Source organism: Phyllostomus hastatus, unplaced genomic scaffold (assembly GCF_019186645.2).
Source record: "Phyllostomus hastatus isolate PE091 unplaced genomic scaffold, TTU_PhHast_1.1 phas_scaffold_39, whole genome shotgun sequence".
Classification (NCBI taxonomy): domain Eukaryota; kingdom Metazoa; phylum Chordata; class Mammalia; order Chiroptera; family Phyllostomidae; genus Phyllostomus; species Phyllostomus hastatus.
In genome coordinates, this window is record NW_025334028.1 from 12,703,987 (window position 1) to 12,848,165 (window position 144,179).

Here is a 144,179-nt window from a genome sequence, read left to right on the forward strand (position 1 = left end):
TTTTATTTTTCTTCATGTTGCCACCTGACCTTACGCTAAGTATTTAGTTACCTTTATAAATAGGAGAATGTAAGCACCATGAAGATTTTGCATTTCCATTGCCAAAAACGGCCTTCAAGAGGGGTTGACACTTAGATGCTTTTATTAAGCATTCTAGTAATTATTCTAAAACATTACTAATTATCTATTAAATTGTCCTAGCATATTAGACTTGCTGTTTTACTGTCCACGTTTCATAGACGTGGTAGGTGAGGCACAGAGTCATGAAGTCACTTGCCCGATGTCACACAGCTCATAAGCGGCTTACTAGGGTGTAACTCGAGGTGCTCTTCCTCCGGAGTCGCTCTCTGCTGCTCCTCAGCACTTGGCGCTCCTAACTGATGCAACTAACTTGCATCAGTTAGTATTTGTGCCCCGAAAGTCATCAGCGGGGAGGTGTCCGGATGACGTAGGGCGCCAGGGCAGTCCTCGTGGGGAGAGTCCACCACAGGGTGAGACCAGGGTAGGACTGACTCATCCTACCACCTATCACTAGTCTTCGGGAGCCGGTGGAGACTGAGCATCCAGACTCGAGCAGGCAGCCCGGCACAGGAGCGGGATGTACTTCTACTGGGGTGCCGGCTCCAGGAAGCTGCAGCGCCGGGCGCCAACACGGGGCACCGACCTGCGGCAGGCGGCCTGCGGGGAGCGCCACTCGCTGCTACTGTTGAGCGATGGCACGGTCCACTCGTGCGGAGACAACAGCCGGGGCCAGTTGGGCCGGAGGGGCGTGCAGCGTGGTGACCATCCAGGTGAGCACCGGGACAGTGGTGTGGGACGCAGCGCCAGGCAGGCGGGGGCGCTGGGACCCTTGGGTCCTCTGGGGCTACAGCTGGCCAGAACCGCGCTCAGCACCACCGGAGCGCAACTCCCGCAGTTTCGCTTTCCAGCAATCCTCGGGTTAGTTTCGGTTTCCAATTCTACAAAGAAAAACTGAAAGAGGAACTGTGTGCCCAACTTAACAGGACCGCTCTCCCCTGAACAACGATGTGGTACTTCCCACTTGCCTTTTAATCCTTGCCTGCGGCGAATCTCCGAAGCAGTGACCTTTCAAATGTGGTTTGTGGGTTTTGCACCTGTAACTCCCTCACAAATACCCTAGGGCGCCTTTTTTTCTTAATATTAAAAAAATGTACAAAATAGCATTTTTATCATTACTAATAATTGTAGAAACACAGGGGAAGAAATTGCGTATAATTCCAACACCCAAAAACAACTCCTAATATTTTGATGGATTACCTTTTTGCTTCTTTGCATTATATATTTAATCTTTATAATATCATGTCATTATACAGTTTGTATACTCAGTATTTATACTGTATACTGCATTTCTGCAATTCTGTAAACTGCATTTTCACCAAATATAGTATCATGAACTGCCTTTCATTATGTATTTTTGAAAATGTATTTTAAATTGTTGCATAACATTCCAGGCTCTCAGAGTACAATTTAATTATTGTCCTTTTGTGGAAATTAGTTTTGTTTTGTTTTGTTTTGTTTTTTCATGAGGGGCTTTTATAAGTAATACTCTGTTCGACATTAGTGTAGGTAAATATTTGACAAAATTTCTGATTACGTACTCAGAATAAAGTTTAAGAGTACTGTCTGGGAGCAAAAATTTCTCCTCTATTCTTTCAATTCAGGTCATAAGGACCTGCAAACTAAAATGACAAAGACAAATTCACAAGAGAAAAGCCATACAATTTCATTAATATTTTTGGTGCACAGGAGTTCACAGAAAAGAAATTAAACTCAAGAAATCATTAGACCCAGGGGCTTATTTGCAATTTTAACAAAAATATGGGGTTTGGGCTTTGAGGGATGATCAATTGTGGGGAAGTATATGCAGGAAACTGGTGGAAGACAAAGGTTATTTTACTAAGGGCTGTCACACAGACTTATCTCAGTGCCAGCTCTGATGATGAGAGTCACTCTTGCTGGTGCAGGAGAGGGGGACACCTTCACTAGGAAGATTTATGCCTTTCTTTTAGGAGGATAAGGGGAGGGAAGAGAACACTCCCTTCATCTATTGATTTTCAATTGCCTTTTGCTCAAAATAATCCTTATGCCAAAGTGGCATATTCTTGTGTGGCAAACCCTGATCCCCTTCAGGTGGAAATGAGGGGCAACATGGTATTTAATGCCAAGGTGTTCTTCAGGAAGGTGGTACCAGTTTCTACCTCGGTGAGTGCATAAATCTTTGGGAAATTTTTTACTGTTGCACAGTTTGAAAGTAAGCCATTGAAAAGGATAAGATCACAAAATTTTTAAGAAGAAAACTTAAGTGTTAACTAAAACTTTACTGATAATGATATACTTAACTACAAACCTTTGATAATTCAGAGACAACACTTTGGGAGACAGTCTAGACTGGCTTGTCGAGAAATGTGATCAGGTTTTCATTGGCGGGCACATCTGGCTCATTTAGAGGCATGTTACTGCACTCTTTGTTGTGAGAAGATCTGGTGTCTACCTCTCCATACTCCTGAGACAAGCATCCTGCTTGCTTCCTGCTGAGCAAGGGATTCCCTGTTCTCACTATTCAAGGCAGGGAATCCTGAAGAGTGGGGTGGAATCAATCCCACCTTCTCTCCGGCTCCCTTTATTTTGCTGGGTTTTGCTACCACCATGATAGAAAAAAACACTAGCTCAAGTATCCTAGTTCCTACAGGTTCCCCTCCTTCACTACTCCCACTCTTCTGAATATCAGGTATATTATATTCCTATAAAGATAGTATAACACACAATGAGTTAATTCCTTCCCACCTTTAGCATGGACTTTAGCCTTGATTTAAAAGCCCATTGGAAGAGACAAGCAATCCGAATGACACTTCTTTTTAAAGATAAGTACTGTCTTAAACTTACTATTAAATTAATCTGTGGGGTTTTTGTTTTGTTTTGTTTTTGTTCCCGAAGAACCAATTAAGGCATTAGAAACTCTACAGGTTGTTCTCGTGAGCTGCGGGAAGGAGCACTCCCTGGCTGTTTGTCACAAAGGAAGGGTCTTTGCATGGGGAGCTGGTTCTGAAGGACAGCTGGGGACTGAAGAATTTAAGGAAATAATTTTTACTCCTAAGTAAGTATTTCAACTCATTCATTCATTCATTCATTCATCCATCCATCTAGTCAGTCAGTCAATATTTTTGAATTCCACATGCCAGGCACCATGCAAGATGCCAGGGTACAAAGATGACCATGACAAACACAGTCTTTAACCTCAACCATTACAGTGTAGTGAGGAAGGAGGCAGGAAAAAACTTAAAACACCAATTATTATTTAGAGTCCTATGATGGAGAAGGGCATGGAGAAATGAGAAGCTGTGACCCTTTGAACATAATCTAATCTATTAGAAAAAACTTTATACCACTTAGACTCCCAGAGTTGGCATGAAGATTATTTCAAAGTGAAAACATTTGAGCTACTGAAGATGCAGAAAGCAATCTTATCTGAATTTCCCTTTCTGACTGAAAGCAGTACCTCCTAAAATTCAGTGGCCCCTAACCATCCTGGCAGGAAGTTTCCTGTGAATTTAGCAGCTATGAAGACAGACTGTCCAATCAGCATCCAAAAGCCCAGTGGAACCTTCCATACTCTCCTGATGTGGTCACCGGCCCACAATGTCTGTGGCGTTATGGATGAGATATGAGACAAATTCACATGGACTACTGAGTCCTGTGGAGGAAAAGGGATGGCACAGCTACTCTCTCAAGCGGAGCGTGCCTCAGAGCAGCCTGGCCACTCTTTCAAGAGGACAGCACCCCGATCCTTGCCTTGACAGGTTTTTATTGGCTTTCAATTTGCACAGGAATACAGGTAAAGCTCATCGGTCATTGGCAGGCAGTAAGGATCAAACAATAGATAACATACAAAGAACTCTGAGGGCCTATTCTGAGTCAGGGTCTGTTAGCTAAAGGGCTACAAAACTTTGGGAAACAAACTCATTTTCTGCTCCAACCCTTACCATTTAGTTGAGAGCATTCTTAGCAAAGCAGTTTTCACAGGATTTTATGCATTCTTTCTTAGGCCTGATCACCCAGGGAGCCCGCCCTTTCCAGCACAGGGCTGTACCACCCTCTGTCATTGTTTCAGGCTTAAGTCAGGCAGGGGAAGTAAGGCAACCGTGAGATTAGGAGATGTCTCACAGACAGACTGAGGACTCAGGCTTTGTCAAAGCCAAGGGGCGAGGGTCCATCATCCCCATTCTCCATAGCTCCCCAAGTCTTTCCCTGGAGCCTCCCCGGGATTGTGCCTGTCTTAGGTCATTCCCCCCTTGGGGAATCTTACCCATCATTGGCTAACCAATCAAGCACTGGGGACCAGTTATGGATGAAGTAAAAGAAGCAGAAGTGGCACTCCTGCCAGGGAGATAAGCTTTGTCTCCTTACCGGCTTCTGGTCCAAAGGTCACTCACTCAGCCTTAGTCATGGGGGAGTTACAGCTTCTGAAACCAGGCAGGGCGGTTCCCAACACTCTCCCATGGAAGTTCTAACCCCCAACCCCTGTTTTTGCTCTGTTGAAATATATAAACCTTTACTCAGGTTATTCCACAAAGTTTTTATTACTGGGAGCTCCCACATGTGCATATAAATAAACCATGTCTTTTTCTCCTGATAATCTGTCTATGGTCAATTAACTGCAGGTCCCCAATCACAGCACCCAGATTGGAAATGAAAAAGTTTTTCTCCCAACATAACCTTTTTGTTATAAGCTACTTGGTCCCAATATCTTACTTAGTAAAATGGAGAAAAAATTATATCCTCACAAAGAGATTTCCAGGGCAAATACTATGACAAGCAGTCTGAATTTTGTGTTCATGAATTACATGCTTTGAAAGTGTTCAAAAGCATGTTTTTTAATACTATGAAGTTACCTTTTTATTCCCTGTGGTTATTAATATCTTGTGAGAAATCGCTGTGGCTTGGGAGAATGATCATTGAACTTGAAATGGAAAGAACAAGGTTTGAGTCTAGTTCTATAGTTTGAAACTTATTTGACCTCTTTGAGTTCTACTAGGTTCAATCATATGAAACTGCTGATAGTTGATAGTTATGTTTTGATCCATAAAAATGACAATTCAACCCAATGGTTTATTTATCTCACAGCACTTAGATTAGGCGACATAGGTGACAGTGGTCTCTAAAATGTGTGTGAAGAAATCTATTCTTTTAGGCCAATAAGTATATAAGTTAGTACAGTAAATAATACATTAAAAGTCCAGTAAAAATCACTTATACATTACATACTGTTTTGGATTCTGCCCTGTACCTTTGTACATATTGATGTTGTATTAAAAACAGTGTTTGGAACTACCGAGTTCAGAGCTTGCTCTGGCTGGGTAGCTCAGTTGGTTAGAGCATTGTTCTGATATGCCAAGGTTACTGGTTCTATCCCCAGTCAGGGCACATGCAAGAATCAACCAATGAATGCATAATAAAGTAGAACAACAAAGTGATGTCTCTGTTTCTCTCAAATCAATAAATTAAAAAAAAATAGTTCAGAGATTTTGGAAAAAACCTACTACAGAAATACAGGAACGTAAAATTGTTTTCCTACACCAAATGTATTGAGATCTGTAGTTCACTTGACAATCCAATCTAAAGAAGGATTAACAGATTTTATATCATTTTTCTTATAGGAAGATAAAAACTCTGACTGATAAAAAAATAATACAAGTTTCCTGTGGAGACTACCATTCCCTGGCATTATCAGAAGGTAAAAAAAAAAAGACTTTTTGGATCTCCTAAGTGTCACTAAAAAGTAATTTTTTGAATACAAATGCTATCTGTTGATTTTTGATGTATTGAGGTTCATTTTAACACATTAAGAAGTTTTTAACTTTTCAGATTTCATAAGATGTGTTGTTCTTCATATTTTTTCAATTTTCTTTGTTTGTGTTATACTCTAGGTAGTGCCTAATTCATATTTCACTGCCATCTCTGTTTATATGACCTGATTGGCTGATTCTCTCAGAACTCAGAAGTGGTTTTATTCCCAGCACTTTGCCCTTTATGCTGAATGTTTGTCTACACTGGCAAACTCAGAGGGCAAAGGCCTATTTATATTTTGTACAATACTTGGATCAAAGAAAGATAAGTCAAGATGTCAAACTCATGACTCTACATCTTTTCTATCAACACCCCCAATCCTTTGACCATTCTCTGGCCAAATTTCTCAATGGAGAGTGCCAGGGAGGAAACACTTTCCTTCACCTTCTTAGGCTGAGAACCCAGGGGGCTACAAATTTAAGAAATGCCAGATTACTAACAGAAAAGGCATAAAATTTTTATTGGTACTTTACTTCTTCAAGATGTGGTTAAGTTCTGGGGCTTATATACAATTTTAACAAAGGAAAGGAGGTTTGGGTTAGGAGAGCTAAACTGGGCATCTGACTTGGAAATATGTGGGAGAAACTAATGGAAAGTGAGGGTTATTTTGGTCAGGATTGTTTGTGCACCCTCATGTCAGTGCTGACTCTTCAACTCTGTGATGAGTCCTTCTCCCACTCCTGGGACAGGAGAGGACACTTTCACAAAAGGAAATGGGTGCCTTGTTTTGGGTGGATAAAGGGAGGGCAGAGAACTGTTTTTGCATCCGTTAATTCTCAATTGCCTTCAGCTCAAAATAATCCTTATCCCAAAGTGGCATATTCTTTTCCCCGTCAAGAGACATGTATCATTTACATGCCCCTCGGGTGGTTTCTTATGCATAACTGCAATTGTACTGCAGGGGCCATGGACAGCCAACATGTTTTCATTGCCTTCTATGTGACAGTCACTGTTAAATGCTTTCCATGTGTTTCTCATGTAATCACCTGGAACATAGAAACTAGGTATTACTCATATCCTCACTTCAGAAATGAGGACATTTGGGCTCAGAGACATGCACTAATTTGCCTAAGGTCACACACTAATAGAAGCGGTGGGATTTGAACCTATATTTGTTTATATCCCAACCCTAAGTGCTTAATCACTGTGCCATGTAGACTATGCAACCAGGACAATCCCACGGCTTAGTGTGATTCCTTCTACCAACCATTTCTAGCTCTTTGACCTAAGGCAAGTTATTTGACTTTCCTGAGTCTCAATTTTCTCATCCGTAGGAAAATTGATGCCTAATTAAAGGTCGTTAAGAAGATTCAGTGAGGCCCTTGCTGGCATAGCTCAGCGGATTGAGCGCGGGCTGGGAACCAAAGTGTCCCAGGTTCGATTCCCAGCCAGGGCACATGCCTGGGTTGCAGGCCATAACCCCCAGCAACCACACATTGATGTTTCTCTCTCTCTCTCTGTCTCCCTCCCTTCCCTCTCTAAAAATAAGTAAATAAAATCTTAAAGAAAAAAAAAAGAAGAAGATTCAGTGAGGGAAGGTACACAATACAATAAATATTAGTTTCTTTTCTTCTTTTTGAAAATTAGAAAATTTATCTTTTTATTGAGGTATAATTCACATACATTATTTAGTGTCAGGTGTACAACATAACAATTTAAAATTTGTACACATTGTGAACAAATAAGACTTTGTACACAGTAAGTCTAGTTAACATCTGTCACCATACATAGTAACAGAATTTTTTTCTTATAATGAGAACTTTTAAGATTTATTCCCTTAACAACTTTCAAATATGCAATACAGTATTATTAACTCTAGTTGCCATGCTGCACATTACATCTTCATGACTTATTTTACAACTGGAAGTTTGTACCTTGACTCCTTCCACCCATTTTACTCCCAACCCTCGGCAACCACTAATCTTTTCTTGGCATCCTTGAGCTTTTTTTAAAAAAGATTCCACATTATAAGTGAGATTACCATATTTGTCTTTATCTGATTTATTTCACTTAGCATATGTCCTCAAAGTGCATTCATGTTGTCACAAATGGTCCTTCTTACTTACTGAAATGATTTGAATTATTTCCCTGGAGTACTGATTAGTCTTTACATTGGTCTGGAATGTAAAAGCTGTGTAGAACCCAGCACCTGATGCATTTGCGATGGTGAACTGTGAGTTCTCATACACTTTCATGAGAGTGCACTGTCAAAAATTCTTTTTGGTGCATTGTCAAAAATTCTTTTCAGTGATACAAGTAACTTAGAAGAGTTCAAAATAAAAATTAGATATAATAACATAAAAACCTGAGATGTGTTGGCATTTCTCTAAGCAACTAATTAAGCATTAGAACAGCTTTATTTTTGAAGTGATATTAATTATCCATCTCTGGTCAAATTCAACATAAAATGTTGTTTTTTTTTCACAAAGTCATTTCACAAGTATTTATCAAATGTCTACAATGTTTCCAGCCAAGAGGAATATTGCAGTTGACAAACCTAAGATCCTGCTTTTGTGGAGCTAACATTCTGAGGGGAAGTAGGGCAATGAACCTTAAACACAGAGAAAAATAGTTATATAGTTTAACAGACAGGGATAAGAGGAATGAAGAAAAGTGAGTCAGGGTAAGGGACAGAGCGCAAGTACTTAGTTATAGGAAATAGGTCTTTCTATTTATAAAGGAGGTCAGGGAAGCTCTTATATGAGCAGAGACTAAAAGGAAGAGAGGGAGGGAAACATGATGGTAAGGCCGTGATCCAGAAAAATGATCCAAACACAAAGGTGGTGATGCCAAGTGGTGTGATCAGCAACAGCAGGGGATCTGGAAAGTCAGGGGGAGATGAGGTTGTGGGGAGTCACGGGGACGCAGGGCTTGTGAGCCATGGTAAGAATCAGTCTATTACTGAATAAACTAGAAATTCCTGAAGCGTTCAATCTGACATATTTTTAAAAGATCACTCTGGCTGCTCTTTGGAGAACAGACTGCTGGGGACAAAGGTGGAATTTGGGAGTCCAGGGAAGTGCTATTGTAATTTTCCAGGATGTAAATGACGGTGACCTGGCTGCTAAGATGCTAACAGTGGGGAAGTGAGAAGTGGTTGGATTCTGGATAAACTCTGAAGGTAGAGGCTTAGGATCTGCTGGGTTGGTGAGTGTAAAAGAGAGAAAAGTTAAGGATGACTCCCAAGGTTTTTGGCCAGAGCACCTGAAAGAGCACAGGTGCCCTTTACTTGGAAGAAGAGGAGCAGATGTGGTTGGAAGAGATTTTTGAAGGTGATCTTGACCATCCATCCCCCTTGCCTCTAATCAGAACACTTTAACCTTTATCCCTGTTTTATTCTTTAAAGATTTTTAGAATTAGGGTGGTAATTTCTATTTGAATTTGGTATTCCAAAGTGTGTGCAATTCTGAATTTCTCTTCTCTATTTTTGTAGATGGCCAAGTTTTTTCATGGGGGAAAAACAGCCATGGGCAGCTGGGCCTGGGGAGGGAGGTTCCCTCCCAGGCCAGCCCGCAGAGGGTGAGGTCCCTGGAGGGGATCCCACTGGCTCAGGTGGCTGCAGGAGGGAGCCACAGCTTTGCTCTGTCTCTCTCTGGGACTTCATTTGGTTGGGGAAACAACAATGCAGGGCAGCTGGCCTTTACAGGAAAGGCCCCAGGTAAGGAGATAGTCTTGTTCCTGCACTAAATTATTCTTTCTTCTTGGTTGGAGGACCAACTCTGCAAAGGGCAGTATCAATGGTGTGAGCAGTGGTTCCCAAACTTTATGGCACATTAGAATCACCTGGAGGGTTATATTAATTTTTTTTAAAGATTTCATTTATTTATTTTTAGAGAGCGGAAGGGAGGGAGAAAGAAAGGGAGAGAAAGATCAATGTGTGGTTGCCTCTCACACGCCCCCTACTGGGGACCTGGCCCACAACTAGACATGTGCCCTGACTAGGAATTGAGCCAGTGATCGTTTGGCTCACAGGCCAGCACTCAATTCACTGAGCCACACCAGCCAGTGCTATGTTAATTTTTGATAGTTGCTGTAACAAATTACCACAGACTTTTGTAGCTTAAAACAACACAGATTTACTCTCTTATTGTTCTGGTGGTCTGAAGTCTAACCCAGGTCTCACTGAGCTAAAATCAAGGTGTCAGCAGGACTGTGTTCCTTTCCGGATGCTGTAGGACAGGAGTAATTTTTTTGCCTTCTCTAGACTAGCTTCTAGAGACTACCTGCTTCCTTCATTTACAGCCCCCTTTCTTTTTCAGAGCCAGCAATGGCTGGGTAAGTCTCAAGTCACATACTCTAACACTGACTCTTCAACTTCCCTTTTCTTCAGTGAAATGACCCTTGTGATCTCCCTGTTTTAAGGTCAACTATTAGCAACTTGAATTCCATCTGCTTCCTTAACTCCCCTTTGACATGCACCCTAACATACTCTCAGGCTCTGGGAAAAGAACGTGGACATCTTTAGGAGGCTGTTATTCTGTCTACCACAAGAGCATCCAAAAATCCCAATGTCTGAATTGGACCCTGTACCAATTAATCAGGATGTCTGGGGATGGAAGCCAGGCATCAATCATTAATAAAGATCTCACAGGTGGATTCCAATGTGCAGCAAAGTTTGGGAACCACTGGGTTAGAAGCCTGCTAGCGGTAGGGGAAGCAACCAGTTCCTCTGGAAACTTTTAAACCAGGGGCATCAAACTCATTTTCACCAGGGCCATATCAGCCTCACAGTTGCCTTTAAAGGGCCAAATGTAATTTTAGGACTGTATAAATGTAACTACTCCTTAACATTTAAATGAGAGCTCAGCACTGCTGCCAAGCAAAAACAAGGTGCCGGGCTAGATAAAACAAAGTGGAGGGCCAGACTTGGCCCACAGGCCTTGTGTTTGTCACCTGTACTTTAAACAAAACTCACTGTGAATTCTTCCCCGTGGACCCTGTTCCCTGTTCAGTTTTCTTCATTTAGCTAACATATATCTAGTACCGGTTAAGTGCTAGTACCATGCTGAGCACTTACATCTAATTTCATTTAACTTTGTCAAAATGAATTAGGTTCTTGTATTTTCTAAATTATTATTATATATTCACAGAATATGTACTGTGTGACAGAAATGAATACAACATGATAACACTATGATTAGGAAAAAGGTCTTGAAGCTTGGCTCTCCAGGGCAATAGACTGAAGCATTCCTGAAGAGTAAATGTTGGGTTGGCCAAAAAGTTTGTTTGTTTTTTTTCTGTAAGATAGCTCTAGTAGTTCTTAGTTGTCTTTAACTTCATTCAAAACAATTTTGTTGGATTGTATTGTGACAGCTGTCACATCAGTGTGCTTTTTTAAAAAAACATCAAAATTGGTGAATTTTTGTGTAGCCATTTTAATATTGAAGATAGAAGAAAATACACAACATTTTAGGCATATTATACTTTATTTATTATTTAAGAAAGGTAAAGACACACTGAAATGTAAAAAAGTTCGTGCATTGTGTAGAGAAGGTGCTGTGACTACAAACATGTCAAAAGTGGTTGTGAAGTTTCCTGGTGGAGATTTCTCACTGGACGATGGTCCACAGTCAGGTAGACAAGTTGAAACTGATAGGGATCAAATTGAGACATAAATGAAGAACAATCAACATTATACCATGTGGTAGATAGCCAATATATCTCAAAATATCCAAATCAATAAAGTTACTGGTGAAAATGAAATATGTGTCTTTTATTTTACAGAGAAAACCATATGGACTTTTAGGCCAACCCAACAGTTTCCAGAAATAAATGCTAAAAGACTGCTTTTCTTTTCTTTCCTTTCCTTTTCTAAATCAGGGCTTTCCCTTTGTTTTATAATACTTCTGATTAAAAATACTTCTAAAAATTATGTTAATGAATTATAAGGTAATAAAACTATGAAAAGTATAATAATATAAAAACTCATGATATCTGATTCTGCTTCTTATAGTCTAAAAATTCTGCTTTCTTTCAACAGTGCAAAGGTACAAGCCTTATTCAGTTGGTGCACTGAAGAGTCTAGGTGTGATTTATATCAGCTGTGGCTATGAACACACTGCAGTGCTTACCCAGGTAATCAAAAATGTCTTGCTATTTTTTAAAACCCAAGACAAATGTTACCATAAGGTACAGTTACTGATTATTCTTGAAAACAAGATGTGGATCAGTATCTCAACATATCCATTCAGTGTACAAATATATGAGAGAAGATGTTAGCCCAGTATAAACCATGTTTTCAAGATCCTATAACAAAAGGTAATTTCAGCTTTAGAGTATATTTTTAGATACTCACTAAATTAGATTAACAGGGGAGACAGTCCTATTAGCAATTATTCATAATGTAATTCACAGATAAGATTATAGAAGCACAAAGTAATTTTTACAGTTTTCAATAACCCACATTACCGACTAGAACATATTTTGTTTCACTTCTCGATCGTTAGATATGAGCTGGCTTCCTGAATGTTTTCCTCCTCCTCCGGTACTGACCATACAGTATATTCCATTGTGATAGATCTTCTCCATAGCCATAAGGAATAAACTTGAAAACTGCGTAGTTGTAATGTTTATTTAAAAACTAAATGTCTAAAACAAGTTTTATTATTTTAAAGGCATGTTTGGATTATATTATTCTTAGTTGACAAGGGAAAGCTAGAGTTGTTTTAATCAAGAATCATCTTTTGAAAGTACCTTGAGACAAATAAAAAGGAAAACACAGTGACCCAAGTTATGAGACAGTCTAAGAGGGAAATTTATACTAATACAGGCCTACTTCAAGAAACAAGAAAAACCTAAAATAAACTATCTAAACTTACACCTAAAGGAATTAGAAAAAGAAGAACAAAACTCAAAATGAGTAGAAAGGGTGGAAATAATAAAGGTAAGAATAGAGATAAGTGAAATAGATATTAAAAGAAAAACAATAAAAAGGATCAATGAAGACCTTGTTCTTTGGAAGGTAAAAAGATAAAAGGTAAAACTGATGAACTTTTAGCCAGACTCATTAAGAAAAGAAGAAAGAGGGCTCAAATAAAATTAGAAATGAAAGAGAAGTGACAAACAGCACCACTGAAATACAAAGGATTATAAGAAAATGCTACGAACAACTATATGCCAACAAATTGGACAACCTGGAAGAAATGGATAAATTCCTAAAACCATATAATCTTCAAGAATGAAACAAAATCTGAACAGACCAATAACAATGAATGAAATCAATCAGTAATCAAAAAACTCCCAACAAACAAAAGTCCTAGATCAGATGGTTTCATAGGTGAGTTTAATTCTTCTCAAAGAATTAATACTTGTACTTCTTAAACTATTGCAAAAATTTGAAAAGGTGAGAAGGCCAATATTGCCCTGACACCAAAAGTAGACGAAGGCACTACAAAAAAAGAGAAAATTATAGGTCAGTATCCCTGATGAATATAAATGGAAAAATCCTCAACAGAATATTAGCGAACCAAATTCAGCGATATCTTAAAAAGATCATATACCACGATCAGGTGGGATTTATTCCTGGGATGCCAACTTGGTTCAATATCTTCAAGTCAGTCAATGTGATACACCACATAAACAAAATGAAGGATAAAAATCATAGGATTGTATCAATAGATGCAGAAAAGGCATTTAAAAAATCCACATTGACTTATGATAAAAAACTCTTAGCAAAGTAGAGAAGAGGGAACATATTTCAACATAATAAAGACAATACATGACAAACCCATAGCTAACATCATACTTAGTGGTGAAAAGCTGACAGCTTTTTCTTTAAGATCAGGAACAAGACAGGGATGTCTGCTTTTGCCACTCTTACTCAACATATTACTGGAAGTCCTAGCAACAACAATCAAACAAGTAAAAGAAATAAAACTTAACCAAATCAGAAAAAAGGAAGTAAAACTGTCATTATTTATAGATGACATGATACTATATAGATATAACTCTAAAGATGCCAACAAAAAAACTATTAGAACTGGTAAATGAATTCAGTTTTAGCAGGATACAAAATTAATATTCAAAAATTGGTAGCATTTTTACACACCAATAATGAACTATAAGAAAGAAAAATTAAGAAAACAATTGCATCAAAAAAATACCTAAGAATAAGTTTAAAGGAGATAAAATACCTATACCCAGAAAATTGTGAGACAGTAAAGAAAAAAACTGAAGGAAATACAAATAAATGGAAGTATATACTGTCCTAGTGGTAGGAAAAATTAACATCGTTAAAATGTCCATACTACTGAAGGCAATCTACAGATTCAATGCAATCCCTATCAAAATACCAATGGCATTTTTTATAGAACTAGAACAAATAATCCTAAAATTTATGTAGAACCACAAAAGACTTTGAATAGCCAAAATAGTCATGAGAAAGAAGAAAAATGTTGCAGGTATCATGCTACCTGGTATCAAATTACCTGTATTATGCTGTGTATAATACATACTTTTTGCCCAAATTTTTGAGGGAAATAAGGATGCACATTACACACAGGTAGTACTAACTCCATGTCTATATAAATGTTTTTAGTTCTTTTTTTATGTTTATGCATTAAAAGTGTACCTCTAGAAAGCAATGATGATATCGGTATGCAGAATAATACACTGGGATACCATAATTGGTTTTATTTCTAAATATAAATAAATAAATAAATAAATAAATAAATAAATAATTGAATTATGAAATTAAAAGGAAAGATTTTTTTCCCTGAAAGTTTGGGCCAAAAACGTGTGTGTGTGTTATACATGGGAGGGCATTATACACATAACAAAATACAGTATGCTACAAAATTATAATAATCAAAATAGCATGGCACTGGCATCAAAACAGATGCATATTTCAGTGAACAGAATAGAGAGTTCAGAAATAAACCCATGGCTATATACCCAATTAATCTATGACAAAGGAGGCAAGAATGTACAATAGGGTAAAGATAGTCTCTTCAATAAATGATGTTGGGGAAAGTGGACAGATAATAAGTTGGCCAAAAAGTTCGTTTGTTTTTTTCCATAAGACGGCTCTAGTAGCACTTAGATGTCTTTAACTTCATTCAAAACAATATTGTTGGATTATTTATTTTATTTTATTTATTTATTTTTAGAGAGAGGGGAACGGAGAGAGAAAGAGAGGGAGAGAGACATCAATATGTGGTTGCCTTTCTCATGCCCTCCACCTGGAACCTAGCCTGCCACCCAGGCATGTGCCCTAGACTGGAAATCAAACCAGCAACACTTTGGTTCACAGGCTGGCACTCAATCCACTGAGCCACACCAGTCAGGGCCAATTTTGTTAGATTGTATTGTGACAGTTGTCATATCACTGTGCATTAAACAAAACATCAAAACTGGTGAATTTTTGTGCAGCCATTTTAATATTGAAGATGGAAAAAAATATGCAACATTTTTGGCGTATTATGCTTTATTGTCTCAAGGAAAGTAAATACATAACTGAAACATATATAAAGCTTGTGCAGTATATGGAGAAGGTGCTGTGACTGACTGAATGTGTCAAAAGTGATATGCAAAGTTTCTTGGTATTATTATTTTTTTAAAGATTTTATTTTTTAAATTTATTTTTAGAGAGGGAGGGGAGGGAGACAGAGAGAGAGAGAGAAACATCAATGTGCGGTTGCTGGGGGTCATGGCCTACAACCCCGGCATGTGCCCTGACTGGGAATTGAACCTGCGACACTTTGGTTCGCAGCCCGCACTCAATCCACTGAGCTACACCAGCCAGGGCAGTTTCTTGGTATTATTGATGTTTTGTCCAAATAATTCTTTGCCATGGGGCTGTCTTATGCATTGGAAAGTGGTAAGCAGCACCCCTGGCCTCTACCCATTAGAAGCCAATAGTAGGAGACAGCTGACGTACTGAAAACTACCATATGACCCGCCATGGCTGGTGTGGCTCAGTGGATTGAGCACTGTCCTGCAAACTGTAAGGTCACTGGTTCAATTCCCAGTCAGGGCACATACCCGAGTAGCAGGCCAGGTCCCTGGTTGACGGCGTGTGAGAGTCAACTGTTTCTCATACAATGATGTTTCTCTCCCTCTCTGTCTCCTTTCCTTCCCCTCTCTCTAAAACTAACGAAATAAAATATTTTTTAAAATATTATATGTCTAATGTAACTGAAAAATAAATTTTTAAAAGAATCATCTTTTTAAAAAAGATTATTTTCAGAGGAATGCACAAATAAATAAATGTGTTACTTTTGAACTGATTCATTTGTCCATCCATTTATTCTACAAACATGTATTAGGTTCCTAATTCTTAATGGAGTGCCAGTGATTTTTTGTGTATAATGTGTTAACTCTACATTCATCATTAGAAATAGTAAGTACAGTGCCCCTCCTGCAGAGCTCACATACTCATTATTTCACACTGTGCTCTCATATAACTCTGTTATGAAACATATCTTTTTTTAGTTACTTTCTTACTTGAAATTTGCTCTTTTTTTTTTTTTTTGGACAGAATGGGAAAGTGTTCACATTTGGAGACAATAGCTGGGGACAGCTGGGACACAGCCCCACTGCTAAGAAGAGTGGTCCACAACACGTGGAAAGAATTAATGGCCTAGTTTCGCAGATAGACTGTGGAAGGTAATAGGCTTTTTTTTTTAGCATGAGTAGAAACTGTTATATTTTATGACTTAGAAATAACTCATATGGAATGTTATCAAAACTTTTAAAACCCTAAAATATAGATAACTTTCTTTTCTGAAATTTACTTTTTACAAATAAAGTTTAACTTTCCCATTTCTCTTTCATCCTAGGCATTTAATTTGTTTAATAGGAATTTATTGGAAGTCTACTGTATATGGGCCGCCCAACTAGGTGCAAGGGCAGGATTGGGTTTATAACATAAATAGTGGTACTTGTCTACTTAAGGTGATTAAATAAAATTAATCTCATGTTCATGCATGTAGAAGATGATGTATATTTGCATATATATTCAGAGCTTCATATAACCTAATTATGAGGACACTTTGAGTATCATTTACCTAATTCATAAAATAAAACTCCTGCATTTATGCACAAGTGATAGAAACCATAGTAAAGACCCATCGATAATGTCCTATGTTTAAGGTTAGTAATAAATTAATATTCACCTACCATTTGTTTAGCCACATCATTTGGTACCTTCTAACCCTGACATTATGATAAGGGGTCTGCATACTTATTGTAAAATAAGTCTATTTTTGTGTGTGTTAAGAGACATCATCTTTCTCAAAAAGTGTAAGTATCCTGGTCTTTGCTTTATGTATTCTCTCTCTGACAGTTATCACACCCTTGCATACGTCCACACTACTGGTCAGGTGGTGTCTTTTGGTCGTGGATCAAGTTGTGCAAACAGCCTAACTCATCCGGAGGCCCCGATGGAAAACTTTGGCATTAGCTGCCTGATTACTGCTGATGGTATGAGTGGTCCCACCAACTCATGATTTTCTGTTCATTGATGCCCCCGGAGAAGAAAAGTATTATTCAGCTTTCTCTCAAAGGAGTGCACAGAACTATAGTTCATCTAGTATGCTTATTTTTTTCATTTGTAAAATATACATTTTTACTTATGCTGTGATTCCCAGAGTATTTGGTAATCTTGTCTAAAGATTAAGGTAATACAAAAGAAGATCCCAAATTGGCTATTTAAGCATCAGAACAATACACTTTGATATATTTAATCAAACCTCTTTTAAAGCACATCAGCATGGTTTCATGATGCAAGTGCATGAAAATTAAGCTTTTGGCTAAGTGAATATATGATATGTAACCTGATCACAATCTTTTCTCCTGTTTGTAGTCCGAGTCCATTTAGAAGAATATAAGTTGCCTATAAATAAGTAAATTTGGCTTGGGAATACATTAGATTTTTTAAAGACTATTTTTAAGAGTAGTTTTAGGTTTACAACAAAAAAATTTTACTTATAAAAGCAATAAGCATGGATTTATGACTTTCTTTTAGACCTTGTGGATGTTCAAATCAAACACATTTTTGCTGGAACGTATGCCAATTTTGTGACAACTTATCAGGTATCTATTACATTTTGTTCCTTTTAAAAATCAATTTTCTCCTCTAGATTTCAAAGTAGTATTTGAAATATTGTATCATTTGTATGTATTCAAATTCTTATTTAAATAATAAGACCTTCTCATAGAATGCTTTTAAAAAATATTATGTAATTCTCACTTTCTCTTTTGCTTTTCTAGTAGCTAAGACTCCCAAATTCATTGCCTTCCCACTAACTTTTATTATTAAGTAAGAATATTAAAAATGATAATAAAGGCAATGAATAATGTCAGTTGTCGTCATCATGAATTAAGCACCAATCTGAGTACTCCAAATGGATCAATGGGTTTAATCCTCATATCAACTCCAGTTGGTGTTACTTTCGTCCATTTTACAGATGACAAATACTGAGTCTCAGAGAGTAGACTCCCCCACAGTTGCCTTGCTAACAAGTGGCAGAGATGATTCGAGGCCAGGCAGTCCAGCCTCAAAGTTGACACTTTTGCCCACCATACTAGTGCTTTGCTAATTGTTAATTGTTAACAGAGAGGACTTTATTATTATATTTCTGGGTGAATTCTGAAGTGTTTTTGTGGAGACAAAGGCATACATGTAATTGTTATTTTCCTAATCTGCACTTTTTTCTATGATGAGGAATGTTTTAAATTTGACATTCATATAGACCCTTACTATATTCCCTGGGACAGAAAATGGTGAGAAGTGGAGGTGTCTGTGTTGCTGGTGATAGTCAGGAGATTGTACTTGCTGTCATAGCTATTTAATCAAAAATGTCTCTTGTGTTTAAGGTGCTTGGGGTGAAAGTAAATAATACAAGGATTCTATTGTTTGTATCCGATAAGGTTGCGTTCATTCATGGTGTTTGGAGTCTACACGAAAGAACAGATAATAAACATGAAAATGCAAAATAAATAAGATTCTGTTAGAGAGTGACAAGTGCCCTGAGGAAAACAAAATGGGTCGTTTGAGGTGGGTTTCTTTAGAATTGTCAGTCAGGGAAGACCTCACAGAGGCTGTGGCATTTGAGCAGAAATCTTCGCCAAGCTTAGATTCCGAGAAAGAGCATTTTAGGTAGAGAGGACACATAGGAAGCCCTAGTGTAAGAATACAGTTAGTCTGTGTGAGGAACCGAAAGAAAGCCCGTCAGACAGCTTGATAGGAAAGGATGAAGAATTCCATGAGATGGAGCCAGGGATGTAATGGGGTCAGTATGTGGGATGAGGTCAGTTTGAAATGTCTTTGGAGAGGACTTAGGAGTTTAGTTGGATGTCTAAATCTGGAGCTCAGGGAGGACGTCAGCACTAAAATACAAATATGGTATCGAAGTCCTGATAGTTTTTATTTATTTTTTATAAAGGTTTTAATTTTAATTTTTTTTTTAGAAAGAGGGGAAGGGAAGGAGAAAGAGAAGAGAACCACACATCAATGTGTGGTTGCCCCTCACATGTCCCCTGTTGGGGACCTGGCCCGCAACCCAGGAATGTGACCTGACTGGGAATCGAACCAGTGACCCTTTGGTCTGCAAACCCACGCTCAATCCACTGAGCTACACCAGCCAAGGCTCCTGATGATATTTAAAGCCAGGGGCCTGGATAAAAGGTTACCTAGAGGGAAAGTAAAAATGAGAAGAGAAAGGGAACAAAATCCAGCTTTGAGGGCTTCTCCAGGTAGAGGTTACGCGGTGAGGAGGAGCCAGAATAAGAGACTGAGAAGGACCAGTTTCTGGAGTAGGAGAACACCAGGGGAGGGTGCCTTATCAAGCCAAGAGCAGATAAAGAACTATTTCTAGAAGGAGGAAGTGCCAGTCCTGTCATGTACCTCGGAGAAGTGAATGGAGGAAGATGAGCAGAGTTCTGTTTACGTTGTTAAGAGTGAGCCATCTCAAGGGAGAATGGATGAAACCTGACTTAGTGGCAAAGAGTAGGAGAGGAGCAAGTACAAACAATGACTGTGACAATTCTGAGTTTTATTTTGAAGGGGAATAGAGAACTGTGGGAGGGTTTTGTTATTGTCTAGAGAGGTAACAGTAACGTATGTTTGTGTGCCAGTGAGAATGATCCATTTCATATGGAGAAAGTAATGATGCATGAGAAAAAGTGAACAACTGTTGTAACTGTAGAGAGACATGCATGTTGGGGGTGGCTGCTACTGCCATCCAGTGGGTGGAGGCCAGGGATGCTGCTGAACATCCTACAGTGCACAAAACGGGCCCTCACAACAAAGAATTATCTGACGCAAAATACCAGTAGCACCATTTTAGGAACCCTGATCCAGGGCATGAGTGGCTGAGGTGGAGCAGAGAAGATTGGAGATGAGATCAAGAACTGAGAGATTGAGGTGGGAAATGAGTTAATCAATTCTGAAGTAGCCCAGAATGACAGGAAGAATGATGGCAGGCATAGTGGTGTTGAGAAAGACAGTCAGCAAGGTGCTAGAGTTTTCAGTGACTGAAGGGTAGTGACGAGGACATTGGGAGATGATTATAGAAGGAGAGGCAGATGATATAGTCTGATGTCATGCCCTTCAAAGGAGTCAGAATTTTGAAGCAAAAGTGGAAAAAATGGTATGTAGGTGCCATTAGGGAGTACCTTATTGTCCTAAAGTTCCTGGCATGTGGAAGAAAAAAAAGCTTCTTCATGACTGAACTACAGGGGATACCCAGGACTCAGATAAAGAAACTGGAGGGAACTTGAGGAGTCATGGTTACACATTCTTTTCAAAATATCTTTATTTAAACAAAATAAATGATGCAGGATTTCCTGACTCATTACAAGTTCAGTAGAGACCAAGGTATAACATAGAGGGGAACACTAATGTCTTTGAAAGACTATATTAGAGACTGATTATTCTTTCCAAGATGGTGATTTCTGACACCTCTGGCTGAACCATTTGGTTTCAAGTGTTGTACAGAACCATGGATCTCAAAGTGTGGTCCCCAAACCAGCAGTATTGGCATCACCTGGGAATTCACCAGATATATAATTTTGAGCTCCACCCCTGCTATATTGAATCAGAAACTGTGGGGATGGGTCCAGCAATCTATGCTTTAACAAGATCACCAGATGATTTTGTTGTACACTGAAGTTTGAAAACTACTGACATAAAAGTAAAAATCTGTGGCTGGTTAAAGAGGAGAAAGAAACTAGTATTTACTGAGTACCTACTATAATATAAAGCTTTGTATATCTAATATCATTTGATCTTAATAAGTTCCCAGGGAGGTAAGTATTGGGTATTGTAATCTCACTTTTTTATTGTGGTAAAATATATATCTACATATCTATATCTATACTATACGTGTAACAAACTTTGCTATTTTAACCAATGTTAAGTGAACAGTTTAGTGGTATTAATTGCATTCACAATGTTGTTGGATGCAACCATCACCACTGTCCGTCTCCAAAACTTTTCCTCACCACAAACAGAAAACACATTAAATGTGTAACACATTACCTAGCACCCTCATCCCAAGGTAATTTGTAATCTACTTTTTGTGTACATATAAATGTTTCTACTAATATAAGTGAAATCGTACAATATTTGTCCTTTTGTGTCTGGCTTATTTCACTTAGCATATTTTCAAAGTTCATGTTGTAGCAGGTATCAGAATTCCCTTCTTTTTATGGCTGAATAATATTCCATTGTATGTATATATACAATATTCATCTGTTAATGAACATGACTATTGTAAATAATGCTGCAATAAATATTGGCCTACAGATTATCTGAGTTCCTGTTTTTAATACATTTGTGTTATCCCATTTTTTTTAAATGATAAATTAAGGTTCAGACCAAGCAAAGTGGCCAAAGCTAGGAACTAAAACAACCAGACCAGTCTGATGCCATATCTCCTCTCACCAACCCCACTGTCTAAGAGCACTGGTCCTATCTACCAGCTTTACTGGGTTATCTGTTACTCTGCACATGTGAGTGTGTTCCTGATTGTTCTTTTTTTTTCTTCCTTGAAGGATACTAGTTCCACAAATGTTTCCAGGAAAACCTTGCCAGAAATAAGCCGAATTAACCAGTCCCAGGTGGAACAATGGATGGCAGTGACAATTGGAAGTACTGAACATGAAGTGGCTAAGAGGTGGCTCTGTCAGATCATTATAAACCACTCTTATTTAATTCTGAAGCCATGGTCATTTTACCTTAGACATAAGAGAGAGGGCTTGGCTTTGTTGTGAAGGCATTTGCATTTCCCATGATTCCCTTCAGCCACCTCTTAGTTTGAAAAAGTCATTGACTTACGCATTGATTCATTGTTCACTTAACAGAGGTATACAGGGTGGGGCAACAGTGAGTTTACAGTTGTTCGTATGGAAGATAGTATAATAATTAATAAATAATAATACAAGAATAAACTATGTGTTTTGCATACTCACAATGGTAAACCTACTTTTACCCCATCCTGTATTGAGGACATACAATATTCCAGGCACCTTGATAGGTGAGGGAGATGTAGGAGAGAATTAGAAATGCTTTCTGACTCTCAAAATCTTCCCTAGAGTGAACTTTTAAAAACATATCTTCATAGTTTATTCTCTGGAGCTCCATAATTTCTGTTTTCAGAAGGATGGATTTTGTTTACGTCTAGGTGACTTGACCAAATCAGCTAGGAAGGCTGTTGGTGAGACTCAGCCGTCACATGCACAAAGTATAACCAGCATTTGGAGGACTCTTAGCAGAATTGTTATTTTCATTATTAATGGTTGCACATCATCAGTTATCTTCAGACATGAGAGGAGGCAAGCTTTACAGTATGTTATGACTTAATCTTTATGTTATTACTTTTGCAGTGAAATTAGAATGATATTTTCATCTCCTGCTTGTCTGACTGCAAGTTTTTTAAAGAAAAGGTAATATTTACATGAGATTTACCTTCATTTAAAGCACTGGGGAATATTTTAAATGAAATCTTTGAAGTCAGCCAGTTCAATTTGTGAATTTTGCTGTCTGCAAACAAAAAGCCCAACACAAAACTCCACGGGTTATTACAGAATTCTTCCATATTGTAGGATAATTATATATCAGACCACTATTAAGTTGTAATACCTAATTCACATTGTTTACTTCCTCTATCCTGCCCTCCTTTGTTCTCTGACTTGGAGGAATGGTGGTTTTTTCCTGGATCTTTGTTTCTATGGGTATCATTTCATTGCCCTAGTACTTAGAGTCCAAGGGTGTACTTTGCAGTTCCCTATTTATCTTTAGTCTTACTATTACAGAAGAAAATCTGTTTGGTTTAAGAGTTGGTATAACCCAGTAGTTTAAACAATTCCTTTGCATAATGTTCAACATATGGTCTTATATTTCTTCCCCTCCTTCTATACTCATCAGTACTGTGACTAAGAACCATTAAAAGATAAACTGAAGCATGTTAAACATTTTAAGAGTTTATTTGAGCAAATGTTGATTCAAATGGGATAGTGCCAAACTGGAAGTGGTTAGGTGCATTCTGCTGATAGGAGCCAGGGGAGAGATTGGTGTAGTGATAGTGCAGAAGCAAAGAAAGGAAATTATTTGATTGGCTATAGCTTTAAGCATAAGAAAAGCTTTGTAGCATAAGCATTTTAACAGTTAGCTATTTGTGACTGTTGTCTTTAGGTTTTGATTTCATAACTTTAAAGCATTTACAAGCTTAGGTTTTAGTCTGTTTATGTAGGCCTCCATGGCATTAGAGCCTCCACAGTCTAACAGTTTCCTTGCTTAATTAATTTAACAGTATAGAAAGGAGAAGATGAAGAGATAGCAGCATGAAGGGGCCCTTAGGCTGCCCTCTGCCTTCTCTGGAGGCTGGTCCCCTGCTGGTCAATCTGCAGCCCATATAACTCATTTCAGTCCTCCCCAAGTCAGGTCCTATCCCTCCCCTTGTCGAGCTGGCCTCAAGTTGGCTCATTGGTTCAAATGACACACATCTTGTAACCAACCCCTCCTGGCCACTAGGTGGTGCTGGCTTAACCCCTGTTGCAGCTATTCCTTGACCCTACATACCCCACAGTTACTGTATTTTTTTTTTAATTTTTTAAATTACAGTTTACACTCAATGTTGTTTTGTATTATTGTCCCATTTGTTCCTAAGCCAGATGCATTCTCAGCCACTCCAACAACTTTATCTGGGAGCCAGAGAAGCCCAGGGAAGTTCACTGTCATGGCCTCCCACTGTTAGCTCATGGGAAAGTATCTTTCTAGAGCTCTAAAAAGCATCCCTGTCCACATCTGCATATCCGGGACAAAGGCAGGAGAAGAGAAATTAGGACACTGCTTCCTAATTTCTGCCATTTCTCCCATTTGCTGTCCTCTTTTTGCCATCTTTCCAGGATGGGATTAAGGGCTCTACCATACAGAGTACCTTCTTTCTTTTCTGCTCTAGTCTCTTTCTACACTGAGAATATCATCTTTTAAAGTAGACATGTATCCTCACAGGAGTGATGAACCTCAAGGTGCAGTCTTACAATGTCAAAGGCTGAAAAGTAGAGTATATTTAACAATATATTCTTTGATTTAGTACTTGCATAACATTTTAGCCCTGAGGTTACTGTTGTTGGCTAATCCAGAAAGTATAAAGTATTTTTTGAGAGAACATTATAATGACAAATTGTTTGGCAGAATGCAGGTTTCTCAGATATCACCAACATGACCCAGGGAAGAACAGCACCACATCTATACAAAGCTTTAATAGTGTTTCTGAGAGGGGAGGCCAGGTTGGAATTTATTGAGTATTGGCAGTTTGGGCCCTGTCTGGTGTGGTTCAGTGGATTGAGTGCTGGCCTGTGAACCAAAGAATTGCCAATTTGATTCCCAGTCAGAGCACATGCCTGGGTTGTGGGCCAGGTCCCCAGTAGGGGTACGTGAGAGGCAACCACACACTGATATTTCCCTCCCTGTTTCTCCTCAAAATCAGTAAATAAAATCTTTTAAAAAAAGAATTGGCAAGGGCTTAAGGCAAGTTTTTCAGTATGGGAAGGGGAGGGCTTGATTATGATTGGGAAAAGATACTAGGGTCCTAGATGAATGGAAACAGCAAGGATATGATTTGTGAAGCAAGAGAATCAAAGAATTGGCATAAACTGTGGATGCTTTTCATTGAAGAGTTAATGGGTCTTTTCAGGAAGTTCCCATAATGAGCAATCAAACCATTTGCTTGGGGAAGTGTCTCTTGGAATAGTAAAGTCATGCTAATGAAACAGTGGAATCCCACAGTAATGTAAATGTAACTGGTAAGGAATGTGTGGGGGTATTGGAGTCGGGGAGTAAGTAGTTTCAGTTCTTTGCAAGATGAGAGTGGGGGTAATTGCTTTCAGTTCTTGGACCCAGCATATAAAAATTTGATGTTATTGCAGCTATTCTGGAGGTAATACATTGTTACTCTCTTTTAGCAGAACATAAATTTCATGTGTTTTTTTGTGCCAAGTAAATTGGTTATTTTAAAAGGCAAACTTGAAGAAAAAAGTTTATATCTGACATGTAATAAAACTAAATAATGACATATGAAGTATAGAAATGTTCCTTTCCATTTATTTATGTGGTGTTTTGCATTTCTTTTATCCAAAGAGAATCTGGAGAAATAAATTCCATTGATGTGGACTTACAAATGGCAAGTGATACCTTCCAGAAGTTAACAAAAAAGAAATGGATTTCATCAATGGTAATAGTCCATATTTACTTGAGAAATAGAGTAACAGGATTTCCTTATAGAAACCAATATGATTGTAGTTTAATTTTGTTGGGAACTGAGTCAGGGGACCTGATAGGCAGGGGCTAGTGTTCATTTTGTGGTTGCTGTGTTTCAGACACTGCATTAGTGGGAAACCAGAAAAGCTGGCTTTCATGGCTGCCTGTTGCTACCAGACCAATAAGCAGAGACAGGGATTGAATCTCTGTGGGTGCTTTATTCAGATGGCCAGAGATCTGAGAAGATGGCGGGTTATGTACCCTAACAGACCATTTTAAATTCCATTTCAAACCAACCTTTTTTATAAGGAGAAGAAAGGTATAGGTAAGGGGTTTGGCATTCAGGGAAAAATTTAATCAGAAAAAAAGCTGCAGTATTCTTTCATTTGTTGATAGGTAGTTCTTTATCTGTCTACCTAGGCAGTGAGCATCTCTCCCTGGAACGCAGTGGCTCAGATACCATCTTCATTATTTGCAGGCTTCCTGGGGCACACAGGTGGAACTGCTTGTGGTTTCCCAGAGTCAGAGTGGGTCATTGTAGCATCCAGCAAACTCGAGAACGAATATCGGAGACTTTCAGGGTATCAAAGATGTTACTTTATTGGCCAAGTTTAACCTGCGCAGGGGCGAACTCTCAAAGTGTCCAGCGACACAGTGCCCGCAAGGAGCTGCAAACGAGAGACGCGCCAAATGCTTACAACTACGTTCTTATATATGGGCAGGCAAGCAAGCGTTATACAGAAGCAGACGTGGCAGTTAGTAATTCGCTTACAAAGACCGCGCGCGGGAATTTCAAACCAAGCATTCTTTCATAAGGCGGGAAGGCAGGCTTTTTGTTCATTAACCTAGTAATCTCCTGGCTCTAGCTAGCTAGTTTTCTATTTTCTCATTAAAAACTACAAAGCACTGCTTATCTAGCCTACCCAGGGAGAGCGTCTGCTAGACACGGGATGTTTGCTTTAACTGTACTCTGTCTCTTTTATCATTTCTTTTCAGCTACAATGTGGTTCTTGTCTATTAAGGTTAAAATTTAGTTCTTAATTTCCTTGTTCCCAACAGTCATACCCTCAGTTCCCGAATCAATAGCTTTTTACTTGCATTAGTTACTAAGCTTACTATTACCAAAAACTGAAATTTCCCAACTCTTGAACCCCCCATCATTAGGGCTGGCTCTTATTTTTGAGCACTTAAATGTATAAATGACAATATTTTTATTTTCAAGATGAGAAAACTAGTGTTTGAGAGGTAAATAACTTCTAGCATAACATGAAAAGAACACTAGTTTGGGAAACAGGATAACAAAATCCTTTGTCCTTTATAATCTTTGGGTCACACTTTATTTACCTATATAAGTTGAGTTCATCTTTAAGGTCTATTCCAATGTAATACTTTGTGATTGTGGGTGGTGTTGGAAAGAAAACCTTCCCTCTACCAATTTAGCTTCAGTGTGTTTGGGGGCTTGAGAACTGACAATAGACAGATTAACAGGAACACAGAAAACAAGGTTTATTCCCATGCATGCGTAAGTGTTTGGATGAAAAGTTTCCACGAATAGCTAGTGATGAGGGCTTATATACCAATTTAATAGGGAAAGGGAGGGGAGAGAAAGAAAATAAGTGGAGTTTGGGGGGAGACAAATGGGCTTCTGGGGGGACAAATGGAAGATATGACAGCTTGTGATAGTGTTTGTTTGTGCAATTTCTCATCCAAGTGCAGCTGAAGCTTGGGGTTTATGGCTGCTTTACACTTGGAAGCTTTTAGTCAGATAAGAGAACCTCTGAAGGCTTCTTTCTGCATCAGCTGTATCTCAAATGTCTTCAGTTTAAAGTTATCTTTATATCATCATGGGTCCCTACATCTGAAGGGGAAAGAGGAGGGTGTTCCTTCATGTGTAGTGGACACTACCTTTTTATTTTCAAGATGAAGAATAGATTTTATCAAGTGTATTTTAAAACCAAATTTTTTAGGTGATAAGGGGGATAACTTGCAGTGCTATATTCCCAGTGTGTGTTCCAAAGAACATTATTTACACAGAATGCTCCATGAGAAAGGGTTCTTAGTGAAACAATTTGAAAACTTAGTTTCATTGGCCGGGGCCCTACAAATTAGACTGAGAAAAGACAGATTAATAGGTGAAAAACAAACAGAAGTTTGTTCATGGGTGCATCCTTCATATATACTTAATGATAACAAATTTAAAGGCACAGTTAGAACTTTGGCTTATATGATTCTTAGTACAATAATTTTGTGGAGAAGTGACAAGACAAAGGAAAAGGACTTTGAGCTTCTGGAGGCACCAAATTGTGGAAAGGCAAATATACGGGGACACTAATGGTAGAAAAAGGTTAGTGAGGTTTGTTTGTGTAGACTCTTTCTCAATGACAGATCATCCAGATCATCTCTGCTGATATGGTTGTTCTTTCCTTCCTGGTACAGGAAGTTGGGAGCAGGTACCATCTTCACAAAAGGAATCTCTATTCTGTTTTCAGGTAGACAGAGGGAAGCCAGAAGCTTGCTGTCTGTTTTGTTTTGTTTTGTTTTGTTTTGTTTTGACTTGCTTTCAGCTCAAAATGATCCTCATCCCAGGGGGGTATATTTTGGGATGGCATATTCTGCTACCCTTCCCATCTCTGTAGGGGTAACTTGGGCTCCTTCTTTCTAGAGTTCTAGGCTCTGGAACCACTAAATCCTTCAGTAGATCTTTTGTGTTTGGTTGGCAGATTAGGAAAGAGAGTATATAAAAGGTCATATGAGAGGATGTAGGGGCGCTGTGCCTGAAAGTGTCATATATCACCTTTACTCACATTGTGTCAGCTAGAACTCAGTCACAAGGACCCACCTACCTGCAGGAGAGGCTGAAAGACCACATCTTTTGTGGACCCAGGAGGAAGATGAAATGTGATTGGTGAGGTGAACATATGGCATTTTCTCTGCCATGTAGATTTTAGGTGAGATAGATCTGGGTATGGATCCCTACTCTGCCACTTTCTAACTTGAGCCACCTTCGAGAGTCACTCAGTATGACATGCACATGATTCGCTTTTATTTCCTCATGCACCCCAATATAAAATAGGGAGGATGGCTCTCACACACTACTGTAGGGACATTTGGGACGCAAGGAGTGCTGAACAACAGGTTTCAGGAAAATTAAAGTAATCACTCCAATTGGAAAGTGGTGGAATCAAATCCAAGATCCCAAAACTTACCCGGGGCTTTTCTCTGATCATGTTTCAATTGCAGATAATGACATGTCTCAAGGAGAATCTACTCAGAGCTCTTCCACATGCTTCTCCACACCAAGAAGCAGTATCAATTTTCCTTCTGCTCCCACAATGTCCTGTGATGCAAGATTTTAGGAATTCAGAAACTCCGGTGGTTCCATTTGCACAGATCATTTGTAAAATGAGTGACAGATCTTTAGACATCCTGAGTAAGTCTGATTACTTTCATGTCACTTTATCTATACTCTCAATAGAGAATCACTGTCCGAAGTACAGGTTGTAGCAAATTTTGGATAGAAAATTTCAGAATGCAAAAATATTTGAGTACAGGATATGTGAATTACTGAAAAGATAACCCTAAAACTATTACAAACATTACTGTTATCATACAAGGCATGTTAATTCTTAGACTTAGACATGGCTTTGACATCAGAGCTTAATAACCAGAGAATCCAGTTAAGACAATCCGTTTTAAAACTTCTTGCTCATGTTGTTTTAAATAAAACTTTAAACATTTTAAAAAGAGGTGATGAAAAAAATATTAAGCTTCATGTTCTTATTTTTTTATTCACTGCTATAAGATGTCCTTGTACAAGTTTAAGCTAATGTTCAAGATCCAAAGCTTAAAAAGGTACCAATGATATATACTGTGAAGTATCAGCCACCCACTTCCCTTCCCAGAAAGCCATTACAGAATGTAGTTCCTTGTGCAGCCTTTGAAAGAATGTATTGTTTCTTTTTAATGGTAGCATACCATTCATATTATTTAGCAACTTGCTTTTTCCTGTATAACAGTATATCACGGAGAGCATTCTGTTATTAGACCTATGGAACCGCCTTATTCTATAATATTTAATGGCTGAATAGTATTCTATTGGGAGGATATACTATGAATTGTTGTTTCTAAACTTTTGCTATTATAATGCTAACATGCATTTCTTTGTACATATATAAATTTACGCCAGGGAAATTTGGCAGGGAAAATTCTAGAAAGCGAAATTACTGAGTCAAATTTTATGTGCATTTTAAATTTTAAGAGATTTGGCCAGACTTCCACAGAAGTCTGGGCCACCATGTTGCCCAACATTAAGTGGCCACCATTTACACTGTAGTCTAAGTAAATTGCACCCCTGGAGTTTGGGCAACATGGCAGCCCTGACAGATGTATGTTTATGCCCCATAAACAAATATGAGAGCATTAGCCCATGCATTTTTCTACAGTGTTATCAAACTTTGGTATTTTCCAGTATGAAAAAAAGAATCTCTTAATTTTAATTTACTCATTGTGAATGAGGTTGTGCTGGTTTTCTTGTATCTCAGTTCTATTTGTATATCATATTCTGAGAACTATCAGTTCTCTCCTCTTGCCCTTTTTTCCATTTGTTGTTAGTATTTCTTTTATCTTTAGGAGGTTTTAAACTACTAAGACAGCTAATCCTTTATTAACAATATGCTACAAATGTTTTCTTTACCAATAACATGAGTTACAAATTTTTTTTAGATTATTAAAACTTTTTACTTTGTGATATTTTTTGCCATGCATGATTTTTAAACATTTTATGAAGCCTACTATATTAACATTTTCCTTTATAGTTTCTGAGTTTGGGTCATACTTCAAAAAGACTCCCTCACTCTGAAACAAACATAAAAAACATTCCCATGCTCTTACTAGAATTTTTATTATCTCAATTTTATGTTTGAATCTTTGATCCATATGAAATTTATCTTGATTAAATTTTTTTCTGGATCAGTTTCCATCTGTACACAGACATTTATTGAATGATCTGTTTCATTCCCACTAATATGCAATGCCACCTTTGTCATATACTAAGGTTTCATGTGCATTTGGATCCATGTATGGAATTTGTACATTTGGGTCATACTACTTTAATTACATTAGATGGGCAATATATTTTAACATTTGATAGGTTTGTTTTCTGAGAATTGTCCTTTAAACGTACAATATCTGAGTTCTAACATCAGTTATATTAAAATATTATTATCTGATATTATTTAAAAATATATCCATAAATACCAGGTGCTCATAAAGTGTGAAGACATAGATATTATTTTTTACAGATTAAAATATATACCTTTGATGACATGGTGTGTGTATGTATGTATATGTGTGTGTGTTCACCTATGTATGTTTTCAGATTTTATAAATAACCCATAGAATTTTCAGTTTGAAAATCATGAAATCAATCAAGTAATTAGGCATAAATACCATTCTGCAGAATCTTGAATTTGAGCTTTTAATTCCAATGATAATCATGAAAAAAATGTTATCTGTGAGTAACAAGTGTCCAGGATGATAACCTTAGAAAACATATTTTATGGAGTGTTCTATCAGAAATGGAAAATATTATCTATTTCTTATATTGAAGAACCCAGTAGAAACTGAGGGAGTTTTCTTTGGGGCCTGTGGGGGAGTATATATTTATCATGGCTGATTTTACAACCTTCAGGGCAGTACTGGGCATCTTTGCAAGAATCTACTCTCAACACACTGGTCCAGATGCTTAAATCAGCTGTCATTGCTCAGTTGTACTATAGGACTCCAACAGACCAGAGGAACTGCAATGTTGAAAGTCTTCTACAAGTAATGAAAAAAGTGTATAAGGTAAGGGTTCATCTCCAAAGAGATGTATATACCACTTTACTAAATCAACATCTCTTAGGTTTCAGCCAGTTAGAATCTTGTTTTATTATATTTTTCACAACAGTAAGAAAATATGTTATTCAGCCCTTAATAATTCAAAATTTTGCTTGTCTTGCTAACAGGATAGACTAGAAAAATATATTATATACTTTATTATTGTATTATTATATTAAATTACATATATTATATGCAATATGATAATACAATAATTTATATTATACATATTAGTGTATGTGTAGTACATAATATATATGGCATATAATATACATATATAACATATAATATTGTATTGTATGCAATATTGCATACAACATACAATACATATTGTGTATATATACACACAAACATATATTTTGTATGCATATATACACACAACAATACTATATATTGTATATACAATACCATGTTCACATTATACAGTATTGTATATAATATATGTTATATGTCATTATATATTACATGTAATATATGCTATCATAATAACCATACATATTATACTATTATATAATGGTATAATATGTAATTATACTATTATATAATATATGCTATTATATATAATATATATGGTGCACAAATATAGAGTGGTACAAAAGTAGGTTAACAGTTGTTTGAATTGAAAAAACACAATAATTAATAAATAATAAAGCAAGAATAACTCTGTGTTCCACATACTCACAATTGTAAGCCTATTTTTGTCCCATTCTGTACTCAAACATGAGAGTGATTTAGCATTTTCAATAGAGTACACAGCATAACCTAGAAGTAACCTAAGGTTAGTCTACTAATAAACTTAATGACTGTTGGAGGTAAGGAGGAGCCAGAGCATTTTAAATAAAACAAGAGATTTAAGTTGATAATGTTCGATTAAAAAATTAGTCAAATAAGATCTTTTACAAATATGATTTGCTAAATGGCAATCAAAGCAAATTTCACCACAGAATATCAGTCTCAATAGGAGAAAATATGTACAAGAGTTAGTGCTTTTCAGAAGTACTAATATATTACTGATATTTCTAAAGTAGTATATTTCTTCTCCACCTTTATAGAGATATAATTGATGTATAACATTGTGTAAGTTTAAGGTGTGCAGTGTGTTGATCTGATACATTTATGTATTACAAAATGATTACGATCATAGCTTTAGCTAACACTTCTACCACCTCACATAACTACCATTTCTTTATTGTGGTGATAATACTTAAGAGCTATTCTCTTAGCAACTTTCAAGTATATAGTAAAGTGCAGTTAACTATAATCACCATGATGTACATTACATCCCTAGAACTTAATTCATAACTGGAAGTATGTATACTTTGAAGCCCTTGACAGCCATCATTCTAATTTCTGTATCTATTAGTTCAGCCTGTTTAGCTTCTACATATAAGTGAATTCATACAATTTTTGTGTTTCTCTGTCTGCCTTATCTCACTTAACATAATGTCCTTGAGGTCTGTCCATGTTGTCACAAATGTAAGGATTTCCTTCTTTCTCATGGCTAAATAATATGTGTATGTGTGTGTGTGTTTATCACATATTCTTTACCCATTCATCAATCCATGAATGCTTATGTTGTTTCTCTGTATTGGCTACTGTAAACATGACTGTGATAAACATGGGGTTGCAGATATCTCTTTGAGACAGTGATTTAATTTCCCTTGGATATATACCCAGAAGCGGGATTACTGGATCACATGGTAGTTCTGTTTTTAATTTTTTAGGAACTCCATGCTGTTGTCATAACAGCTGCACCAATTTACATTTCTATCAACAATGCATAAAAGTTCCCTTTTCTTCACATCTTCACCACCACTTGTTATCTCTTGGCATTTTGGTGATAGCCATTTTAACATGTGTGAGATGACACTTCCTTGCGGTTTTGATTTGTATTTCCCTGATGATTAGTATCATTGAACACCTTTTTATGTACCTGTTGGCCATCTGAATAGAAATATCTGTTCAGTTCGTCTGCTTATTTTATAATCAGATTTTTTTTTTTGCTCAACTACATGAGTTCTATATATATTTTGTATATTGATTCCTTATCTGATATATGATTTGCAAATATTTTCTCCCATTCACAGGTTGCCTTTTCATTTTGTTGACTGTTTCTTTTGCTGTGCACAGGCTTTTTAGTTTGATGTACTTCATTTCTTTAGTTTTTCTTTTGTTGCATGTGCTTTGGTGTCATATCAAGAAATTCACTGACAAGCTTTCAAGCTTGTACGCAGTATCAGAATCCACATGGAAGGGTAACTGAACCTAACAACCAGCCAGCAGGTGAATGTGTCCTCAGGCCTGGTGCTGGTAAAAGCATGCCTTGGTGACCGGCTTGGCCCTTTCTGCACACACCCAGGTCCAGCAGAGGCAGCTGCAAACCATGCACCACTTGTAGCTCCAAACCAGTTGCTGAAGGCCACTCACAGGCAGCATCTTTCATTGGTCTGCACCAGCATACCTCCCAAGAGGCCCAGAACCAACACACACAGTGGCCAGCTTCAGACAACATCAAAGCAGTATCCAGTAAGCTTCACAAGCAGCATAATCAAAGTGAGATCTCAGCAGGCACCAAACACTGCAGAGGCAAATTCTGCTTCATGTGGTCAGTACTTTGCACACCGTAGCTGGGGATGAGCCTCACACCAGCCTGAGAGTCTATCCCATGTACAAATGGGCCAACAGCAACCAAGACTCAGTCACAACAGGAGGGCCTTCAGAATCCACACAAGGGACATTCCTGGAGCACCCAGCTCAGATGATCAAGGAGACTGCAACACTGAACCCACAAAATGCCTACTATATAAGTCCACCCCACAAAGACTGGGAATTGTAGCAGACTTATCTAACACATAGAAACAAGCACAAAGAGGCAGGCAAAATGGGGAGATGGTTCCCAAATGAAAGAATAGGAGAAATCTCCAGATAAAAAGCCAATAGGAGAAAATATTATGTACAGTTTATCATCTCAATTTATCCAATATAGAGTTCAAAGTAATGGTTATAAGTATACTCAACAACATTAAAAAAGGGCCAATCAGATATTAAAAACACAATATCTGAAATGAAGAATATGCTGAAAAGGAATAAACAGTGGGTTTGGTGAGGCAGAGGTTCAAATCAGTGATTTGGAAGACAAGGTAGAAAAAAAACACCCAATCAGAGCAGCAAAAAGAAAAAAAGAAAAAAAGAAAAAAAAGGAGGATGATAATTTAAGGGACTTTGGAACAACATGAAGTGTAACAACATCCACATCATAGGAATACCAGAAGGAGAGAGACAGAGCAAGGGATCAAGAACCTATTTGAAGAAATAATGACCGAAAACTTCCTAACTTGGCAGTGATGGAAAAAGACACACATTCCAGGAAACACAATATTCCAAACAAGATGGATGCAAAGAGGCCCACTCCAAGACACATCATAATTAAAACAGCAAAAGTTAAAGACAAAGAATCTTAAAAGCCACAAGAGACAGTTACATACAAGGGAGCTGCCATAAGACTGTCAGATGATTTCTCCACAAAAATGTTTTAGACCAGAAGGAATTGGCATGAAATATTGAAAGTGCTGAAAAGCAAGGACCTACAAGAAGACTACTTTACCCAGCAGGTTATTTAAAATTCAAGAAGAAATAAAGAGCTTCCTAGATGAGAAAGAGCTAAAGGAGTTGTTACCACCAAACCAATATTACAAAAAACATTAAAGGACCTGCTTTAAGAAGGAGAAGAAGGGAGAAAAAACAGAGGAACATAGTTAAAAGAATAAAATGGCCATAAACACATACCTATCAATAATCACTTTAAAATGTGAATGCTCCAATCAAAAGATATAGGGTAGCTGAATAGATAAGAAAATAAGATATATGCTGTCAATAAGAGGCCCAACTCAGAATGAAAAATAGGTACACATTAAAAGTAAAGGGATAGAAAAAGATACTGCATGCAAATGGAAATTTTAAAAAAAGAATGCAGAAGCAATACTTATATTTGATAAAATGCACTTTAAAACCAAGGCTATAGTAAGTGGAAAAGAAAGCCACTACATAATGATGAAAAGCAATCCAAGAGATAATATATCCCATATATGCACCCAACATAGGATCGCCTACATATGTGGAGCAAATCTTGATGGACATAATGGGAGAGACTGAAAGTAATACAGTCATAGTAGGGGATTCTGCCTGGCATGGTGGTGCATGCCTGTAGTCCCAGCTACTTGGGAGGCTGAGGCAGGAAGATCACTTAAGCCCAGGAGTTCTGGGCTGCAGTGCACTACACTGACTGGGTGTCCACACTAAGTTCGGCATCAATATTGTGACTTTCCAGGAGCTGGGGTCCACCAGGTTGCCTAAGGAAAGGTGAACTGGCCCAAGCTGGAAACGGAGCAGGTCAAAACTCCTGTGCTGATCAGTAGGAGATTTTAACAGTCCACTGACATCAATGGATAGACAAAAAATGAACAAGGAGACAGTGGCCTTAAATGACACACTAGATCAGATGGATTTAATTGGTATCTTTAGAGCATCTCAACTTAAAGCAACAGAATACATATTCTTTACAAATGTACATGGAACATATTCTAGGAGAAAGCACATGTTAGGACACAAAACAAGTCTCAGTAAATTTAAGAAGATTGAAATATCAAGCATTTTCTTTGACTACAATGCTGTGAAACTAGAAGTCAATCAGAAGAAAAAAACTGAAAAACACACACAGACATGGAGGCTAAATAACATGTTATTAAACAGTGAATGGGTTAACAATGAGATCAGGGAAGACATAAAAAGATACCTTGAAACAAATGAAAATGAGAATACAACAACTCTAAATATATGTGACACAGCAAAAGCACTCCTAAAAGGGAAATTCGTAACATATAGTCCCATCTCAAGAAAAAAGAAAAATCTCAGATAAACAATCTAACTTTATACTTAGAGAAACTTGAGAAAGAACAACAAACAAAGCCCAAAGTGAATAAAAGGAAGGAAATAATAAAGATTAGAGCAGAAATAAACAAAATAGTCTAAAAAAGAAAACAATACAAAAGATCAATGAAACCAAGAACTGGTTCTTTGAAAAAGTAAATAAGATTGACAAACCTTTAACCAGACTTATCAAGAGAAAAAGAGCCCTGGCTGGCGTAGCTCAGTGGATTGAGCACGAGCTGCGAACCAAAAGCATTGCAGGTTCGATTTCCAGTCAGGTCACATAGCTGGGTTGCAGGCCACGGCCCCCAGCAACCGCACATTGATGTTTCTCTCTGTCTCTCTTTCTCCCTCCCTTCCCTCTCTAAAAATAAATACATAAAATCTTAAAAAAAAAATCTTAAAAAAAAAGAGAGAGAAAAAGAGAAAGGACCCAAATAAAAGAAATCAGAAATGAAAGAAAAGGAGTAACAACTGACACCAAAGAAATACAAAGGTATTCAACAAAGGGGGCAGCAGCATAAAATGCAGTAAAAATAGCCTCTTCAACAAATGGTGTTGGGAGAGCTGGACAGCTACATGCAAAAAAATGAAATTCCAACACCAACTTACACCATACACAAAAATAAATTCAAGGTGGATAAAAGATTTAAATATAAACCGTGATACCATTAAAGTCTTAGAGGAGAACATAGGCAGGAAAATCTCAGTTATTACACACAACAATCTTTTCACTGATATGTCCCCTAGAGCAAGGGACATAAAGGAAAGAATAAACAAATGGATCTCATCAAAATAAAAAGCTTCTGAACAGCTAAAGAAAACAGTATTAAAATGAAAAGAGAACCAACCTATGGGAAAACATATTTGCCAATGATACCTCAGACAAGGATATGATCTCCAAAATATATAAAGAACTCACACAACTCCACTCTAACAAGACAAGCAATCCAATTAAAAAATGGGCAAAGGACTTAAACAGACACTTCTCCAAGAAGGACATACAGAGGGTCCAGAGACATATGAAAAGATGATCAGTATTGCTAGCTATCAGAGACATGCAAATTAAAACCACAATGAGATACCACCTTACACCATTTAGAATGACCATCATAAACAAAGCAACAAACAACAAGTATTGAAGAGATTGTGGAGAAAAGGGAACCCTAGTACACTGTTGGTGGGATTGCAGACTGGTACAACCACTATGGAAAACAGTATGGAATTTCCTCAGAAGACTAAAAATGGAACTGCATTTTGACCCAGCAAGTCCACTGCTAGGATTATATCCTAAGAACCCCGAAATACCAATACAGAAGAACCTACACACCTTGATGTTCATAGCAGCACAATTTACAATAGCCAAGTGCTGGAAGCAACCTAGGTGCCCATCAGTAAATGATGGATCAAAAAACTATGGTACATTTACACAATGGAATTCCATGCAGCAGAAAGAAAGAAAGAGCTCCTACCCTTTGTGACAGCACGGATGAAACTGGAGAGCATTATACTAAGTGAAACAAGGCAGGCAGTGAGGGACAAATACCATATGATCTCACATTTAACAAGAACCTAATCAACAAAATGAACAAGCAAGCAAAATATAACCAAAGACACTGAAATTGAGAACAGGCTGACAGTGACCAGAGGGGAGAGGGGAGGGGATTATAGGGGAAAAAGGATGAAGGGTTTGCAGGAACAATTATAGAAGACACATGGAGAAAACAAGGGGGAGGTGGAAACAGAGAAGGGAAGTGGGGAGGGCTGGGGAGTGAGGAAGGGTGTGGGGAAAAGCAGAAAACTACTTGAACAATAAAAATGTTTAAATAAAAAATAAATCAATAAATAAAAAGGAATACAAAGGATTGTAAGAAAATATTATGAACTACTATATGCCAATAAACTGGACAACCTGGATGAAATGGATAAATTTCTAGAAATGTACAGTCTTCCAAAACTAAATCAGGAAGAATCAGAGAATCTGAATAGACAGATTACAACTACTGAAATTGAAGTAGCAATAAAAAAAACTCCCAACAAACCAAAGCCCTGGACCTGACAGATTTGCAGGTGAATTTTAACAAACATTCCAAGAAGAAGTAATACCTATCCTTCCCAAACTGTTTCATAAAATTCAAGAGGGTGGAAGCTTTCCAAACTCATTTTACCAGGTCAGCATTATCCTAATTCCAAAACCAGATAAGACACTACAAAGAAAGAAAATTATAGACCAATATCCCTGAAAAACATAGATGCTAAAATTCTCAACAAAATATTGGCAAACCAGATCCAGCAATATGTTAAAAAGAGCATATACCATGATCAAATGGATTTATTTGGGGGGTGCAATGTTAGTACAATATCCACAAATTAATAAACATGATATACCACATAAACAAAATGAAGGATAGAAACCACATGACCATATTAATAAATGTAGAAAAAGCATTCAGTAAAATCTAGCACCTATTTATGATAAAAACTCTCATCAAAGTGAGAATAGAGGTAACATACCTCAACATAATAAAGGCCATATATGACAAACCCGCAACTAACATCATACCCAACAGGCTGAAACTAAAAGTGTTTCTCTTAAAGACTGTGAACAAGACAGGGGTGTCCACTTTCACCACTCTTACTCAACACAGTACTGGATAAAAAGAAGAAATGAGACAAGAAGAAGAAATAAAAGGCATTCAAATTGGGAAAGAGTCAAAATTGTCATTATTTGCAGATGACATGATACTGTATGTAGAGAACCCTAAAGATTCTACACACAAAAAAAAACTACTTGAACTGATAAATTCAGTCAAGTAGCAGGATACAAAATAAATATCTAGAGATCAGTCGCATTTTTATATACCAATAATGAACTATCAGAATGGAAACTAGGAAAACAGTCCTATTCGTAATTGCTTCAAAAAAATACCTAGGAATAAATTTAATGAGGGAGGTAAAAGATCTATACTTGGAAAATTATAAGGCACTAAAGAGAGGAATTGAAGAAGATACAAACAATTGGAAGCATATACTGTGTTCATGGATAGGAAGAATTAACATCATTAAAATGTCCATACTTCCCAAAGCAATCTATAGATTCAACACAATTCCTACCAGATACAAAAAAAAAAAACCCAAATAGCAACAGCAATCTTGAGAAAGAGGAATAAAGTTGGAGGACTCACACTATGTAATATCAAAGAAACTATATTATAAGACAATAATATTCAAAACAACATGGTACTGACATAAAAAACAGACATATAGGTCAATAGAACAGAATAGGGAGCTAGGAAATAAACCTATGTCTTTTCAGTCAATTGATATTCGACAGAGGAAGCAAGCACATACAATGGGTTAAAGATAGTTTGGGTTAAACATAATTTATTCAATAAATGGTGCTGGGAATATTGAACAGATATGCACAAAAAAATGAAACTAGACCACCTTGTTACACCACACACAAGAATAAATTCAAAATGGATTAAAGACTCAAATGTTAGACCCAAAACCATAAAAATCCTAGAAGAAAACATAGGCAGTAAAGTCTTAGACATTGCCTGTAGCAGTATTTTATCTGATATATCTCCTCAGGCAAAGGAAACAAAAGAAAAAATTAACAAATGGGACTATAAATTAAAACATTTTTGCACAGCAAGGGAAACCATCGACAAAATAAAAAGACAACCCACTGAATGGAATAATATATTTGCCAATATACCTGATAAAGGGTTAATATCCAACATTTATAAAGAACTTTCAGCCCTGGCTGGTGTAGCTCAGTGGATTGAACGCGGGCTGGGAACCAAAGTGTCCCAGGTTCGATTCCCAGCCAGGGTACATTCCTGGGTTGCAGGCCAGAACCCCCAGCAACCGCACATTGATGTTTCTCTCTCTCTCTCTCTCTCTCTTTCTCTCTCTCTCTCTCTCTCTCCTTCCCTTCCCTCTCTAAAAATAAATATGTAAAATCTTTAAAAAAAATCTTCATTTAAAAAAAAGAACTTTCAAAACTGAACATGGAAAAAAAAAACAATTAAAAAATGGGTAAAGGACCTGAATAGACACTTCTCCAAAGAAACATACAGAAGGTCCATAGACATATGAAAAGATCGTCAAAATCACTAATCATCAGAGAAGTGCAAATTAAAACCACAGTGAGATATCACCTCACACCTGTCAGAATGACTGTATTCACTAAATCAATAAAAAAGTGTTGGCAAGGTTGTGGAGAAAAGGGAACCCTTGTGCACTGTTGGTGGGAATGAAAATTGGAACAGCCACTGTGGGAAGCAATATGGAGCTACCTCAAAAAATTAAAAATGGAACTGCCTTATGATTCAGGGATTCCACTTTTAGGAATATATCCGAAGAATCTTGAAACACTTAATTCTAAAGCATATATGCAACCCTGTGTTCACTGCAGCATTATTTACAGTAGCCAAGATTTGGAAGCAGCCCAAGTGTCTATCAGTAGATGAGTGCATAAAAAAGCCATGGTACATTTACACAGTGGAATACTATTCAGCCATAATAAAGAAGAAAATCTTACCCTTTCCAAAAGCATGGAAGGACCTGGAGAGCATTATGCTAAGTGAAATAAGCTAGAGAAAGACAAGTACCATCTGATTTCACTCATATGTGGAATCTAATGAACAAAAATGCATGGACACAGACAATGTGATGATTGGGGGAGTGGAGGGAGGAGGCAGAAGGTATGGGGGGGATAAATGGTGATGGATGGAGATTTGACTTCAGGTGGTGAACACACAATACAGTGTACAGATGATGTATTGTGGAATTGTGCACCTGAAACCCGTGTAATTTTGTTAACCAATGTCACTCCAATAAATTCAATAATAAGGAAAAAACTAAAAGTCATTGCCAAGATCAGTACCAAGGAGCTTTTCTCCAACGTTTTTCATCTAGGAGTTTTATGGGTTTAGGTCTTATGTTTAAGAGTTTAATCCATTTTGAGTTAATTTTTTCTGAGTGCTGTAAGATAGGGGTCCAATTTCTGCATGTGGTTATCTTGTCCCAGCTGCATTTATTGAAGAGATTCTCCTTCCCCTATTAAGTATTCTTGGCTCCCTTGTCAAATAAGTAAGGATTTACCTCTGACTGGTGTGGCTCAATGGATTAAGTGTCATTCTGCAAAGTGAAAGGTAACTGGTTTGATTCCTGGTCAGGGTGCATGCCAGAGCTGTGGGTTCCAGTCCCTGGTCTGGACACATACCAATGGCTCATTGATGTTTCTCTCTCTTTCTCTCTCCCGACCCCTCTCTAAAGTATAAATATTTTTTAAAAATATGCAAGTATTTATTTCTGGCCTCTTGATTCTATTCTATTGGTCTGTGTGTCTATATTTATGCCAGTACTATACTATTTTTGTTTTTAATGCTACAGTTTTGTAGTATTGTTATAAGTCAGCAGGTGTGATACCTCCAGCTTTGTTCCTCCTCAGGATTGCTTTGACTATTCAGGGTATTTTGTGGTTCATACAAATTTTAGGATTTTTTTTCTATGTATGTGAAATACACCATTAGAATTTTGAGAGGAATTGTATTGACTCTATAGATTACTTTATGCAGTATGGACATTTAAATAATATTAAGTTTTCTAACCCATGAACACAGGATATCTTTACATTTTCTTCTGGTTTTTTTTATCAAGCTCTTTTATCAAAGTCTTATAGTTTCCAGTGTACAGATCTTTCACTTTCTTGGTTAAACTGATTTCTAAGTATTTCATTTGTTTTGATGCTATTGTGAATGGCCAGTTAGAGTCTTAAGAAGACAAATATGAATCAAGTGGAGTTGAATATTTTTTAAAGTAATGTATAAAAGGGAAATGTTTGGCATAAAATACTTGGGGATTTCAAAGTGAGAAACATCATGAGGATTTAAGATGTTTTATAAAAACTTCTCTCTGTGATGTGTACTTTTCACTTCTGATATTAGTTATTTGCCTTTTTTTCCTGGATTAGTCTTAAACCAGGAAGCTGTTTTTTTTTATTGTTATTATTATTGTTGTTTGTTTTTTAAGAATCGACGTTCAAAATTTTTTTATTTATAATTTTTTTCAATTAGTTTACATTTAATATTATTCTGTATGAGTTTCAGATGTACAGCAAAGAGGTCAGAAAATCATGTACTTTACAGAGTGGTTCCCCGTCTTACTGCTTCAAGTACCCAAGAATCCCCCATTTTATTTGTTGATCCTTTCCCCTGTATATCTGGTTTTTCTCTCCTTAGTTTATGTTCTTGGATTCTTTATTTTCTGCCTTCTGTCTTTTGAATTCATTTGATCTGATGGAGCTTTAGATTACTGATTTTCCAGCATGCTTCCTCTAAGAGGCCTTCCTGAAACCTGTAAGTACTACTCCAATGAGAAACTGTATCCTGGATGCCTGATTTACTTTTTTTTTTTTTTTTGCCAGTTGGCAGTTTATGCACATAGACAGCTTATGGAAACACATCTACACTCACTTGTTTATATATTGTCTATGACTGTTTTGTGCTACAAAATGGCAAGGTTGAATAGTTGCACCAGAGATTGTATGGCCCCAATCTCAAAATATTTACTATCTCGATTTAAGAGTTTGCTGATTATTATATTAGACACTAAACTATGTGTAACCAGGACAATTTTTTAGCTTATGTTTTGTCCCACACCTGGGAAATAGTGTGTACTAAATTAATATTCATCAATTAGTGGAAAAGGGCTGAATTTGTCAAAAGTACCTTGGATTTCTATAGCGCTCTTATTCTCAAAGTCTAGAAACTGTATCCAGTAAACCTGTGCCCTAAGAATTGCTTTGCTATCTCCAGTGGCAACATCTTACATCTTTTTAAATACTTGTAAAAAGTGAAGAAATAATAGATAAAAAAAATGGAAGTTTTATAGAACTTTACTTCATCATTGATAAATGCATTGGTTTATGGAGCTCTATTCTGATTACCTATATAATAGCCATATATATAATAGATAACATAATTTATTGATAGAAAATGGTATTCATAGTTCATATTCTTTTTTAAGGTAAACAAAACTAACTGTCAACTACCAGAGAATACTTTCAACATAAAAGAACTCTCCGACTGGCTGAGCAATTATAAAAACATAAAAATAATGCCCATTATGTGTAATAACCTGGTAAGAGTAATATTTTTACTTCTGAATATTTTCACATTTTAAAGGGGACATATTAGTAACTATGTAAGTATCTCTTTGATAAATCAATATCTGAAAATATCCTATTGCAAAGCAAAATTCTCTAAATCAGATAATCACTGATAACTTAAATGTCTTTCACTCACAAAATGAATATTTTCTTAGAAATTTATTTCTAAGTAATTTGGAGTCTTAAAAACAGATTCCAAAAAAGTTTAAAGGAAAATAAAGTGATAAGGTAAAGGAATGAAGTTTTTCTCTTCTTTTAATTATCAAAACTGTTACTTTTTTGTGTTTTTTTTAGATACCTGAAAGAAACTGTCACATTATTCTCAGTAAATTTCCATTTATCTTTAATTTTCTATCCAAAATGAAATTATGGCAAGCTGATTCCAACATAAAAATGGCGGTAATATATGCTTTACCTTTTTGTTATTATGTAAAATGTCAAACATATACAAAATAGAGATAATGGTTTAATGAACCCCATCACAAGGTTTTAGTCACCAACATTTTGCCACACTTCAATTTATTACTTTTGTTGTTTTTGCAGTTGTTAGTATTTTTGCTGAATTATTTTGAAGCAAATCCCAGGCCCAGTTTCTTTTCACCTCTCCATGCTTCAGTGCATTATTTCTGGTTGTTTTACTCTTATTTATGTTGAGATTCTTCAGTGGGTTCAGTTGGTGACCACATGATTTTTCCATTGTAACGTTTCCCATGGACTATTTATTTATTTATTTATTTATTTATTTTTAGAGCAGGGAAGGGAGGGAGAAAGAGAGAGAGAAACATCAATGTGTGGTTGCTTCTTGTATACCTCCTACTGTACACCTGGCCCGCAACCCAGGCATGTGCCCTGACTGGGAATTGAACCAGTGACCCTTTGGTTTGCAGTCTGGCACTGGTCCACTGAGACACACCAGCCAGGCCATGGACCTTTTATTTAATAATTTCATCCATTGTTTTGGTTGAAGTTTGCAAAATAGCGATATTTCTTTTATCATTTATTCCAAAGTTATGTACTGAATCTTGTATGGAACTTTTCCTCATCTATCAGGGATGTTTGGTTACCCTGAAAAATCATTCACATAGGGAGGTTGAATGATAGTTGATTCTTTTTCTTTAATCATTAAATGTTCTGCCCTGGCTGATGGTGTCTCACTGGATTGAACACCAGCCTGCAAACAAAAAGGGTTACCAGTTGGATTCCCAGTCAGGGCACGTGCCTGGGTTGTGGGCCAGGTTCCCAGTAGGGGGCGCTCAAGAGGCAACCACATTAATGTTTCTCTCCCTCTCTTTCTCCCTACCTTCCCCTCTCTAAAAATAAATATTTTAAAAAAATTTTTTTTAAATAAATGTTTCCTGCATAGAGTTTGTACCAATTTATGTTACTACCAGCAATGTATGAAATGCTTCTTTTACTCTCTCACCAATGCAATGTTACCAAGCTTTGTGATCTTTTCCAATTCGATGGGCTGACCATGATACTTCAACTTAATTTTAATTTGCGTTCCCCATTATTATATGATGCCTGAGTCCTCACTTTCTTTAGATAATATCCCTTGTTTTCCTACTATGAGCGATACTGAAATAATTGTGGAGCTGCTCTTTTCTTCTCCTCTATCCAGTTTTAGTGACTATACTATGTTCTTAGTTGTTAGTCTTTGGATTTTCATATCTGCTGAGTCTTAGAGATTGATTTGTAAACCCCAACTGATATTCTTTTATTTCCAGTGACTTTATTCTATTTTCCATTTACTCTCTCCCTTCTGTTCTTTTTCTTGTAGTTGTATTATTCCCATATAACACTTACATGCTATTTTCTCTCTCCATCACCAGCAGCCTTAGTTCTCATTTATGGTCACCCTGTGCCCAGACATTATGCTAAAGATTTTCCAACCATTTTTTGATTGCTGAGTCTTGTTTTCTAGGCCATTCCTTTGGAAAGGTTCGTACCTACTTTCTATTATGTTTATACTTTAAAGACTCACAGGAATCAGAAATATACCCATTGGTTTTGCTAATAATTCAAAGGACATGGACCATCTAAGTGAAACATGGAAAAGCCTGAGATATCACATCCACAAAAGGAGTCATTTCAGTAACTAAACTTTTCCTTTTCATACCCTATTAATTATAGAGCTTATATGGCATTTTCCAATGAGCCATGCCTGATAAATTGGTAAATGCAACATTTATTCATAATAACCAAGCTAGAGGGACAAGGTACATCCTGCTAAAAGCATTCCATCAGTAAGGACTCTCCCTCTAGTTACTATCATTAGTATCTGTCCTCAGATTTGACTTTTTCATCTCTTCTATTTCTCAGCCACCTCTTTTTTTCCTGCCCAAACATTCCTGGTAATGGGAGAAAATACATTCTTTCCCTCCCAAACCTAACTTCCCCTTACATTTCCTTTAAGTGAATCTTTCCCACTATATTATTTTCTTCTATAGCAATTTTCTGTATAACTCATCTACTCTCTTAGTAAGGGTTGAGTGGAGAGTGGACCCAGGCAGGTTACATATCATGAAGGACTGGGAAATGTCTGAGGACAAGAAGACTCTTAGTTGTAGCTGTCATAAGTGAGGTCAGCAAGCAGACTCAAGAATCCTGTCCCCCAGAGGACAGATAATGGACATAGTTAAAACTGTAAGCTCCAAACTAGATTATGAATTCAAATGTACAAATGTAGAAATGGGAAAGCAATACATGGAGAATGGGAGTAGAGAAACTGAAAGATAAGATATACAGGTTTCAAGTCCATTCTTGATTAAGTGAGAAAAGGGTGGGTCTACAGCAGGACACATACACCTCTCCCTACTATAGTCAGTACAGGATATTGCTGGCCTCCCTGTCTCTCAGAGGCATGGAACATGTTGCTTAGCAGTTAGTATTGAAGTGTCCCAGAGCTGCAGATTCCTGGGCCACAGGAAGAGATGACACACTACCAAGAAAAACCAGAAATGGCACTTGTTCCAACCCCCTACAAACTGTGGAGCTTCTTTACAATAAACATCTTAGGGATAAGCCAGAAAAATCCTGTGGAATTACATACAATTTCTTAGTATATAGTGGTGGCAGAGATCTGGGACAGGGCTTTTCCAAGCCTAGAGCCACATGCACACTTCTTTGAGATGCTTGTAGAGTGCTAATATGGGTGACCACACCCAGTGTGGAAACCTGGAATAAGATAGATATCCACCTGTCTTGCTGTCACTGTGGTGGTATTGGTTTATAAGTCCTAAATACTCCTTTATTGTCCTTGTGATAGAGCTGAAGCCCTCCTAGAGAAGTGTTGAAAGTCAAAGCAAGGATACTAATTCCAAAGCTAGATATCTCATTCAAGAGAGTTCAGCAGAAATAAGGTAGGGGACTAAAGTGAGGACATGTTGAAAATCAGAAAAGCTGAATGAGGTATTATGTAGGGTGACAGAGAACAATGCTAGGTACAAAATGAGGCCACCAGTGGCATGTTTCTAGGGAGTTTCCATGTACATTTAGCAGGTGGATCATAGTTATTTGAAGGAGAAAAGTGAATCTTTTCTGAGCAAGTCTTTCCTGTAGTCTTTTTCTTACACCTAACATTATCCCTAAGCTCCTAAATGTCCTTAACATTCTTGAGGAACACTCTGCTTCTTAAGACTGGTGGATAAATATCTCAGTGTGATGAATACTCCTATTGCCTTGAAGGATCATGTTTAAGTGATCTGAGATAGCTTTTAATTACTTGGTTGTACATCCATGATGATTAATACCCTGCACACAATTACCAGGTACCATAGTTTCACACATCCTACCATCTTTTTATCTCCCATGGTATACATATGATGCTCTTTTCCTTAAATAATTACACTATAAGTATCTATAGCAATGGTAGGCATAATTGTATGTTAAACAAAATAGGTTTATTTGAAATATTAAATACTTGCTTATATTCCTACGAGGATTCCTAAAATGTTTATTTTTCTAGATGTCAAAACAGATTGGGCAAATGATTCCACCAGGAGAGAATGGATTCCCTACATCTCCCCTATTTTTACTTCAAGTCAGAAGAAGTCACCTAGTTGAAGATGCCCTGCGTCAGTTAAGCCAAGCTAAAGACACTGACCTCCAGAAAGAATTAATGGTACAGTAAAAAGTCTCATTAGACATTTTTACAAATGTGGCAGGGAAACATTTATATAATGTAGCAAAGGAAGAGCATGCATTTGCAACTATAGTTATCAACCTTACGATTTCCAGAATTCATCACTTACCATTCAGAGAAAAGCTATGGGAGTTTAACTGAACATTGGAATTATGAGTTAACTAGTATGGCTATAACAATGCATAATAAACCATCCCAAATCTTAATTACTTAAAAATACCAATAATTTATTTTATCTGCAATTCAGTTAAGGATTTGCTGATGTAGATTCAACTCATCTGGTTGAACTCAATGTAAGCTAGGCCTGGCTGGGGCAGTCTGGCTCTTCTTTCTATGTTTTTCCTCTTCTTCCTGGGAGTAGCAAGCATGTTCTTCTCACAGCAGTGCCAGAGGTATGAGAAAACAAGTCCAGTCACAAAACAAACATTGCTTTAGTCAAAGCAAGTCACATGGCTGAACCTACATCAAGGGCTGGCAAAATATACTTAGCCTCTTTAATGAAAAGAATTGCAAAGTCACATGCAAAAGACGTGGGTCGAGAAGGAATGAAGATTGGGGCTGTTAATACAATCAACAAGCAGCAGGTGAAACAAATACTTTTCCTGCATATTTTGGCTCTAGTTTTAGTTATAGACCTTCTAGTACTGTATTGGTTCTAACTAGCTATGCTTCACTTCATCCTTTGTGGGTACATGGAGGAATTTTATTTTGTGGTGCCCCAGATTATCTGCCATATTGAGGTCATAAAATAATGACTAACTCTGTAGATTACCGCTATAGTCTTCAGAAGGGAGAGTACTTTCCTGATATCAGCCATGAGTGGAAGAGTTAGGCTCTCAAAGAAACCAGAACTCAGAGGGCGAGACTTCCCAGCACGGGACTCCAATGGGAAACAAAGAAACTCTTTTGTAAGCCAGACTCTAGTTTTATGTCTCCCTCTGTGCCTACTTTCCTTTAAATCTTGATTATGAGGAAATGAAGAGAAAAGGGGCCTACCTACAGCAGATGGCAATCAGGTAAGAAGGTAAACTTCAAGACAGATCCAGTCAAAATACAAACTCTGAACAAGGCAAGGTTGTTAAGGCCTGTTATGAGCGGGTCCTGACCACACTGAAGGTAGACCTGTTAGAGTAAATGAGCAGAAATAAGAACATCGGAAGTAAGCTTAATTTGTTACTGAGAATATCCAGATGGAATGTGAGGCAGGCCCTTGGGGATGATGGTCTGTGGCCAAGGAATCGTTGGATCAAAGTAGCCACAGATAAGATCTTCCAGGCAAAAAGAGAATGCTTAGTCAAGCTTAGTGGTGCTGATACTAAAGAGATAAAAAGAAATTAGCCAGGAAAGGAAGTAGACTTCAGAAAACAGGGACTAGTTATATTAATTTCCCACAACAGGGGTATGGATAGTCAGGTCTGATGGTTCCTGCAAAGGGCTGTTTATCAGAAGTCCTAATGAGGGAGAGGCAGGAGAAATACCATTTGGTGTCTGAAGCCAAAGTAGTACAGCTTGAATGAAGGGATGAAGGCAACGAGATAAAAGAATCAGGGGATTTGGTGGCTCAGGGGATTGAAGCATATCAAAATCTGGTTTAAGATGCTGGTCAACATAACAGGTGATTGCTGAGTCTTGCTGGAATCCCCCTTCACTGATTCATGTGGCAGTGTAAAGGACCTGTGTATTCAATATACAATAATCTGACAGTAAGGTTCACAGTTGCTCAGTAGCAAATTGAGGGAGTACAGATTGCAGTGAGGTATGGGGTGTGGGATTCTGGGAATTCTGGTAACTGCAGGAGGTTTGAAACTTTTCCATAAAGGTCAAGGCATTATATTTTAATCCTGGCAGTGTTCTCTTTCTTCAGATTGAATTTATTAAAGAAATTCGTTCTGTGGGTAGAGGAGTAAAGTCCGAGTTCTTCCATGTTGTATTTGAAGAAATGACCAAGTCAGAATATGGACTGTTCATATATCCTGAAGAGGGTTCCTACATGTGGTTTCCTGTCAATGTGAGTTTTTACTTATTTTCTTACAGTTTTTCAGAACAGAAAAAAGTATACCATATACTGCACCATGAGAATGATACATAATAATGTAAAATTAGGTCATAGAGAGCCTTGCCACGCAAAATATGGTCCACAGAGCAGCAGCTCCACAAACACCTGGGAGCTGTGTGAGAGGCAAAATCTCAGGCCCTACCCCAGATCTGAACATGTATTTTATAGGATTCTCAGGTAATTCATATGTACATTACACTTTTAAACAGCTTAAATGAAGTTACTTGAGATACAATAAACAGGACATAAATTGTCCAATTTGACACATTTTGATAGACATATATACCCATGAAACTCTCACCATAATCACAATAATGAACATAAATATCATCCCTCAAAGTTTCCTCGTATCCCTTTTTAACCTCACTACTCGCTCTCTGCCCCCTACCTCACGCCCCAGCAACAACTGTCACTATGGAATAGTTTGAATTTTCTAAAACTGTATATGAATGAAATCATGAGTAATCTTTGTGTCTGTCCACTTTCACTCAGCAGAATGATGCTGAGACTCATGCATGTTGTTGCATATATCCACAGTTCATTGCCTTTTATTGCTGAGTAGTATTGCATTGTGTGGATGTACTATATTTTATCTCATCACCTCTGATGGATATTTGGGTGTTTCCCTAAATTTTGAGAGGTGGTAATCTAGAATGTTTCAGTTAGGAGAGAAATTATTAATAGAATCCTAGAGATAATTGCTAATTCTCATAGGGTGATTTGTTTCTGCAATAATTATAGTTTTACAAAAATCCTCAAAATATAAACATTTTCTTAAAGTAACAACAAACACATCTTCATTTCTCTATTAGTGACACAGAATAAGTAAATTCTAAAAAGAATCATGTTGACCCTCAATTTCTGGATCCCCTTTCTGATAAATTTCCAAATGTTCTTCCCACAGCAGAAGTTTGGAAGCCATGGGACAGGGAAGAGGAGGAGAAAGATGAATGGGGTGAAAAAGTGCTGAAAAGTGTTGTGTATCTTTTTGAGAAAGAATAAACCTCTAAAAGATAGGAATGGCCAAGATATACAAGTGGTAGGATTTTTATGGGTCAGTTAACAAGCATTTATTGACTGTTTCTTGAGGTTCTACATTATACTGAATATTGTGGGAGATTCGAATTAGTAAGACACAATCTTTCCTCCTTTTGTATATGTCAATGGAGCAATAAGACTAAAACACCAGGAACTTTAGCAACTGTTTCTAAATTAGGGATTGCTGACTTTTTGTGTAATAGTTGTTGAGCACAGTAGGGTGGAGAAAGAAGCACTGATGCAGAATTAGAAGCCCAGAATTCTAATTGAGTGATGGTGGGTGGGTCATTGAGCTTCTCAGTTTTCTTCTGAATTTTCAGTTTCCTCACCTATACAATAACTGTCATAAATTCTGTGCTGCCTGCTTTACAGGACTGTTGTGCAAATAAAACAAGACAAGGCATATATCTAAGTGTGAAAGCACCATGAAAATGTTAGGGCACTATCCAAGTTTAAGGGATTCTTTGTTAGGATGAAAAGAAATCAAGGGGAACTGAAGTGATTGGAGAAAGTGTAATGGAAAAGTGGAGATCTGAGGTTGATATTAAAGGACGGGGACAAAATAGATCAAAGAGATGCAAGGGAGGGATGGGGAGGAGGAAAAGAAACCTTACATCAACTCTCTGTGAAGTGGATGATTTGTCCCCATTTTACAGATAAACGGAAGCTCAGAGAGATTAAATAAACGAGGGACATTCAACTAGCAAGTGATAAAGCTAGGATATGAATTCAGGACTGGACAAAGTCCTCACTCTTATGCATAGTGTTATATTGCTGGAGAGAAAGCAGACAAAAGTCCGATTTGTCTATGGCTCAGTGAAGAGACAAATCAACTATAACCAGGGAATACATTAGAGGCACATGGAATAACACTAAATAGGTTAGAAAAGGCCACCTTTGGAGAGAGTTGTATTTTTAATGCATTTTCAAAATACAAAGGCATTTTAACATTTATCCTCACAATTACTCTACGAAGAAAATAGGGCACGTAGATTTAGGCACAGACTATTAAGTGAGTGGCCCAGAGTCATGCACCTACTAACAGCAAAGCTGGTACTGGAACAGAAATCTTAAAGGAATTAGCAGGCTATTCATCTACGGCTGGGCTGCAGTGATGGCCTGGCCAGATGTGGCCAGTGCAGAAAGGAGAGTGAAGCCAGTATCATCAGGACTCTTCTTTCTTCAACCAACTTCACAGTCAACAGCATCAGTCACCTTCCCTGACTCATATGCTTGTCCCCATAAGTACACCTAGGTTGAAAGCTATATTGCCACAGGGACACCACTCATCTGGCACATATCCAACATGCATGATACCTGCTCAGAGTGTAAAGTTCACCCTTCCTCCCACAGTGTCATTTTTCTACATGAATTTGATGGCAAAGACTGTAAAATTAAATATTGAAAACCTTACTTTATAAGGCTATCTGAGCATATTTTTATATGCCAGATATGCTGTTACTAACAAAATATAACTTCATTCATTTAGTATTGTGAATTCTTAATGTTTCTTTTAATTTATGGAAGAATTTTAACTTGTATTATTGCCTGTTTAAGAATCTCAGATTTTGGTGACTTCTGGTCAACATGGAGGTGTAAATAGACATGCTTTGCCTCCTCACACAACCATAGAAAGAATTACAACTAGATCTCAAAACAAATTAATACCCAGAACCATCAGGAAATCGACCTGTGAAGAAGTCTGACAACCAAGGATTTAAAGAAACCACAGTCACCCAGATGGGTAGGAGGGGCAGAGTCACAGAGATGGGTGGAGAGGTGTGAATATAGGGTGTGGCATTGAGAGGCAGTGGCAGAACTGATGATCCCACATTCACATATGGTGGACAAAAATTGAGAGGGATACCTTGGCAGCAGGTGATCCCAGCCCCAGGCCAGATGGTACAGCCCAGGATTCTAGCACTGAGAAGATAAATCTCCATAACTGCTGGCTGTAAAAACCAGTGGGGGTGGGGGTGGCAGAATAAACTTCAGGTTTCTCAGGAGATTTGGCTTAAAGGGCCTGCACAGATTAAAATGTACACAAACCCACCCACTCTGGGATTCACCACCAGAGCAACAGCTGGAAGGGTACCAGTTGTATACAAGAAATGGGTGAAGTAACTAGAAATGGGGTGAGTGCCAGGCAGTCTCCAAAAGCCAGGCAGTGGCATTTTCCCCTTTCTGAGCCCTCTGCTCACATAGAGCCACAGAGCAGTGAAGCAGTTTGGCCCACTCTGGCAAACCTAAGTCTTCACCCCACACAATTTTCACATGTCTTTTCTACCATAGGCCACACTACTAAGATGAAGTCAAAGCAGGCCTACCTAATACACAGAAACAAAAGCCTTTGGGAGGCTGCCAAATTGAGGAGACAAAGAAATACGGCCCAAATGAAAGAACAGGACAAAACACCAGAAAAAGAACTAAACAAAATGGAGATAATCAACCTACCAGATGCAGACTTCAAAACACAGGATGATCAAAGAACTCATTGAGTATGGCAACAACATAAATGAAGAAATGAAAGTTACACCAAGTGAAATAAAGAAAAATCTACAAGGGACCATCAGTGGAGGGGAGGAAGCTGGGATTCAAATCAATGATTTGGAACATAAGGAAGAAATAAGCATTCAATCAGAACATCAAGAAGAAAAAAAGAATTTAAAAAACAGGATAGCTTAAGGACTCTCTAGGACATCTCCAAATGTACCAACATCCAAATCATAGGGATGCCAGAAGGAGAAGAGGAAGAGAAAGAAATTGAAAACTTACTTGAAAAAATAATGAAAGAAAACTTCCCTAATTTGGTGAAGGAAATAGACATACAAGTCCAGGAAGCACAGAGAGTTCCAAACAAGTTAGGCCCAAAGAAGACTACACCAAGACACATCATAATTAAAATGCCAAAGGTTAAAGATAAAGAGAGATAAAAGCAGCAAGAGAAAAGCAGAGAGTTGCTTACAAAGGAGTTCCCATAAGACTGTCAGCTGATTTCTCAAAAGAAACCTTACAGGCAAGAAGGGACTGGCAAGAAGTATTCAAAGTAATGAAAAGCAAGGACCTATATCCAAGATTGCTCTATCCAGCAAAGCTATCATTTAGAATGGAAGGGCAGATAAAGTGCTTCCCAGACAAGGTAAAAGCTAAAGGAGTTCATCATCACCAAGCCTTTATATGAAATGTTAAAGGGACTTATTTAAGAAAAAGAAGATCGAAACTATGAACTTTAAAATGGCAACAAACTCACAACTATCAACAACTGCATGTAAAAAAACAAACCAAGCAAACAACCAGAATAGGAACAGAATCATAGCTATGGAGATCATTTGGAGGTTTATCAGCTGGGAGGAGGGTGAGAATGGGGGAAAGGTGCAGGGATTAATGACCATAATTAGTAGGTACAAAATAGACAGGAGGATATTAAAAATAGTATAGGAAATGGAGAAGCCAAAGAACTTATATGCATGACCCATGGACATGAACTAAGGTGGGGGGGGCGGGGTGCTGAATTAAGGCAGGTACTGGGCTGAGGGGACCAAAGGGGGAAAAACTGGGACAGTTATAATAGCATAATAAATAATTTTTTTTTAAAAAAAAGAACCTCAGATTTATTTTCCTGAAGTCCATTTTGTTTCTAATTTGTGATTTTTAGAAAAGGAAACCAAAAACATTGTTTTACTAATATAATTATCCCATTGGATAACTGATTTAAGTACATTATGTTTTTTTTCCCTTCTATTTTTCCAGACCAAATTTGAGAAGAAGAGATATTTCCTCTTTGGGATGCTGTGTGGACTCTCCCTATACAATTTAAATGTTGCCAATATTCCTTTCCCACTGGCTCTGTTTAAGAAACTTCTGGACCAAAACCCATCACTGGAAGATTTAAAAGAACTCAGTCCTGTTTTGGGGAAGTAAGTAAATGGTTTTCCATGACTTTATCTAGTGAGTCTTAGTTATTTAGGCATAAATGATTTTACACATGCAGAAACATACAAGGTATTCAATTTCAATAATGTATGTGTGTGTTTAGATGAATTTGAATTTTAGCATAACTAATAGTCAAGTAAACCTTCAAAAATGGAGAAAAGCCAAATGTTCCTCTAATTATCAACCAGTAAAATAAACAGAGCCTGGTCTTTTCAATGTATCCAGATGGAAACAGTTACTTTGGACAATACACGATATTCTTAATGAAAATCCTGCATGCTCACAGATTTTGAATAAATTGTTCTAAGTTAAAAGGCAAACTACATGAGGGGAGACCCTCAGAAAAATCAGAATTATCTTTTGGTGGGTGGGCCCCTTGTAGTACAGACTGCCCCCAGTAGGTGAGTGTTCTAGGAACCCATCTGTATCAGTGTACCAGCTGGTGGTGTTGTAAGAGGCTGCATTTGGCTTCAGTGAATCTTTTTTAACTCTTTCAAAGCATTTGCCCATTTCATGATGGGTGCTTTATGAGTGCACCTGTCCACAATGTGCTGAGTGTTCAGCAGTTTTTGACTAAAAAACGGCATGACCGACATTCCCCACCTTCCCTATTAACCTGATCTCACCCTAAGCAACTTTTTTGTTTCCCTGGATGAAAAAAGTCCTCAAAGGGAAATATTTTGCCAATGTGGTAGAGGTGAAATAAAAAACAGCAGAAGCACTAAAAGGCATCAAAATTGATGAGTTCAAAAATTGCTTTGAGCAGTGGAAAAAATGTCTCAATAGGTGTATTGCATCAAATAAAGAGTACTTTGAAGGTGACTGAAGTTTAAACATGTAAGAATAAATACACAATTTTTAATAAGTAAATTCTTGGTTTATTTTTGGTTCCACCTCGTATCCTGTGATGAAAATACTGGCAACATATGATAGACAGTGAATTAGTGTCTCTGATGTATAAATATAAAGGGGTAGGCAAAAGTAGGTTAAATTACCTGCCATCATTACCTAAAAGATAAATCATAAGTGAGAATGTGAAATAATAACAATAATAAGACAATACAAATAAATCATACGATAATTAACAAATAATAATACCCAAAAAACTGTTTTGTGTATTCACAGCTGTAAACCTGCTTTTGCCAAACCTTTATATATGTGTTACCATATATATGTATATATAGTTAATCAAAAAATGAAAATATTTTCAACCTTACTAATAATCAAGGAAATACAAATGAAAATACCATTTTTCTGTTTACAGATTGACAGCTATTAAAAAGTTTTTCATAAAATATAGAATGGACAACAGAGTGGAGAACAGGATTCTCCTCTCATGTACTGTTAGTGGAAGAATAAACTGGCCAGATTTACACTGTGCCCTGACAATCTAGAGCAGGGTCTGAGGAACCACTGACACTTGTCTGCATTATCCTTTGTTGTGGAAGGCTGTGCTGGTATTGTAGGATGTGGAGCTGCACTTGGGGCCACTACCCACTAGATGCCAGTAGCAACCCTCTAATTGTGACAACAAAAAATGTCTCCAGATTTTTCCAAATGTCCCCCGGGGCAAAATAGCCCCTGGTTGAGAATCACCAGTTTAGGGGAAGGTGTTCCTTTTTGTCATTTCCACCCAGACACAGCAGTGTCTGTGTTAGCAGTGGTCCAACCAATCAAAACTAAATAGAGGTTAACTCTAGGAAGGAGCGGGAAGGTGGAGGAGAAATTTACATGGAATTTTATACATTTCTGTAGGGCCCAAAATTTTTCCATTGAACACATAAGTGTTCAAAGTGTTACTTTTGAAATGTTATAAAAATTAATATAATTTTTAAACCAAAATTTTCACTAGGAGTTTGCAAGAAATTCTAAATTATGAGACTGATGACATGGGAGAAGCACTGAACCTACAGTTTTCTGTGAGTATTGTCCACTGTCATTGGTGCCAATTCAATGCCAACAGGAATTCCCAGTTTGGGGTGTGGTGAAGGGAACTTTTATTTGGTGCAAAACAGTTCAATTGTGATATAGCACAGCTGTGAGGCAGCCCTGGGGCCAGGCCTCTCTCTAGCAAGATACTCTGCTCTGCTTTGCCTCTTGCTGGTCTGCTTTGTGCTGTGCTGGTCTGCTCCACTCTACTCCAGTGAAACATCTTTAGTGTTTCAACTCAACCAGGGAAACTCTATCTTCAGTGGAAAGGGAAAGCGCCCTCTCTGAACCACAGGGGAGGTGGCTTATATAGACAGAAGTCCCAGCCCCTAGTCCCTGATTGATCCATCCTTATGCACACGAGGACTCCAGAGAACTCCAAATCATTGCAGTTTGATTGGTTCAAAAGGCACTGTCCTGACTGGTTGGTAAAGATGTTGATAGGGATATAGTTGCGGTGGCTCTGATTAGATATGGAAAACTCAGTCCTATTGCTTAGAATATGATTCCAGGAACTCCTTCATAAGGTCTGGCTCAGATGGCAGAAACACAGTAAGCAGGCAGTTCAGTGCAGAGGTAGGTTAGCTCAGTGCAGGCTTCTCCCTGAAGTGCAGTTTGTGGGTCAGGCCACTGTGTAGAAATGGCTGTTAGGCTGTTTTGTTTTTAAAGTTAGCCACAAGGAGCCCTTCCTAGGAGGTACCTTCTTTCTCAGGGTTCACAGTACTAATGAACACCAGTTTATAGTTTAGCATTAGTCTTTTTAAAACATAATTTTACAGCAATGTCTCAGATATGGGATACCTTTTTTTAATGTATTTTACCTCTGTACTGTAAGATTTTCTCCCTACCTGCTCCTCATTGTATACCTTATGTGTGTATTCTCTCAAATAAACTAAAAATACAAGGTGATTTTTCTATTGATGTAAACAACTGAATGGACTGATGTATGCTTTAAAGTATTTTACAACATATAGTGGGGTGGATTTAAAATTTTTATATGCATTTAAAAGGCTGAACTACATAAATAATTATTTAGCTCCAAGTTATTTAAAATTTTATAGGGAAGACTATATTGGCAATAATAGTATTATGGTTAATTATTCCGACTTACTTTCATGTTTGCTACCTGAATCTATTTTCGTTACAGATACATTGGGACCAAAAGGATGTTAATTTAACTACAAATGAGATCACTATACTTGTGGACCAAACCAATAAGTACGTTTTGAGAACTAGAATACCTGCTTTGAATACACATTAAGCAAAGTTTATATCACTTTACTTTATAAATGTATTTTAGTTTCTCAGATGATCATTTTAGCTCATCTTTTAGAAAGAAGAAACAAGTTACAGGGTAAGAGAAGTGGAGAAAGGATCAGAATTAAATATTTTCTTTGCAGCACTTTTCATTAGTTACTCATTTAACAATTATTTTTGAGCCCCAACTCTGTAACTGACCTTACTCTAGGTATTGGAGATATAGCAGTAAAAAAGAACAAAATCTCGAGCTTAAATTCCAGTAAGACAGAAAAACAATACCTGAATAAATTATGATTACATAATAGAATATCAGCTAAGGATGGAAACTCTGAAGAAACTTAAATCCAGTTAAGAGACTAGGGAGTTACAGGTAGACATATGCTGGAATCAACTGATACCAGCTTGAGAGCTGATTATTAAATTTTTGGAAATATTGAGAGTTGTTTAATTATTAAAATGTTAGTAGCTTGAAATCAGCCATGGTGGGAATATTTACACCACAGAAATTGGCAAGTGGTGCCAATGAGCATTCCCTTTTTCTCTTTCATTTTGGAAAACTGATTGTTAAACATTCACCAGCACACCACTGGTTACAGGAGAGGGCAGAGAGGGGTTGATTTCCATAGGAATGTCCAGGAGGGATGCTCAAAGGGTGGGAGACTCATGTTTCTGGTGGATATCTAGTACAAATACCTTTAGTAGCAAACCTGCCATCAGGAAATTCTTCATGTAGTGGAGACAACAGTCTTTGAATAAATAATTTTCACACCGTGACATGTATTGTAAGTGTGGAGGGAAAGAGGAACAGAGGACCCACCCTGAGAAAGTTATGTGCATACTGAACTCTGATGAATGATAGAAGTTGCCAGGTAAAGAGGAAGTACTGCATGCTGTGGCCTAACAACAAGAGCCTGAGGCCAAAGATTCAAATGGAATTGGGAAGAGGCTGTAGAGTAGGGCAAAGTTCACATCATGGAGGGCTTTTTCATTGTGCCCTGGAGGTTGGGCTCCGCCTTTGAGAAGCCTTTGAAGGATTTTAAGCAGGACAACCACAGATTCAGATTAGTGTTTTTAAAGTATCATCCTGACTGCAACTAGAAAATGGGAGCAAAACAAAGTCTTAATGCTTCTGCTATATTTATTCTCCAAGGTTTCTTCTTCTGGCTGAGCAGATATTTTTATATCCCTCGATAGTAGTACTAGGTTGTATGGTATGCAGATGTAATTTACTTTTCTTCCTCAATAGTCACTGATAAAGTATATTATTGGCCTTTTTTTGTTTGTTTTTCTTAAGGAAAGACTATATTTCTAAGTGTGTTGATTACATTTTCAACACATCCATAGAAGACATTTATGAAGAATTTAAGAGAGGATTTTATAAAGTCTGTGACAAGGAGATACTTAGGCTTTTCCATCCTAAAGAACTAATGACAGCAATAGTTGGAAATACTGATTATGACTGGAAACAATTTGAAAAGGTTGGTAATAACTAAAGTGCCCCCAATTCTTCTGAACAACAGCTATATATTCCCCTTCAAACCCATTTTTCTCCCTCTTTTTCTCAAGAATTCAAAGTATGGGAAAGGATACTCTAAATCACATCCTACTATACAGATGTTTTGGAAAGCTTTTCACAAATTAACTCTGGATGAAAAGAAAAAATTCCTCTGTAAGTATTACAGTAATAGGTGGATCTATAAATGTATATTTTTTATTTTTTAAATTTTTTTGTATTTTTTCCATTACCATTTATTCTTATAGTCCTCCTCTCCTCTGAAATCACTACACTGTTGTCCATGTCCATGAATCCTTTCTCCTTTTTGCTTGACCCATCCACTCCCTTACCCCCCTACCCAGAGCTGTCAGCCTGCTCTCTATGAGTCTGTCTCTGTTTTGCTTATTAGTTCAGTTTGTTCCTTCGAGTACACATATGAATGAAATCATATGGTATTTGTCTTTCTCTGATTGGGTTATTTCACTTAGTGTAACATTCTCCAGGTCCATCCATGCTGTTGCAAAGGGTAATTTTTTCTTCTTTGTTATGGCCAAGTAGTGTTCCGTGGTGTAAGTGTCCCATGGTTGTTTTATTCATTTGTCTACTGATGGACACTTGGGCTGCTTCCAGATCTTGACTTTTGTAAATAACGCTGCAATGAACACAGGAGTGCTTATGTTCTTTGGAATTAGTATTTTGATTTTTTTTTCAGACACATTCCCAGATATATCTTTTGAAAAAGTAAATATCTTATTTGTGGTGGTTCATTTCTGTTAACAGCAAAACAAGTTCCCAAGTTTATAACCCAAGTTCCCTATTTTCTAGACCAATGTTTGATCTTTTACATAAGCTTGTTCCCCATAAAAAAATGGTACTAAAAGTATCACTATTTTACTACATTCTCAACAATGACTCTAATTCCACCTTCAATTTTAGTGTGCATCCACTTTCCTCAGTCTAGTTGGCTCCTAATCAAGCCTTTTTATCTTACATTCCCATCTTAAGTCCTATGAACTTAAGACAATGTAAACTATCTCTAATAATATTTTAGAAATAATAGTAGCAGTGACCACTGATAATAATAATAATAATAGCATTTATTGTGTGCTTATTCTTTGCCAGGTGTTATACTGACCACTTTGTATCTATTATTTCCCTTTATCCCAATAGCAACCTTATGAGATAGGTACTTATTTTTTCCCATTTCAGGTTTGAGGAAAAAGAGGCTTGGAACATTTAGTAGCTTGCCTATGTTCAGATAGCTGGTGAGTGTCAGAACCAGAATTTGAACCCAAAAGGCTGATCCAAAGCCTAGGTTATTGACCATTAAGTTCTGTGGCCTTGGGCTATAAGAATTCTTAGTGGGAACCATAAGGGTTCTCTAAAATAGACAATGACATTCTGTCACCACCTCATCCCATTTTCAGCTCCTTCCATGATACACAACTTTCTTCTCACTATTTGTGTTGCTACTGAGGATGCTGGAGGACAATTCCAACTTCTCCATAAACCCAACCAACCTCTCCACAAGGCCAAACTACTGTCATTTTTAAATTTTTTTAACATTGTTTTTTATTTTAAAGTATTTTTATTATATTACAGTTTTCCCAATTTTTCTTCCTTTATCCCCCCTCCACTCTGCCTCCCGCATTCCCCCCACCTTAGTTCACTAAGTTCTTCGAGTCCTCTGTTTCCTATACCACTTTTTATCTTTCCCTATTTTATGCCTACTAATTATGCTTCTTCTCCCCTGTACCTTTTCCCCCTATTCCTCCCTTCCCCCTTCCCAAAGAACTCCCTCTGTGTGATTTCCATTCCTCTAATTCTGTTCCTGTTCTGGTTGTTTGTTTAGTTTTTGTTGTTTTTCTTTTCTTTTAGGTTCATTTGTTAATAGTTGTGAGTTTGTTGTATTTTTACTGTTCATATTTTGATCTTCTTTTTCTTAGATAAGTCCCTTTAACGTTTCATATAATAAGGGCTTGGTGATGATGAACTCCTTTAACTTGACCTTATCTGGGAAGCACTTTATCTGGCCTTACATTCTAAATGATAGCTTTGCTGGATAGAGTCATCTTGGATGTAGGTCCTTGCCTTTCATGATTTTAAATACTTCTTTCCAGACTCTTCTTGCCTGCAAGGTTTCTTTTGAGAAATCACCTGATAATCTAATGGGAACTCCTTTGTAGGTAGCTGTCTCCTTTTCTCTTGCTGCTTTTAGGATTTTCTCTTTGTCTTTAATCTTGAATAAGTTAATGATAATGTGCCTTGGTATATTCCTCTTTGGGTCCAACTTCTTTGGGACTCTCTGGGCTTCCTGGAAGACTATTTCCCTTGCCAGACTGGGGAAGTTTTCCTTTATTATTTGTTCAAATAAGTTTTCAATTTCTTGCTGTTGCTCTTCTCCTTCTGGCACCCCTATAATTAGGATATTGGAATGTTACAGGTTGTCCCAGAGAATCCTCAGCCTCTCTTCATTTTTTTGGATTCTTGTTTCTTTGTGCTGATCCAGTTGGATGTTTATTTCTTCCTTTTGTTCCAAATTGTTGCTGTGAATCCTGGTTTCCTTCTTGTCACTGTTGGCTCCCTGCATATTTTGCTTTATTTCATTTTGGGTATCTTTCATTTGTTCTTTCATTTTTCGACCAAGCTCAATCAGCTCTGTGAGCATTTTGATTACCAGGGCTTTAAATTCTCCATCAGATAGGTTGGCAATGTCCTCATTGTTTAGTTCTGAGGTTTTGCTGTGTTCTTTCATTTAGGCCATATTTCTTTGTATTGGCACACCTCATAGGTTGTAAGGGGCAGGGCTTAGGTATTCCCCCCAGGCAGGGCAACCCTCTTTGCAGCGCTGCCTGTGGGGGAGGGGCCAGAGAGGGAACAATGCACAGCTTGATTGCTGGTCTCTAGCACACTTTCCAACAGACTCTGGTGTCAGACTGGAAGTACCTCCCACCATGGCAACCCAACCTTAGCCCTCAGTCAGCTCTGAGTCTCAGTTTTCCCCTTAAGTCAGTCCTTCCTGTGTAGCTCTGTGGAGCTGGGCAGCCAGCCCTACCCCTCAGCTGCCTCGATGCTGTGTTTTTCTGAGTTGGCCCTTGCAGTCCTCCTTACTGGTCTGGTTGTTCTGGTTGATTTTTTCCTTAATTCCTTGGTTGTCAGAGTTCCATGCAGTTTGATTTTCTGATGTTTTTGATTGTTTATTGATTTTAGATTGGTTGTTATCCTTTTGGTTGTGTGAGGGAGCAAAGGGTTTCTACCTACGTTTCCATCTTGGCTGGAACTCCCAAACTACTTTTATAATCTTCTCTCTTAATGGGAAAAGTGTACTTCAGCCCAGTGGTTCCACTGTGTGTACCTTCATATCTGTACACTCAAGTAAGTTTACATATTTCTTCCTAATTTAAGCTTTTCCTTAGGAGTTCCTCCCCTGCTTTGAAAGGTCACTCAACTCCTCTCCTTGAGAATTAATCAGCCATATGTGGCCTCTGTAAAGCCTCCCCAGCACGGCACCTCTCCCCCTGCCTGGAGTCTTAGGGCTTTCATTAAGATCTTCACCTCATACTTCTTGGCTGAGCTAAAATAAACTTTCCTGTATCTTGCTATTATCTTTTTATGTACTGTTGAGCCTTGAACAACCTGAGGATTAGGGATGCCAATTCCCCTGCCACACACAAACACAAAATGGAAAGTCTGTGTATAACTTTTGACTCCCCCAAAACTTAACTACTAAGAGCCTACTGTTGACCGGAAGCCTTACCAATAACATAAACAACAGATCAACACATACTTTGTATATTATATGTATTATATACTGTATTCTTCCAATAAAGTAAACTAAAGAAAATAAAGTGTTATTAAGAAAAAGGAAAATACATTTATGGTATTCACTGAAAAACATCTACATATACGTGGACCCACATAGTTCAAACCCATCTTGTTCAAGAGTCAACTTGTATGTAATTTCCCCCTAAATAGACCATGAACTCTCTGAGGACAAAGACCAGATGTCATGATTTTTCTATGCTCCACATGGTCCCGTGTAGTTCTCTCTGTACAAGGGTACCCAATAAATATTTACTGAATGAAGTGATTAATTTCTTCCTTTTTAAAAATGTTTTGCTCTTGCTAAGAAATATTTTAACCAAAGATTTCTCCTTTCCAGTTTTTCTTACAGGAAATGATAGGCAGACTGTAAGAGGATTACAACAAATGGGAATCATATTTCAATGTCCTGAAACTTCCAGTGAAAGAGATAACCCCAAATCACTTGTATGTCATAATATTCTGTGCCTCCCTGAATATTCTACAATGGAAAGAATGGAGGAAGCACTTAAATTAGTCATCAGCAGCAACAGAGGATTTGTTAAGGAGTTATAGTGACCTCTGAGAGTCTCAATGAGGCCTCAGATTCTCAGGTTCTCTCACTCTTCCATTCTGATGTTCTTCTTTAGGTCTAATTAGTACAAGGGATTGATGGATTTTTAATTAGAATTAATATGTAAATGTTGAGATATGCAACAAAGTGATGAATCAAGATAATATTTTTAATGAATCAACATTTCCTAATTCCTGAATTGCTATTGGAATATTTGTCTTTTAGTGAATTATTTCCTGAAAAATAATTATCATTTAAAAATAAGCCAACTAGAAGCTAATAGCTGTTTTTAAAAATATTGTGCATCTAATAAATATGGCTTGCAAATATGAAAGTTTGAAAAAATAATAAAAAATGTAAACTAATTCAACTCAATTTTGAGGCACATATATGTGTACTTTATATTTTGAAATGTCTCCAGTTTTTTAACTAACTGCTGAATAATTTATTTGAAAATCTAAATGTTAAGAGATTCATTAATTCATTGAATAATTACTTATGCTCAATACTATGTTCCAAGAGTCATTCTTTTTTCTTTTTAAATATTCTATTTATTTATTTTTAGAGAGGAGAATGGAGAGAGAAGGAGAGGATAGAAACATCAATGTGTAGTTGCCTCTTGCATGTCCTCTACTGAGGACCTGGCCCACAACCCAGGCACATGTCCTAGGCTGGGAATCCAACCTGCAACCCCTGGTTCACAGGCCAGCAGTCAATCCACTGAGCCACACCAGCCAGGTCAAGAATCATTCTAAGTGCAGATATCATTATTCTGGTTAAAGGCTGAGCCCAATAAGGAACTCTTGCCTAAATATAGTTAGGGAAATGAGAAGAACCTGCAATATGTTTCAGCATCTTGGCTATAGAATAAAGAAAAGATATAAGTATGGTTGGTTATGGCCAGTGAATTTTTTGGACCAATTAAATTTTAAGTTTTAAACTGTAAGCTGTTCTATGAATGCCTACTGTTATCCCAATCCACACAGAGAACCTTGTATTGATGGTAGTTTGGGAAAGGAAAGCCTATAGGGTGAAGTCCACATTGGGTGCTAATGTGGAAAGAGGACAGGGTCACCTGAGGATAGACAGAATAGAGATAAAGAATTCACCTAAGACACTAGTGAAGTGGTCATAAGCCCCCAGCAAATCCTCAGGGTAAGTTTGGACAGATCTGGTTTCTACAGCAGATTGGAATGAAGGCAGAGATGTATTCTTCCTGACTTTTAAGGGAAAAGGTAATTTTTACGTCTTAAGGATCTCCAGGCCTCTGACTTTTGGGTTGTGTTCTTCAGGTCTTTCATCCCCAACATTACTTTTTCTAATGCAAATGGGTGAACTGTACTAAACATTCTTTATACACTCTTTCAGAAAACAGGAAAAGAGGAAACACTTCCCAATTAATTCTATGATGCCAGCATTATCCTAATATCCAAACCAGACAAAGGCATTGTGTGTGTTTGGGCAGGGAGAGACTATAAATATCTCTCATGAACATAGACACGAAAATCCTTTATAAAACTGTAACATATCAAATATATCCAAGGATAATAAGGATAATACTTATAATAATAATAATAATAATAATAATAATAATAATAATAATACTTATTATCCTTGGATAATAAAAAGGATAAATACTTTGAGACTAAGTGGGGTTTAATCCAGAAATTCATTTGAAAAGCTATTGTATTTTACCATAGCAGACAAAAGCCATATAATTACCTCAATAGAGGCAGAAAAAAATTTTTGACAAAATTTAATAGCTATTCATGGATGATAAATTCTCTAGCATACTAAAACCAGAAGAAAACTTAACCTGTTAGAGCTTACACACAGCTAACTTTATACTTACGAGTGAAAGATACTGCATTTCTACTAAAGTTGAGAACAAGGCAAGGATGTCTTCTGAACACTTCAACATTGTGCTAGTTCTGTACTAGTCCGTACTATAGGGCAAAGAAAAAAAAAGAAAAGGCATGCTGGTTGAAAAACAAGAAGTAAAACTATCTTATTTATAGACTACCTGGTCATCTATGTGTAAGATTCTAAAGGATTTATAAAACTATTAGAACTACTAAATAAAAATAAAAAGGTATCAGGATTCAAGGTAAATATATAAAATGTTTTCCTATATGTACTCACAATATTTGTAAGTTGAAATTTGAAAAAGTATCATTTGCATTATCAACAAAAATAAATACCAAAGGATAAAATTGTTAAGGGTAAATTTAACAAAATATGTTAGAATATTCACTGAAAACTAGAAAATATAGGTGAAAGAAATTAAAGAAGCTTTAAATTAACTGAGAGGGAGATACATATGCACATGGACATTTGAATCAATATTATTGGCATGTCATTTCTTCCTAAATTGATCTTACTTAGCATAATCTCAAAATCCCTGCAGTCTATTTTTTAGAAATTGATAAACTGCTCCTAAAATGTATATGAAAATGCAAAGGACCTAGAATATGAAAATGCAAAGGACCTAGAATATGAAAATGCAAAGGACCTAGAATAACTAAAACCACACTGAAGGACAATGGTGGAGCACTTGAATGATTTTAAGACTTACTCAGAATCTACAGTAATCAAGGCAGGGTAATGCTGGAATAAAAATAAACATGTACATCAATAGAACACAATAAAAAGTTCGGAAATAAATCCAATCATATGGATCAACAGAGTTTTGACACAGATGCCAAGGCAATTCAATGAGGAAAGGTAAGATGGAACAATTGGAAATCTTTAAGGAAAAAATAAATAAACCTCTACCCTTTCTCATACCATACGGAATAAATCATGTGAAATGCTACAAAGACCTAAAAGTATAAAACTTTTTGAATATTTAAGGAAATATTTGTAACCTTGGGTTAAGCAAAATTCCTTAAGCAGGACAAAAAAAAAGGCATGAACTATAAAAGAAAAAATATATATTGCATCCCAATTAAAATTTTCAGCTCTTCAAAATACACTTTTAATAAAATTAAAAGGCATTGATAGGAAACATTTCAAAACATGTAATAAAAAACAATATGTAGAACATAAAGAATATTTATCAAGAGCTTTTAGGTAATAAGCAATTTATTAATAAATGGGCAAACCATGGGAACAGACAATTCACCAAAGAAGAGGTCAGCACTAATCGGCACATGAAAAGTTGCTCAACATCATTAATCATTAGGGAAATGGAAATGTAAAGTACAGTAAGAGATCACTACAGACAATAGCTAAAATTTAAAAAGACTGACAATACCAAATGCTGGTGAAGATACAGAGTGACCAAACTTCCATAAATTGCTGGAGGTAATGCAAAACGGTATAGCACTTTGGAAAAGTTTGGTAGTTTCTTATAATGACATTCATGTACTCACCACACATCACAATTCCATTTTTAGGTACTTTCCTCTCCAAATGAAAACATTTATCCACCAAAAGATTTGTTCACAAATATTCAGGGCACCTCTATTAACTGTAGTCAAAAACTAAAGGACTGAAATGCCCTTCGATTGGCGAATAAACTGCGATCTATCCATATAACGGAATACCACTCAACAGTAACAGAGAACTTTCAACGAAATTCAACAGGATGAATCTCAAAAGCATTGTGCAAAATGAAAAAAAGGCATACACAAACACCTTCGTACGTTTTATTGCACTTCCAAGAAATTCTGGAAAATACAAGAACTAATTGCCAGGCGCCACGGTTGCAGACAGGCTGCACATTTATTTCTCCCTTTCACTTTTAACTCAAAGTTGAGCTTTGCTTACCTCAATAGTTGCGGGAAATTCTGCAAGCCCGGCAGTGTCAGAGCTCCTTCTAAAAGAAATTCAGTGTTTCTTCGAAGGCCATTTGGTTCAGGAATTCAAATGGTCACTCCCGCCCGAGGACAAAGGACGCTGTCTCTGCACTGACCGTCAACCTGAACACCTTCCACACTTGGTTTTCATTTTCCTTTTCGGTTTTGGACCCGCCCCCTTAAAAAAAACAGCGATCCCTTTCGTTTCTCACGAAAGCGGTCGGCTCCGCCCCCCAACAAGACGTAGGGATTCCTGCGTCCGAGCCGCGGCAGATGAAGAGCGGCTCCGGTTCTTAGACGCTGCAGAGCGGTGAGCTCTGCGGCTTCGCACCGCGACGCCCTCTTTACTTTTGCTGGTGGGTCTGCTGACCTTCCCTCTCCACTGAAGGTCGGGACGGCAGAAGTGCTGTCGTGGAGACCGGGAAAGCGGCGATGGAACAGAGGCCACCGAGGATGTCGCCGGGCGGCTCGAGGCTGAGGTCCCGTCCGCCCGCCGCGTGCCGGCCTTCAGCAGAGCCGAAGGGCGCGCAGCTCTGGTTCTTTCCCAGCGCCCCCGGCCTCAGCAGCGTGCTGTCCCGGAGGTCGGAGGAGACGCGCCAGATGTGCTGTGCGCTCGGGCGTCTGGCGGTGCTGGAGCGCGGCGGGGCCGGCGTCCAGGTGCACCAGCTGCCGGTGGGGAGCAACGGCGCCAAGAAGCCAAGTGAGTGGGGCCGGGCAACGACAGTTCGGCCCTCCGGCCTCGGGACGGGTTGTGAGGGTAGGCGGCCTGGGGCTCTCAGCGGCACCGAAACTTCTCTCCAGGGTGGCCGGAGTTGTGGGAGTGCGGTTCTTCTCTAAATGAGGAAAGCTCCTGAGTGGACCCGGCGCGGCAGTGGTCCGTGGTGGCCGCAGAAACGCGCGGAGCCCGGGTTCGTTCCTCGCGTTCCGTGCCTGAGGCAGCCGAGAGCTCCCCTAGGTCCCCTTTTCCAGATGGCGTCGAGTTTGCGGGGCTGGTGGCGACCGCGACCACTGGACGGTCCTCTCCGCAGGGTAGCCGCGGGAAGGGAGAGCGTGTACAGGCAGCATCTTCACTTTAGCCAGTCTGCCTTTTGCGTTGGTTTCTGTTCAAAATTTGTTTTTCACTTGCCCCTCTTTAGAACGTAGCGACTCCGAATTTGTGAGCTTTGTAGAATACCTTGTTCTCGGCGGTAGTGTCTTACTTAACACTAGCAAGCACTTTCCAGAGTGCTTGCAATTGCACTTATCCGAGGGGGTAGTCTCCGTAGAGATTGGGTTGGGCACTGTGGCTCCGATTTTACAGGTGGGCGAAAGCAAATGGCCGCATTCGCACTCTGAAAAATTTTGCCCCTCTGTTGAGGGAAGAAAATGATGTTCTTTTGTTCGATTTGCTTTTAACTTGAGCGAAATGGAGCATCTTTTCTCTTTTTCTGTCATTTGCGACCCTTTTTGGTGAATCATCTGTTCGTGTATTTGCCTGGCTTTTTAAAAAATCGAGTTTTTCTTACTAATTTGAAAGAGTTATATGAACATTAAGTAATAATAGTCCTTTGTCAATCATATACGCTGTAATATTTCTCTCAACTTGCATTTAGTTGATGTTATTTTATCGTCTGCGTCATCAGTTATTTTAAGGAGGCTTATGGATTTTGTGTTATGTTAGAAAGGTATCCATTCATACCGTTTTTTAATACACTCATCTCTACAGAAATTTTAAGTTTTTAGTTTTAAAGTTAAAATTTTTGATAACCTTGGCTGTTATTTTAATTTAAGAAGTAAGGTAGTGGATGTAGATTTATTTGTGTTCTCCTAATGGCCACCCAGGTGTCCCAATACCTTTTTTTGAATAATCCTTCTCTTTTTTCTGACTGGTTTGAAGTGCAGAGTCTCTAAAAATCGTTAGTCTGTTAGACCATTTTTTCTTTATTACCACAGTATTTTGTTTTCTTCTAGCATGTATAATGTGAGGTGGTTTGTGCTTTGATATTTTACATGAATAGGTTCTGTTTTCTGCTTCATTGGAACTAGAGTGTGAAACAAGGCCCCGAATCTACTGTATCCTACTTTAATTTTTGTGATAAGACTAAATGAGATAAGAGTAAATGTTAACTAGTGAACAATTTTAAATCTCTTAACTTTTAGAAAGAGCTAAATACGCACTAATACCAATAAAAAAATTTTATCAGCATCCTCTTTAAAAATGGACCCTCAAACATAATGTTAAGAATGTAGGCATTGTTGTGTTTCTGATAAGAGTATATCTTAGAATATACAATATGTTTGCTCCTACAATGAACTATGTTGTCTAAATATTGTATTTTCTTAATAGACTTTTTCATTGCTGTGACTTAAAATTTAGTTTTTCCATCTCAATTTATTAAGCAGGAATCTAATATCAAATTTTAATTGGCTTTTTAAAAGACATACTCAATAACAAAGTATGGATCAATGCATTCCCACTTTTTAAAAAAAAGTCCAAGACAATAATCATTGCTAATGTGTCTGCTTTCTGTACTGGAATTTTCTTTAAAGACAAGATCATGTTAAGTCAAAGGTCGTTAGTTGAAAATTTTTTCAGTTGTTTAAGTGTATTGCAATGAAATCAATGATAATGGTGGGTAATAATCAGAGTGATGATAGTTCCTGGTTGGATTTGCTCTGCAGAGTGCATTAAGTTAGGAAAAAAAATGAAGATACATTCCGTGGACCAAGGAGCAGAACACATGCTGATTCTATCCTCAGATGGAAAACCATTTGAGTACAACTATAACATAGAATGTGAAAGGTAGGGAACTATTTTTTAATTAAAAATTGTTTAAATTTTACTTAAAAGGCAATCATAATTTCTGTAGTAAAATATTAATTTATATGATTCTAGGCCCCTGCTGTATATAGTGGCATTGTAAATAAACAATGAATTCTGAACTGACCATGCGTAAACTACAAACCAATTTATGTTGCTAGGGCACTTACCATGTGTTGCTTTGATATTTAAAGGAAATGTTTGGTTAGTCTGCTTAGCCCCAAATTGGACTTTTTCAAATTTATTAACTCATAATAATCTTAGCAGTTAAATTTCTAGAATAAAAGTTTTCAACCTAGGAAAAAAATACATTATCGTGAAATGATTTGTGATACTTTTTCCTAGTAAATCTTATGAATTAGAACTTCTTTTTATTTTGTATAATTCCTGCATCATAAAACTATATTGTTTGCAAAAATCTTAGAATCATCTTATTACAGTTATAACTATGTAATGCACATTATTTTCCTTTGAAACCACTAATTAAAATATATCATATTTTTATAATAATTTTAGATGTACTAAATGTGAAGCACAACATTGTAATTTTTTTCTTGAGCTTCAATTCTAATTAAACACAGTTGATAATTTTAACATTGATGTTGTGACTTTCATTCATATGGTGATATAAAATATATTTTCTTTCATCAGGCTTCAGTGCATTTTACAAGAAAAATGTATAATTCAGATCACATGTGGAGATTATCATTCTCTTGCACTCTCAAAAGGTACTTTTCTGCAATATTGTATTTTAGAGGGAGTAAATGTGTGTATATGTAGAAGTAATAGAAATGCTTTACTTTATAACAGGACAGAAATATGGTTTTGAATTTAATATGGTTCAGAGCACTGTTCTTAAAGAAGATATAATGAGAGAACTGTTGGACCTAAAAAGTCTTTAGGTTTCCATTATTCCTATTCCTATATTTTATTCTGTCAAATGAAAAAACTAAAACAATTTAGTAATGAGTTTGATGTTCTTTATTTAAGGGGAAAAGGATCCATGAATAGGGGAGTACAGTTCCTCACAAGCAGTGGAGCGTTCTTCCCCAGGATTTTGGGCAAGAGCAAATTTTATAGAGCATTAGAAAGCCAAATTTGGAAATAGGGAGTGATTGCTTAGGGTTGTGTATCTGACCTTATTTGGAAGGTCAAGGAAATAAGTATAGAGCCCAGAGTTGGCTTGATATTTGGGGATCAACTGCCTGGATGGACTGTTTTTCTGGTCAAGTGGAGCATGTATAGAAACACGAAAATTTGATTGACGTGGCACCCCAGATAGGAGCGGCTCCATCTTGGGTGGCTCCATCTTGGGTCTGGAGATTTGTTTCAACAGTTTCATGTTTTATTTTTCAAAAATGAAACAATGAAAATATTCTGAATAGTCAAATCATTCTCTCTGGATTCATGACCAGACACTGGCCAGCCTTTTCCAGAACCTTTTTCCCTTTTCTTAGTGCTCTTCCAACTCCCATGGCAGTAGCTCAGAATCCCTGGGCTCTGCTTCTGTAGCCAGTTAGCAGACCCCTGATAGGTTTTCATATTACCTTTGGAATTCAGGCATTCTCCCTAGCCCTTTATTATTTCCTGTTTCTTATCAGACACCATAATGGATTATTTCCTAAAGACACTTGACCATGGAGGAATGATTAAGACAGGAGGGTGATAGGAATTTGGTGTCGAAGAACATTTTTTTGATGTATAGGACAGACATAAACTGAATGGAAGCTGGGTTTCAGAGAAAGTAAATAATCAACTATTTGACCTGTTTTGAAGGCCCTATGGAAATTTCAGGGCATAAACTTGTATTGGAAAAAATTGACCTGATGGTTTGACTTCATCCATTGGTGAACACACATTTAATTTTGAGTATCTACCACTTTCAGGTTATGAAGATGATGCAGACACACTGTGCCTTCTAGAACTCCAGGGTCTAGTGATGTAGGGGGAAGGGGATGTTCAGGATTTATAGCTGGTAAATCCCATCTAGGAAAAAGGATAGTTGGGGAAACAAGAAATGAAACTGCATGCTCATCATCATATTCTTGGTGGCCAAAAGGTTCGTCATGATAATTATGTTAGGAGGACAGGCTGTGCCACTAGATCTTGCATAGTATTTTGCAAAGAGGTGTCTAGTTAAGAGTTAATTCTGATATATTTTTTCAGACTTCATTAGTTATTGTCAACTAACTCTATTACATATTAACTGAAAACTTTTCTTTAAAAATATATTTCATACATTCAACTAATGGAAGAAGGTGCTGGTTCTTTTAAGATACTGCGTGCAATTTCAACTGTATTTTTTTAATGAATATTTATAGTACCTTTATTCAGAATCGTCAGAAATTAGAAATAACCCAAATGTACTTTGGCTAGCTAATGAAGAAAAACTGCCATATCATACCATGGAGTACCACTTCACAATACAAAAGAATGGACTTTTGATGAATGTAACATCAAATATATCTTTAAGTTGTTTATTTAGGATCTTTAGGCACATTAAGAAGAGGGGGTTCACACAGAGAAAAAAGTGATTTTAGGTTTTAGGTTTTTATCCAGATGTAAAATGTTTTTGTTTTCTATAGGCCTATCCTCTGGGTTTATAAAAATCAGTATTTCATGAATTTAATTATAATATGTTCAGATAGCTTCTTCATTCTGCCTGTCTTCTGTAACAAACAAACTATAAGTTGGGTGGCTTATATTGAAGAAACTTCTCATAGTTCTTGAGTCTGGAAGTCCAGTTCAAAGTGCCAACACATTTGGTGACTGATGAAGATCCATCTTCTTATCCAGTAGAAAAGATAAGAGAGCTCTCTGAGGTGCCCTCTTATGAATGCCATTCATAAGAGATCTACCTTCACAATTTCCTCTAACCTTAATCACCTCCCAAAGGCCCCACCTCCTAATATCACATTGAGGGTTAAGATTTCAGTGTATGAATTTGAGGAAGACACAGCTGTTTAGTCCATAACCCTACCCTTTGAGGTACAAGGTAAGGAAATATAACTGTTAACTGCTAATAAGATTCTCTGGTCTTTCTGATTCAGAAATATGGGATCTAAGAAGTCCTGTCAGTTTGAATATAAGAGTTTCTAATAGTATACCAGTAATATGGATTGTATATGTAATGCCCTCTGCTGTGTTTTAAACTTAATAAGACAGCATTTTCTTTGTTTATGTCAAGGTGGTGAACTTTTTGCATGGGGACAGAACTTACATGGCCAGCTTGGACTTGGAAAAGTATTTGACTCAACCCCTACACCACAGATTGTGGAGCGCCTCTCTGGAGTCCCCTTGGCTCAAATTTCTGCAGGGAAAGCCCACAGCATGGCTTTATCCATGTCTGGAAACATTTATTCATGGGGAAGAAATAATTTTGGACAACTAGGCCTGGGCCACACCAACAGTATGGAAACATATTTTGAAATTCATGTTATCAACAGATATATTTGTTAGATAAGTAATGAATTTAACACAGACATTCCTTTTAAAAATGGTTTAAGTCCTCACTTTTATTTTTACTGTTCTTCCTGATTATCTCTCTGTGTTCAGGACAGAATCAGTTTAAAAGTCATGCATAGTGTGGAAGAAGTCCTTGCTATAATTGAGACACATGTTAGGACTGTGTGGAAAGGGGGAAAGAATTTCAGACTGGGAATTGGAACACCTGGATTGTGGTTCCCATTTCACAGTTAACTAACTGCAGGGCCTTATCTGGTCACTTACAGTTTTTCTCTAGGCCTTATTTTTTTCTGTCAAGTGATGAGTTTGGATGAAATGACCTTCAAGGTTCATGTGCACTTAAGTGTCTATTAATATAATTATACTATGACCAAAAGGTACTAACATTTTATCTTAGAAACTCACATATCCCAATCATATCCTATAAGCCATTAATTATATCTGTACACATGCACACATTGGTGTGTACACAATAAAACATGTATAGTAATTCCCATTATTGAACTACCTCCACACGGTAGATGACAGGACAACTTACAATGCCAGATACCTTGTTAGAGTTTTCAGATGTAGGAGACTCCATTGATTTATCAACTCTGGTAATGTACACTTATCCTCCTGAGTTAGGGTCAAAACACTGCATTTCTGCTTGATGTGGTCCCATGCTAATTACTCAGGAGAACCCATAAGTCAGTGTTAGAAAAATATTCAAAGGAGGCAAAGGAATAAAGGGCAGTTAAACTATTTTCCCTGAATCTCTTAAGTGTTTTGACAAGAAAATAATCATGAAAGAAAGAAGGTATAGGGTGAGGCAAGGACACCATAGTAGAGAATTTAAAACAAAAAAAAAAGGATATTTCCTTTTCATTAAAAAGGATAATTTTCAGTGGTAATTGAAAATATCAGATATCTTGCAATTACAGTTAATCAGGCTAAGTTAAAAAGAAGACAATGGGCTCTGGGAAGTGGCTTGATACTTGCACAGGTGAGTACCCCCAAATGTGGTTTTTTACCATTGCCCAATCCCACCCTTAAGCCTAAATACACCTGCATAGAGCCTTTCTTGTCACAGTGTATTGGAAACGATTGCTGTTATTCTTAGAGGAAGTAGTCCATGTATTTTACCAGTAGCACAGAACTCTAGTGTGAAATTCAGCATTTCCTTTTGGTCACTTCAACTATTCTTTCCTTTGTATAGATGAAGATTTTCCTTCCCTAATTGAAGCACTAGACAGTCAGAAAGTTGAATTCCTTGCCTGTGGTGGCTCTCATACTGCCGTGCTCACAAAGGTACGTGTCCTCATGTTTCCCTGACTGTACTTTTGGAAGAACACTTTGTAGTGGGGAAAGCACTAGAACACCTAGGTGTGGGCAGTTAGGGAAATTAGCCCCAGGGAGGAACGGTCATCATTTCCCACAAACTGGACTGTCTTCCTGATAACTGAGGGTTTTGCTTGACAGTGCTTTTTAATTATTCACCGATGCCTTTGTGTCAGTGAATATAACTTCTGTGTCTTATTTCTTCAGAATCTCATACAAAGTTCTGTTTCCTTAGGATGGGCTCCTGTTTACATTTGGTGCTGGAAAATACGGGCAGCTCGGTCACAATTCAACAGAGAATAAGTTAAAACCCTGTTTGGTGGCTGAGCTTGTTGGAAATAGAGTGACCCGGATAGCATGTGGAAGGTAAGTTGTAAAGTGTCGATGAACGTTGATAAAATGCATAAGATAAATGTAGATAGGAAGTTTAATAAAATTTCCATTGATTTCATTCGTTGAGATAAAAGTGTTAAACATTTTCATATGGGTGAAAATGCCTAATTTACATTATTATTGATAGATAATCATAGTTTTTATTTTAGCACACATAGTTGTTTTCTTTTTTTAGTTAAATCTTTTTTTAATTGTATTTTTTCCCCTTATACTCCTCTACCCTCAGCAAGCACCACACAGCTGTCCATGTCCCTGAGTCCTTTTTCCTAGCATGCCGCCCCTTCAGTGAAATATCTTTGTATCTGTTCAAATGCATTTTGTCTTTAAGAAAAATGTCATTTATTTAGGAAAAATAAACTAACAAACAAAACAGAGACAGACTTACAGATAGAGAACAGATTGCCAGCTCTTAGAGGGGAATGGGGCTTGGGAGCTGGTTGAAAAAGGTGAAGGGATTAAGCAAAAAAACAAACAAAAACCCTCATAGATACTGACAACAGCTTGGGGATTATCAGAGGGAAAGGGGGTTGTGGGGGTGTAGGAGAGAACAAAGGTGAGATAAATGGTGATGGAAGGAGACTTGACTTGGAGTGGTGAACATACAATACAATATACAGATGATGTGTTACAGAATGTACACTTGAAAACCTATATAATTTTAACCAATGTTGCTTGAATGAATTCAATTGAAAAATAAAGCATGAATCTCAAATGATCATCCATTAATGTTATCACTTTCTCACAACCCCTCAGGGGCCATCATACTTCATTACCATAATTCTTTCAGAGTGATCACCTTCAAGTCAAAGACAAATTCGTCATTGGTTTGAGTAAAATATTGAGAAGTTTGACTTTCACAGCTTTTATTTTTTATTTATTTATTTTTTAAAATTATATTTTATTGATTATGCTATTACAGTTGTCCCATTTCCCCCCTTCTCTCCCCTCCACCCTGTACCCCCCTCCCACCCACATTCCCCCCCTTTAGTTCATGTCCATGAGTCATACTTATGAGTTCTTTAGCTTCTACATTTCCTGTACTATTCTTACCCTCCCCCTATCTATTTTCAACCTACATTCTATGCTACTTATTCTCTGTACCTTTTCCCCCTCTATCCTCCTCCCACCCCCCTGCTGCTAACCCTCCATTTGCCCTCCATTTCTATGGTTCTGTTCCTGTTCTAGTTGTTTACTTAGTTTCTTTTGGTTTTGCTTTAGGTTGGTTGTTAATAATTGTGAGTTTGCTGACCTTTTACTATACATGTCTTTTCTTTATCTTCTTAGATAAGTCCCTTTAGCATTTCATAAAATAAGGGCTTGGTGATGATGAACTCCTTTAACTTAACCTTATCTGAAAAGCACTTTATCTGCCCTTCCATTCTAAATGAGAGCTTTGCTGGATAGAGCAATCTGGGATGTAGGTCCTTGTCTTTCATAACTTGGAATATTTCTTTCCAGCCCCTTCTTGCCTGTAAGGTCTCTTTGGAGAAATCAGCTGACAGTCTGATGGGAACTCCTTTGTAGGTTACTGTCCCCTTATCTCTTACTGCTTCTAGGATTCTCTCCTTCATTTTTACTTTGGCTAATGTAATTATGATGTGCCTTGGTGTGTTTCTTCTTGGGTCCAACTTCTTTGGGGCTCTCTGAGCTTCCTGGATTTCCTGGAAGTCTATTTCCTTTGCCAGAATGGGGAAGTTCTCCTTTATTATTTGTTCAAATACGTGCTCAATCTGTTGCTTTTCCCCTTCCCATTCTGGTACCCCTATAATTCGGATGTTGGAACGTTTAAAGGTGTCCTGGATGCTCTTAAGCTTTTCCTCTATTTTTTGAATTCTTATTTCATCATGCTTTCCTGCTTGGTTGATTCTATCTTCCTTCTGGTCCACTGTATTGTTTTGAGACTCAGATTCCTTCCTTTCACTATTGGCTCTCCTCCATGTATCTTCCTGCATCTCTTTTATGGTAACCTGCATCCTTTCATCTAAATTGCGCCCAAAATCAACCAATTCCGTGAGCTTTCTGATCATTAGTGTTTTGAACTGCGCATCTGATAGATTGGCTATTTCTTGGTCGTTCAAAAGGATGAGTTCTGGGGCACTGATTTGTTCTTCTATTTGAGCCATCTCTCTCTCTCTCTTTTTTTGTCTGGTCGCTCCTGTTGCGGTGGGGGGCGGAGCCTTAGGTGTTCACCGGGGCTGGGCACCTCAGTCGCTAGATTGTGACGTTATATGTGGGGGCGGGGACGGGAGGGAACAATGGCGGTAGTTCCGTTCTCCTGGGCTCAGACCCTTCTCTGGGATCCTGGGCTGCGAGCTCTGCCCTGGTCCACAATCGCTGCCTCACTGGGTCCACCAGCCACAGCTTGTGTACTCAGGGATCACCGCTGCGTTCTTGCGCCCCAGATGGCTGTCGCGCCCATTTTGCGCCAAATTTTACCCCGACCTCCGCTCACCGCCAACCCACACCAGCCCTGCGCCCACCCAGCTTGTCTTCTCCTACCAGTCTGGATGTACGGGTCTACTTCAACTTCTTGGCCGTCCGACTTCCATTCAGATAAATCCTCTATCAGTTCTGAGTGTTATTCTATCTGTAAATTATTGTTGTTCTAATCTTGGTTGTGCGAGGAGGTACGGTGCATCCACCTATTCCTCCATCTTGCTGGATGTCCCCCGACTTTCACAGCTTTTTAAAAACAAAAGTAGAAAAACTTTCTCAAACTCCTTTGTTTATGTAATTATTTTCTTCCTTGAACATCATTCAATCCACTTCTCACCGGTGGGGTCTTGGTTCTTGGAGTTAAGAAATATTTTCACCCAGATACACCTATTCTTTTGAACAGTTTTTTTTTTTTTTTTTTCCATCACTAACCACAATCAGATTCATACTGTACAGAATTTTAGGTTCATTTGTTTGTTTACTCAACCTTTGCTATTAAACTGGTGTATGTACTTTCAGTCTACATAAATAGACTCATGGTCTCAGAGTGAAATTACATAAATGAATATTGTGAAGGTAGACCACAAATTATTGGGATGGCATAATTTCCTGCATTCACTGATGTCTGCATTATTCAAAGAAACTATTATCCAAATCACCATATTGGATTCTTCATAACACACCTTCTTTTGTTCGAAGAGAAGTTGTCACATTAGAGATGTCTTAATGCAAACCAGGGCAGTACCCCTACTAACACAGGAGAGTTCACTGGAAAGACAGAACCCACTGAAAGCTATCATAGTCATGGTCACATTTATTACAGGAGGAAGGTACAAAATAATATACCCAAAGGAAGAGATGCATATGCATAGACAGAGCCTAGGAGGGGTCCAAATAAGGAACTTCAGGCATCTGCTCCCCTTGACAGTGTTAACCTCCTCCTAGCCTGATACATGACAATGTGCAGAGTATTGCCAACCAGGGAAGCTCACCAAAGTCCAGAGTTGTTACTGGGATTTGATTGCTTAGTTGTGATTGATGGAGTCATGCCTAGGTAGAATTCAAAGTCCAGCCTCTCCCTCCCTTGTTAGGTTTGCCTTACATGCGGCCACAGGGGCCCTCCATGAGCCATCTGGGTAAACTATTAAGTGTGGTCTCAGGGTCCTGCCAGGAATAATAAAGACATACTTGTCACTTGGCTAATTCTAAGGGTTTAGAGGTTACCTCCCAGGCACTATGGACAAAGGCGGAACCTCTTTTTGAGTAAGGCCAAATTCTATACAGTGGGAGAGACCATTGAACAAAGTTGTAAGAAAATCAGTGTGATAAAATCTTTGGGAAATAGAGTGAAAACTCAGAGGATCACCTAATTCCATTTTCTAGGATGGAGAGAGGAGGGACTCAGGTGGCTTCCAAGAGGTGGGGATTCTCAAGCCAAGGCTTAAAAAGGAAAGAAAAGGCAAAGGGAGATGCTTGTTCCTGATGAAGGGAATACCGTTTGCCAAGGTACAGCATCATGGTATTGAGTGGACTTAAGGATTCCAAAGTCATCTCAATCACACATTGATGGTTTCTTAAGTTTCCAGATGGCAATTTTCATGCATTGGCAGTTGGTTAACTAGTTTCATTCATTGGATAACCTAATTTTATCAGTTTACTGCATTGCTGTGAACTTTCATTGTAGATAATTGAGAACTGGCCATATGTGTGTTTTTTTTTTTAATAGGTGGCACACACTTGCCTATGTTTCTGATGTGGGGAAGGTCTTTTCATTTGGTTCTGGAAAAGAAGGACAGCTGGGAAACGGTGGAACACATAATCAGCTGATACCACTTCCCATGAAATTGCCATCAAATGAAGAAATCAGATTTGGTAAATTCTGTAGGAGCACAGGATTTAGCATAAATATCTTTGTCAAGAAACTGTAATGTGGCAAGAAAAGAAATGTATGCCTGTGAAGGGAGTTTCTCTAAACATTGGTTTCATATTTTACTTAGAATTTAAAGTATCCAGTCTAATTTATTGAGTCAAAATAACTTAGTTTCCTCTTACACCTTCAGATGAAGATTAATTTGGACTTAAAATGATACAACATAAAAATAGACTACATGGATTCAAAAGCATATGCAGCCTCTGATTGCAGTTTGTAGGGGGGCCTATTAGTTTCATGGTGATTTGTTTTCTTACCTGGTTAAATTGACTCATAATCATGTAACATCCTCAGAATGAGAACAGCTGACATATGTGAGGTAACTGTGCTGAACACTTAAAAGATGTGTTGTCTTACCTATCCTTGGACAGTTCAGGGAGACATGTATTCTCAGTCCCATTTTAATGAAAGGTGCAGAGACTTAGAGAGCAAAGGGTTAGCCTGTAAATGGTTTGGCTGGATTTGAACTGTGTCCTGTGTAACCTCAGAGCCTGAGCTATGAAACCCTCTACTCTAGAAGTGCCTCAGGCCCTGACTGGCATGGCTCAGGTTGCCGGCTCCATTCCCAGTCAGGGCACATGCCTGGGTTGTAGGCCTTGTCCCTCATGTGTGAGAGGCAACCAATCAGTGTTTCTCTCACACATTGATGTTTCTCTCCCTTGCTTTCTCCCTTCCCCTCTCTCTAAACATAAATAAATAAAATCTTTTTTAAAAAAGTAGTTCTTTGGAGCACTTTGGTTATTATTGTTTCTGAAAGTTTAGTGGTAACCTAAAATACCAGAATTCTCTCAGTTCTCCTGGGAAAATGAACAGTAGGGTTATTTCCTTAAGCAGTGCATATATTTATTTTTTATAACCACTTACATAGACTTTTAAAATAACTTATTTACCTTCCTCACAGCCAATAGTCATTGATCAAATCTTGAGTTGTAGAATATAGGTTTTAGTAATAAGAGCCAAATTACACCAAGGAACAGTTAACTAATCAAATATTTGATTTCTGTTGTATATATATATTTATATATATAAATATTTATATTATGTACATTAAACTGATGTCACATATCAACCTTGCGAATCACCTGTTTGTCAATTAGACTTTACCCTGAAGTAAATATATATATATATAGAAACATATAGAAATATAGAAGTATATATAGAAATATAGAAATATATATATATATATTTCTGCTTTATGGGTAGGAAATGTGCTGAGTCTTTGCCTATTAGAAAGCTAAAAGGACTAAATTTAAAAATAATCTGAAATCAAATTGAGTGTGCATGTTTGTGTCACATGACATTCTAAACACTTTCTGTATGTCCCTTTCAGAAAGCCGTAACTCAGAAAAGGAGTTAATATTAATTGCTGGGGGAAATCAAAGCATTTTGCTCTGGATAAAAAAAGAGGTAAAAAGAGATCTCTAGAATTTCTGTAATTTGGTATTTTAAGTAAAACAGTTCCAGAATCCAAGTTTGGTGAATTCCAAAGTCATCAGGTAACTAGGCTGACTTTTAGGAAATAGGTAAGATATTACTGATCTTTTATTGTCTAAACTACATAAATACCCACAAGAATCAGATTTAAACCTGGTAAATGTCAAATTAGAGAGATTTCCTTAGACTCTTCTTACTGTTTCAGGAGGCTCCCTGACAATGTATGGCATTTGGTCAATGTTGCCATTCTAATGTAGCTCAGCCAGCCAGTACTGAAAAAGACCTGAGGGTTCACAGGCTTATGAATAACGTCCTCATCCTACTTTATGAAGGCAAATCATGTTCCTCCCACTTATATACACAGCCCTTTTAGGACCTTTCCTTCCTCTCAGAGTTGTGTGATGTTCATTTTAATCCAGTCATACCTGTATGAAGTGCTGAGTGTTGGGGCATTCAGAGAAATTTACTTTGGATCTAAATTTGGATCCAAATTGGCAGCCAGGCAAATGATGGATTACTGATTGGTAGAATTTCACTTTACAGTTTCCCAGAGCTATGTTATCCATATTTAAAAATCAATATTGCCATCTATCCTTAGAATATGCCTAAAAGTTGGATTCCTGTTTCTGTTGTTTCTAAATTATTATGTTTTATTTTTCTTGTTTGTTTACAGAATCCCTATGTTAATCTGAGGAGGAAAATTCCCACACTAAATGAAGGGACTGTAAAGAGGTGGATTGCTGATGTGGGGACTAAGCAGTGGCAAAATACAAAAAGGTACACTTTGTGTGTCTGCTTATGCAGTTCCCTAAAATTGTATCTCCCCCCACCCCCTCTCATTTGCTCAGCACAATACACAGATAGAAGATTTTGTGGTCTACTAAGTGGCCCATTAGCCAGAGATCTCCAGAGAAACAGAACCAATAAAGTGTGTGTGTGTGTGTGTGTGTGTGTGTGTGTGTGTGTGTAGAGATTGTTTGTTTGTTTGATTGATATTTTTAAGGAATTGGCTCGGGGGTTAAGAGGGCAGGTAGGGACAAAACCTGTAAGGTAGACTAACAGGGGAGGCCCAGGGAGGAGCTGATATTACAGCTTGAGTCCCAAGGCAGTCTGGAGGCAGAGTTTCCTCTTTTCCGAGACCTTAACCTTTTTCTCGTAAGGCCTTCAACTGATTGGATGAAGCCCACCCACGTTATGGAAAATAATTTGCTTTACTCAAAGTCTGCTGATTTAAATGCAATCTAATTTAATAGCTTTACAACAACATTTAGATTTTTAAAAAATATTTTTTAAAGACTATTTATTCATTTTTAGAGAGGGAAGGGAGGGAGAAAGAGAGAGAGAAACATCAATGTGCAGTTGCTGGGGGTTATGGCCTGCAACCCAGGCTTTTACCCTGACTGGGAATTGAACCTGCGACACTTTGGTTTGCAGCCCACGCTCAATCCACTGAGCTACACTAGCTGGGGCTTAGATTTTTTTTATTGTTGACATTATTGCAGCTGTCCCCCATTTTTTTCTCCCTTTACCTATCTCCACCCAGCTCCTACCCTCTAATTTGGTGTTTGAACAAATATCTGAGTACTGTTGCCTAGTCAAGTTGACACATAAAATTAATCTTCACAACAAGCATGTAATAGCTATGAGAGCAGCTTTCTTTACTGCAGAACTTCTCTGGGCCTTTGATATGTTTGTGTGTATTTTGACTACCTGAGAAGGAAGCACAACTTACAGTTTCCCAGTCCTATTTGACCACGGAACCACTTGTTTGTGGACCTCGTATTCACAGCTGAACAACTCCTACCACCTATAAAGGTTATACTTAATTTTTACAAAAATGTCCATTTTAGAGATATTTTACGTATGGCTTTCTAAGTCTGGAAGGTAGTTGTATGGAAAGTTTCATTATAATTTGCTCAGCATATACAATCAAGAACTATTTGTGCAATTACTAGTAAGATGGAACTGAGTATACTCCCCCTCCCCCCAATTTAATTTCTGGTAAATTTTTGGTTTCCATTTCAGTGGAACAGAAATAAACAGGGCTGGGAAAAGTTGGGTACGATGAGAGTTTTTTATTTGTCAAAGAAAATACCCTAGGTCAAGCCTTTTCCTTTTTCCCTGTGGCTTCTCTGAATACATATCTTTTTATTTTCCATGTTAGCCACTGAAATTTTGAGATTTAATAAGTGGAATGAACAATAGATACCCAAGGCAATAACAAACAATTTGGAGAGAGAGGGAAAGGGACAGATATGTTTTATTTATCATGTCTCAGGCGATAAGGAGGCACGATCATGATTTGTTCTAACCATTGTTTTATTCCTTAACATAGGGAAATCAGAGAGATATTCTCATCTCCTGCTTGTCTGACTGGAAGTTTTGTGAAGGAAAGGTAATGTATATAATATATGTAATGAATTTATAAAATTCTGTTAAAAATAACTGTGACTATAGTTAATAATATTGTATTATATATTTGAAAGTTCCTAAGAGAGTAGATCTTAAAAGTTATAAGGAAAAAATTGTAACTATTTGGTGATAGATGTTAACTAGACTCCTTGTTGTGATCATTTTGAAATATATACCTGTATGGACTCATTATGTCATACACTTGAAACTGATATATGTCAATTATATCTCTATTTTAAAAGTACTGTGAAAGATTGTAAAGAAATGGTTTGAGGATAAAATAATTATCTCTGTGTTTATCACTTTAAAAATTATTGTTATATGATCTCTATAGAAAATGCGAACAACAGTATTACACATACAAAAAATGAAAATCATGTCAATTTCCATATTCATTTCTTATAATACCATTTTTTAAAGATTTTATTTATTTATTTTGGAGAGAGGGGAAGGGAGGCAGAGAGAGAGAGAGAGAGAGAGAGAGAGAGAGAGAGAGAGAGAGAGAGAGAGAGAGAGAGAAGCATAATTTTGGTTGCCTCTTGCACATGCCCCAACCAGACTGGCCCACAACCCAGGCATGTGCCCTGACTGGAAATCAAACCTATGACCCTTTGCTTTGCAGGCCAGCACTCAGCCAACTGAGCCACGTGGGTCAGGGCTGTGAAAACATCATTTTAATGACTGCATGGTATTTCATGGGAAGGACATACTTTTCTTTAAAATGTCCTTGTTGGAAGATATTAAGATTTCTTTGAATTTTTAAGTAATATGAAGGAAAAACTTTATAATTCTTTTCCCAAACATTTGTATAATTTTATTTGCAAGACTTTTTTAGACATTAAATACATTGTTTTACAAAGAATGTGTATTTTTAGGCACTGATTGTGTTCAGTTTATTATATCATTCATGGCTTAAAATATACATCATTAGTAGTTTTTATTAGAATACAAATAATTCACTATTCAGACATCTCTGGCTTTTTAGTCCCCACTTTCACTTTATATAACTGGGAGAAATATCTTTTTTTTTCTCCCAGGAATAGGAAAACCCTTTTCCTTTTTACTATGGCTTTTTTTTTCCCGGAAAATAAATATTTCTTGATCACCCATTTAAGATAATGTCTGAATTAAAGTTGGATAGAATATATTGTTAATGCATCTTTGATAGTTGTGGCATTTTAGAAGTAATCATGTTGTCACTATATTTTTAATTGTATTTGGCCAAATTATTAGAGTTATTGTAAAGTTGAGAAAAAAATGTAACTTTATTGAAATGAAAGCAAACTTTAGGAAAAAAACCTTATCTAGATATATAATCTAATAAAATATGTAATTTTGAATTGTTCTTTTTTATTTACTTATTCATCTATCTATTTTTAAAATTTATCTTCCACAGAATAGCTACAGAAATGATGTCTGTTCATTTGGACTTAAATAAAGCAAGAAATGCCTTTAAGGAGTTAACTCAGAAGGACTGTATTACCAACATGGTGGTATTCTTCACATTGTTTGGAAAAGAAAGTCACTAAAACAGTTTTTATAAGAACTAAGAATTTCAAAAGATATATTTAGTTCTGAGAGACTGAGACTCTTTAGTATATCCATATTAAAGTATTCAAGTGTTTGCTCACACGGGGCTAAATAGTTGGTATAGTGATCATATAAGTTAAAAATAGTCTAACTAGTTCACATATACACATATGCACACATTCTTGTAGAGGGAATTGTTTCAACTTAGAGCTTTAGGAAGATGATTAAAGGATTTGTTGAGATTGGTACACTAGAATAGGAGCATTTTATTTGTAGTTATTTTCAACATGAGTGTAGAAATGAGGACACTTTTTCTGATTTGAACATCCTCTTTACCAAAGACTGCCTGGATTTTTCCTCTCCGTTTTGTTCCATTGCTCCTTTTCTGTAGGTTTTAGAATATTCTTGTTCCTTTTGAGATTGTAGCTTCCTTGTTTACGGCACTATCATTACTGTCTTCAGGTTTCCCACTTGCAGATGTTACAGACATACTTCCTTTATTAAATTTAGTCTTTCTTGATTCAGCCTTTATTATTTTATTTCCCTGTTCTGTTGTGCTGGTTGATCTAGGGGTGGTACTTGGTATGGACTTTTCTCAATCTGTTTCTTTCTGGGTCTCTGGTTTCTTTTTATTTCTCTCTCCTTCATTTCTTTTCTTCCCTTCCTTTTCCCTTCTCCCCTTACTTAACCACTCTATGTACCTTCTTTCTGTCCCCTCCCCTTCCATCCCTCCTTTCATCTTGTCTTCTGTTTCTATAGCTCTCATTCTCTTTCCCTCTGAATCTTGCTCTTATCTCCCTCCCTCCCTGTCAACTCCCTCACCTCTCTGTTGCTCTGTGATGATTAGCATTCTGTATCTTAGCTGCAATTCTCCTTGACACCCATTCCTGTATCTTAGGGGAAGATGGAAGGTTCAGTTCTGTTAACTTTGTTTGACAGAACCATGGCAAAATTGGGGATCTGAGGTACAATGGATCCCTAATTATATATCTTTATCAGGACTCTGCAGCACTTAAAGTGTCACCAAAAATAGAAGGCCACTTCTGCATCTGTGAAGGGAAGAGGTTGGATCAGTTCATCACTAAGATTGATTATGCCGTGGTTTTTCCAGAACAATATAAAGTGTAACTGACATAATCAAAGAGCACTCTTATTTCAAACAGGATAATTGAGTCAGAAGATATATAATGGTTCTATTTTGAGATTTCTGTGATAGGGATTCACAGACTTGGCGTTCATTTGTTTATTTAGCAAACGTTTGAATGTTTGCTGTGTGGAGGGCATTGTGGTGAGTACTCCTGATGAAGAGTAAAAGAGATATGCTCCCTGTCCTTAGAAGGTCGTGGCTTAGTTCAGCACACAGATGCATTCATGGAGTTATTAGTGGGAAGACTGGCTGTGTTTTATGTGCCGCTGTCTTCCCTCATGCCTAGCTTAGGATGTAGTGAGTATATAATAAATATTTTGGATGAGTTCAGTCATTACTAGGGCAGTTGATAGCTCTACTTAGAGCACTCAAAACAAGGTTCTCCGGGGAAGTAGGGGTTTACCAGGTACCTACCTACATGGGGAAGGGCATTTCTGGCAGTGAGGAAAGCAATAGACTAAGGCATAGTATGTAAAACAGTATTACTGGCTTGAGAGTATTGTGATAGTTCTGAGTAGGTTGGTAGGTTTGGGGATGTGGCTCATGAGCAAAGAGTTAGGAAGGATGTGTGCTATGGAGACTGTTAAATAGAGGTGTCAGGTATATGTAACTCCAAAGACTGAATCACAGAGTAGGAGCCCAGTATGTTTTGACAAGTAAAAGTAATTATAAATGTGAACATTTAGGGATACCATTTAACTACTGTTTCATAACAGTAGTTATGAAATGACTGAGAACTAGGGCTTTGGAGTCAAATCCACGAGAGATTCCCACTTAGCAGTGTGACCTTGAGCAAGTTAATTTCTCTGAAATACAGATTTCTCATCTATTAAAGGGGGTTAAATGACCTATTTAATCCTATGTAAATCATTTAGCATCTGACAAATACTCCATAAATTACTAGTTTATCTTCTTAATGGGTTTTTAAACAAATTACTTATATTATCTGAGCACATGTGATGAATAAAAATTCAGAATTGCATTTGAACTTTTCCTGAACACTTGAATTCTGAATTGGGGAAACTAAGGAGATTGGAAGGGTTGGAACTAGAGTTGGTGATGAGATCCTCTGGGAAGATGACAGGAAACCATGTTGGTTTTTACTGCATTTGTTTTTGTTTTTAGTTTTTATTTTTGTTTTGCTTTTGGGAGTTTTAACACATTGTTCCTCTCTTTAAAAACATTAGGTGTGACTATGGAACCAGAGGGTACAATGTAGTATTTATTATTGGAAGGGCTGTTTAGTAGTTCTGAACCCACTGTTCCTCCAGTGTAACTTATACATGTAATTTCTTCTTTATCTCCTTCATGCACCCCCAGTAATTGAATGGGGATAATACTTATCACGTATATACACCTCAGGTATTGGGAGACTAGGTGAGATGGGATGTAAACGTGGGTTTTAGACTAAAGGATTAGTCCTGTTTCACAGTGCAAAGAAACTTCAGGTTCCACACTTTATTTTATTTACAGTAAATTGCACCCAGTTCCTATTGTGTTTTGAGTATCTTCTCCCTGATCCTTTTTGACTACAGATAACCACGTGTCTCAGGGATAATCTGCTCAAAAATCTTCCATTTCCTTCACACCAAGAAGCTTTAGGAGTTTTCTTCCTTCTCCCAGAATGTCCCATGATGCATGATTGTAACAACTGGGAGAACCTGGTGATTCCATTTGCGGAGGCCGTTTGTAAAATGAGTGATAAATCTTCAGGGGCTCTGGGTAAGATTGATGATATACATGTGAAAATATTTACCACTCTCTCAATGGAAAGATCTCCCTAGTAAAGTTATAGTAAAACTTAGGTAAATATTGGAAACATTCTTTTTTTTTTTTTTACTTTGTATTAGTATATTCTAACAGTGCTTTAATAATTACTCTGCTTATCCAAAATATATTTTGATTGTTTTAGTACTTTTTTAGAGTTCTTATAATGATCTATGTGTGGCTTGGCTATGAGGTCCTTTTTCCTCAATTTTTCATTATGAAAAGTTTCATATGCAAAGGTTGGAGGAATAGTACAGTGAATACCCATATACCTCCTGCCTGAGAGTCAGCAACAATTAATATGTTGCCATATGCGCTTCCTCTCTCCTTAAGCACAGGTTATATTTTTGCTGAACTATTTGAAAGTAAGTTGGAAACATCATGACATTTCACCTATAATATTTAAGCATGCATCATATAACAATATGGAAACCTTCATTATCATGATATCATTATCGCACCTAGTAAAAATTAGCCATAATTCTATAATATCCAATATCCAGGTCATATTCAAATTTCTGCAAAAAGTATTTCAGAGACTTTTAAAAACTTCTAGGTCAGGTGTCCTGTAGGATGTCCCACCTATAGATTTGTCCAATTGTTTCCTCCTTTGTGTTGCCAGTACATTGAAAGTTATTTCTAAGGGCTTGATTAGATTTAATGAGTTGTTTGGTTTTTTTTTTTTTTCCCAAATAAATAGCATATTCAGCCCAAGTAAGTCTCTTCTTTTTTTATGTTTTGTAAAATCTAGATAATATTTTAAATGATGGAAAACTAGTTTGAAACTTTGTTTTACAATGCCAAAGGTGCTTTTAAGAGTTAAAAATTCATGCTGGGAGCATGAAAAGCAGACTTGTGCAATCAGGAATAGCTCTTTTTTTTTCTAGGAATAGTTCTTAATCTAGTTTTTAATACAGTATGCTCTTCCATCTGGATAAAAATATGACTAATATCTGTTTTTTCACAGATTAATTATCAAGACTGCTTCTAAGATCTGTTTTTGAAGACATTACATTCTAAACTTAATTGCAATCATATTTACTGAAAAATAAATTACAAATGTGTTTTTGTAACTATGAAATATATATATAGAAAATATATAATATAGAAATATATAAAAAGAAATATAATATAGAAATATATATAGAAAATATGCTTATCAGTTTTGGACCACATTTTACCTTTAAGAATTCAAGAGAAATTTCGTGCTAACATTTATTTAACTTTCATATTCTTCAGAGGAATATTGGGCGTCTCTGCAAGAATCTGCCTTCATTTCACTGGTGCAGATGTTTAAAAGAGTCATCACTGCTCAACTGTGTCACTGTACTCAAAGTGCTGAGAGTAACTGTCACATCAGAGTTCTCCTAGAAATGTTGAAAAGGCTGCACCGGGTAAGGGTTCGAAGTTTTGGAAACCTATATATCCCTATTTTATAATAAAAATTCCCTTAGTTTTCAGGTAGCCTGAATCTCAAGCAGATTCTTGAAACATGAAGTTTATGTTGCTATTTTTTTAATTTTGGTTTTTTGTGTGTGTGTGAATTAAGTTGTGCATCTAAAGGAGTGTACATAGTGTCTATGGACAGTTTGTAAGAAAGTAATATAACAGGCATCAGTATAACTACTGCCCATGTTGAAAAAGAAAGCATTTCTAGTAGTTTAAAAATGCCTGTGTATTTTTCTCTCAGGTTGCATCTCCTCATCTCCTGGAGGTAGCCATGATCCTGGATTTTGGGTTAATCATTCCCTTACTCTAATGTATTGTTTTATGACTATTATGCTGTTTAATTTTGCTATTTTTGAAGTTTATACAGATGGAATACATGCTTCTTACACATTTGTTTTACAGTTTTGTCCAGGTTAATACTTTGGCTATATTTCTTTTATTTTCACTTCTACATCGTAGTCCATTGTTTGAACCTACTATAATGATCCATTCCAGTACTGATGGATATATGTGCTGTTCACAGTACTTTTCAGGGGGAGGGGTTCTCTGATAAAACATGCTGCTATAAACATTTTTGTACATATTTCTTCGTGTTCATATATCATGAGTTGGTTTTTAGTTTCCATGCCTAATTCTGGAATTAATAGGTTTGTAGGATATACATGCCTTCTTTATTGGTAGTTACACACTATCTTACTCAGACTGATTTAATCTTATTCATGATTTAAATTCCTGTTCCATGTCTGACTTTAAAATTTGGGAAATATTTTCACCATGAAATGATACCAAGTTGTGATTTTAATTGTATTTCCCTGGTTCTAATGCATTAGAGTGCATTTTCATGTTAATTATAGCAATATTTGTTTCCTTTTCTGTAAAGTGTCTATCCTTGACTTTTGTTCTATTTACATTATTTTTTTTACTTTTCCTTATTGGATTATAGGAGTTCTCCTTATTTTGGAAACCAAGCCTATGTCAATAATATGGGTTGCAGATATTGTTCGTAGCCTGTCTTTTTACTTCATGGTGTTTTTTGATGAATTCACATTCTTAGTTTTGATAAAGATAAATTTATCAATTCATTTTTTTATTCTTTATGTCTTTCTTTAAACTTTTTTCTCTTTCAAGGTTTTAAATTACTACCTAACTCAGGGACTAACAGGATTTTTTTTGGGAAAGGACCAGACAGTAAATACTTTAGGCTTTGTGAGACATATATGGTTTCTGTGGCAACTGCAACTGTTGAACTCTGCGGTAGTAGTGTGAAAGCAGTGCTTGGCAGTGTGAAAATGGATGGGCATGGCTGTGTTCCGATAAGATGTTAGAAAAATAAATAGAAGGCCTGCTTTTGGCCTCAATAGTTTTCTAATAGACCAGAGGAACGGTATAAACAAAGGCGTGTATACCATATATCTAATATTCCAAAGGCTAGAAATCTAGCTAACAAACTGCTGAATAAATATTCTTACTTCCCCTGTGGCAAGGTAGTTGGCTGGAGGAAGGCAAGAGCAAGGGCCTTAAATCATGGACCCAGAGCAGAGACCACTCTTGCCCAGGTTTAAAGGAAATACTGATTTTATTTTTGCCTTTCACAATTTGGTGTTTAATCCAATTGGTTGAAAACCAATTTTAAGTTTATTTTTAATTACTTTTTATATGAAAGAAATTACTGAGCATCATTTATCAAAATATTCTGTCCTTTTTTCTATTGATAGGCAATGCAGACTCTGTTGTAAAAACAAGTTTCTATGTCTAGGATTCATTTCTGGGCTCTTTTTTATACTGTTGGTCATTTTATGTAGCTCTATATTTATGTCTAGTAAGAGAAGTACCCTTACCTTGTTCTTGAAGTTTATTTGGCTATTTTTGGCACTTTGGTTCTTCTATACAGATTTTAGAATTGGCTTCTCAGGTTCCACGCATACACATAACAATATCTAACTGGGAATTTGATTGGAGTTGCATTGAATCTGTATTTTAATTTGGGGAGAACTGACATCTTTACTACTGTGAATCTTCATGATGTCTATTTCTTTCACTTATTAGATTATCTTTAAAGTCTTTCAATAAAGTTTTATTATTTTACTACAAAAATCTTGGATATGTTTAGTAAATCTATTTCAAAGTATTTGGTATAATTAGGATTTTATAAATGGCATTTTAAAAATTATCTGCTGTTGGTTTGTAGGAATGCATTGATTTTTGAATATTGAATTTATAGCTAGTGGATTTGCTAAATTTTCACACGTCTAGTGATTTACCTGTAGATCCTTTTGCATTTTCTGTGCAATTGTGAGGCTGTTGACAGGGTAAGGATGAGATCAGCAGGGTCCAGAGGAGCATAGTCACGGGGGAAGAAGCTTCACCATGCTTTAGGTGGTGGTACTGGGAGGCCTGTACTATTTGGCATGTGGCCCAGAGTGTGTAAGACTATTGCAGATGAATGATCTTAGCTTATACAGCCAAGGAGGGGCTTTTAGAAGACCTCCTCAGAATTAATTAATGAGGCCAAGACTGTGCTCATCCAGGTCAAATACTGATGTTCACTCAGGCCTAGAGCAACTTGTGTCATTACCAATGTCTTCACTAACTGATGATTTGCACTATGCCACAGTGTTCATATATATTTCATAATAACCCTGGTTACCTTGGGATGGCAGGCTGAAAATTCTCCCACAATTTAGGAGGAAAAGTGCTGTGTATGCATGCCTTGCTGGAGAAAATATCTATAAATAGTATGTTAAGTTCTGAATAACATGACATGCAGTGCTGGGCCTTATAGTACATTGGATTTATAGTGCACTGTATTTTTCTTTTGGCTTAAAGTTCTTTAAAACTTTTCTATGAATTAAAAATAACTAGGAGGACTTCTGGTCAAGATGGCAGCATAGGCAGACATGGCTCATCTCTTCACACAAACACATAAAAATTACAACTAAAATGTAGAACCATTACTCAAAACCATCAGAAATTGAGTTGAGTGGAAGCCTGACAACTACAGAAACAAAGAAACCACATCCATCCAAACTCATAGGAGGGGCGCAGACACAGAATGGTCTGGTCCCTCATCCATTTGTGGTAGATAAAAATTCCAGAGGAATTTCTCAGGAGTGAGGAGTCCCAACCCCACAACAGGCCCCTCAGTGCAGGGTTCCAGTGCCAGGAAGATAAGTCCCCACAATGTATGGCTGCAAAGACCAGAGGGGATGGAGTCGGTGGAAGAAATTGCTGGAGCATCAAGCAGTTTTTCTTAAAGAACCCACACACAGACTCACCTACTAAGACTCCCTCCCTTCTGAGCTCCAGCACCAGAGTAGCAGCTTAAAAGGCACTAATGGTACACAGGAAGAGACTAAGTGTCTGTCTTCAAGGCCAACAGAGGCCATTGTCACTTTCCTAAACCCTGGCAAGATGGTGCTGTATCTGAGACTCCATCAACCTGGCTAACACTGTTTGACCTGCCTGGAAGATCCCCAGAGACTCTGCCTCACCCAACTTACAGACCCACCTGAGCTGTTTCTCCATATGAATGGCTGGTCTTGGCTCATGATTCCCAACTTCCTAAATCCTCTCAAATAAGCAATAGCTAGCCTCAGTGAGCCCCAGGCCAGACACAAGCAGCAGGCAGCCTAGATTCACAGCTTGTCTTTGTCAGGGGAATCTCCAAGCCCAGCACAAGTAGCTGCCATCTCAGATGACTTTATAGCTCAGGCAGGGTAACCCCCGGGAAAAATACAGGTCGGGGCTGACCTTGGCCTGTACCAACTGGGAAACCCCAGGACCAGTGCATTCAGTAGACAGCTACAGACCATGCTGGAACCCCACCACCCTGCCACCTATGCAGCTGATCCTCCACAGAGAGCAGAGGTTGGTGGTCATAGCCAACCTCTTTTTTTGCAGCTGACTGGCCTGGGTAAACCCCTCCCATAGATCTGCCAACAGCAACCAAGTTTCAACTACAAGAGAAAGGTGTATGCAGCCCACAAAGAGTACACCTTGAGTACCCAGCTTGGTGATAGAGAAAGCTGTGCCACTGAACCCTACAGGACACCTACTACATTAGGCCATACTACCAAGACACAGAGTCAAAGCTGCTCTATCTAGTACATGGAGAAACAAACAGGGAGGCTGCCAAAACGAGGAGACAAAGACACATGGCCCAAATGAAAGAACAGATCAAAACTCCAGAAATGGAGATAAGCAATCTATCAGATGCAGAGTTCAAAATGCTGATTATAAGGATGCTCAAGGAACTTAGTAAGGACCTCAGCAGCATAAAAGAGCCATAGAAGTCAGAAATGAAGGATACACTAATTGAAATATAAAGAACAATTTACAGGGAAACATCAGTAGAGTGCATGAAACCGAGAATCAAATCAATGATATGGGACATAAGGAACTGAAAAACAACCAATCAGAGCAACAAGAAGAAAAAAATTTAAAAAATGAGGATAGTATAAGCAGCCTCTGGGACAACTTCAAGAGGCCTGACATTCACATTATGGGGATGCCAGATAGAGAAGAGAAAGAGCAAGAAATTGGAAATCTATTTGAAAAAATAATGAAAGAAAACTTCCCTAATTTGGTGAAGGAAATAGACACTCAAGTCTAGGAAGCACAGAGTCCTAAACAAGATGGATGCAAAGAGGCCCACTCCAAGACACATCATAATCAAAATGCCAAAGGTTGAAGATAAAGAGAAAATCTTCAAAGGGGCAAGAGAAAAGAAGTTAGTCAACTACAGGAGAGTTCCCATAAGTCTGTAAGCTGATTTCTCAAAAGAAAGCTGGCAGTCTAGAAGGGATTGGCAAGAAATATTCAAAGTCATGAAAAGCAGGGACCTACAGCCAAGATTGCTCTGTCCAGCAAAGGTATCATTTAGAATCAAAGGGCAGATAAAGAGCTTCCCAGACAAGAAAAAACTAAAGGCATTCATCATCACCAAACCATGATTATATGAACTGTTAAAGGGACTTATTTAAGAAAAAGAAGATCAAAACTATGAACAATAGAATGGAAAAAAAAAAAGCAAATTTATCAACAATTGAATCTAAAATATAAACTAAGCAAACAGGAAGACCAGACACAGAATCATGGTTACAGGGAGTGTTTCAATGGTTGCCAGATTGGAGGAGGAGGGGAAGAATGGATGAAGAGGTGTGGGGAGTGAGAAGTACAAATACATAATAAAGAATAGCTATGGGGATGTGGGATATAAAGTACAGCATAGGAAATGGAGTAGCCAAAGAGCTTATACACTTGACCCGTACACATGAACAGTGGTGGAGGGCTTGCCTGAGGGAGTGGGGGGTGCTGGGTGGGAGGGGAGCAAGGAGGGGGAACAGGACAACTGTAACAGTGTAATCAATAAAATGTAATTTAAGCCCTGGCTGGTATAGCTCAGTGGATTGAGCACAGACCTGGGAACCAAAGGGTTGCTGGTTTGATTCCCAGTTGGGGCACATGCCTGGGTTGCAGGCCAGGTCCCCAGTGAACAGGTGTGTGAGAGGCAGCCACACATTGATGTTTCTCTCCCTCCTTCCCTTCCCTAAAAATGAATAAAATCTTAAAGTATCTAGAAGTTTATCATCCTGATTATCAAGTTCTGCTATTAAATGTAGGCATATTTTATGCCTGAAAGTGTGGGGTTTGACAGTAGAGGAATTGGATGTAGATTTTTATTCTGGTTATTAAGAGTTTCTAATTTGAATCTATCCTGATAATCTAATAGCCATTAAGCAAAATTATCTTTTTTTTTTAATTTATTTTTTGTTTTTGTTCAGGTACAGTTGTCTCCATTTACACTCCACCACAACCCATCTCCACCCATCCCCTCCTCCCACCCCCAAACCTACCCCCTTTGGCTTTGTCCATATGTCCTTTATACATGTTCCTTGATGGCCCTCCCCCTGTATTCCCCCATTGTCCCTCTCCCTGCTGGTTACTGTCAGTTTGTTCTCTATTTCAATGTCTCTGGTTATATTTTGCTTACTTATTTGTTTTGTTGATTTGGTTCCACTTACAGGTGAGATCATATATTTGTCTTTCACCTCTGGCTTATTTCACTTAACATGATGCTCTCCAGTTCCATCCATGCTATCACAAAGGGTAGGAGCTCCTCCTTTCTTTCTGCTGCATAGTATTCCATTGTGTAAATGAACAAGTTTTTTGATCCACTCATTTACTGATGGGCACTTAGGCAGTTTGTAGCACTTAGCTATTGTAAATTGTGCTGCTGTGAACATTGGGGTGCATAGGTTCTTTTGAATTGGTGTTTCAGGATTCTTAGGGTATAGTCCCAGCAATGGTATTGCTGGACAAAAAGGCAGTTCCATTTTTAGTTGGTTTTTTTTTTTTTTTTTGAGGAAATTTCATACTGTTTTCCTCAGTGGCTGCACCAGTCTGCATTCCCATCAGTAGGGTTCCCTTTCTCCACAACCTCTCCAGCATTTGTTTGTTGATTTGTTTATGATGGTCATTCTGACCGGTGTGAAGTGGTATCTCATTGTGGTTTGAATTTACATCTCTTTGATGGTTAATTATGCTGAGCATCCTTTCATACGTCTCTGGGCCCTCTGTATGTCCTTGGAGAAGTGTCTGTTCAGGTTCTTTGCCCACTTTTTAATTGGGTTGTTTGTCTTCCTGGAGTGGAGTTGTGTGAGTTCTTTATATATTTTGGAGATCAAACCCTTGTCCAAAGTATAATTTGCAAGTATATTTTCCTATATGATTGGTTCCATTTTCATTTTACTGCTGTTTTCTTTAGCCATGCAGAAACTTTTTATTTTGATGAGGTCCTATTATGTTTATTCTTTCCTTTATGTCCCTTGCTTTAAGGGACTTATAGGTGGAGATACAGCTGTGTAGAATATCTGAGATTTTTTGCCTATGTTTTCCTCTAAGACTTTTATGGTGTCATGACTTACATTTGTCTTTTATCTAATTTAAATTTATTTTTGTGTATGGTGTAAGTTGGTGATCAAGTTTCATTTTTTTGCATGTAGCTGTCCAGATCTCCTAAAATTGTCTTTATGTATGACATATTCTTATAGATTATATTCTATTTAAGGTCAACAAAACTAAATGTCAACTGCCTGAAAATATTTTCCAAATAAGTGAACTCACGCACTGCCTTGATTTTTATGAAGATGCACGTAGAAGATCCTGTTGGAAAATGAGCTTAGTAAGTACGGCATGTTTAAATGGCAGTTTGATCATCAGTAAATTAATATAGGCATTTGAGGTATAACTTTGTACAGTATGTGAGTTTCCAGAAATCTTTGCAGTCTGCAAAATTGCATAATAGAAATAATAGGGCTTATGGAAAAAGCAAGATAGGCCTCTTAAAACCTATACAGTTTTGTAGCCAGAGCACTAACAGAAAACCTTGGCAGATAGCTTGGATCTACCAGACAAGTATGTTGTGGAGAGTGCTATGCAAATATGGAAATGTGCAAAAACAAAAGGGTAGAAATCTATCCATGCTGTAATTAGAGGACTGGTGGTACTGACATAACACAGATGAAAGTGGAACTCTGCTTAAGTTGGGCATAGAAGACAGCAGGGTGACTCACCAGGAGCCAGCAGTATAGGGCTGCAACTTTGGGGAAGGTACCCTGTGTGCAAGCACTCCTTTTATATTTTCTTAAGAGATAGCTAAAAGGCCCTTGCTGCCTGACTTAAGGTTTTTTCCTTTTCTCTGAAGCTTATAATCCTACTCCTAGCACATAAACAAACCCTTGCCTGGCAGAAATGTATGAGCTCACCAGCTACCCACATTATTTTATTCCCTTATTCACCAAATATATCTGAACTAATTTACATTTCAGAAGTGCAAGTTACAGTAGAACAGGTTCTTTGGGAAAGTATCCAGAGTTTATAGTTAGTTGTTAGATTAAATGAGCACTAAAAATACTAGGTCTGTATACCTTTCATTGGTACATGTAAAATATTTTCTTAGAATTTTATGTACTGACAAGCAGTTTGAATTGCCTTGGTTGTAAGTACTGAGACCTTAAATCATTAGGGGTTTAAGACTCTGAGGTAAGATGTAAGATACCTCTATCAGAATTATTCTCATTTCCATTTTTAGGACACTCCAGTAGACCTCCAGTATCCTGTCATATTCAGTCATTTTCCATTTATCTTTAATATTCTGTCAAAAATTAAACTACTACATGCAGACTCACATTTAAAAATGCAGGTATGTATGCTGTTTTTTTGTCTTCATTAACAAATGAAATGATAAATATCTTAAGCATATGGTGTTTTAGCGATGGTAAGGGAGTCATTCGCTGTTGAAACTAATGGTTGTAGCTTTCAAGTTGCTTATACTCTAATGAAGAAGGCAAGAAAGAGTCTTTTGGGTTGGTGTGGCCTTGAGGCATATTAGGGCCCTAGTAGCAGCTGACCTAGTTGTAGAGCTTGGACCTTGAGGTTGGTGCCTGTAGTCTTCTGAATGACACTCAAAGACAGATAGCAGACTTGCACTTGATTGGAATCAGCACTAACATTTAGGCAGGTTCAGTCTAGTGATGGAAACATATCAGTAGGAATAGAGGTGACAGAGGATTCTTGAAATTTGGACCCAAATGAACGCCTGTGATGGTGCCATAACAAAGATTTGTAGAAAGTACCCCTTTTCAATGAACTATCATCAGTAAATGTATTGTACTTCATTATCTTTTTCTAAGGCTTAAGTTTGTTTTTTAAGTATATTTTATTGCTTATGCTCTTATAGTTATCTCATTTCCCCCCTTTACTCCCATCTGCCCTGCATACCCCCTCCCACCTGCATTCTCCACCCACTCAGTTCATGTCCATGGGTCATACATATAAGTTCTTTGGCTTCTACATTTCCTGTACTATGCTTAACCTCCCCCTTTTTCTTTTGTGCCTGCCATTTATGCTTCTTATTCCCTATACCTTCCAGCCATTCCCCCCCACCCCCTCCCTGCTGAGAACCCTCCACGTGATCTTCATTTCTGTGATTCTGTTCCTGTTCTAGTTTGTTCTTGTTTTTATTTAGGTTCAGTTGTCAATAGTTGTGAGTTCGTTGTCATTTTACTGTTCGTAGTTTTGATCTTCTTTCTTCTCAGGTAAGTCCCTTTAACATTTCATATAGTAAGGGCTCAGAGAGTCCAAAAAAAGTTGGACCCAAGGAAGCATACACCACAGCACATCATAATTAAATTACCCAAGATTAAAGATCAGGAGACAATCTTAAAAGCAGCAGGAGAAAAGGAGACAGTTACCTATAAAGGAGTTTACATAAGACTATCAGCTGATATCTCCAAAGAAACCTTACAGGCAAGAAGGGGCTGGAAAGAAGTGTTCAAAGTCATGAAAAGCAGGGACCTACGTTCAAGATTACCCTACCCAGCAAAGCTATCATTTAGAATGGAAGGCCAGATAAAGTACTTCCCAGATAAGGTCAAGTTAAAGGAGTTCATCATCACCCAGCCCTTATTATATGAAATGTAAGGGACTTACCTAACAAAAAAAATCAAAACTATGAACAGTAAAATGACAACAAACTCACAGCTATAGACAACTGAACCTAAGTAAAAACAAGAACAAACCAAGCATAGCCCTGGCTGGCGTAGCTCAGTGGATTGAGCGCGGGCTGGGAACCAAAGTGTCCCAGGTTCGATTCCCAGCCAGGGTACATGCCTGGGTTGCAGGCTATAACCCCCAGCAACCGCACATTGATGTTTCTCTCTCTCTCTCTATCTCCCTCCCTTCCCTCTCTAAAAATAAATAAAATCTTTAAAAAAAAATAAACGCTTATAAAAAAAAAAAAAGAACAAACCAAGCAAACAACTAGAACAGGAACAGATTCACAGAAATGGAGATCACATGGAGGGTTCTCAGCAGGGAAGGGGTGGGGGAAGAAGGAGGGAAGGTACAGGGAATAAGAAGCATAAATGGTAGATACAAAAGAAACAAGGCACGGTTAAGCATAGTATAGGTGCCCTGGCTGGTGTGGCTCAGTGGATTGAGGGCTGGTCTGCAAATCACAGGGTCGCTGGTTCAATTCCCAAGTCATGGCACAAGCCTGGGTTTGCAGTCCAGGTCCCCAGTAGGGGGCGTGCCAGAGGCAACCACACATTGATGTTTCTCTCCCTCTCTCCCTCCCTCCCTTCCATTCTGTGTAAAAATAAAATAAATAAAGTCTTTTTTAAAAAAAGAAAAGAATAGTATAGGAAATGGAGAACTTATATGTATGACCCATGGACATGAGCTAAGGGGAAGAATTCTGGTGTCAGGGCAGTTGCAAGGCGGAGGGGATTAAAGGGGAGAAAAAAATGGGACAACTATAATAGCATAACCAATAAAATATGTATTTTCAAAAAATAAAACATACAAGAAATTGCATTTTGCTTCATCTCTTAATGCCTTTCTTCTGACTTTAAACAGGCTTCGAGTAATAATTTTATAGAACTGATTTCTCTCTGGTTTGCTAAGAGCCATAGATTTTAATGATCCCAACTTGCCATTTGGTTTCAGTTAGATAGCCTCGTCTGTATCTTTCTGTTGTCTCTCTGTCTGTCTTTCTCTTTCTCTCTCCCTGTAACTTCTTACATTATCTGTCACCTGAAATCTTCTGTCTGGGTTTTCTTCCTAGGATAGGGTATCTTTGGAGAAGTCTCTCATATCTGAACTTTTCCTGCAGATTGTTTTTTCTAAACTTCTGAACTTCTCTTTCAAATGAGAATACTATATTTCGGTATTTACAAATCAATCTCTTAGCCTCCTGATTATAATTACCTTTGGTAACTGAAGTATTAATAATTGTGTTTATAACATAAAGTGGTGCACTAGAGCCTGCTGTTGGTCACTTTCCTGCTCACTTGTTGGCTCCCATTTCTTAGGTTCCATAATTATTCTGCTCACTGAGGGTGAATGCTGAGTGTACAGCTTATCTCCAGTGGTGTATATAAGACTCTTCGTACGAATGTTTGTGACGTGCACTTATACTAAACTGAACCAGTTTATTCCATTTTATAAATTTCTACTTAATAAAGCACATGGTGAAATGAAGTGAATCATTTTCTGTTTACCTAGGAGAAAAAGATTAGAGCTTATAAACAAGGGCCTGGGATTGTGGAAGATGGAGGATCCAGTTTAGCTTTGCTGCCTACCTTTAATCTAACTGTTAGAAGGAGTCACTTAATTGAAGATGTTTTGAACCAACTAAATCAATTTGAGAATGAAGATCTGAGTGGCGAGTTAATGGTAAAGTACAATTTTCAATAATTCGATGCCGAGATAAGAAAAATATAAAATAATGTAACAGTGGGCTTTACAGAGGGGAAATGATCTTCCTTTGCTGCCGAGATGGTCTGGTTTAGACTTCCCCTGGTTTAGAATTTACGTGTCAGTTTCAGGTGATAGGTGTAGGCACTTCATCAGTGCACTCGAGCTAAGGGGCAGTAGGAAAAATGGTCCCCCCGCCAGCAACCTGGTCAGGTAGAAAGTCCAGCACTAACCCTAACTCGTCCAGTCTCTCCTGAGGCCCAACTTAGCCTGGCTAGTCACCACCTTTTAAGGGTTCCAGTAAGATGGAGTTGATGCAGAGGAGAATTGATGGTTTGTTTCTGCTCAAATATGGGACCCAAATCCAAATTTTACTGTGGGAGGAGGGAACTTCCTGTTCATTGACTACATAGTTTTTGAGGGTATAACTGTAGATATTACCATGTTCTAAAGATTTACAAATGATCTTTGGTATAGTAACTATATAGCTTGTCTTACTAGTGTATATTTGACACAAAATAATAATAATAATGACTGGTAGATCTAGCAAATGTTTTTCTTGTGCCAGAAACTGTTGTAAAGGCTTTACACTTACTTGTGTAAACTTTCCCACAGTGCTTTGTGGAAGATTCTGTTGTTCCTTCATTTTACAATGGGGAAACTGAGGTACAAAACTATTAGGGAATTAATCCAAGGGTAATACAACTGATAAGGGTCAGCCAGGATTTGGGCCCAACTATCGGGTACTAGACTTCCACTTAAGACAAAGATTTGTTTGATAATATTTTTAGAGTGTTTTTGATGGGAGACTCTAGTTTTTCACTTACCCTATTCAGATTAAAGGAAGATTGACTTAACTAAAGTTCAAAATACTATTTTTTTTTCAAAATACTATTTTTAAAAGTATATTGCAGTGGAATTTGCAGGTAAAGTTGTGATTTCTATATATTTTTACACACAAATAGTTTTTAAAAATCTAATGAACTCATGTGAGTCTACTACTCAGCTATTTTAGTTCCACTTTTATATTTCATTCTTTCATTACTTAAATTTAGGTAATATTTGATGAGCAGTTACCATTTTCCAAATGGTGTAAGACATTTTCCATGTGTTACTTAGGCTCTTTAATGATCTTGTGAGAAAACTAAAGCTTTGTGAGATTAGGGAACTTGTCCATAGGCAAGGGCAGGTTTAACACCTGGTCTTACAACCATTTGAAATACTTCACTGAAGTTTGAAATTTGCATCTCTGTAAAATGGAAGAGGCATTCATCCAAATAAACCAGTGAAAGGAGTTTTTTGGTGGAACATCCATATGGAAATGTTGAGGAGGCCTTTTGGAAATGAGTGTGTGTTAATCAGGAGAGAAGATGAGTGGGTGTGAAGGTTATATGCCTGCAAGTAATAAATGTAGTTTTAAAGAGAAAAAATAGAATATGGGGAAAGAACAGAGAGAGTTTCTGGTTTATAAAGGAGCAGGAAAAAGGAGAGAAAAATAAAAACCTAAATAGTGCTTCATGAGAGAAAGCAAGGGAGAAAAAAGTTTAAAGAAAGAGGAGGTAGTCACAAGTATAAAATGAATTAGCAAAATTAAAGAGATGAGACATCAGAAAAGGTCCTTGGAATTGAGGATTCCTGGTTCTTGATCCTGTTGAAGAAAAGCATTTAAGTAGAAAAATGGGCTTGGAAATTGATGACACTGTCCTCTGAAATTTGGCAATCTAGAGTAGGAGGAGCCAGTAATGTCTAATTTTGAAACAAGGGTGTTGAGGGTTCCCCATCTCCCCTACTTTTAAGGATAAGGGAGAATTTAACACATTTGTAAACACAAGTGAAAGATTCTGCCCTGGCTGTGTGGTTCAGTGGATTGATCACCAGCCTGGAAACCAAAGGGTCGCTGGTTCAATTCCCAGTCAGGGCACATGCCTGGGCTGTGGGCCAGGTCCCCAGTGAGGGACACATGAGAGGCAATCACACATTACTGTTTCTCTTCCTCTGTTTCTCCCTCCCTCCCCCTCTCTCTAAAAATAAATAAATGAAATCTTAAAAAAAACACACTAGGGAAGGATTCTAAGAAGGAAATGGAGCGCATAGTGGAAGAAGGAAAGATGATAGAATCATCTTGGGGAGGAATGGGTGCTGTCTCCTTAAGGAGTACAGACAAGCCCATGAGTGCTTTATGTGTGCTCTGATTTTTTGGTTTTTTAACAATCCTAGTATTTCTAATTTCCTTATGTTTATTTTTATTATACTTAGCATAGCTCTTAATAATGATGTCAGTTGAAGTCACTTTAGTGTTAATGACTTCAGGCTCTGAGGTTTCACAGACATAGGATTAAACCTGGGCTGTACCATTTAATGGTTGTAGAACCTTGGGAAAGTTATTTAAATTCTTAAGCCTCGTAGAATTAATAGGATATTAAATATGATAATATGAGTATGATGCTTACCATAGTGCCCGCAAAATACTTGGGCCCATGGTAATGTTAGCTCTTACTATCAAATGAGATTTAATACATAGCAATACACAGCCTTGGAAGTGATACATTATTCATTCTGTTTACTCAGGTTTCATTTAGTGGAGAAATTGAAATTGAACATGACTTTGGTGGAGTCAGGGCAGAGTTTTTCCACTGTCTGTTTGAAGAGATGACTCGGCCAGAATATGGGATGTTCGTATATCCTGAAGAGTCTTCCTACATGTGGTTTCCTGTTAGAGTAAGTCTTTCTTATGGTATTCCTGACAGAAAAGGTATGTTGCATACCAAAGAAAATTAGGTTGTCTAGACTGTTCTGTATTAGGAGAAGAATTGATGATATAATTGTGGAGATAAATTTGAATTCTAAAAAGGTGATTTTTTTTCTAAAATGGGGTCCACTTTCCCTGGTTTCTCATGTCCACACAGTAGAAATTAAGTAATATATGTTTTGACCATTTATGGAATGTATGGATGATATGAACCTCTTTCTCAGGCACTCATTCTTTGTTACGGTTACATTTTTTCTTGATAAACTTGAAGACAAAGGCTGTGAAAGGAAATTGGGAAAACTTTATAAGGATTACTGAGCCTAATGTGCTTCTATTCTTGTTCATTCTTTCATTTATCTTTTTATGGAAATAAGTGCCATATATCATTATGTAAATTTAAGGTGTTCCTGTTGATTTGATATTTATATATTATTATGTGGTTGCCATTGAAGTGATAATTAGCACCACTGTCATATCACATAATTATAATTTCTTTTTAGTGGTTGGAATAATTAAGATCTAGCCTCATAACACATTGTATTATTATAATTCAAATTATTAATATAAAACTAATATCGAACAATATTATAAACAGTATAATATTAAATAATACAAACACTGTAGTGATTATTATATTGTTGTTTATATTATATAAACAATGTGCATTAGATCTCTAGGACTTACTACTTGGTACAGTTCTTCCCACCAAACATCTCTTCTCTTCCCTTAGCCCTTAGTCTGTTAATGCTTTTAGTGACCAGAACTGTGAAAGGGATTTAAATTGACTTAATAATTGTAGATAAGCCCTGAATATTTTTATCTCAAGATTCTTGGTTTTAATTTGTGATTTGACTGTATGAAAGGGCAGGGGAAAGACTGGTTTACCTAATGCAAATATGTCATTCTACTGGTAAAAATTCATAATATGATAAGACTTTTTTTTTTCTCTTTTCAGCCTAAATTTGAGGAGAAGAGATATTTTTACTTTGGGATTCTGTGTGGACTTTCTCTCTTCAACTACAATGTTGCAGACATCCCTTTCCCACTGGCTCTGTTTAAGAAACTTTTGGACCAAACACCGTCATTGGAAGACTTGAAAGAACTCAGTCCTGTTTTGGGAAGGTAAGTAAACATGATTCCTTTGTTGTTTAAATCCTTTGTGGGTCTGGGCAATGCTTTGAGAAGCTCTGATCTCTATATTCAGTAAAAGTCCAGTTTTAATCTCAGCAGGCTTACTATAAAACTTGACAAGCTGATTATAAAATTTTTGTGGATAAACAAAGGACCAAGAACAGCCAGAAATAATCCATAAGATGAATAAGGATAGGGGACTTGGCCTACCAGATATCAATAATTATTAGAAAGCTTGAGCCCTGGCTGGTGTGGCTCAGTGGATTGAGTGCTGGACTGAGAACCAAAGGGTTGCTGGTTTGATTCCTGGTCAGGGCACATGACTGGGTTGCAGGCCAGGTCCCCAGTAGGGGGCGTGCAAGAGATAAACACACATTGCTGTTTCTCTCCCTCTCTTTCTTCCTCCCTTCCCCTCTCTCTAAAAAAAAAATGGATAAAAATCTCAAAAAAAAAGAATTATTAGAAAGCTGCGTTAATTAGGACAATATGGTATTGGTCCAGGTTTTCCAGTGGAACAGAATAGAGAGTTCAGAAACTCAGCCATGCACACGTGGAACTTGGTTAGAAGTAGTGTGTTAGATCATTGGGAATGGGAATACCATTCACTTAATGCATCCAAGGAAAAATGAGCGAAGATACCTTATGTTATATATAAAAATCAACCTATGTGGATGAAGGACTTAAATATTAAATGTAAAAATGATGGAAATGTGGACAAAATATCTTTCTCACCTTTTGGGTTTCTTAAGTAAAGCATAAAAAGTACCAACAGTAAAGGAAAGATTGGTAAATTTAATTTCAGTAAGATTAAACAAGGTCTCTCTTCATCAAAAGATACCTTAATGAAAGAGAAAATATACTTGTTCAACTGGTAGATATTTGTAACACATTTTGGGGGTTGAAGAAAAATGGGATAGAGAATGTCTCTCCTATAGATAGGTATAAGATAGTAGCAATGTTTTAGTTCTTGTTTTGGGGGTCAGGTTCTCAGGTGTTCTTCATAAACATACCCATAAATAAGCCACGCATGGACTTGTAATGAGAGTATAATGGTGAATCCAGTTTTGTCAGCTGAGTTCCCATTACTCTCTTTTACCCCTGCCCAAAAACAAATAAAAGATTGTCTTTTTTATGTCACAATACTGAAATTAAAAATCCAAAGAGGAAAAGAGTCAGCTTTGTTTCCACCATCTCCCAGAGGGAGACCTTCCCCATGGCGTTTCCTTTCAAAAAGAGTTAATCAAAACCAAATTCTTACAAGTTATATGTATACTATTTACATAGGTTCTGACTGCAGTTACCTCACTGTGGGTGAGACCTTTCTCACCTTTCCTACTAGTCTCAGGGTTTACTGACAGGAAAGGAATTAGTCTCAGCTTTACATCCCTTGTGTTATGTTAAGTACTTAATAAGTGTTTGTTGAATGAATAAAGAAGTAAAGGAGTAAATTATATAATATGGGGCATATTACATTAAATGTATTTATAAAGTGCCATAGGTTGACAGAAGATGGAAATATAAAAAGACAGGCTGCAATCATTCTGATACAACCTCTGTTCTCAGATACCAAGGTAGTCAAATTTCAGGTCTGTCTTAAGTTTGATAATACTGGAATAGCAGATGAGAAAAGGTCCTTTGACCTATCCACTCCACAGATTTCCTAAGTAATACCTGCTATTTAAAACGAGGTCTAGTATTAGTTCTGTAAGTAAAGTCCCAAAGCTTAAATAAAGATAATACCAGTTTCAGTGAGTTTCAGTGTTAGTAGATACGTTTTCAGTTTTTTTTCTAAATAGAAACCTACAATCATTAGGTAAAGGAAGTTAGGGTAGTAGAAGGAGAGTTGGAATCAGGTGGGAAGCCTGCAGAACTGCAAATGAACTTCTAACCTCACAATCACAGATAATTGAGTCCTGCTAATTAGACTATCAACACAGGGAAAAGTGGGTGTTGTGAGCTGTATCTGACCTGCCTTCAGGATAGTCATGCATTTGAAATTTATTTTATAAGATGTATCTAGTGATTGTGATTATTGATTTTTAAAAAACAAAATTTGTTGTTTTTAAAAAACAAAATTAGGAGTTTGCAAACACTTCTGGAAGATGAACGTGCTGACTTTGAAGAAGAATTTTATACCTATTTTAATGTGAGTAACAATAAAAACTAGATTACAGATCAAATTTAATCCTTATTGACCCTTTACATTGCACCTAAATATGTCACCCTTTAATGAAAAAACAAACTTCTAAATTAAGTTCATAGTGCTAAAGTTTTTTTCCCTCATTTTTCATGAGCTGGGTGTATCAGATATTACTGTGTAACAGGTAACACCTAAAGTTAGTGGCTGAAAATAACAAACACAATTCGTTGCGTTTCTGGACTGGGCCAACTTAGCAAAGCTGGATGGTCTACAATGGTCTCGCCCACATACTTGGTTATTGTCAGGCTGGTTGGTTATGAGGTGTCAGCTGAAACAGCTTGTCTCTGTTCTGTCTGTTATCATCCAGCAGGCTAGCTGAGGCTTCTTCACAGGATGGTCTCAGTGTGCAAAGAGATGGGAAGCCCCAACACACAAGCTTCTTTTCATGTTTTTGCTTCTGTCAGATGCCATTGGCCACAGTACCGCACAAGGTCACATCCAGATTCAAGGGCTAAAAAAACAGACTCCCCTCTTGATGGGAGTTGTTGCAGAGTCACATTGCAAAGGGGTGTGAATACCAGGATGGAAGGGATTTATGGCCAATTTCACAAATCTACTACACTAGGTCTATACAGGATAAAGTAAATACTGAAATGTGGCAATTTTCTAATAAATTTTTTTAGTATAATGAGTTAAATATAATTCAAGTTTTTTAAGTCATTTTTCACTCTGCAAAAGATGGTAATTTTTATTTGTACACTCATTGCTAATCTTTGCGACAGAAATGTACATTTTTACCTATTCTTGAGGAAAAGAGGTGTGCTTCAAAGTGTTTTTGTTGACGATAGAATGTTCAGGATTGTTTTGGAGATGCTATTTGAGTTCATTTGTGGTTACAGGTGCATTGGGACAAAACTGATGTAGAATTAATTCCTGATGGAAGTTACATAGTTGTCGACCAGACTAACAAGTAAGTAAATTTAAAAAGGTGTAAATATTTGTTTTGTTTATACACTATATTTCACTGAGCTCTCAATATTTCTTATAGTTATTATAATTTATCATTCCCAATTATTATTTTCTCTCCCCCTGCTCACCTCTGGTTACTCTCAGTTCTTAATTTCAATGTCTCTGGTTATATTTTCCTTGCTTGTTTGTTTTGTTGCCAATTAATTTTTTAATGGGGTAGAGAGTTGCTCTGTGTTGTGTATATATGCATGTCTTCTGGAGTTTATATTCTGATGGGGAAGAAAATTACTTTCTCATAGAGACCTTCCCTTATTCTGCTGTCTAGAATTATTATATCACCACCTTTTCTCTCTACCCCCTTACCCTGCTTTACTTTTTCTTTTCATATCACACTTTCCTGCCTTTGGGATTTACTTGCTTATTTCCTTATCTGTGTTTTCCCCACAATGGTGGGCCACATGATGATGGGGACTGGGTCTTTCTTGCTCACCACTGTGTATCCAGTACTTGGAGTTGTCTACACTAGTGCCTGGTCCAAAGCAGCACTTAGTGTTTGTTAATGTTATTAGATGATATTGTGGTATCTTCACTTCCCAACACTTTGTGGGATTTAAAGGAATACAGTGTGGGATTATAGAATGTTCCCTTGATAGTTGGTCAGAATGGCAAAGAGATATCTAGTGAGCATTCTAGCCTAAGCCAAATATTTTCCTTTAGTTTTTAATCTTTATTTTAAAAATCTTTGTATTGAAGTGTAACATACAGAAAAGTACACAAGTGATAAGAGTACAGATCAAGAAATAGAACATTTCCAGATCTATAGTATATTTTATGAATATACCACCATTTATCCATAGTATTATTGATGAATATAATAAGGTTCTCTGCCTCTTCCAGCTACTTTTTTCTCAGCCTCTTTCCCTGAAAGAATTGGCAAATGTGCCCAAAGTGGAAAACTACAAGTAAAATGCTGCACTCACCTCAGTGAGTTTCCCTTTTCTCTTTATTTAGTCCAGAGGTCTCTTGAGTCTTGCCTCAGATTTGGAAGCCTAAAGCTTCATGTGTTTTTGCATATTAACTCCCCTTTTCTAGTTATTGTTGTTGTTGTTCAAGTACAGTTGTCTGCCTTTTCCCCCCTACCACTCCCCCTGGCACCCCAGCCATACCCATCTCCCTCCCCTGATTCCACTCCCCCTTGGTTTTGTCCCTGTGTCCTTTACAGATGTTCCTGAAAACCCTTCTCCCTTTCCCCCCCATTATCCCCTCTCACCTCCCCTGTGGTTACTGTCAGTTTGTTCTCAATTTCAATGTTCCTGGTTGTGTTTTGCTTGCTTGTTTGTTTTGTTGATTGGGTTCCACTTAAAGGTGAGATCATACAGTATTTGTCTTTCACCATATGGCTTATTTCACTTAGCATAATGCTCTCCAGTTCCATCCATGCTATTGCAAAGGGTAGGAGCTCCTTCTTTCTTTCTGCTGTTCTAGTTCTTCTAATTGGGAGCATTTGCTACAAGCTACTCTGTCAGAGCTGGAAGTATAAATCCCTTCTTTATTTGTATTAACTACAAATGATGTTAATTACTCCCTATAACAAATTCAGACAATACAAAAAAGTATAAAATAAAATAAGAAGTTTCCCCTACCTCCAAGCCCATTTCCCAGACATGACTATTAGCGAGTCAGGTTTAATTCTTCCAAACTTTTTAAAAAAAATTTATTAATATTTATTTTACAGTGAATTTACTCCTAATTCATAAGTTTTTGTTTCTTCAGTTTCTTCTGGGATATGTTTTTCTTCTGTGAAACCTACTCTTCTGGTTTAGGGATAATGTGCTCTTTTTCAGTAGGTTCACCTCAGTGTGTCAGGGAGAGCTCAAGGGTGGTTAACCCATGAGCTCCGTAAATTCTGCACTACATCTTGAGAGCCTTATTCACTTGGATGTGCTCAATGACCAGAGAATCTACATCTAAACACTTAAGCTCAGCATTACTCTCTGCATTTTTAAGCACGTGCAGCAAAAATTCAGCACTCTTTTGTGCCACTGACCCTGTGTCTAACTCCATTGTTTGGCCTGGGCACACCTACCAACTCCACCACTGTAATGGTAGAAAGGCACACATTGCTTCTATAAAGTGACATCCTGAAAATACTTGGTGGCTTTTCAGATTTGCATGCTTTGAAGGCCTGGGTAGTTTCATGAATGTTCTTGAAGTGAACATGAGATTTGAACCACTTGATTTGCATGGTTTTGTGGGTTTTCTGGGTCAAGCGAATAGTGAACCATTTTCTGAGGTCACCTCAGGAAGAGCCTTCCAACTTTTTCTATTGTTTTCTTTGTCCATGATTCCAACTTTATTTGTTTATTATTTTTTCTTGCATACTATTCTCTTTTATTCCATTCATTTTTCCTCACAGTGGTAAAAGTAATATAAACTCATTACTACCCATTTGGATAATAGAAAAATATATAATGAAAAATACACTAACCATGTATAGTTCTACTTCTCTGGACCTTTTTTTAAGTATTTTTTATTGATTATGCTATTATAGTTTTCCCAATTTTTCTCACTTTGTTCCCCCTCCACCTTGCCCCCCCAACCCCCCCACATTCCCCTCACCTTAGTTCATGTCCATGGGTTATGCATATAAGTTCTTTGAGTTCTCTGTTTTCTATACCATTTTTAATCTCTCCCTGTCTATTTTATGCCTACTAATTATGCTGTTTCTTCCCTGTACCTTTCCCCCCCTTCCTCCCCTCCCCCTCTCCACTGAACTCCCTCCATGTGATGTCCATTTCTCTGATTCTGTTCCTGTTCTAGTGGTTTGCTTAGTTTTTGTTTTTGTTGTTTTTCTTTTCTTTTAGTTTCATTTGTTGATAGTTGTGAATTTGTTGTTACTTTACTGTTCATATTTTTTATCTTCTTTTTCTTAGATAAGTGCCTTTAACGTTTCATATAATAAGGGCCTGGTGATGATGAACTCCTTTAACTAGACCTTATCTGGGAAGCACTTTATCTGGCCTTCCATTCTAAATGAAAGCTTTGCTGAATAGAGTAATCTTGGATGTAGGTCCTTGCCTTTCATGATTTCAAATACCTCTTTCCAGCCCCTTCTTGCCTGCAAGGTTTCTTTTGAGAAATCACCTGATAATCTAATGGGAACTCCTGTGTAGGTAAGTGTCTCCTTTTCTCTTGCTGCTTTTAGGATTTTCTCTTTGTCTTTAACCTTGAGTAACTTAATGATGATGTGCCTTGGTATGTTCCTCTTTGGATCCAACTTCTTTGGAATTCTCTGGACTTCCTAGAAGTCTATTTCCTTTGCCAGATTGGGGACGTTTTCCTTCATTATTTTTTCAAATAAGTTTTCAATATCTTGCTGCTGTTTTTCTCCTTCTGGCACCCCTATCATTTGGATATTGGAATGTCAGGTTGCCCAAGAGAATCCTCAGCCTCTCTTCACTTTTTTTGGATTCTTGTTTCTTCATTCTGATCTGAGTGGATGTTTGTTTCTTTCTTCCAAATCATTGCTTTGAATCCTGGTTTCCTTTCTGTCACTATTGGTTCCCTGAATATTGTGCTTTATTTCATTTTGGGTATTTTTTATTTATTCTTTCATTTTTTGACCAAACTTAATCAGTTCTGTGAGCATTTTGATTACCAGGGCTTTAAATTCTCCATCAGACAGGTTGGCAATCTCCTCATTGCTTATTAGTTCTGAGGTTTTGCTGTGTTCTTTCATTTGGGCCATATTTCTTTGCCTTAGCGCACCTGATAAGTTATAAGGGGGTGGTGGGACTTTAGCTGTTCACCCGGGCAGGGCAATCCTCTTTGCTGTGCTGCCTGTGGGGGAGGGGCCAGAGAGGGAACCGTGCAGCTCACCTGCTTGTCTCTAGTGCACTATCCAACAGACTCTTGTGTCGGACTGGAAGTACTTCCCACCACAGCAACCCCAGCCTTAGCTCACAGTGAGCTCTGAGTCTCAGTTTTCCTGTTATGTCAGCCCCTCCCAGCCAAGCTCTGCAGCCAGCCCTGCTCCTCAGTTCCCTCGATGAGGTTTTTCAGAGTTGGCCTGGTGGGATCCGCTGCCTTACCATTCTGGTTGTTCTAGCTGATTTTTTCTTTAATTCCTTGGTTGTTGGAGTTCCATGCATTTTGGCTTTCTGGCACTTTTAGTTGTTCATTGATTTTTAGATTGGTGATTATGCTCCTTTTAGTTGTGTGAGGAAGTGAGGTGTTTACCTATGCCTCCATTTTGGCTGGAACTCCCAACTTTATTTAAGTGGCACCATACTAAACTACTCTTTGGCTCCTAGTATATTTTTTTCCTTCATTTTGTTTATGTGGTGCGTGATATTTATTGATTTGCAAATGCTGTACCAACCTTGCCTTCCTGGAATAAATCCCACTTGATCATGATGTATGATTGTTTTGATGCATTGCTCTATTCAGATTTCTAATATTTTGTTGAGGATTTGAGCATCTGTGTTGATCAGCAATATATTGGACTATAAGTTCCTTCTTTGTAGTATCTTTATCTGGTTTTGGAATTAGGAGAATGATGGCCTCATAAAATGAGTTTGGGAGCCTTCTCTCCTCTTTAATTTTAATTAAATAGTTTGAGAAGGAGAGGTGTTAGTCCTTCTAAGGATGTTTGGTAAAATTTAACTGTGAAGCCATCTGGTCCAGGGCTTTTGTTTGTTGGGAGTTTTTTGATTACTGCTTCAATTTCATTAGGTGTAATCTATCTATTCAGATTCTCTGATTCTTCCTGATTTAGTTTTAGAAGATTGTATGTTTCTAGGAATTTATCCATTTCGTCCAGATTGTCCATTTTGTTGGCATTTAGTTGTTCATAGTATTTTCTTTACAATGCTTTGTATTTCTTTGGTGTCAGTTGTTATTTCTCCTCTTTCATTTCTGATTTTATTTATTTGGGTCCTTTCTCTTTTTTTCTTGATGAGTCTAGTTAAAGGTTTGTCAATCATGTTTTCTTTTAGTAGAACCAACTCTTGGATTCATTAATCTATTGTTTTTTTAGACACTATTTTGTTTATTTCTGTTCTGATCTTTATTCTTTTCTTTTTTAGAGAAAGAGGCAAAGGGAAGGAGAAAGAGAGGGAGAGATACTTGTATGAGGTTGCTTCTTGAGCACCCCCTATCAAGGTCCTGGCCCACAACCCAGGCATGTGCCCCAACTGGGAATTGAACCAGTGACCTTGTGGTTCACAGGCCAGTGCTGGGTGGGCTAGTCTCATTGTGGTGAAGTAGTTTCTTCTATTTGTTCCTGGTTATAAGGCTTCTTTCTAGCTAGTGTTCAGCTGTTTGTTGATGATTTCTCTACGGTTTAGTTGTAATTCCAGATTGGTCCTGGGAAAAGGTTAGTGTAGCTTCCACTTACTCTTCCGCCATCTTGGATTCCCAATCTTTTTCTATTCTAACCTTTGTTACTTCTCTTAACTTTGTGATCCTGAGTAATCACGTGACTTTGCTGTGAGTTTAATGAGTTTCCGTCTCACTAAAATGTCATATAAGAATCTGCCTCAAAGAGTTTTTTGAAGATTAAATTAGATAATATATGAAAAATATCTGTAATAGTCTATGGCACATGGTAAGGACTCAGTTGTTAAGTGTACTATCTCTTTAGCCTCCTCCTTCCTACCCTTCCTCCCATTTTGTTCAGGGTATTGCAGTAATCTGAAATAATTTTTTGTTTTATTAAAGGACAGACTATGTTTCTAAGTATGTTGATTACATCTTCAACACCTCCATAAAGGCAGTATATGAAGAATTTCAAAGAGGATTTTACAAAGTGTGTGACAAGGAGGTTATTGAAATTTTCCATCCTGAAGAACTAAAGGATGTGATTATCGGAAATACAGATTATGACTGGGAAACATTTGAAAAGGTACATTATAAAGGTCAAGTAGTCTGAACTTGAGTTTCTTTTCTGTTTCCTGAATACTTTTTCTTTGCACTTTTCTGCAGAATGCACAGTGTGGGCCAGGATATGATGACAGTTCACATCCAACCATAGTCATGTTTTGGAAGGCTTTACGCAAATTGACTTTGGAAGAAAAGAAGAAATTTCTTGGTAAGTATTACATCAGGAATAGATATATAATCTCATTTCCTTTTCATGGAATAGGAAAATCTTGTTTGTTTTAGGTACCATTTGCAACAAGTCATACTTAGTATAGCAGCCACTCCTAGTCTAGTTAAATGTCCTCTATGCCCAGGTGTTGCAACATCAAAAAATAAATGTTAATAGAGGTCTTTTCTCCTTTGAGTTGAACCCTGTCTGTTGCTTTAAAATTTTTCTTTTCTTCATCTGTAGTTGTCAGTTCAATAAATTCATCAATCAGTTACTCAGGCCCTGTGGTTCTTTGCACCCTCTCACTTCCAGGCTCTCTCTGAAGCTCCTTGCCCTGCCTTGAACCTCCACCCACTTCCTTTGCCCTTTTTTTTCCCTAAAATGTCCAGCTTAATTATCCCTAACTGATTCTCTCTCCCTGTTCTGAACCCCACAGCATTTACATTCAGAGGCACTTAGTTCTATGACACCTTATTTGGCTGCCTTACCCCCCTTTTCTTTTTCTCTTGTTTTTGTCTTTTCCTGCCCAGGAGTCTAATATTTCCAACCAGACTGTAAATTGCTTGAGGGCAGTGACTGTCTGTCAGACTTAGTTGTAATATGGTCCCCAGTGCAGTATGATGTCAGACTCTGTACATGAGCCCTCAATAAATGCTTAGAATAAATATATTTTCTTGATAAATTTTGGTGATTTGTGAAGATCACATAATTTTATTCTGCTTTTTAGTATTTCTTACAGGAACTGACAGAATCCAAGTAAAAGGTATAAAGAACATGGCAATAACATTCTGTTGTCCTGAAGACGTGAATGAAAAAGATCCTATGAGAGCACAGACATGTTTCAGCATCCTCTGCCTCCCTAAATATTCTACAATGGAAAGAGTGGAAGAAGCGCTTCAGGTAGCCATCAACAACAACAGAGGATTTGGCTGACCCTACCTCACACTCTATGCCTTTTTGGAAATATTTAAAAAAATAAACTTAACTCAAATTTATTAACTTAAAAGTCTTGCTGACTATTCAGTATGTTCAACCTGTGGGGTTTTTTGGGGTTTTTTTTTTTTTTTGGTTAGCTGGTTTTGCATGTAAGATCTACTAGTTGTAATATAGATTAGGCTGTTAAAAGGCAACCCCAAAGCATAGTACATTAATAAGACAGAAATTTATTTTTCTCTCATAAACATCTTGGTAGTTTGTTCTGGACTGAAGTGGTACTTCTCCCACTCAGACTGCTGTAATAAGTTATAGGTGATTTCTCTGTTGCAAATTTCAGTGGACACTTGCCCATTTCCATTTTTTATCTACTGCATTTGAAACTATTGACTACTTTCTCCTCGACTGTCATGAACTGCTAGACTGTGGCTTGCTTTTTCTTGGCTTGTTTCTCGTCTCCTTTGTATGTTTTCTTACACTCCCCTGATCTAAAATGCTGGTGCAGTCCTGTTTTCTCACTTTCCACATACTACCGATTACCAACTTCATGGCTTCAGTTAATACTTCCATGCTGATGATACTCAGATCTCTCTCTGATCTGCAAGAATTGGTATGTTCCAGCACCACAGCCATTTTTCTACATAGCCTGTGTCTCTTCCTATGTGCCTCTTGGCTCCTTAATCTCAACATGTTCAAGGAGAAAATTATTGTTTTTCCTGTATTCCACAATTTGGGGTGGTACCACCAATATCTCCAGACAGAAGCCTACAATCATCTTCCCTTCCTCCCTCTTCTTCATCCCCCCACACTTAATAATCAGTCATATCTGAACAATTCTTGTTCTAAATGTCTTGTCACTACTGTACAAGCTCTCATCATCTGTCCAGTCACTGCAACAGTCATCTCTCAAATGGTGTTGTATTTAGACCTGTAGGAGACCATTCTGCGTGGCATGGGCCCAGCTCCCACTCAGAGATACTCAGGACCCACGCTCATGGATAGGTTCTCCATGGGGAATCAGGCCTGCAATGTGCCTAGGCTGCTTTGAGTCTTGCTCTTGCTAAAAAAACTCCCTCACCCTGAATTGAGGACACTTACTGCAAAGTAACTTCCTAAAATCCATGCTAAACCTTCCAAGGATGAGTGTAACCAGGCCAACCACTTTTGCCTTTTCATTTGCAAATATTCCCTCTTCTGTAATGTGATTAGCAGCATTGGCTCCTTTGTTTTCTGTAAAAGGTAATCACCTAAAGCAAACCTGTGCATAGTAAATGAGGACCATCATGTAATGGGCGGAGAAACCTAATAAAGGCTGGTCACAGCAAGGGCCAAGGCTTTGGCTCCCTTTGAGAGAAAAGCCATGCTGTCCCTTTTCCTCCACCAGACTCAGTAGTCGGTATAAATGTCTCATTTCATCCATAATGACTCAGACACTGCAGATCAGTGTCTGCATCATAGACCAACACTCCAGGAGAACATTCTGTGAGGCTGGAAATCTCCCATATTAGTGCTGTGCAGTAAGGGGGACCCTTGTGTTCATAAGGTTCATTGACAGTAGCGGGAAAAACAGTTTAGAGCTATGCTGTTTAGTATGTGGCTTTTTAATGAAAATTAAATAAATTTAAAATTCCATTTCTCAGTCACACTAGCCACATTTCAAGTGCTCGGTAACTACATATGACTGGTAGCTACTGTACCAGCAAGCAAATGTGAACATGCGCCACCACAGGAGTTCATAACATACAAACCCCTGTAATTTTGAATATGTTTTTTTACTTTTTCCTGGAAAGAGGAGCCATCATGATTATCAGCTGCACAAATTAAATGATTTGAAAAGTTAGGCAGTGAAGACCAGCTACAAAATCCTTCCTGATGTGCCTCCTATTAGCTCCTACCCCGTCTACAACCATTGCCCTGCATACATAGAGTTCGTTCTCGTCATTTCTAACAGTCTCAGTTTCCTGAGCGGGCCAGTCTCCTGTTTTTCACACATGCTTTTTCTCCTGCCTGAACCCTCATTTCATCCTACCCCCATCTCTCACCTTCTGTGTCCAGTTCCACTTCCCCGTCTGAGTTGTCCCCACTTGTTCCTTGGGATTCACTTCAGCTATCCGTGACATTAGATGCCATGCAAATAAGTTTAGTGATTGTGGAATATGGCTACCTAGCTCAGCATTTTGCAGGTACAGTCCTCTGCAGGCTCAGTTGTCAGTGCTTCCATCAGTTAGCCAGAAGTGCCACCTAGTGGCATATGCAAAAGATAGTTCCAATGACACTTCACTAAAAGGGACAAAACTTGGAAAGCAGATAGACCCTTCTCCCCACAACTACACATAGTGATAATCCACTATTATTTCTTGGCTATGTTAAGTGACTTCATATTTTCTACCTCACTTAAAACTTCTGCCAGATATGAAAGTAGGTATCACCCTTTTCATCTTAAAGATTCAGAGTCTGAAGTTCAAAGAATCATCCTTAAAAGCTTGCTTTGCAGGACTGGAAGAAAATGAAGAGCAAGTAGATCATGACAAGTCCTTTTTGCTCCCTCCCTCAGTGTGGGAAATTGTCACTTACAAAATTAGTGGGAAGGATGCTATTTACGAGATGATTAAAGATGATCCCTGTCAGTGTCAGGGAAGATAGTCTTGTTAAGAGGCTCTAAGGCACAGGCAGCAAACATAAGACCTGCAAGCTGAATCCAGCCCTCCACCTTGTTTCTACCTGGTAGCAGCACTGAGCTCTCTTGTGACTGTTAAGGAGTAGTTTACGTTTATAGAGTCCTAAAATTACATCCGGCCCTTTGAAGACAAGTGCGAGGCTGATGTGGCTCCTGGTGAAAATGACTTAGACACCCCTGCTCTAAGGAATCAAGAGGTCTCCTATCATTATGAAGTCAGCTAATGATTGGGGAGGGGGAATGGGAAAGAGTCACAATTTGAAAGAATAAGCATTTCTGTGGTGGGTTTATAGTGAAGTCAATGTGTGTGTGGCATGAGCTATGTGAAGAAGCTAGGAAAGAAGAGTCCCCATTAATGGTTGGAAGCCAGGATGATTTGCTAGTGAAGAACTCAACTTGGAAGATCACCAGAAAACATGGGGAATTTTCAAGAAAGGGTGTTATATCTGACAAAATTTAGAAGACTTAAGAGCTAATTCTACCTTTGGCCATGCCTCTAACTAGCACTTGACTTCCAGCAAGTAGCTTGGGACCACTGTGCTGTGCCATACACTGGACATTTAGATAAGCTTTTTTTTTGGGGGGGGGGCAGTAACAGCTTTATTGATATATAATTCACATAGCACATAATTCAGCCCAAAAGTATACAACTTAGTGGATTTAGTATACTCAGAATTGTGCCATGATTGCTACAATTTCAGAACATTTTCATCTCCCCAGAGACCCTATACTCTTCAGCCATAACACAATCTCCCCTTCACCCCCAGCCCTATGCAACCACCAATCTACTGTTTATAGATTTGTCTATGATGAACGTTTCATATAAATAAAGTTAACCATGTGATTTTTCTGTAACTGGCTTCTTGCACTTAGCATGTTTTCAAGATTCATCTAGGTTGTAGCATGCCAACAACAGTATTTCATTCTTATTTTTTGCCAAATACTATTTCTTGTATTTATGCAACATTTTATTTATCCATTCATCACTTGGACATTTTGCTTGGTTTTGGCTCTTACTAATGCTGCTGCTGCTGCGAACATTTGCACACAAGTTTTCATGTGGACTAAATTTTCCTTGAGTATCATATACTTAGAGGAGAGGAATTGCTAGGTCATATCGTAACTCTGTAACTTTTGGGGGGATCACCTGTTTACCAAAGAAGGTGTAGCATTTTATATTCTCACCAGCAGTGTATGAGGGCCTGAGAAATTTTAAAAACTGCAAATCTATTAAGAGTGCCAGTGAGCCCTAGCTGGTGTGTGTGGCTCAGTGGATTGAGCACCAGCCTGCAAACCAAAGGGTTGTGGGTTGATTCGCAGTCAGGGCACATGCCTGGGTTGCAGGCCAGTTGCTCCATAGAGGGCACGAGAGGCAACCACACATTGATGTCTCTCTCCCTCTCTTTCTTCCCTTCCCCTCTGTCTAAAAATAGTCTAAAAAATGAAGATCAAAAATATAAACAGTAAAATGACAACAAACAACTATCAACAACTGAACCTAAAAAAATGAACTAAAAAATGAACTAAGCAAACAACTAGAATAGGAACGGATTCCTAGAAATAGAGATGGCATGGAGGGTTATCAGTGGGGATGGGGAGGGGAGAATGGAGGGAAAGGTACAGGAAATAAGAAGTATAATTGGTAGGTACAAAATAGGGGGAGGTTAAGAATAGTATGGGAAATGGAGAAGCCAAAGAACTTATATGTAGGACCCATGGAGATGAACTAAGGAGGGGAATGTGGGTAGGAGAGGTATGCAGGGTGGAGGGGAATAAAGGTGGGAAAATGGGACAACTGTAATAGTATAATCAATAAAATATATTTAAAAATAAAAAATATAAATAAAATTTTTAAGAGTGCCAGTGAAATAACAAATATTACTTCTAGGCAGTTACCCCCCTTTTTGTGCTTTGTCATGCATATTTCACCTACATGTTACTGCCCAACAATACTTTCTTATAATTATTATTTATTTATTGTCTCAAACTGAGGTAAGGAGAACAAGTATATATTTATAACATTGTTATATTAATCTTACATGCCTTTTCTGCTTTTCATTTGTTGCTGTGAATTCAAGTTAACCATCTGGTGTCATTTCCTTACTCCAGTACAGCTTTGTTCCCATCCATTTCCTTTGTTCTGTTAATAGCAATGATATAGACCCCAAAATACAATTTTGTACATATTGTTTTATACAGATGCTCTACAAATCAATTCAGAAAAAGAGAAAATATCCATTTACTTTTATAATCATGTAATTTCCTTTCCTCTGCTGGCAGCCTGCACCTCCTGAAAAGATACATAACTCTCAACTAGGAGACAGGAAGAGGGAGCCTGTCTTCTTGGCTGCACCCTCCTGGAGTGTCTCTCACTCTAAGCTGAGAGGAGGGAAGATGAGTGATAGTTCAAATGCCACAAACTCTACTTGTCGAGTTTTAGATTGTCTTGGTTCCTCATTTGGCTGTATGCCCTTAGAACAATTTCCAGAAACTGTACATGGTTGTCTTATTTAGAATTTTCACGTTAGGTTGTGTCCTGGGAAACTGGTCCGCGGGGTTCCTTGTGCTGCCATTTCAGTAGTTATTATTGCTTAGTCTAAATTAGAAAGCACTTTAGAAAGCACTTCTTTACAAAATGCTTTCACATGTAATTTAATTTGTTCCCCACAAGTATATAAAAGCAGCAGGGGAAGGATTTCTAGCCCTTAAGATGAGGTTCACAGATGTTAATGAACTTGCCTAAAATTATAAGACTTGTCAGAGCCATGAGTACACCCTCTAAGTTTCAGGCTTACTGCCTGCTCTGTGCTAAGCATTAGACAAAAAAATGTTGAGAAATTTACTGTCTACATGAGACAGAAAAAGGCAATTACAGTGCAGAGTGCTAGAATAGAGGTAAAACAGTTAAGTGTTTTTAGGAAAACAGTAAGGGCATTAGCCTTGAATAAGTATTGGAATCCAAGAATTTTGATTCCTAATTGTTTCTTATAAAAGATGAATGTTCTCAAAATAAACGCTGTCTAGTGATTAGGAAGCTAGACTGAAGCCACATTGCCATATTTCAATTTCAGTCCAGTTATTGCTGTTACCCTGGGTCACTCAATTTCTTTGTGCTTCAGTTCCCTCATCTATAAAATGGTGCTATTACCTACCCTACCCTTTAGATTGTACGATTATGTGTAATATGCTTAAAACTACCTAGTATACAGTTTGTACTATGTGATTGCTGGACGAATTCTATTAGTGAGGGGATGGGTTAATACTGAACTCCTGTAGGGGTATACTTGTTGTTTCCTGATAAAATGCTGAATTTGCAAAAGCTTGAAATACTTTTCAGAATACAATGTTTATCAGCAAAGTTGTTTCATTTACACTGACCACAGGGAGATTTAGGGTAAATTAATAGTAATTTCAGGAAATGATAGGAATCTCTATAGGATTCTAGGTTATTTGTAGATTATCATAAATTTATAAAATGTGATTTGTACTGCAATATGAAATTAATGCAATACAAAATTTAACATCACATTCTAATTTTTTGATAAGAATCTATCTAAAGCTTCTGTTCAACTACTTTTAAGATTTTAGTAAGAAGTTTAGTATATTCAATTCTTGGGTTTCTATAGGTAACTACTGAAATATTTGTTAGCCCTGTTGTGGCTCAGCAGATCGAGTGCCAGCCTGGAAACCAAAGGGTCGTGGATTTGATTCCAAGTCTAGGGCACATGCCTAAGTTTCAGGCCAGGTCCCCATTAGGGGGCGCTCAAGAGGCAACCACACATTGCTGTTTCTCTTCCTCTCCTTTTCCCCACCTTCCTCTCTCTAAAAACAAATCTTTACAAAAAATATTTGTTATACCTCTGAAATGGTTATATTAACCTCAGTCATTCTTGTTGAAAGCTCTGGAAAATTGTGAACTATTGATATGTCAAATGCTCATGTCCATAGTGCTAAACTGGCTTCCTAAGTCAAGAAAATAAACTGATATATGATTCAAAACATAGCTCTAAGCTCAAGAGGACACAATCAGCTAGATTTCTATAATACCCCACCTCTACCCAAAGGCAAATACTTTCCTGGGAAATTTCCATATTTTGCCACGTATAATACACACTTTTGACCAAATTTTCTAGAGCAAAATAAGGATGACCATTATATATGGGTAGAATAATTCTATTATCTATATAAATGTTTTTAAGTCTTCTACTTATGCTTATGCATTAAAAGTGTAATGCTAGAAAGCAATAACGGTATCCATATGCAAAATAATACCCTGGAATATGTGTATCATTTTGTTTCCAAATATAAATTAAAAATCTGAATTAAAAAATTTGAAAGATTTTTTCCTGAAAGTTTGGGCCAAAAACATGGGTATGCATTACACATGAGAGCGCATTATATGTGGCAAAATACAGTATTCTATTTGGGTAATAAGTACCTGTCTAATAATAGCCTACACTTTAAAATTTACAATATTTTTACATGTTCCCTCCTTAGAACCACACTCTTATGACCAAAAACAAAACCCTGCAAAATGTTTTATGGAAAAGTGTCAACACCTTTTATTATTATTACTAATGTAAGCACTCGATACCAAAGAAATGAAGGTCACTTTACAAACTCAGAACTTTTGCAAGTTCATGAAATTTCCATTTTATTATAGTTTTATATCACAGTAGTTCCAATGCATTTCTTTACAACTACTGCAACACAGGTCCTTTGGAATTATTTCAGTTATCTGTAACATGTGACTTCACCAAAGAGTTTCTAAAACATAAAATTTCAAATTATTAACTTTTAGATGAAAGGGAAATGAAATAAAGTCATTAGATGATGGTTAGAGTTGTTCATTTCCAACAAGCCACAGTGTTGAATTGCTTCTGATACAGCAGTTATGAATTAGAACTTTCAATAAATAAGAGCAGAACCAAAGTATACTAAAGAAGTTTCTGCAGCTTAAGCCTCCCATAGCTCTAAACCTTTGACAGAAGCAAGGTATAGGATCTTTTCCTGAAAATTAAGTTGGTTTCCAGTATGTCCATGTAGTTGAGCTTTCAGAGACAGATGCTCAAGACTTATTATTAATGTATATACCATCTTGGCTCTGGTTGCATTAATTATGCCTGAAGAGTTTAATACCCATCCAAGTCCAAAGGTGGAAGAACACATACACTGGTATGGTAATGGGCAAGAGCAGGCTGTAAAAGCAGAGGCTGGCTGTGCTCGTGCAGCCCTGCGGGAAGTTTTCTTCCATAGAGGCCGAGTAGAACAGTCCTGCTAAAGAGACCAATGGAATAAGGACAGTCAATGTAGGAAGAGACAGAAACATTCTTCTCTCCCACTTATTACTTGCCACCCTGACTTTTTAAAAAGGTAGACAGTATTAAGAAGATTTAGTTTTTAAAATGTAGTTTTTAATTATGATTTAATGCTGCTCCATATCTTCTTCCTTCTTGTTCTGATGTGTCATCCTAGCTGCCTGAGGTATCATATTAGGAATCCCATCAATAATTGGATAGGCTATTCCCAACTCTTCATTAATCAATTCATTTGTCGATGCTTCATATCTGAGGGAAGGAAAAAGAAAAAATGAACTGTGAAAAATAAAATGCTTGGAAGAGCTTGATATTCAATAAATAACACCACTTATCCAATTCTTGATACAGAGTTAATTTCAGAAAAGCAGAATTGAACTTTTAATTCTAAAAGCAGTGATAGCCAACTGAATCATTTCTTTTAGAAAATGAATTTCTAATTGTTCCTATTTTAGTCAGTTCTCCCAGTTTTTTCACTTTATTCTGAACTTACGTCTTAATTTTAAAAAATTCAGAAAAAGGTTCCCCTTACAATCCAACTAGTTCTTCATTACTCTGGTCACCCCCAAAACTAACCCAGTTAATTTACTACTGGAAAGATACTAGAGAAAAATTCAACTTCCTCATTTTAGAATACCTGACACCAAACTAACTGATCCATCAGAAGGAAACCACTGGAAAAAAAAAGTCTGAGAAAGATAAAAAGGCAGAAATGAGAAAACTGGAAAACTGCAAATCCGCAGTGAGCTAGTTACACAATTAACTAAAAGGCAGGACGAATGATAATTTCAATGTTTAAGAAAATTTAATAGGCTCAGTATGAAAAAAATATAGAAAGGGAAATGCAAAAAGATGAAAATTAAAATTACTAGCAACCTACCACCCAAAGATGGTACCACACATAACACTGTGGTATTTAGCATATCGGATCTGCAATATTCGTTTTGTAAACGTTCAGTTTTGGTAGCCTGGAACTGAGAGCTATCTATGCTAAGGACTATAAGTTAAGGTGATAGAGGCCTTTACAAAAAACAGCTAGTCCAGAACGAAAAGCCGGAGAGGAGCACATGAAGCTTACACGCTCGAGTTCTGCAGGTATTAGTTGTACAGGGCATTTTCACAAGGACCTGCAGGATATTACAGTATTCTTCATCATCTTGGCTTAAAAACCTTAATGCCTTGGACTAGTCCTAAATCTCACAACTGCGTAAACCTGGCTATACATTAAAATCACGTAGACTCCTTTGAAAGAGATGGGTATGGCTCAGGCCCCGCCCCTAGACCTTCGGTTTCGGCCACCTGGGGTGCTGTCCGGGAATCGCCATTTTTAAAAAGGTCCCCCGGTGGTTGTAATGCACAGCCAGGGGCAAGTCGGTAAATGCTTCAATCTGTCTCTGCCGGTCAGTGGTTTGATTTGGGAGGCCTGGGGCTCAGCTTCCCTGCGGCCTTCTCCCACCCCTCCCGCCACACAGAGAGGAGCGTGGGAGCAGACGCGCCCCCAGAAAATGGCAGCAGTGAATACCCCGACTAACCTAAAAAAACTCCCCAATGGGTGTAAGCGGCCGCGCAGCCCACCTGCCTCCTCCCGCAACAGGAAGCCGCTACAGGGAAGCCGCAGCTGACGAAGCTCACCTGAGCGGCTTCTTGGAAAGTGGGCACACCAAGAACTCCAGCAGCGCCAGGTCGAAGGCGCGGGGCAGTTCCTTAGTCCTCTCGCTCTGGTCAGCCGACCGCTGCGACCCTGACCCGCCAAGGCACCTACGGGCGACCGCAGACGGCAGCGCGCGTGTACTGCGCAACGCTAAGGCGAGGCTGCCGCACGCTGCACTCAGCATGGTGGGCTGCCAGCCACTGCCCCTCACTGCCCTCCACCAGGCCCAGCCACTCAACCTGATCCCTGTGCGTCCAGCCAGCCGGCCAAGCCCCGCCCCTCGGTGCTCTGCAAACGCAGCCCCAACTGGTGGGACCTAGCGCTTTGGTTCCGAGGGCGTTCCTGACCCGACTGCTTTTCCCGGGGCACCACATGGAAATTAGAGCGCCGTTTGCAGCCAGTGTCCTCTGCTGGCTGTTCTATCGCGTTTACACAGGGCAAACAAAAGCAATTCTTTAATGGGGGTGCCTTGAGTTTTCACCAGGCCTTATCGCCGGCTTCCAGGAAGCCAGAGGCCTGACTTCAGAGCCATACAGTGTTAGACTGAGACCTACGTAGTTATCTACAAAATGAGGTTTCAAACACTGTTGGCATAGTGGGTGTGTTAAAAGCATTCATTTGTTTAAGGTAAATCTTTACCACAGTTCCTATCATCTTGTTTGGCTTTTTTCTTTTTCTTCTTCCATTTAAAAAAATTGAAGAACCTGAAAAGAATATCTCAGTCCTCTTAACGTTCTAAGATGGCCATACTCTTATCCTGTGGGACTCACTTTGAATTCAGTTGCACAATAAAGTACAATTAATTTACTCCTTTAAATGAGTGTGGAGACAGCAAGAGTCTAAATGACTGTATAATTAGGCAAATGTCCACTAGTTAAAGGGGTAATCCATCGTGGATTTTTCGCCCCATGTTTGTCACTTACTGTCCAAGGAAGTGATACAGGTTTGATCTTTCGCCCTGTAGCAGGTAAGAGAGCTTGGGCTCTCGGGCCTAACAGCTTGGTTCCAGGTCCACAGCTTACTAGCTGTATGACTTCAGCAAGTGACTTAACTACACAATTTCCTTATCTGTATAAGATTAATAATTTCCCACTTTGAGAAATCCCCCTGCGGGTATTAAAATATGACAATGCATTTAAAGAGGGTTTAGAAACGTGCCTGGGACAAATTAATGCTCAAATAAAGTTACTATTATTTTGTTTTTCCTATTCTTCCCAGTTCAATATACTAGAATATTTTTTTGATAGTCACTATGTTTTCCCTTTGTTTTGCTGAATTTTGATTTGAGTCTTATTTGTATCGTTGGGCTTGACCATTTCTGATTTTGAGCTCCTGGGAGGTAGGGATGGGAGTGAGGGATATACAGATACAGATATAAGATTATATTTTCAAATTTGTCTTCCACTCAGCAATGTCTAAATAAATTGAGAAATTTGTATATTGTTTGTTCACTCTATTTTTAAAAATCCACTACATTATTTGGTGCTCTTTGTTTACTAATGCTCAAGAGATTTGAGCATAAAGCAATTGACAGGGATATAGGCTCAAGAAAGACTATTGTAAAGTTCCAATGTTACTTTCACATTATTTCCTACTAGGGCAGGAATTAATCTTTTAGTTTGTAGTTAGTTGATACTTTGGGCCCAACAGAGGGAGTGGACAATAGGAAAGATAAGTTTCAGTGAGCTCTGAGGAAGCAGAGCTTGACTTCTGCCAGAATGGGTGGGCTCAGCCCAGGCCAGGGAGGCCTAGGGCCTTGGCCCCTGTGGGGTAGGAGTAGGCACCCATGCGTGAGGCTGGCTTCATTAGCCTCAGCTGCCTGGCCTGGCTAACAGATCCCTATCAACTGGGTTTTCTAACCAGTTATAAATAAATTAGTTTCAGTCTGACTCTACATAGAAGGTTTGAAGCATATCAGTTTAGTTCATGTGAGTATTGGGACAAAATGGAGAGTAACAGCAAAGTATTGAAATCCATTTATAGTACCAAAAATCTACACCCAATATGTAAGGAACATCTGAGTGTGTAACGTATTAATCCAAATAATGTAAATATTAAGTTGCAAAATGTCCCTAATTTCTGTATGTAGTTTACTAAGCTGAATATAGATGATAGTATAGAACTGTAAAATCATTAGTCCTTTTTTACTGTTGGTGTGACTGTTACCTTTCCCGTCTCAGAGCCCTGTGCACACATGTAATAACATGGTGGGCTCCGGGCTAAGGTACCTTATTAGCTGTGTAACCTTGGGGAAGATACTAAACTTCTCTACCTCAATGTTATCATCTGTAAAATTCAAGCATTCCTCTTTTTATTATGCTTCTCTTTATTATAATTCAGATACTGTGTTTTTTACAAACTGAAGGCAAGACCAGCAAAAATATTATGACTTACTTTATTGTGATATTTGCTTTATTACAGTGGTCTGGGACTGAACCTGAAATACCTCCAAGGTCTGTCTTTGGTATAATAATAGTACCTACCATATTAGAGTCATTGAGAGGAGCAAACCAAATAATACACAGAAAACAGTTAACATAGGCTTGCACAGACTGCACTTTTAAATGTATGTTAGCAGCAAGCAGCAAAATTACTTCTTGTGGTAAAGCTGGTGAAAATTCTAATAAAAAATGTTGACAAAATAACACCCAGCCCAAGAAAAAGTCTTAGAAGGGTTTATTTGAGCCAAATTGACAACAATTGCCAGGAAGCAAAATCTCAACAAATTGAGAAAATGCTGTGGGGAATGGATGTTTTACGACTTATTTTATATGTTAGAATCAGAGGAGGAGACATATGGGGGGGCAGGTTACATGAAATTCATTGGTGGTAGATTAGGAAGCTGAGGAAAAGCAAAGCAGGGAATTCTCTGCTTTGGATAAAAGGTAAATGGAGAGCTACATACTTCTTTTGCATTGGTGAAACAGGGTAGTTAATAATTAACATTTATAGCACATACAGGTGGTATATGGGCAATAAGATAAAAAGGAAGTATTTTGTGGTCTCATGCTCTGATGGGAGGCTATACTCTTAAGGGTCTGGAAAGGGGGGATTACTCTGACATTTCAAAAGTGTACTATCTTAGATGCAAAGAAAACAATAGACAGACTTACTTAAGGTAAAGATTGACCTTGGTCAAGAATGCTATAGGCCTAAAAAAATGGCCACTAACCACCATGGCCTGCTTATATTTAGGGGTTTTTACATTCAGATCACCCTATGTGGTCGCTTTTCAGTCTCTGAGTTTGCAAGGCTCTTTCATTCTGGCCTTCCCTGAGCTTATCAGGGTTAGTAGGTGGCTCCTTCTTCATCCACAAAAAAAGGAAAACACAATGTACCAATGGACACCTTAATTTTAACTGATATGGAATTTTTGGAGTTTCCAATGTGGATAATGTTGAAACACACTCTCGGGCTCTTAAGTGAGTTAGAAATCTCCAGGCAAAGGAGAGACTAGAATATATTTTTAAGTCCTTTGTAAAGATTTTATTTATTTACTTTGAGAGAGAGAGGAAGGAAGGAGAAAGAGAGGGAGAGAAACATTGATGTGAGAGAGACACCCACTGGTTGCCTCTCCTGCACATCGGGTCCAGGAACTGAACTGGCAAACCAGGCAGGCAGCCTGACGGGGGACAAACTGGAGGCTTTCACTTTGCGGGACGACACCCAACCAATCAGCCACATGGGTCAGTGCTAGAATATATATTCTAACAAGATTTCATACCAAATTCCGGGCCATTGAAATTTGGGAAGCTCTGATTCAGAGAGACAAGATAAAATCAATTTTCCACTAGATGGCATCATTCAATATTTGAACGGACACTTATTTCGGCCTGTACTTTTCTTTCTGTGATCATAAAAATTTGCTTTTATTTGGCTACTCATTTCCTTAACTTGACGACATCTACTTTGAGAAAAAATAACAAAATTTTATTTTATTTTACAAAATTTTTAATAAGTTGCCATTGTAATGCATTCATTAAAATGAAGGGTCCAAGAGATAAATGGGCAAAAACTGTAAAAAAATTTATGAAAAAGAAAATACAGTTGCTCAATAAACATAAAAATATTCATCTTCAATAGTAAAGTAATGCAAATTTTAAACATCAAATACATTTACATTTTTTCATATATATAATATAAAGGAATTGGGTCACATGATTATGAAGGCCAAGGAGTCCCATGATGTGCTGTCTGAAAGCTGGAGGACCATCGGAGCGGACGGTATAAATCCCAGTCCAAGAACATAAGAACACAGATGTCTCTCCTCAGTCAGCCAGGTTTGAATTTCTCCTTCCTCTGACTTTGTGTTCTATTCGGGCCATCAGCAGATTGGATGATGCCTATCCACATTAGGGAGTGCAGTCTACTTTACTGAGTCTACTGATTCAAATGCTATTCTCATGTGGAAACACCCTCACCAACACATCCAGAAATAATGTTTAATATGGGCACCCCTTGGTCCAGTCAAACTGACACAAAAAATTACCCATGATACTGTCCTAGAGACTCAAACTGACCTCTGCACCATTATACAGCTTACAAGTAAAAGCTCATCATAACAACACAGAAGGGATTATTAACTATAATAAGCAAAAAACAAAAACAGAACACAAAATTTTACACACAACGGGTACAATTAGTTTTTAAACTAAGAATTTAGGAATAGAAACCAAAATGTTGGCTGTGTTTAAGTGTTTGGAATGTTGCCAAATTGTTCTTTAACTGATTATCTCTTTTATGTTATTTTAAAAAGATTTTAGTTATTTATTTTTAGAGAGAGGGGAGGGGAGGGAGAAGAGAGGGAGAGAAATATTGATATGACAGAGAAACATTGATCGGCTGCCTTTACCTGTGCCACATCTGGGGACCTAACTTGGAATCCAGGTATGTGCACTGACTAAAAATGGAACCAGCGACTTTTCACTTTTGGGATGATGCCCAGCAAAGAAGTCACACAGGTCAGGGCTGATTCTCTCTCTTAAATTTTTCTTTTATGAAGTAGTTTTAAAATATAAATACTTGAGGTTAATAATTGATATATTATATTTTTAAATTATTTTATATTTAAAATTATATTATATTTTAAAATATAATATTACATTATCTTTAAATATAATTATATATAATTATATAAATATAATTATATTATATTTAAAAATATAATATGTAGTATATTATATTTTAAAATTATTGATTCCACTCAATGAATATTTATATTGCCTATTCCTGTATTCTTGGTATTGTGGTAGAAGGTAAAAAGGAAGAGTATAAAGGCATAAAAGATATCCCAATTTTTAAGAAGCTTATAGTCTTAAGTGGACTAAATAGCATAGGATAAAGTTAACTAAAAATTCAACATTTGTTGAATTAATACTGAACATCAGCAGAGAGTAATACCTGTGTTAGGTAGAAAGGGTAGGGAGTGTCAGTAAAGGATGGGTCATGTGACACTATTAAAATCTTTTTTAATCCATGAAAACAAAATATTAATTTTCCAAGTAGGACATGAAGCTTGTTGGTAGAGAGGAGTATAATGAACCATTCATACTATTGTATATTGCAGCTCTGAGAAAAATGGATAATATGAAATTGAGTGGATTTGGAGGGCTGCAAGTTAATATACATTTTAATTGGCTTACATATATAGCTGTTCAATTTCAAAACTGATTTAAAATTTGGCCAGGTTTGATCTTCAGCTTAGAATTTCAACATAATTAAGATGCAGACATACAAAAAGAGAAATGGAGCTTCTTAAAGAGACTCATCACCAATATTTTGTTCTTTAAAATGTTCTATTCCTACATATTTTGAAATACTTCAAAAGTAGGAGATCACCAAAACTATATCAAAGAGGGAGTATGCGGATAAACCACTCTCCATAATTTTAAGTTGTTTATTTAGAATAAAGTGTATCAAGAAAAAATGGCAGGCTTCTAGTCTAGGTGGCAGCATAGGCAGACATGTTTTGTTTCCTCACACAACCACATGAAAATTACAACTAAAATTAGAACAACCATCACTCAGAACAGTCAGAAATTGAGTTGAATGGAAGTCTGACAACTACAGAATTAAAGAAACCACATCCATCCAGACTGCTAGGAAAGGCACAGACAAGAAATTCACTGGTCCCACACACATGTGTGGTGGCTAAAAATTTGGGAAGGACAGCTCAGGAGTAAGAAGGCCCAGTTCCACACCAGGTACCCCAGCCCAGGGTTCCAGTGCCAGGAAGATAAGTCCCCACAACTTCTGGCTGCAAAGACCAGAGGGGATTGAGTTGGTGGAAGAAGCTTCTTGAGCCCCAAGCAGTTCCTCTTAAAGAACCCACACATTGACTCACCTACTCACACTCTCTCTCTCTGAGCTCCAACACCAGAGTAACAGTTTAAAAGGCACCAGTGGTACACAGGAAGAAACTAAATGGTCTCTCTTCAAGCTGAGCAGAGGCCATTGTCACTTTTCTAAACCACCCCAGCACAGAGCTGGCAAGATGGTGCTGTATCTGAGACTCCATCAACTGGCTAACACTGTTTGACCTTCCTGGAAGATCCCCAGAGACTCTACCTCACCCAACTTACAAACCTACCTAAGCTGTTTTTCCATATGAATGGCTGGTCTTGGCTCATGATTCCCAACTTCCTAAATCCTCTCAAACAAGCAACAGCTGGCTAAGTGGCCCCAGTCCTGGTGCTAGCAGCAGCCAGCTTAGATTCACAGTTTAGCTTTGTCTGGCAATCTTCAAGCCCAGTACAAGTAGCAGCCTTCTCAGATTGTTTTATAGTTCAGGCAGGGCTGGCCCAGGTAAAACAGAGGGGCTGAGAGGCTGACCTGGGCCTACACCACTGGGGACCCCAGGGTCAATGCACCCAGTGGATAGTTACAGAGCATGTTGGAACAACATCACCCTGACCCAGCACAGCTGATTGTCCAGAGAGGGCAGAGGATGGTGGTCAGTGGTCACAGCTAGTCTGTGTAGCTGACTGGCTTGGGTAAGTCCCTCTCATTGATCTGCCAATAGCAACCAAGGCTCAACTACAAGAGGAGGGTGTACTCAGCCCACACAAAGGGCATTCCTTGAGTACCCAGCTTGGGTGATAGGGGAGGCTGTGCCACTGGATCCTATAGGACACCTACTACATTAGGCCACACTACCAAGACACAGAGTCAAAAGCAGCTCTACCTAGCATAGAAACATAGAAACAAACATAGGGAGGCTGCCAAATACAGGGAGGAGACAAAGACACATAGCCCAAATGAAAGAACAGATCAAACTCCAGAAAAAGGGCTAAATGAAATGGAGGTAAGCAATATATCAGATATAGAGTTCAAAACACTGGTTATTAGGATGCTCAAGGAACTTAGTGAGGACCTCAGCAACATAAAAAAGATCCAGTCAGGAATGAAGGATACTTTAACTGAAATAAAGAATAATTTACAGGGAAACTACTGTAGAGTGGATGAAGCGAAGAATCAAATCAATGACATGGAACATAAGGAAGCAAAAAACAACCAATCAGAGTGACTAGTAGAAAAAAAGAATTAAAAAAAATGAGGGTAGTTTGAGGAGCCTATGGGACAATTTCAAATGGTCCAATATTTGCATCATAGGGATGCCAGAAAGAGGAGAGGAAGAGCAAGAAATTGGAAATTAACTTGAAAAAATAATGAAAGAAAAATTCCCTAATTTGGTGAAGAAAATAGACATGCATTCCAGGAAGCAAAGAGAGTCCCAAACAAAATCGATGCAAGACACATCATAATTAAAATGTCAAAAGTTAAAGATAAAGAGAGAATCTTAAAAGCAGCAACAGAAAAGAAGTTAGTTATTTATCGGGAGTTCCTATAAGTCTGTCAGCTAATTTCTGAAAGGAAAGTTTGCAGGCTAGGAGGGATTGGCAAGTAATATTCTGTCATGAAAAGCAGGGACCTAAAATGCTCTACAGCAAAGCTATCATTTAGAATCAAAGAGCAGAGAAAGAGCTTCCCAGACAAAAAAAGCAAGCAAGCAAGCAAGCAAGCAAACAAACAAACAAACAAACAAAAAACACCTAGAGTTCATCATCACCAAACTATTATTATATGAAATGTTAAAGGGATTTATTTAAGAAAAAGATCAAAACTATGAACAACAAATAGGCAAAAAATACATGTCTATTAACAATTGAATCTAAAAAACTAAGCAAACAAGAAGAACAGAGACAGAAACACGGACAGGACATTTTGATGGTTGCCAGATGGGAGGGATATGGGGGAATGGGTGAGGGGGTGAGGGGCGGAGGGGATTAAGAAGTACAAATAAGTAGTTACAGAATAGCCATGGGGATGTAAAGTACAGTATAGGAAATGGAGTAAACAAAGAACTTATATGCATGACCCATGGACATGAACAATTGTGGGGGGACTGCCTGAGGGAGTGGAGGTAAAGAGGGAAAATCAGGACAACTGTAATAGTGTAATCAATGAAACATAATTTTTTAAAAATTTGCAGGATGTTCTTTCCAAATCAGCTTTAAGTAACTAGTACAGATGTGTACGAATACTGGTTTGGCCAATAAGTCCATTACATTTTTTCTATAAAATAAAAGATGCATTTTTCATTTTTACCAATAACTTTATTGATTTGGATATTTTTTAAATGATTTTATTTATTTATTTTTAGGCAGAAGAGAAGAGCGGGAGAAAAAGAAGGAGAGAAACATCAATGTGTGGTTGTCTCTTGCGCACCCCACACCAGGGAACCTGGCCCACAACCCAAGACTGTGCCCTGACTGAGAATTGAACCAATGACCCTTTGGTTCACAGGCTGGCACTCAATCCACTGAGCCACTCCAGCCAGGGTTTGATTTTGGTATTTTGAGTATAGCAGCTATCTCCTGCTTTTGGCTCCTATCTCCTGCTTTTAGTGGGTAGAGGCCAGGGGTGCTGCTAAACATCTTTCAATGCATAAGACAGCCCCACAGCAAAGAATTATTTGGCCAAAATGTCAATAGTACCAAGAAACATTGCAAACGACTTTTGACATGTTCTATCAGTCACAGCACCTTCTCCATACACTGCACAAATCTTTTTTGTGTGTGTTTCAGTTGCATTTTTACCTTTCTTGAAATAATAAAGCATGATATGCCAAAAATGTGTATTTTCTGTCATCTTCAGTATTAAAATGGCTACACAAAAATTCACCCATTTTGAGAAGTTTTTTAAAAAACACATGCTGATATGACAGCTATCACAAATCAATCTAACAAAGTTGTTTAGAATGAAGTTAAAGACAACGAAGCACTATTAGAGCCAACATACAGAAAAACTAAATGAATTTTTGGCCAACCCAATATTAGTATGCATCTGTGCTAGCTACTTTGACTCTCTCAATCTCCATTCACCCTCCTTCTTTTCTGAGAAGTTGGAAAGCTAAAAGGTACATTTTCCAAACTTTTGCAGTTAGCATTGTGGATGCACAATAAGCAATAAACATGTACATGAGATTTGGAAGGGAGAAAAAGGAGAGCTTCCTGCAGCAGGACGAGCTGACAAGCAGGTTCTGACAGACACAAGGTTTACATGGGTTGGATCCATGTTGCTCTCTAGGCTCATTTTCCTGAATTTCCTGCTGTGGTGGTCACAGCAGTGGTAGCAGTAGTGGCTTCCTGCCTTCTGGACCATAGCTATGAGGGTATGACTCCAGAACAAGCCCCCTATTTGCGCTCTTCCAGCTTTTCTGATGAATTTACAAGTACATACTTCCCTGTAATAAACTCCTTTTGTGCCAAAAATATCTAGAATAATTTATTTTTCATACATTGAACCCTGTGTGATAAACTTCCCCAGAGTGTTGATGTGAGAATTAAATATAGTGATGTATGCAAATCACTTTGAATAGTTCCTGGCACTTTGTACTCAATACATGTTAGTTATTTAAATTTTTATTAGGAAGATGAGTTCAATCTGAAAAGAACCACCTATACTAGTGTTCAAACACTGTGGGTCGCAGGCCAAATTGGGCTGACCACGTGTTTTTGTAAAGTACTATTGGAGCAGAGCCACAGCCAATTGTCTACCTGTCATACACGGATGCTTGCACTTCACAAAGTCATGATTGTGACACAGACAGGGAAGACCACATAACCTAAAATATTTCTTATCTAGCCCTTACAGAAAAATATTGCTTGCTTCTGATCTGAACTATCAAAAAGACCCAGGAGTATGAGTGCTGGGAACCACTCATGAAAACAAACATCCTCTTGACACAGAGTTGTCATATTTAGAAAAATAAGAAATATTTTTTATGCACAAGGGTTTATAGTACAGCATTGAGGAGGGGTGAAGGTAACTTACTTAAATGACTATATGATGCAAACTTCTGATTTTGTAAGTAAAATCAAAGGGATAAAAAGAAGGCAAAACTGATGTTACCTGAGGCCTTAGCAAGTAATTCGGTGGTACTCAGAGTATCACCTGCCATTTTCCAAGGTTTTCCTCCAGATAATGCAGACTAGCTTAGAAAGTGACCATGTGAGAAGCAGCACCCCAAAAGTCTATTCCTCTTTCATATCCAGCTGATCACCAGGTCTTACAGTTTCCTCATCAGTCCTCTGATGTTCACCCTCTGAGATCTTAATGGTTACTGTTCTAATGTAAGCCTCAGGAATTTAAAACTGTGCTTAACTTAATATAGTCCTAACTTCCTTATTTTTATTTTTTTCTCCTTTAAAGTCTCAATTTAAAAAGTTTCTTTTTTTATTTTTCTCACTGGCAACTTTGTCAAAAACTTCACAGAAAGAAATTATTTATGCTTAATTTATTATTTTTCAAAGATTTCACTTTTTTAAAGCAGCTGTAGATTCACAGCAAAAATGAGAGGAAGGAACAAAGATTTCCTACATACCCTCCAACCCCACACATGCATAGCCTCCCCCGCTATCGATATCCCCAACTAGAGTCATACATTTGTTACAATTGATGAACTTACATAAACATATAATTACCCCAAATCTCTAGTTCACATTAGCGACAAATGTACACTGCCATGTGTCCACCACTACAGTATCTTACAGAGTAGTTGCACTGCCCTAAAAATTCCCTGTGCTCTACCTACTTTTATGTTTGATTTTTAAATTCTATGTGTTTCCATTTTAACCAAGTTTTTTAGCTTTTGTTTGTTTTTTTCTCCCTTTTCCCCTCTTCCCACTCTCCAAACTTCTTTCTTCCCCATTTCCTTCCTGCTGATGGATATATATGACCCATATCATCTGACAGCGCTTTTCAAATTTGAATGTGTATGAGTCACTGGGAATCTTCTTGAAATGCAAATTCTGATTCCGTATATTGAATAGGTGGCTTAAAATCCTCATTCCTATTTTAAAAAATCCTCATTTCTTAAAGGCTTCCAGGTGATGCTGAGTTTCAGACCACATTTTCAGTAGCAAAACTCTAGAACAGTGGTTCTCAAACTGGGATGATTTGGACTGCCAAGGGACATTTGGTGAGGTGTGGAGACGTTTTTGATAGTTACAGCAGGGATAGTACTCTACGAGGTAGAGATCAGGAATGTTATTGAACATCTTACCACACACAGACAGTCTCTGCTAACAATTACCTGGCTCCAAAGGTCAAGATGGAGAGCCTTGCTCTAAAATAATCCTGAGCATTATAAATTCCCAGTAGGTGTATCCTGTGAGTGTAAAAGGTCCACCCCACCCTGCCCCCACCACCACAGGAAAAAACTTTTCAGGTAGCTCACAGTCCTCTTCCCATTTTTTAGGCAGTTCCTGTGACTAAAAGTGTTCTTATACCAGAAAGAATTTTAGACTTTGAAGTCTATCAGCACTCAAGTCATTTCCTCTTACAATTTATTAAATAAAAATTATGAGTAGACTTTTTCATGACAATGACATAACTTTATTTATTTTTTGTAATGAGTAGAATCAATTTATTTTATTTTTTTCTATTTAAAAATAAGTTTCTTTTTTTTCTTTTTTAAATTTTATTTTAATCATTGTTCAAGTACAGTTTTCTCCCACTTACTCCCATTCCAGCCCACCCACCCAACCCTCCCCTCTTCCCCCCCAACTGCCCCCCACCCCTAGTTTTTGTCCATGTGTCCTCCAAATTTGTTCCTGTAAACCCTACCCATTCCCCCCTGAAATTCACTCTTCTCTCCCCTCTGGTCACTGTCAGTGTGTCCCTTTTTTCAGTGTCTTTGGTTATATTTTGCTTGTTTCTTTGTTTTGTTGTTTAGGTTCCTGTTAAAGGTGATATCATGTGGTATTTGTCTTTCACTGCCTGGCTTGTTTCGCTTAGCATAATGCTTTCCAGCTCCATCCATGCTGTTGCAAAGGGTAGGAGCTCCTTCTTTCTTTCTGCTGCATAGAATTCCATTGTGTATATGTACCATAGTTTTTTGATCCATTCATTTACTGATGGGCATCTAGGTTGCTTCCAGCACCTAGCTATTGTAAATTGTGCTGCTATGAACATCGGGGTGCAAATGTTCTTTTGGATTGGTGTTTCAGTATTCTTAGGATATAGTCCCAGCAGTGGAATCGCAGGGTCAGACAATGACATAACTTTAAAAGCCCCATAATGCTGGAAAAGGATGAAAAGTTAAGACAGCAAGTTTATAGGTTGGAAATGTGTGATCTTATATGACTTTTGTATTGTTTGTACTTAGACTAGGGCAGTGATTTTCAACCTTTTTTATCTTATAGCCAATCTGACAAAAACATAGGTATAATTTTGATTCACTCATGCTGGATGGCTATTGTGTTGGCTATTGTCATTTTTTAATTGACAATTTAGGGGAAAAGAGGTCAGTGCCCCTGACTAAATAGTCTGGTATCTCATGTTTTAACAATTCTTGAGGCACACTGGTTGAAAGTTGCTGTGCAAGTGCATTATGGGGTCTTCCAAAATAATGGAAGCAATTCTCAAAATGACAGTTAGTAGATGTTTTACTCTGTGTATGTTTCCAGTGACTCTTGAGAATGTATCAATCAAATAGTATATGGTAAAAGAAAATGAACCTTAAAAGGAGATCTTCCTGTATTTAGATGAAGACGGTGGAGACTCTCTTGAGACTTCTTCACTCTGACTGTCGGAATCTGTATTTTCTGTGGTTAGAGAGATTAGGGAGTTTGGTAGCTCTAGCTGGATTTCACACTCCAGTGATGTACCTTGCACAACAGAATTATTGCATGTGAAAAAATATGATGATTTTAGCAGAATCATGATTAAATGAAAGTAAAGGAGACTGAGGTTTGAATACTTTTATTTAAACTATGGTCTCAATTTCAAGTTTTTGAAAGTCTGTTTTTTTCTAATTTTCTCAGCCTGTTAGGCGCCTTTGGCTGACTCAGAGCCCAACATTGGACGTCCTATCCAGCACTACCTGGCCTGCCGGCATCTGGGGCACAGCCCTGTGATTCATTCTGCCCTGGTTTCTTCTTGATTTCCTGCCAAAGGATTTTAAATAACATTTGGTCTAGTCTCTGAGGATATTTCCTTATAATATAACAATCTCATTGAAATGTATTTTACTTACTAACGTACAGAATTCATACACTGAAAAGTGTTATACGATGTGATCAAATCAGATCGTGAGCCTCTTAAACATATTATTTCCCTCCCTTCGACTTCCCCTCCTCTTTACTAAACTTAGTAAATGATACACCATCCACTGAATCACCTGAGGCCCAGAACTGAAGTCATCCTATACTCCTGTCCTCTCACCTCCCACATGCAATCAGTCACCAAATCCTGTCTTTGTCTAGGTCCTCATGACTTCTGTTCTATTATCCATGATAGTGTTTCAGCCAGTCCTGCCTCCAGCCTTGTCCTTTTCCAATTCATCTCCCACACTGTTGCCAAATATTCTTTTAGTGTGAAAACTAATCACAAAACTTACCAAGTGAAAGCCTTTGCTTAAGATATACTTTGTAAACTTCTGAATGTGGCTGCTTTAGGGAAATTTTTTAATTTTAATTCTCCCAGTGGTCTCCAAATGTATTTCCTTATTAAACTTATTGTTTAGAGTAGTTTTAAGGTCACAGCAAAACTGAGTGGTAAGTATGGAGAGTTTCTGTATATCTCTCACCTGAAAACACATAACAGTCTCCCAGCCACCAACATCCCCTCCCAGAGTAGTACATTTGTTAGAATTAACAAACTTTCATTGACACCAAAAATCCATAGTTTACATTAGAGTTCATTCTTTTTTTTAAAGATTTTATTAATTTACTTTTAGAGAAGGGGGGCAGGGAGGGAAAAAGATAGGGAAAGAAATGTCTATGTGTGGTTGCCCCTCAAATGCCCCCCACTGGGGACCCACCTGCAACCCAGGCATGTGCCTTGACAAGCAATTGAACCAGCAACCCCCCAGTTGTAGGCCAGCGCTCAATCCACTGAGCCACACCAGCTGGGGCTACATTAGGGTTCATTCTTAGTGTTGTGAATTCTATTGGGCTGGACAAATGTATCATGACATGTTTCTACCATTATAGTATCATACAGAATTGTTACATTGCTATAAAATCTGCTGTACATCACTTGCTCATCCCTCTCTGGCCCCAAACCCCTGGTAATCACTGATTTTTTTTTAGTGTCCTCATAGTTTTGCCTTGTCTGGAATGTCATATAGTTGGAAACATATAGTATGTAGCTTTTCAGATTGGCTTCTTAGACTTAGCAATATGCATTTAAAGGTTTCTCCATGTCTTCTTAGTTGTTGATAGCTTATTTCATTTTAGTGCTGAATACATTCCATTGTCTGGATGTAGCACAGTTTGTTTATCCATTTACCTATTGAAGGACATCTTGGTTGCCTACAAATTTCAACAATTATGAATCAAGCTGTTATAAATATTTATGTGCTGGTTTTGTGCCAACATAAGGTTGGTTGTAAATTCCAAGGAATCTGATTGCTGAATCATACAGTAAGAGTATATTTAGTCTTGTAAGAAACTGTCAAACTGTCTTCCAAAGTGGTCATACCAGTTTGCATTCTACCAGCAATGAATAAGAGTTCCTATTGTTCTACATTCTTGCCAGCATTTGATGTTGTTGGTGTTTTGGATTTTTCCATTCTAATACATGTGTAGTGGTATCTCATTATTTTAATTTGCTATTCCTTAATAATGTGTGAAGTTGGGCTTCTTTTCATATGCTTATTTGACTTGTGTATCATTTTTAGTGAGGTATTTATTAAAACTGTTTTTATTTTTGATTTTAAGTATATTTTATTGATTCTGTTATTACAGTTGTCCCATTTTTTCTCCCCTTTATGCCCCTCTGCCCTGCACCCCACTCCCCAGCATTCCCTACCCCCTTAGTTCATGACCATCGGTTGTACATGTAAGTTCTTTGGCTTCTCCATTTCCTACACTATTCTTAACCTCCCCCTGTCTATTTTGTACCTACCAATTATGCTTCTTATTCCCTGCACCTTTTCCCCCATTCGCCCCCACTCTCCACTGATAACCCTCCATGTGATCTCCATTTCTGTGATTCTGTTCCTGTTCTACTTGTTAGCTTAGTTTCTTTTTGTTTCTGTTTTTTAGGTTTGGTTGCTGATAGTTGTGAGTTTGTTGTCATTTTACTGTTCATATTTTTTATCTTTTTTTCTTAGATTAATACCTTTAACAATTTACATAATAAAGGCTTAGTGATGATGAACTCCTTTAACTTGACCTTATCTGGGAAGCACTTTATCTGGCCTTCCATTCTAAATGGTAGCTTTGCTGGATAGAGTAATCTTGGATGTAGGTCCTTGCTTTTCATGACTTGAAATACTTCTTTCCAGCCCCTTCTTTCCTGTAAGTCTTTTTTTTTTTTTTGGTGGAAATCAGCTGATAGTCTTATGGGAATGCCTTTGTAGGTAACTGTCTCATTTTCTCTTGCTGCTTTTAAGATTCTCTCCTTACCTTTAATCTTTGGCAATTTAATTATGATATGTCTTTGTGTGTTTCTCCTTGGGTTGAACTTCTTTGGGATTCTGTGGGTTTCCTGGATTTGCATGTCTATTTCTTTTGCCAGATTGGGCAAGTTTTTCTTCATTATTTTTTCACATAAGTTTTTTATTTTTTTGCTCTTCCTCTTTTCCTTCTAGATTCAAATGAGAATCCAGATTCTCACCCCTATGATTCAGATGTTGGAAAATTTAAAGTTTTCCCAGAGGTTCTTCAGCCTCTCCTCATTTTTCTGAATTTTCATTTCTTCATTCTGTTTTGGTTGGATGTTTATTTCTTCCTTCTGTTCCAGACCATTGATTTGAGTCCTGGTTTCCTTCCTTTCACTGTTGGTTCCCTGTATATTTTTCTTTATTTCACTTTGCATCGCTTTCACTTCTTCCTCTGTTTTGCATCCATACTCAGTCATTTCTGTGAGCATCCTGATTACTAGTGTTTTGAACTCTGCATCTGGTAGGTTGGCTATTTCTTCATCACTTAGTTCTATTTCTGAAGGTTTGATCTGTTCTTTCATTTGGGCCGTATTTCTTTATCTTGGGGCACCTGTTATGTTGTAAGGGGCAGAGCCTTAGGTATTCGCCTGGGTAAGGCAACCGATCTCTCTCTGTCCTGGCACTGCTTGTGCGGGAGGAGTCTGAAAGGGAACAATGTTGCTTGCTGGGCTCTCACTCTGATTTCAGTCACTTCCCCTGCTACCCACAAGCAAATCAGGCCCTTCTGGTGCTGATTTCTGGGTGGGTGGGTTTGTGTACATTCTAGAACCCTGTGGGTCCCTCCAATGGACTCTCCTGAGAGACTGCTAGTTTCTCCTGCCACCACAACCCCACAGGTTTTTGCAGCCAGAGGTTTTGAGGCTTTATTTCCTCACCCTGGAACTCTGGATAGCGAAGTCTATCTCACTCCCCGGTTGTTCCTCCTGGTTTATCCACATGTGAATATGGCACTGCCTGTCCGCCAGCCACTGCTTTGCCCACCCTGTCCTCCAGCCACCACCTTGCTGTGTGACCTCCCCACCCCAGCTGCCTGACTCCATCCCTCCTACCAGTCTGGATGAATATTTCTTCTTTAACTCCTTGGTTGTCAGACTTCCATACAGTTTGATTTTCTGACCGTTCTGATTGTTTTTTCCTTTTAAATTTGTTGTTGTCTATCTTTTGGTTGTGTGACGAAGCAAAGCATATCTACTAATTCCTCTATCTTGGCTGGAAGTTTCTTTTGCCCATTTTTTAAATTGGGTTGTTCATTTTCTTATTGTTGAGCTTTTTAAGAGTTCAGTGAACATTTTGAATATAAGTCTTTTATCAGACATATCTTTTGTAAATATTTTCTCCCAGTCTTTGGCTTGTCTTCTCATTATCCTTACGTGTGTGGTGTGTGTGTGTGTGTGTGTGTGTGTGTGTGTGTGTGTGTATGAGTAAATAAGAATCAGAATCCTGAGACAGATATAAATTAGAAATATTTTTTTTCATTAAGGACCTTTCATTTTTACTCAAAGTAATCTTAAGTAATGACCATCTATTTCCTGCACTCACTCCTCAACTTTCTGATTACAAGGCTTCTCTCCTTCACTGATGAACTCTTTCTAAAACGTGAGCAGAGATTTTTAACTCCTGTCACCCTGATGAGAGGCAAACAAAAAAAAAGTTCATCCAAGGTCAAGTACATTGGTCTTGATTGAGCCACTATTTCCCTGTGGAGCAACTGCAAGATAATTGACGGTGATAACATTCAATTACAACTTGAACTTTCTCATTTGGTAGATTGAGAGTCATGTCCCCTCCAATCTTCCACAGTGATATTTCAAACTAAATAGAAGGAATGAAAATATTTCTTATGTCATAGTATAAGGTATAAAGATGGCAGTACAGTCCACTCTCTCTATTCCATTCTCTTGGGATAATTAACACAAATCACCTCACAAGAAGGGAATGGCCTACTTTTATGTACCTTGATTTGTATTTGATAGTTTAGCAAGTTATATACTTACAGATACAGACAAGTGGCCAAAAACTCACAGCCACACTTCCATAGGAGTGTGCAAATGTTCCTGTCACCATGGATTATGAGGCCCTTGAAAAACTGGCCTCTGCCTCTGTCTAGCATTTTTTCTTACTGTGGCCACTTCTCACCTTGGTTTCAGCCATTCTGAATTATTTGCCGTCCCACTAATACTCTAGGCTGTTTTATAGCTCCATATCCTTTGCTCATGTCATTCAGCCACTCCATCCCCTGGTCCATACACTGCTCTCCATTTGTCCATCTAAACTACTATTCATCTTTTAAGACCCAGTTTTAACATGATGTCTTTTATGAAGCTTTTCCTAAGCACCTCCTTTTTCCAGCTTTCTGGGAATTGGCCCATCCATCCTTCATGTACAATGATAGACTACACACACAACAACTATACTACTTGATTGCAATTGTTCATTTATATGTTTATTTCTCCTATTAATCTGTAAGATTCTTTAGGTCCCAGATCATATATATTTCATTTTCTTATTCCTATATTTAGCACGGTGACTGGCACATAGTAGGTTTTTAATAAATGCTTGCAAAATGAATTTAATTTTCCACTAACAAATGTTTAGTTGTTTCTCTTAACTTGCCAGAAGAAAAATTATTACACAGTCATGGAACATGCTGGGAATATAGCTACCAGTGAAAAGAAGAACATAGTGAGCTTCTCTTTTTCAATTTGGAGAGATTCAAAACACAAACTCTTTTCCAGTCTGATTATAATGTTGAGCATAATAAGTTAGGGTGGAGGTACTAGAAGGAGTACTGTATTAGATCTGTCTTTTAAAATCCTTTTTTGCATTTATTTATATTTTAAACTGACATAAAAGTTGCAAAACTAAAACAAAGAATTCTTCCATACTATCATCTAGATTCCCTAAGTTAACAGCTTTCTATAGCTAGATTTTTAAAAAACTGTCTGAGAGTAACTAGTAGACATGAGGCTTAAACACTTAAAAACAAAAACACAAGATATTATATTATCATAGTACAATGATCAAAATCAGGAAATTAATATTGCTACAATGTTTTTGTGTGTGTAATCTATGGATTTAAATTTTACTAGTTGTTCCATTAATGTACTCTTTTTCCTTTTATTTTTAAATTCAATTTATTGAATTTACACTAGTTAGTAACATATATTGTTACTAACATATGGATTATTATGTTAGTAACATAATGTTATATGTTACTAACATATATTGTTACTAACATATGGAAACATATATCAAGTTTCCAGTGTACAAATATATAATATGACATTTGTATACTCCATTGGGTGCTCACCGCCCAAAGTCTCATGTCCCTCTATCCTATTAATGTACTTCTGTAGCAAAATAAAAAACATTTCTTGTTCAGGATCCAATCCAGGGTCAAATATTGCTTATAGTTATCATGTCTCTTTTAATATAAAACGTCCTTGATTTTTTTTTTGCCTTTTGTGATCTTGACATTTTAAAGCACAGAGTTCAGTTATTTTCACAGCAAGTTCATCGCTCCATTTCACTGTCTGATAGTTCCTCATGATTAAATTCAGGTTATGCATTTTTTTGCTAGGAATACCACAGAGAGATGTCATGCCCTTCTCAGTGCATCATACCTAGGAGCGTTACTGGTGGTGCT

At 37.7% G+C, this 144,179-nt stretch overlaps 4 protein-coding genes and 1 long non-coding RNA gene across 7 annotated transcripts; 2 read left to right on the plus strand and 3 right to left on the minus strand.

Moving 5' to 3' along the window:
• The first annotated feature begins 271 nt into the window (after nt 1-271).
• Nucleotides 272-64,286, plus strand: HERC6 (HECT and RLD domain containing E3 ubiquitin protein ligase family member 6). 2 transcript variants are annotated; one of them, XM_045820306.1, is made up of 23 exons: nt 272-791; nt 2,956-3,115; nt 5,676-5,752; nt 9,299-9,523; nt 11,846-11,940; nt 16,343-16,470; nt 17,150-17,286; nt 17,831-17,898; nt 21,862-21,983; nt 22,693-22,752; nt 25,448-25,541; nt 28,808-28,997; nt 31,257-31,411; nt 43,409-43,522; nt 43,845-43,949; nt 47,518-47,673; nt 49,559-49,702; nt 54,539-54,705; nt 56,574-56,640; nt 57,798-57,868; nt 59,205-59,388; nt 59,477-59,579; nt 63,568-64,286. In XM_045820306.1, the coding sequence occupies exons 1-23, from the start codon at nt 599-601 to the stop codon at nt 63,780-63,782; spliced, it is 3,030 nt and encodes a 1,009-aa protein (XP_045676262.1). In that variant the 5' UTR covers nt 272-598; the 3' UTR covers nt 63,783-64,286. The 2 variants fall into 2 exon arrangements, with proteins under 2 accessions (XP_045676262.1, XP_045676263.1); XM_045820307.1 differs by lacking the exon at nt 43,845-43,949.
• On the minus strand, nt 11,400-67,721 carry LOC123806871. 2 transcript variants are annotated; one of them, XR_006783541.1, is made up of 4 exons: nt 67,552-67,721; nt 65,633-65,726; nt 28,774-28,904; nt 11,400-11,454 (listed from the first exon to the last, which is right to left on the minus strand). It is a non-coding gene; the product is annotated as an uncharacterized LOC123806871 (long non-coding RNA). The 2 variants fall into 2 exon arrangements; XR_006783540.1 differs by lacking the exon at nt 11,400-11,454 and adding an exon at nt 25,862-26,235.
• A 126-nt stretch (nt 67,722-67,847) lies between these two features.
• On the plus strand, nt 67,848-115,008 carry HERC5 (HECT and RLD domain containing E3 ubiquitin protein ligase 5). Its single transcript, XM_045820305.1, has 23 exons — nt 67,848-68,280; nt 70,242-70,362; nt 71,032-71,108; nt 73,568-73,789; nt 75,044-75,135; nt 75,401-75,531; nt 79,721-79,866; nt 81,255-81,331; nt 82,032-82,135; nt 83,694-83,753; nt 85,167-85,260; nt 87,983-88,169; nt 89,454-89,608; nt 96,733-96,846; nt 97,756-97,866; nt 100,731-100,901; nt 103,491-103,640; nt 104,627-104,793; nt 106,882-106,948; nt 107,842-107,912; nt 113,633-113,816; nt 113,897-114,002; nt 114,730-115,008. Exons 1-23 carry the CDS (start codon nt 68,013-68,015, stop codon nt 114,933-114,935), a joined length of 3,081 nt encoding a protein of 1,026 aa, XP_045676261.1. The 5' UTR covers nt 67,848-68,012; the 3' UTR covers nt 114,936-115,008.
• Nucleotides 115,009-122,240: 7,232 nt separating this feature from the next.
• On the minus strand, nt 122,241-122,941 carry PIGY (phosphatidylinositol glycan anchor biosynthesis class Y). Its single transcript, XM_045820258.1, has one exon. The coding sequence runs from the start codon at nt 122,939-122,941 to the stop codon at nt 122,726-122,728; it is 216 nt and encodes a 71-aa protein (XP_045676214.1). The 3' UTR covers nt 122,241-122,725.
• Nucleotides 122,942-123,004: 63 nt separating this feature from the next.
• PYURF (PIGY upstream open reading frame) lies at nt 123,005-124,870 on the minus strand. The gene is made up of 2 exons (XM_045820257.1): nt 124,560-124,870; nt 123,005-123,179 (listed from the first exon to the last, which is right to left on the minus strand). Exons 1-2 carry the CDS (start codon nt 124,760-124,762, stop codon nt 123,038-123,040), a joined length of 345 nt encoding a protein of 114 aa, XP_045676213.1. The 5' UTR covers nt 124,763-124,870; the 3' UTR covers nt 123,005-123,037.
• Between the last annotated feature and the right edge of the window lie 19,309 nt (nt 124,871-144,179).

Excerpts from the sequence above, each read along its gene's own strand:
- HERC6 (XM_045820306.1), top strand. The coding sequence starts at position 599 with ATGTACTTCTACTGGGGTGCCGGCTCCAGGAAGCTGCAGCGCCGGGCG. Across the intron at positions 17,899-21,861 it reads ATTTTGTGACAACTTATCAG|GATACTAGTTCCACAAATGT; the intron begins GTATCTATTACA and ends TCTTCCTTGAAG. Across the intron at positions 25,542-28,807 it reads AGAAATGGATTTCATCAATG|ATAATGACATGTCTCAAGGA; the intron begins GTAATAGTCCAT and ends TTTCAATTGCAG.
- HERC5 (XM_045820305.1), top strand. The coding sequence starts at position 68,013 with ATGGAACAGAGGCCACCGAGGATGTCGCCGGGCGGCTCGAGGCTGAGG. Across the intron at positions 81,332-82,031 it reads TGCTCTGGATAAAAAAAGAG|AATCCCTATGTTAATCTGAG; the intron begins GTAAAAAGAGAT and ends GTTTGTTTACAG. Across the intron at positions 82,136-83,693 it reads CAGTGGCAAAATACAAAAAG|GGAAATCAGAGAGATATTCT; the intron begins GTACACTTTGTG and ends TCCTTAACATAG.
- PIGY (XM_045820258.1), bottom strand. The coding sequence starts at position 122,941 with ATGTTTCTGTCTCTTCCTACATTGACTGTCCTTATTCCATTGGTCTCT.
- PYURF (XM_045820257.1), bottom strand. The coding sequence starts at position 124,762 with ATGCTGAGTGCAGCGTGCGGCAGCCTCGCCTTAGCGTTGCGCAGTACA. Across the intron at positions 123,180-124,559 it reads CTTTCCAAGAAGCCGCTCAG|ATATGAAGCATCGACAAATG; the intron begins GTGAGCTTCGTC and ends TCCTTCCCTCAG.